The sequence below is a fragment of the Amborella trichopoda genome, chromosome 12 (assembly GCF_054954075.1).
Source record: "Amborella trichopoda isolate Santa Cruz 75 chromosome 12, AtrichopodaSantaCruz75HAP2 v2.0, whole genome shotgun sequence".
NCBI classification, from domain to species: domain Eukaryota; kingdom Viridiplantae; phylum Streptophyta; class Magnoliopsida; order Amborellales; family Amborellaceae; genus Amborella; species Amborella trichopoda.
The window spans coordinates 14,296,432-14,404,987 of NC_142347.1; the positions used below are offsets into that span (position 1 = coordinate 14,296,432).

The 108,556-nt window shown below is 37.9% G+C and overlaps 2 protein-coding genes across 5 annotated transcripts; both read left to right on the plus strand.

The window, feature by feature from the left end:
• Positions 1-8,819: 8,819 nt before the first annotated feature.
• Positions 8,820-10,103, plus strand: LOC18424630 (gallate 1-beta-glucosyltransferase). The gene is given in 2 exon segments (XM_020661486.2): positions 8,820-9,518; positions 9,564-10,103. Coding segments are annotated over 2 exon segments (1,233 nt in total). The 5' UTR covers positions 8,820-8,825.
• Positions 10,104-31,646: 21,543 nt separating this feature from the next.
• LOC18424632 (alpha-L-fucosidase 2) lies at positions 31,647-73,480 on the plus strand. Of its 4 annotated transcripts, none has more exons than XR_016046029.1 (10): positions 31,647-32,205; positions 32,931-33,076; positions 64,640-65,586; positions 68,144-68,276; positions 68,410-68,568; positions 71,057-71,281; positions 71,413-71,514; positions 71,631-71,778; positions 72,557-72,752; positions 72,944-73,480. XR_016046029.1 is itself a non-coding variant. In XM_006829216.4 (10 exons), exons 1-10 carry the CDS (start codon positions 31,953-31,955, stop codon positions 73,254-73,256), a joined length of 2,610 nt encoding a protein of 869 aa, XP_006829279.3. In that variant the 5' UTR covers positions 31,647-31,952; the 3' UTR covers positions 73,257-73,480. The 4 variants fall into 4 exon arrangements, 2 of the variants coding, with proteins under 2 accessions (XP_006829279.3, XP_020532321.1); XM_006829216.4 differs by having other exon boundaries at positions 71,643-71,778; XR_016046030.1 differs by having other exon boundaries at positions 31,745-32,205; positions 32,999-33,076.
• The last annotated feature ends 35,076 nt before the right edge of the window (positions 73,481-108,556 follow it).

The following is a 108,556-nucleotide window of genomic DNA, read 5'->3' on the forward strand; positions in this document are numbered from 1 at the left end:
ATCGTTAATCTTAGCCTCTCTCTTCATTCATACGATAGAGACTAATGCATTCATGCGAATATGGCAAAAGCTTTCTATGTTTTTCTTTTCTTTTTTTTTTGACATATGTTTTCCAATCTTATTGATAATAAGAGTTCATACGATATGTTCGTCCATGGCTTATAAAACTGTTCGCCCTATCATGTATTAACATTTGATTGGTAGCTAAATTCCTGCAAACCAGTCGGTGGACCTATCGTTTCTGGATATCAATGCTTTGAATAGCCCCGGAGCCCGACTATAATTTCATCCGAACGACTACAGTTAGCAGCTTCAAGGAACTGCTGCTTCCGAGACAACTGAATAAGTAATTGGTTCTTGAGCTACTGATGCACCCGCACCCAGGAGAGTTGCACATGAGAAAGAGGTGGTGGCCAGGGTCAGGTTGTCAGGAGTTGGATACTCATGTCATCACCGAAGCGCACATGATGGCAGGACCTCCCAATTGCTGCCCCAATGCATGCAACCGGGGATACTCGACCTGGCTCAGCTGGCAGCTCTAAACCGATAGGTAACGGGAGAGATACGAACACTCAACTTCGAAGTTGAGAGAGAGGTATTCGAACTGCAAAAATTAGTAGGGGTTGGCATTGAAGGAAGAAGGGTACTTAAAAAAAAGAAATGGCTTACAACCCGTCCATGACATCTTTTTGAAAAGGAGGCCTGCCTCACTAAGGCTCCGTATCAATCAACTCCTTATCTATAGATATTAACTACCACTTCAGTCCGTGCCAAGAGCGAATGGACAAATGAAACCAGAGAAAGGGCTTGTACTAGTAGAGTAGGGCTCGCCCGGGTCAATCGAGTGTTCTAGGAGGAATTCCATATCGATACGAGTCGAATGAACTGCCAACCTCTTCCAGTTCAACGGCCTAACTGACTACTCCGATTGGATTGAGAATGGGACGAGATACCCTAAAGGGATTACATCATCAAAAATGGAAATAGCAAACAAAGAAACACCCCCTCTAGCCAGATAATCTCCTAAATAATTAGCTTTCCCAGAAGATATGCTGAAACAGATTAGACAATCCAACTACAAGATCAAAAATCTGGAGCCAAATAGATTTCAATTCCCAGGGCACCTTTTGATTTTTGTTGCATCATTGAGTAGCATTCAAAAGTCTCCTCCAATCACAATACAGTTTTCCAAATTTTTGTTGCAAAAGTTCCTCAATCCATGAAAGAAGAGCATCTCAATAACATTTACAGTAACAGTAGATATTCCAACGAGCCTTGTATATATGAAAATAATCTGGCCGTTCCAGCCTCTCACAACTCGCACAACTATTATCTCTATATGAACTAACTAAACCGACATGACAACATCCCGTTTTTTTGTTTCACTCAAATATGCCATGCCACATGTAATTTGAAGAGATCCTATCAACTTGCTAATTTGTTATATGACGCTAATTTGTTATATGACCAAATCCTCAAGTGATATACCAAATCAATTATTTCTGAATTGGTCCTTGAGACGAAAGTAGTTCAATGATCTTCAGCAAATTTTGCTGCTTCCCCTAACCCGACCCAAGCTTATATAGAGAAAGAATCCACAATTTAAGATGAATTGAATAGAAGGTTTTGCTATCCTTCCACCAACAAGAACTTTGAGAGAGATTGAGAATTTTGTAAAAGGAAACCACATAGTGGGCTAATTTTGTATAGAAAGTCCTGTTAGATTTAGAGAAGATGCAGAGTTCAAGAACAATCTAGAGAGAGAAATTATCTTGATCGATTCTCATTAACAATGAATGAAATCCTAGAAGGGTTTATATACAAATACAAATTTAGTGTAAACCACATTATCCCTAGACAAATATATAATGACAATAAAAGACAACTAAAAATTTTACATTTTATTTTTGTATACATATTATTACCTCCCTTCAAGCTGATGCGGACATGAGTAAAGCATTAGGTTGTCCACTAGAAAATCATGGCGGCTCCGAGTAACAGATTTTGTGAAAATATCAGCCGTTTGTGCAGTAGAAGAAATATAAGAGAGATAATGTACAATCCAAATAACGATAACGAATATAATGACAATCGACATTAATATGCCTTGTTCGCTCATGAAAAATTGGATTAGATGCAATCTTAATTGCACTTTGGTTATCTGCATATAAATGTGTGGGATTTGAAATAGAGATACCAAACTCATTGAGAAGAACATGAACTCAAATAATCTCACTAGCAACAAAAGATATAACACGATACTCAACTTCAGTGCTTGACTTGTAAACAGTTTCTTATTTCTTGCTCTTCGATGATATTAATGAGGACCTAAGAAACACACAATATCTTATAGTAGAACAGTAAGTTTCTGGATCACCTGCCCAATTTGCATCGGCATATACACTGAGATTTAAAGAGGATGTGGAGTCAGAGAAAAAATATACAAATGGAAGTACCTAGAATATAGCATAAAATTCGATGAACTGCTGATAGATGTTGTCGTCGATGATCTGAAACAAATTGACTCACAACATGGACAGCATATGCAATATCTGGGCGAGTCCTAGTGAGATAGATGAGGGAGCCGACGAGTTTGCTCTACATCGTAGGCTCAAGAAGATAATCACTAATATGTGTAGAAAGTTTAACATTGAGTTCCATAAGTGTATCAACAATAATCGCATCATTCAATCAAGTATTGGAAACAATATCAAGTACATACTTCTGTCGATGGATGTAAATACCACGTTTAGAGCGAGAGATCTCAAGGTCAAGAAAATAAGATACTTCCCCAAACATTTGAAATTCTTCTTGCAATCGTAGGCTCACACCCTTAATAGAAGTGAAATCATTGCCAGAGATAAGAATATCATCAACATATAATAAAATAATACAAATTTCATGCTTGTTGGTACGAATAAACATGAAGTGATCATGTTTACTTTTAGTGAACCCAACTGCAAGAATGACAGCTCGAAAACATTCAAACTACGCATGGGGAGCTTGTTTAAAACCATAAATTACTTTACGAAGTTGACAAACCAATGACTTATCTTGATAAATAAATCAAGGTAGTTGACACATGTAAACTTCCTCTTGAAGCTTGCCATTAAGGAATGCATTTTTGACATCTATCTGCCATATGGGCCACTCACGAATAGATGTGAGTGCAATAAAAATACGAATAGTTGTCATCTTAGCGCTGGAGCAAAAGTTTTTTTATAATCGATGCCATGCTCATGGGCATAACCTTGAGCAACTAATCAGACTTTATGCCGATCAAGAGTACAATCAGCGTGTAACTTGACTTTATAAACCTATTTACTACCAATGACATGCTTTTCTGAAGGCAATGGGACTAAATCCCAAGTGTGATTTGCCTCTAAAGCTACAATTTCCTCATTCATAGCTATACGCCAGCATTGAAAGTTAGATGTCTGAGAATAAGAAGTATGCATAAAGTGACTAATTGTCTATTGTTGCAAAGAGATTTTGCAAAGCAAATATTGCAAGCATCAACTGTTAAAGAGATTTGCCAGGCAAATCTTTGTAGCAAAGATATGCAAGGGAAAAGGCGCACACATAATTAATAAGTGAGAAAAGGAATCAAAAGGTGTCAAAAATAAAAGCGATCCTCTCTCTTTCCAGACCTGTGAATAAAAACAACTCTCACTATAAAGGGAAAAAACAATAGAACCCACGAGCCACAAGAGAGAGTCCCACGAGCCTTAATTACTTAGAACCTCGACAACTCAATTAGCAAACCCAAACAAATTTGACACGCTTTGAAATGTATAAAGGAAACGAATCTCATGTGGCTGCAGACCTCTGCGCCATCCGATAAAAATTGAGAGCACAAGTTGAATGGAACAATGAAATTTGCAAGAGAGTGCAACAACAAAAGTTTGCAACGAAGTTTGCAATGAAGTTTGCAACGAAGTTTGCAATGAAGTTTGCAACGAAGTTTACATATGCAACTATTTCATATGCAACAAGTTTGCAATGAGAGGGCTGCAAATTAGCAGCGTAGAGTTTATGCAATGATATGTAACGAGGGGTTTCAAATAACCAGATGCACCTAAAGAGTTGCAAATTTGACATCAAAATTTATCTGATTACCGACCTTCACAAAAAAAGCAATATGTGAGTAGCAACAGTATAGAAATGATCGGATCTTTGATGGTCTGACACCATGTTAGATTTAAAGAAGTTGTAGAGCTCAAGAACAAGCTAGAGAGAAAAACTATCTTGATTGAATCTCATTAATAATGAATAAAAGGTTTATATACAAATACAAATTCGGTGTAGACCACATTATCCCTACACATTTACAATGACAATAAAAAACAACTGAAAATTATACATGGTATTTTTGTATACATATTATTGTGTCCCACGGTCCAAATTACAGCTACCAAATTTTCTTTCAAAGCTCAAGTTTAGATCCTACGTTATCCAAAACTATGTTTTGTATACTCAGGGTATCTTGCATAAAAACATCTTGCGCAACTTTTTGGACACATAATCATGTTTTCTCTAACAAAAAAAGAGGGTCATTTTGTACACAAAATCAAGAAAATTTTGAGTTATCCAAAACATTATTTTGTGTAAGCATAAGTTAGGGAATACAACTTGTGACAATGCTATTTTCACACATCAGAGCTGCCCACTTTATTAAAAATAAGTAATTATGCCAAAACATCTACAAAAATTAGAAAGAGAAACCTCCTTAAGTTTTAGAGAGAGAAAGTATCTTAAAAAATTTTAAAAATAAACTATATCAAATTTTAGAGAGATAAACTACTAAATTATTTTAGAGAGAAAAACTATCTCAAAATTTTTATAGAGATAAACTATCTCAAATTTCACTTTTTAGATAGAGAAAGTATCTTAAATTTTAAAGAGAGAAACTATATCACATTTTAGAGAGAGAAATTACCAAAAAAAATTAGAGAGATAACCTTCTCAAAAGCTTTAGAGAGAGAAATTATATCAAATTATAAATTTTAGATGAATAAAGTATCTTAAAATTTTGGAGAGATAAAATATGTCAAATTCTAGAGAGAGAAACTACTTGAACTTCTTTGAAAATTTATTTCAAAAATTTTAGAAAGCACAACTATATCAAATTTGAGTTTTTGGAGAGAGAAAGTATCTTAAAACTTTAGAGAGAGCAACTAATCAACTTTTAAAGAGATAAATTACCTGAAAATTTTTAGAGAGAGAAACTATCTCAAAAATTTTAGTTTTAGATAGAGAAAGTATCTCAAAATTTAATAGAGAGAAACTATATCAAATTTTAGAAAGAGAAAACACCTGAAATGTTTAGATAGATAAATTATCTTAAAATTTTAGAGAGAGAAACTATCTCAAATTCAAGTTTACGAGAGAAAACAAATCTTAAAATTTTAGAGAAAGAAACTATATCAAATTTCAGAGAGAGAAATTACCTGAAATTTTTTAGAGAGAGAAACTCTTAGATTTCAAATTTTAGAGAGAAAATATTGTAAAATATTAGCGAGTGAAACTATATCAAATTTTAGAGAAAGAAACTACCTAAAAGATTTTATAAATATCTGAAAATTTTTAGTGAGACAAACTATCTCAAAATTTCCAGTCTTAGAAAAGGAAAGTATCTTAAAATTTTAGAGATATAAATTATATCAAATTTTAGAGAGAGAGACTATCTAAAAATTTTAGGGAGATAAACTATCACAAAAATTTTAGAGAGATAAACTATCTTAAATTTCAAGTTCTACAGAGAGAAAGTATATTAAATTTTAGAGAAGGAAAATACCTCAATTTTTAGAGAGAGAAACTGCATCAAATATTAGGAGATAAATAAATTGAAACTTTTTAGAGAGAGAACTATCTTTAAAAATTTAGAGAGAGAAATTATATCAAATTTCATATTTTAGAGAGAAGTATCTTAAAACTTTAGAGAGTGAAACTCTATCAAGTTTTAGAGAGAGAAATTACCTAAAACATTTAGAGAGAGAAACTATCTCAAAATTTTTAGAGAAACTTTCTCAAATTTTAAATTTAAGGGAGAAAATGTGTCTTATAGTTTAATGAGAGAAACTATATCAAATTTTAGAAAGAGAAACTACCTGAAACTTTTTTGAGATAGAAATTATCTCAAAACCTTTAAAGAGAAATTTTTAAGTATTTTGAAATTTCAAATTTTTAGAGAGAGAAAGTATCTCAAAATATTTTGAGAGAAACTATATCAAATTTAAAGTTTTAGACAATTTTCTCTCTAAAAATGTTGAGAAAATTTCTCTCTAAAAAATTTTAGGTAGTTCCTTTCTCTAAAATTTTTGTCAAATTTTTTATAATAGAAAATCTTTTTATGTGTATTGTTGCATACCAAATATGTATAACATAAAAATGTTTTGTAAGAATGGTGTTTACCTCCATACTGAAGCTTGCCGCACAAGATAAGATACATTTGGATCATAGTTAGCAAGTTGGGGACTATCAATAAATCAGCTCACCATAAAATCGGAAACAAATGGTTTTTATTTTAAAAAAATAGGATGAACAAATAGGATAAAAAATACGGATCGGCAAAAAATACTTCATATAAAGATATCGCTAATATATCGGATTAGGTTCAAAAAATCGGAGTCAAAAAATCGAATAAATTTATAATATTAGAAATTTTGAAAATCTAAAAAATAAAAATTATGTCAAAGCCATCAATTACTAATTCTTCTATAAAAACTTTACTAGAATAATATAATTAAGTCAATTAATTTCGATATCTTGTTACTCTCATCCAATCATTCTATATTAAATATATAATTAATTAGTATAAAAAAAGTACCATATAAATCTACCCATTAAATACTTTAAGAAATGTCACACCTACTTATTACATACAAAAACAAATATACTATATAAATTTATTCATTAAAATACTTTAAATATGGTATGGTGACAATATACTATAAATTTATTTATTAAATGCTTAAACATAACTCCTACTTTGCAGGTACCAAAAAATAAATGTATGATTTTTGTTTTCTCATTACAATTATTTAACTATGGCCACTCCATAACTATGGTTAAAGTTTTATAAATTTCTTTAGTTGAAAGGAAGTTTGTAGAATCTGTGTTGATTGTGTAGAGAGAGAAGAAGGAAGAACGACGAAAGAAGAAGGAAGAAGAGAAGAGAAGAGACGAGAGAAGAATGAAGAAGGAAGAGAAGAAAATAGGGCTCGGCTCATAGCCATTAGGGTTTATAGATAGAAGAAGGAAGAAGAAAATGATTTTCACAAACCCTAATGGAAGGGGCCCCAACTGATTTTTAGAGAGAGAGAAGGAAGAACTCTAATGGAAGAGGTCCTAACTGATTTTTAGAGAGAGAAAAGGAAGATGGGATGCTGATTTAGGAAGATGGGATGCTGATTTGGGATAGTTTGAATATGGCTTTTCTCTTTGATTTGGGATAGTTTGAAGAGGGCTTTCATTTTCTTGAGGAAACAGAACGGAAGGATTAAGTTTCAGGAACTAATCATAAATGTACAATTGCTTGCTCCTGTAAGTTTACAATTTACACAATCAAAAACAAAATAGTGATTACTTGTTCCTGTAGTCACACTCTCTACTTCTAATTCATCAGTAAAAAATTATGCTTTGAGCTTTAAATTGTGCCATTAACAGTATTTTCATAAAAACAATTATCACAAATAATCACAACAATCTACCTGTGTATGATTTCTTTACAGAATGATTTACTTTACAAAATGATTTGCTATAAATAGTATTTCATTTACACAATAATTTTTCAGAAGGACAACTGAAATTTGCATCTATTTGATTAAGTTTTTTAAAAAAAATTCATACCATCAATCTGTAACTCTGGTTTTGAAAAACACAGTGGGGATAAAAGTATCTATTTCAGTTTTTTTTTTTTAAGTAATTTTTTTTTTTTTAAAGCATGAAAGTAGCATTGGTTACAATAGATAAAACAAGAAAAAAATATTTTTCAAAAAAATATATCGGTAAAAAAAGATACGATTTTTTTCCCTGATTTAAATCATATTATGAAAAAAACCCGTTTGAAACATATTTATGAAAATTAGGCGATTTTTTGCCGACCTTTTAAAAATCGTCGTTTGAAACTGTTTCCATAAAAACACCGAATTTCTTGAAACAATCGCATGTAGCATTTGTTTCAAAATGCCATTGGAAGAGCGTGTGTTTAGTCTTTCTTCAAGCAAGCAGCTCATTGCATAATTTCAAACTGAATTTGTCATTTTTTCTTGGATTAAACAATCCTGAGACGCACCTAGTCATTTTTTCTTTGATTAGCCACATAATTTTATAGAAATATAATGTGCTCCCGCGGGAGCGTATATTGTGTAATTCTTTCTCACTCAAAACCCTACTCGAGAATTTTTTTAATTTAAAATTTAAAAAAACACACAGCCTTAAAACAAAACTTTCAAATTTAAATTGTGTGACAACTAGATTTAGCCTTAAAAAAATTAGATAGTCTTAATTAAGTCCTGAGGCATATCTATTTTTAAATACATTAAAATTTTATTTTGGATTTTTTTTAATAATATTTTTTTATAGGTTGTGAAAACTACATCCCAAAATTTGAAATCCAAAAAGTATCTATGCATTTTGCCAAAGGGAGAAACAAATAGTATCCTCCACTTAGAGGAGGAAATCTTGTGGCTAATTTTATTACGCATTGCGTCACCTTTGGCGTGGAGTGCAAAACGACGAGAATGCATCCCCCTTTATATATTTCTCCCACACCCCCAACTTCTTGTATCCAATTTTTGGAAAATTGAGAGATTAGAGAACCCATGCATATAATGCTCGTTTTCTTGTCGGCCCAAGGTCACTTAAACCCTGTGCTCCAGTTTGCAGGGCACCTTGCCTCGAGGGGTATCACCATCACCCTTGCAACCACCACCACCGGCCGAGAGCGCATCCTCAAGGGAGGCATGGGAGCCGCGGTCGAGGCTGAGGGCACAATCAAGTTTGAGTTCTTCTCCGATGGTTGGGACTCACGAGTCCCGAACGTGAATCTTGACGACTACATGGATAAGCTTGAGATGTTGGGCAGAGAGAGCCTTGCTAGTCTGGTTGAGGAACTAGCAGCAAATGGCCGCCAAGTCACTTACATCGTTACGAGCCCGTTCACACCATGGGTGGTTGATGTGGCCAAGAAGCTTGAGATCCCTTGTTCAGTGTTGTGGATCCAATCTTCGTTAGTCTACAGTTACTATTATCGTGTTTTTGGTGGATCGGGATCAAATGGCGAGGTCCCAATCAATTTGCCGGGACTGCCTGAGCTGAATCTCGAGGACTTACCATCCCTGTCTTTGCCATCAAACCCATACAAAACCTTCCCGAGGATTATAACTCAGCTTTATGCAAGACTCGGGGATGTTAGAATGGTATTGGGGAACTCGTTTGATAACCTAGAACCAGAGGAGATCCGATTTGTTGAGGGGCTACACCCAATAAGACTTGTGGGGTCGCTTGTTCCACAGGTTCTTCTCGAAAGGCCGTAGCCATCTATCTCCGACCTCTGCAAGGATATGTGGGATGCATCTCCAGAATGCTTAACGTGGTTGAACTCAAAGCGGGCAGCATTGGTGGTTTATATATCAGTGGGGAGCCTTGTGGTGCTGCCTCTCAAGCAGATGGAGGAGATGGCATGGGGGTTCCAGGCCAGCACACTGCCATTCCTATGGGTGGTGAAGCCACCGGAAAATTCATCAAACACAGCAATAATGCCAGAAGGCTTCTTAGAGGAGGTAGAAGGATAGGGGATTGTAGTGCCGTGGTGCCCTCAGGAAGAAGTGCTGAGCCATCCTTCTATAGCATGTTTTGTGACCCACTGCAGGTGGAACTCAACCTTAGAGATCCTCACAGCAGGCGTGCCTGTAATCACCATCTTGCAATGTACAGACCAACCGACCAATGCTATGTTCCTGGTGGAGGTGCTCGGGGTCGGCCGTCGTCTCAGGGCAGGCCCTGATGATGTAGTGAGTAGAGAGGAAGTGGCCAAGTGCATCACATCCATGACGCAAGGGGCAGCAGCAGAAGAAATGAAGGCCAAAGCGTGGACATGAAAGAAGCCACACGGGCAGGGCTTGCCCAGGGTGCTCGTCGGATCGGAATATAGTTGCATTTGTGGAGGATGTGATGAAGAGTGGAAACAGCCGGGAATCCGATTGAGAGGCTTGGGATTACGGTGTCTTAATCCAGGACCCCATCCTCACTCAACAATCAAGAGATTTTTTTTTTTTTCTTTTGTTGGGGCGGGGGAATAAATCAATACTGCAAAAGACGGAAAGATTCCTTCTATGGGCTTTTTGAGCGTTGGATTTTCCCTCAAAAAATTGCTTAAAGGTTACACAAGGTTTTGTGGCTGATTTCGTTGATTGTTTTCTAAAAGCCTATTATTGAGACAATTTTACCTCATGCCTGTATCCTGTCTTTATCCAATAGAACAAAAGTAAGTTTCTTTTTTTATGTAAAAGAACAGACTTTACCTGAAACAAGGTCTTATCTCTTTTTTTTAATGGTAACCATGTAGATGTAAAGAGACGCACAATCATTTGTTAAGCATTAGTTTTTAGGTGATCATTTGAAAGTAATATTAAGGGGGCGTTTGATACTTGTATTCGTATTTCTACCACGTGGAAATAGATTACGAAACGTTTGGGTACATAATGAAATACATTATCCAACATTTCCTTAAAAATCGTGAACTATGTTACCCATCCAACAACCCATCCAACAAGTAAAAATGTATTATGGGGTTGACGGGTAATGTGAAATCGTGCCGCTAGAAAACATTGACTACGTCAGATAAATTTGAACTCCAACAATCTCTCGCTCAAGAGGCTAAATAATGTGCATTCCACATGACCATGGAAAGACTCACATGTTGCCATCAAGACTCCCTCTCTCTGTAACATAAATCTTAACCATTCATTTCTCAAGTGCCCATTACAATGTTTTATAGTCTTGCCATAAAAAAACACTCTCCTCTCTCTCGAACATCATGTGGCTCTCAAAAGATACTCTCTCTAGATAAGAGAATGGGTAAAGGTGGGCTAAAACATCCCTTTTTTTTTTTGGAAGAAATTGTCTGGAATATTAAGTATAAGATGGTGTACAAATTGTCCATGTCGTTAGTTGGATAAAAATGCCGATTTTTCGTGTCCAAATTTTTACATGACAATAGATGGATAAAAATGCCGATTTTCCGTGTCCAAATTTTAACATGACAATAGAGAATAACAGGTGCAATTAAATTTTTATCTTTTTTACTCTGTAATTAAGGTTGTTGATTCGTCTTGTTCAAAGGCATCAAAAGGAAAAGATAATAGAGAAAAAAGATCCTTGATATTTGAATGTTGTAGTTGTGATGATGACTATATTCTTTCATTAGAAAGTCATGATACCATTCACCTATTAATGAAATAATTATAGAGAAAAGGATAAAATTAACCTATGTGGATGACAATCAAAGAACAAATAGACTTCTAACTTTTTTTATCTTTGAAACATCAAAATATAATTTAAGCCACTTAAAATTCTAACTTGTTTTATCTTTGAAACATCAAAATATAATTTAAGCCACTTAAAAGCCAACGTGCGTGCCCTGCCTTAAAGGGATGTAAGGACGACTCATACGTATAAACCACGTTAAGGCTTTTGGCATTGGTGTTTCATAAAGTAATGGTTGATGCTTGTGCATGTCCTAATATTATACAAGGAAATGTATATAATAATACCATTTAATTTTGATGTTAGGACGTCACAATGATAACTAACTGAAAGATTTGAAATGGGATGGTTAATGATGTGCCATTGAATGAGCACAAAGTCCAAAATCAAATTTCTCAAATATTGTAACACATTTTCATCTATTACATTTCAATAGGCTAAGTATGTTTTCTCTTCTGATATGATAGCTGAAATTTGGGTAACTAAATTTTGGAGTTCTTATATGCTCTTTTTTTTTCTTATGGATGGTGTATTCTTGTGGTGCTCTGTGTCGAATTGGATTTTAAGATTATTATTGTTTGATAGGCAATTATTTTAGTGTTTGATGATTTATCTATAGGCCCATCACAAATAAAAAAAAAGAGAAGAAATAACGATTTGATTGGGTTTTCTTTTCTGTAATTGTGATTTAGAATTTGTTAAACTTTTGCAATATTTATGCTAAGCCTGCTTTTAATATTTTACAATGAATTTATTTAGTAGCATGTGCTTAATTAGCAACTCTTGTATTGTGTCCAAGGCTCTAAGCTGAAATCACCTGAATTTCTGAATGCCGCTTTTTATAAAAGTAAACTTCAAATGCTAAATCAATATATCTAACGTTAAGCCAAATTTCTTCGTGTTTTGGTCTTCAGACCAATTTTATATTGCCCATTAATTTGTCTGGCTTCTTGACAATTTCATTTTTTTCTTTAACATCAAGGTATAGAGACGAAGGATTCAACCGAATATATTCACTTTTTTCTCAAATCATGATCTGCCAGTGAGCCATTAGCTTCCTTTTCTGATTTTTCTTAATGAAAATGACATGGTCTCAATTCGATTGATATTGCATACTCGTGATTACCAATGAGACCATGATAATAAAATATTGTGAATACCATTTGAATTAATCTAGTTAACCTCTTGTGGGCAAAGGTAAAATGTTGTGAATACCATTTGAATTAATTTGGTTTTATGCGCTTTTCATCATGTGAAGAAGATTCAGTCTAATTGTGATTATTGGTGCTCTTCAATATAGATATTTGTGGACCAAGAGTTGTTTTAAGATTCTGGAATTGGGTATCACAACATCCACTCTTTTCTAGTTGTTGGTGGATGGGATCCTTGTATTCCAATCTCGTAGTTTGGCTTTTCGGTTTTTTCTCTCATATAATTCAATTTTTATTAATTTGCGATTTGAAACTGCATATGGTCTTCAGACTTCTGTGAGAGCCTACATAATGGTATATTCTTGCTTTTCTTCAAGCTATGGTATTTGTTAGAAACAACATATTTCTTGATAAAATCAGAACAAAAAGATGTTGGGTCCATTAGAATGTGACTCCCTTTTTGTGACTACTTTTTCCAATTTTTGAAACATAAAAACTTAAGAACTTAGATTTTATTGCAAACATTGAAGGATGGACACCTTCCTCGCATTTGAGTTCTCATTTGCATGAACAAGCTAGTTTCTTGGATCCTTTGCTGATGCTCTTTAATGGTTCTCTTGTAATTGAGTATCTAGCAATGTTAGCCAATTATGAAGATAGTTCTTTCATTTTTCTAATTTCTGTTATTAAAATATTAAAAGAAACACCAGAGTAATGATATATATATTTCTTATGAAAATGGACCTATATCAAAAAGGTGCGGTTTGTACAGAGCCGAGGCTTTAAACAATCAAAGTAAAGCCCACCTTCAAATGGTATCAAGAAATGTGGTTTCAATATTGGAAATCTTTGTGACAGCAATATATTTTTATTTTTAATTATAAAATTTAAAGCCCCAAAAATAGTGTAAATCGAGCAGATCTATGAAAACTTGAAAATCGTGAAAATTGACAGTTCAAAATGCATTACAAGATGCACTATTTACAAAAATTGAAGTCCATTTGTTTTCTCATGTCCATGCATCTTGATGTCGACATGATCATTTTGAAGATATTTGGGCATCAGAAAAACCTTTTTCTCATGTCCATGCATCTTGAAAGTTCTTTTTACCTGTCTCATTTTTCTTTTGACTATTATTTATCTCATATTCTCATCTTCTCTACTTATTTATAAACAATAGAATGTCTTGATTTGTTGAAAATTTTTAACCTCTTTCCTGTCCTTTTAGCACTTATTTATAAACATTAGAATGTCTTGACGCACATGCTATGTTTGTTTAAAGGAGGTCCTTCACATTTCCTTTCAACTTTGCTCTTCTTGTGGAGTAGCAGCCCATGTGTCTCACTCCAAGGATGTGGCAAAAGATTGTAAGTGTGTTGCTCAAGCTGGGTCATCATTTGTTGCCTCATTGGTCAAAGGGATGGATGGCATTCGAAGACAATTCAGAGCTATCTACAAGTTGTTGTTACTGTGATGAACCATGTGGTGTCCCATTCCTTGGTGCTTCTCCAACATGGCATTGCTTATGGTGCCACAAAGCCATACATATCCAATGTCATGCAAGTCTGTCGAAGTAATCAGGAAATATATGTGATTTGGGTCCACTTAGTAGACTCATTCTTTCTCCACTATGTGTTAAGACAGTAAATGAGGAGAGGATTGGTAGTTGCGGGATATTGAGCTCCATCACTCAAGAGATTGCATCATCGGTGCAGGGCCAGATTAGGAACAGGCACAAGAGTAAAACCCACAACAAGTGTTCCTCTTTTTGTATCATTACAATTATATTTCAATTTTCATATCACTATTACTTGTTTGGTGATGTATTGTAATGTGGATAGTAGGTTAAATAATATTAATGTATGTTAGTACAATTGGGTATAGTAATTAATTTTTGTTATTCTATACAAGAGAAAAGCTTTGTTTGGTGCGCCTTTGCTTATTGAAACTTGACATTGTCTCTCAAAAAAACTAGAAACTCTAGTAGATATATGTGTTGGTTGGGTTGCACTGCTGTAGCTATTCATATACATACTAATAATTGGGAGTGAATATCACATTTTTGTTCCATTTTGATTTCATGAATTTGACCCCAAGTTACATATAAAAAAGAAAGTGTTAAGCGAGGGCCCTTAAGTTCCCAAATTATCAATACTTCAATATAACTCATATCTAGGAGATATGGCATTCCAAGATTATCTAAAAGTGTGTTTCATTCCTCAAGTAAACTTAAAATCAATTCATTAGTAATTTGCAAAATGATGAAGCTAGGTGTTCTCAAAATCTTCAACAATAAAATTGTGATGTCCGAAAAAACACAGCGCCATGTATCCAATTTGAGGGCAATGAGTGCGATGAATTCCAATGTTTTAGAGAGGTTTAGCCACTCTCTCACTTGCGTTATGGCTTCATGTTTTAGTCTAGACAAGAGCATGGGTTCAATGCTGAGTGAGGCAAGAGTTTCGCTCTCTTCCATGGTGCTTCATGTTTTGAGAGAGAGTCCATCGTATACTACTTGTTTAGAGAGAGAATGAGAAACTGGCTTGATCATGAAACTGGCTTGGTTGACCATGTTTAATCTCTTTCTTAGAATTAATGCATTCCTACAACAAGAGCGAAGACTAAATATATATATGAGCTCAAAATGTCAATTGATCTATGTTACACTATTACAAAATGCAACAACACAATTGTACAAAGAAAACTACACGCGCCACTAGATCAATGTTCCACTATTGAAAAATGCAACACACAAGTGTACAAGTAAAATAGAAGTGCCAATGGATCTGCGTTGTACCCAATGCAATACAAAAAACCACACTGTCTTTCAACTCCTGTTCATGTTCTATAATACACATGATTAGCCCAAAACATTATCAACTCCAATATTCGCCTTCAGCCAGTTGCTTGCCACCAATTTCAAATCACTTTGTTGCACTCAACGTAATTCACAAAACCACACTGTATTTCAATAATCATATTCATGTTGTCTATAATTTTTGCAAGCAATAAGAAGCAATCACTAACAATTCAACATGCAAGCAATCACTACATTACATTCTCCACCTGCCCAAACATTCATGGGAAAATTATACAGTAACACAAAATGCTTTGCCAAATTCAATAAAAGATAGTCAAAATCAAACAAATTCTTCTTTACTTGTTTTATGCCGAGAGAGGGAAAGAGAGTAACTAATCTGTACCTTAAGTTCATAAGAAAAACTTACGAAAACATTCATGGAAAAATAAAGACAATTAAAGTTTTTACATGCATTATTATCCAAATGGTAATTACAACAAAATGAAGACAACAATATCCAACAACACAGGGTAAAAATCCAACATAGCATAGGTTATACAATTTCAAAGATAAAGGCAGCATCGAACAACATTGGGTGCTATATTAAGCTACTGATTTCAAATTGCAGATGAATTCATTTATACACAGTCACAAAACACAAACTCATTCAACCACTGAAAATAAAAAACCCTCAAAAACCAAAATTTTCAAGCAAAAAAAGAGTTACTCTCTCTCAAGCAATTTTACAAAAAATACCTCACACCCACAAAAACCCCTGAACCACCTCCTTTCCCTTCTCTGCAAAACCCTTGCACCCCATACCCTTCTTCCCAAACCAAATCCTCCTCCACTTTCTCTCTCCTCCATAATTCCCCAACTATAAGAAACAAATAACCCTCATCAACCAATAAAGTAAAAGTAAGATGGGTCAATACTATACAAAGCTTTTTGAGACGTTATTGGACTATCTAATTCACTTTCAACTACTTATAATTGCCTTTTTAGCTTAGTAATAGATCAAAAAAGATGAGCAATTGAGGCACCATTTCGATTTATGATGTTTGGGTGCATTAGAATACCGGTGCATGTATTCATATTGATGAGGGAATGCATAGTTGGAGGAAGGATTAATTGGGATAGGTTTTTCAAGGAACACAAGATCGAAATTTATGTGCCTAAGTTCAATCTTGTCTAATGTCATGTCCTGCAAATTCATTAAAGCACCTCGTATATGCTTTTTTGAATAATAAAAAAGCTAATTAAATCTAGTTAAAAGTAACCATGATAAAAAAAGGAATGTCACCTATGTATGCACTCATTATGGATGTTCTAAATTCATAAATAAAAGAATCAGGGCAATCAATGACAAGCCTCTACAAAAGTGATGTACAGTAAATGCAGGGACATAGTTAGGATAAAGAAGATTAGAACAAAAAATAGAGAAGAGGAATGCAGTTAGTATTTTGATCTGATTACAGGCCATTCTATGAGTATGATGCACTCTAAGTCATAACATTAAGTACATTTTATTTAAGCAACAAACTGGATTGCATTTTCAGTAAAACCCCATGAAGCTAGGCTAAAATCAAAAGCTTTGCATTATAGTTCCGTGCAGACAATGGAATCTAACTATTGCCCAATGGAGATAAAATTTCTACGTAAATTTAAGTACATGCTAAGAAAATGAGACCCATACCAATTATCAAAAAAAAGAAAAAATTTAAGAGCTCTGAATCAAAGAGTAGTAACACAATTTTCCTATATAGAAATTTTTTATGTAAGTACATAAATTTTATGAAATTTCAGAAATTTTCTATGTTTTAGGTTGTATTTTTAAAGAGAGAGGGGGGCAAGAGGGAGATTGAGATAGAGGGGGCCCAAAACAAAAAAAAAACTTGTTTTATCATGTTGAGAGCGAATCTCAGAGCAAAGCTTATGCACAGCGACCCCAAAGTCCAAAACAACCAAAACCCCAAAACCCAAACAACCACAACCCCAAAACCCAAAACAAGAAATTCATCACATGTAAAAATCAAAATAAAGCACTAACACAATATTCTAGAAAAAAAAAAGGATTAAAAGATTAAAAAATATCCTTAAAAAAATAAAGAAATCGACTTTAGAAATCAAAATAAAATAGTAATGGATAAAGAATAAAAAATAGTGTACCTGAACCTCAAATCCACTTAAGATTATCCCAATCACCTTTGCAGCAGCAATGGAGCATAGAAAATTTCTGAAATTTGTATTTTAAGTTGTATTTCTAGAGAGAGGGGGGGCATAGAGGGAGATTGAGAGAGATGGACAACGAGATATTACTCATTGTACCAAAAGGCACAAAAAGGGCTGCTTCTTTACCCAAAATTCTTGCCATTTCAGTTTCGAGCTTCTGAGCTGTTGGATCAAAACCCAAGACATCATCATCGACCTCTGCGTTAGCCATAGCTGCTATCATAGCTTCAATTGGTTTTGTAACTGTATCAAACCCCCAAAACCCAAAACAACCAAAATCCCAAAACGAGATGGATGGGCAACGAGAGATGTATAGAGAGGGGCTGAGAGGGGTAGGCGGGAGAGAGATTGAAAGAGAGGGGCGAGTTTTAGAGAGATTGAGAGAGAAAAGGGCAGCTAGCCAACAAGGATTTAAGAGAGAGGTTCATTGAGGGTTTGAGAGAGAGGGGCCAGCCAGAGAGAGATGAGTTACAGAGCTTAAGATAGAGAGAGGAGGGTGGGATATGGAGAGAGAGAGAGAGAGGTGGGCGGGAGTTGGGAGAGAGATTTTCCATCGCACGAGAGGGAGAGACGGGACAATGCTGTCAGTTGGTTTCTTTTCAATACTGTAGGGCTCTGGAGATTTAAAATCAACATGATCGAGAAAAACAATCACCACCGTTGGCGTACGAAGCCCCATATGCGAGCCGGTGTACCAAATCCTTTCCCATATATATATATATATATATATATATATATATATATATATAGACACACACATGAGGAGTCCACCAAACCTCAAATTTCTCCTCGAGCTTTCTATCAATTTCCTTTAAATTTGGTTCTAATGATCATTGAAGTGTCTTCTACAATATCAAAATGTTGATTTGTTTGAAAAAAGGAACACATTTACATGGATCTAGCACGGAAATTTTCGAGTTGTATTGCATCTTTGTTCTTAAAATTTCTTCAAATCTCAGTGGAGGTTTGGATCTAAAACGGTTTCGATTTCTTCTACATTAGGTATGCATATTTATCAATCTATATACTTTTTTATTTCAATCCTTTTGTGCTAGAATTTATTGTAAAACCTAGGGTTTAAAACATCCTCCAAAAAGATTGATCTCTTTTACAAATTTAAATCAACTTTAATCAAATTTGGTTCAAATGAATCATAATCAATCTCTCTACAATATATAGATCCAATGTAATGGATCTAAACTGACTGTCAAGTAGATCTAGACTAAAACTTTGCTTGGATTTCAGGTTTCCAGAAAAATCCTATTTTTTGAAAATCATTACTAAATGCTGAACCATCCAATAAAAGTTTGACATGATGTTAAAATGTGTATATATATATATATATGCAACAAATATTATATAATTCCATGTGGCTAGCCCCAAGCCGGTCATATCAATCCCAATCCCAGGTAAAGGAGGAGGGTTGTGTTCAGTAGAGAAGCCAGAGTAAACATTTGTCGAATCTTATCATGAATTCTAACCTATGAGGAGGATGGCAGAACAAGATTTATGTAGCCAACCTCAAATAGTTGCAATCAGGCTTAGATGATGATGATAATGATTTAGTAAATGTTGAATTTTATTAGGAGCTTTCTTTGATATCTTGTTGTAAAGAATTAATGCAAATGTCTATTTCAAATTATTATGGGAGATGTAGATAATGTTTAATTTTATTGTATTTCAAATTTAAATAGGAGTTGGACCTGGGTCAAAATCTAAGAGGATAAAGTTTTATTATTCCACCCAAAATCATGATGACAGATTCTTGGGATGGAAAGCTCTGGTTAAATCTTTCTCACCTCACATATTTACTAATTATCTTGAAGGCCTAGCGGGAAATTGGATAAGACATACTTAGATTGGAATTCTATTCAAAATAGGAGATAGATCTTATTTCTTTTTAAACCTATTTGAACCCCCTCTTATTGCAAGATCTTACTCTCTCCCATAACAAGATCTCTCTCTGTCTCTTTCTCTCTCTCTCTCTCTCTCTCTCTCTCTCTCTCTCTCTCATGCCTCAAGTCTTCTCTCTACACATGTCATATTTCTCTCTCTTTCTCCCTCTGTCTCTCTGTCTTAAAATTTAAAACCACGTGACCCCTCTTTTTGCCTTAGAGAGGGTAATGCTACTCTCTCTCCTTCTCTCCCTTGTTTTTTTGAGTAGCTTCCATTAAATAAAAGGGCGAAGGTGGTACTATGTAAAACTATAGAGTAAAGTTTTGCTATATTTTGAAAACAGAATAGAGAAGCCCTGCGTAAAGAAAGTTAAATTCGGAAGTCTAACCCTATTTTCTTCTTATAGGGTTTCTATAAACCCTTGTTTATTTTTAGCTCTCCCTAGAAAAAGAAATATTGCCTACAAAGCTTCTCTATCTCAGAATTTTCAGCAACACCTAAAAGAGTAAAAGTGTGCTAGCGATTAGGGAATCGGGTGTAGGGTGTACCAAGACTTAGCATGGTAACTCCAGACATCTTCCAGTAAGTCTTCCCAAGAGTTTTAATTAATTTTCAGCATTATTTCCTATTTTCTATGAATTATCAGAAGCTTATTTTGTACCAAAAATTGTTGTGGAAGTTTGTTTAAGATCTTGGATAGTTTCTATTTCTCTTAGCAGCAAAAATAAAGATACTATGTAGAACTCAAGGTATTATGTTAAAAAATTTAGCCTTTCAATTTTCCCTTTTTTTGGGGGTGGTCTTAGTTTGATAGGTTGGTAGGTTGTTTTTATTAGGAATGTCATGATCCTTTGGTAACATGGTTATCCAAAGAGACAAAGGAATAGTATTGATATAAAAGGATAGTCTTTTGTAAAATGTGGGAATTTTTGTTGAATGAAAAGAAAGTTTTTGTAGAGAGAGAGTGAGAGAGCCATTTTTATGGGTTTTTCTTTTCTATGCTTTGGTGGTGCGTGGTGGAGGACTCGGACTCCTACATCTGTGATTTTTTCTTGTAGATTTTTACTCAATTTTTTATTTCTCTCTCTAAAATACAGTTGTATTTGTCAGATATTGGTGGCTGGTGAATTTTCAACTATGTCAATAGACTTTGTAGTTTATATGAGGAGTATGTGAGCACAGTCAACTAGTTCTAACATAGAAAAAGAATCAGATAACATTGGGACTTCAAGCTCTTTGGTTGATAGAGGTAAAAAGGGTTCCATTTAGACTTTAACTAATTCTTGAACCAAACTTCGGTTTCTTGTCCTAAAAGATCCGATTTGGATCATTATTAGGACGATGATTTGGTTCCTCGACATCTCAGGTTGGTGGAAACATATTGCATCAATATATCATATTTTGTCTAACTTAGCTTGAGATATTTTTGCTATTATGTTGTCCACAGTCCCTTCAGAGTCGGCCTTTAGCACATGTGCTAAGTAATCACTCAATATCGTAGTTCTTTGCATCCAACTACTGTGGAGGCTTTGATTAGTGTGCATGACTGGCTACGAGGTTAGTACCATGAAGGTAAATAAATGCTTTAAGTCTTAAGTACTGGTCTTTTTTATGTATTTATTATGCATTTTAGTTATGGTAACTGTTAATTGATATTGGTGTAGCTGCCGAAAGCTCTTCATCTTGCATTGACTAGGAGATACATGGATGATTTCTTTTGGTGTGACTATTTTGGTACAATTCTTACTTTATTTTTATTCATGTAATTTTTTAATCTTCTCATTCTTTTGATTTGTTTAATGATTTTTTTTTTTTTTTTATATGCAAGATTTGATTATGACAACTTTGAAGAAAACTGTGGACGTGTGACATGTCGTTCCTCATAACGATGAGAACGAAGAATTATGATGATTGAATGTCCTATTCTGAAATAAGGACTATTGAGATACTACTACTTTTAGCATGGCTTTGTATTTGCTAATTACATGTTTATATAATTGTATTTCTTACGATTTTTTAATAGACCCATCTTGTTATTGATTCTCATCATGGTCGTTGTTCTTGCTGTTGTTTGCACCATCACCCAAGTTCACACATTCCATGCGCCACCACCTTCTTGTTGATTATAGTTTTTCAAAATGTACTTCTTCCTTTTCCTAGTTATAGTTGCTCAAACTGTTATTAATCCAACGTAAACCACGCATCATTTTTCAAAATGTACTTCTTCTTTTCCTAGTTATAGTTGCTCAAACTGTTATAATCCAACCTAAACCAGGCATCGTCAAGCTTCTAAACTAGGTAACCTGAAGTGCCCTTGTTTTTTAAACCACAGCAGGCCAGAAAATGAATCTTCCTTTTAACAATGGCCGTACTTGTTGGAATCTATAACTTTTTAATGTTTTGTTGGTCTCGCCTTATTTCTTTATTGTAAATATCAGCAAACAGATTGTCGCAAATAGGAATTCAATTCGCATCTGAATGCTGGTTAGATAAGCAAACAGAATAGGGCACTAGAGCACATTAAATTATCTACTTGGACTTGAAATTTCTTTTATATTGTGTTTATACCATGAGAAAGCCCCACATAGGCATTATCCTTGTGGAGTCAATGCATAGATTCTCTTTTTCTCACAATGTGAAACCAAGCTATATGTTATCTTGAAAGAGGAGAATCTGTCTTTGTGGATGCCCATACTTTGGTTAGAGAAATGGTTGTTGCAGAGTATGCCTTTGCATTGGCATCAAGAGTATGCCTTTCTTTCTTAAACTTGTTAACCTCTATTTCCTACTTGTAAATTATTCTCACCCTCCATGATAATAAATTTACAAGGATTCGTTATTATTTTATTTGCATGTAGTCTTGATGGTTTATATAAACACACATTATTTGGTGGACAGGGTAAGCTACAATTGATATAATTTATGGTCACAAAAACTTCATCCTTAATATGAGAACATTGCCACACTACCATCTAGACATCTTGCAAGTCTACCTTATAGGTAACATAACCGTAATCATGGTATTACTTGTGTGTTATGATGATTATTTTAGATTATCATGAATCTTTCATTCCTGAACCAGAATAGTGTGGGTTTTATATATCTGAAACATGATAAAATTTGTCCGGAAAATAGAATTAGGCAAATGCCCAACAGTGGGTTCAAATAAGCAGTTTTGTAACCCCCAAATTTCAGCAATTAAAGGAGGAAGATACCAAAAAGAAATCAAGGATTAGGATTTTCTATTGTTTTATTGCTGGACTTCTATTTATACAATCCAACTCAAATAAAATCATAGAAAACACAGTAATTATGAGATTCTTGCTTCTTATATTGTTCCACGAAAAATAGTTTATATGATGAATATTTTGGGAAACCTAGTGGTTGTTTGTGGTCATCTCTAGTGATTTATATGTTGTATATTGTAAATTTGCAAGTAATGCATGGTTTGCTGCTTAGATAAAAGAGATTGTTACATGATGGCTTCTCCATGATATGGGTTGCATTTTGTTAGATTCTAAAATAATATGTTATATATGTTGTCTATTTGGAGAAATTTGTGACCTTTTTCAATGCTGAAATATTAGAAATTTCTGAAGCATATGTTTTTGGGGAAATGTAACAAAACATTGAAGACTCTCTATTATAGGTTGGGTGCAGTGTTGCCTTTACTTTGCAGGAGAGAGTCTACATTTTAAGTTGAGGGCAACCAAAAAATCTGCCTCTAAAGTTGGTTTTTGAATCACAGTTGAGATCAAAGGTTTCAAAGAAGAGGACCATCCTTCCATCCGAGCACGTACCTATGAAAAAACAAAGAATTCTAAATGAAAGAAATGAAAACAGTAAATATCAAGGGAGAGTTCTTCATGGCCCAGGGAGAAGGGCACCAATTGATATTGAAGAAACTGTCAAATTTGCACTCTTAAATGTTTATCTTTGATGGATTTCATCTAATTGTGTATCAATCCTTATTTTGTGGCTACTTTCTTCTTCTTTTTTTTCTTTTTTTCTTGACTCTTGTGGGCCAAAAGAGAAACTTGTGATATTGTTAGTGTATTATTGGAATTTGTGGAAACAAAGGATTTTGAGCATCGTCGCTTTTGTTCTTTGTTATCTGTTCCTTTAAGTTTCACTAATTTTTTTTGGAATCATTTTTTATTTTGTCAGATTTTTTTTTATCTTTTCCTCTCTCTTAGTTTTGTCCTATGGTGCTTGAAATATGAAGATGGATGATGCTTCTCTTGAATATCAAAACCGCAACTTTTATCTTCCTCTTATTATGTACATAATGACTCTCACTCATAATAGTTAGAGAAAATCAGTGTCTAGTGGTGTAGCTTGATCTATCTGAACAATTATTTATGAGTCTCTCTCTCTTGTGGTAGCTTAAATGTATAGTTCTAGTCTATTGCTTGGTAGCTCATATATAAGTTTGTTATGAATTAGCTTGTGTTCAACCAAAGCTTGAAAATGTTATATCCAGACTTTTGGCCTTGAAAACATGTCAAAGGCATTGATGTGATTGGAAGTTTTTTGTGACTTAAGTGTTTTTTTTTTTTTTTTTTTGACACTCGGATCTTTTAAAGCCACCAAATTAGATAGTTTTGGGTTTAATTTGAATGACAGATAATTCAAGCTGGGTTTAAGAGAGTATTTTCAGGTCGGCCAGGTCTACCCAAGGTTAAAATAACAAATGCAATATAGGAGAAAGTGGGTGTGTAAAATATGAAAAAAAAATTTCCCTTTTGAGTGTTTTTTTTTTTATTGGTGTGTTGAGATGTATGGATGTAATCATAAGTTTCTTTGAGACATACATTTTTTTTTTGTTGATGTCGGTACATTGCTATAATTTTGGGTTCATAGGTGGTCTTATAAATTCAAGGAGTGCTCTAAAAAAAAAGAGAAAAAAGGGTTAGGCCTAAAGAGGGAATTTTATGGGTCGGGTCGGGCACGTATTATCGATTTCTGGGCTAGGCCTTGCCCTGAATCGGGCTTTTTTCAGGCTTGGGCTAGACTGGCCGAACCCTACCTGATGTCACCCCTAGGTGTAGTATTAGTACAGGATACTTGTTAAATATCAGTATCTACAATATGTGTTATAAGTAACAATATGCAAATTTCCAATCTACAGCCTCTTTCAATTGCATTCCAATCTCTTTGCTATCATTTAAGGTCAATTTGGATATGAGATGGGCCATGTAAGGTTGTACCTACAAATGTCATTAGTCTCGTTATGAGAAGCTTTGGCATTTTTTTCTTTCCATATCCTCCACAATGTGGTTGGGAAAACCTAATCTGACATGTTTTATCTTTTCCATTGGGGTATGGTTACAAGGCTAAGGTCCCAAACATTCAGAGTAAGGGATGCCTTTATGTTGTTTCAATATAAAAAATCTTTATGATGGTTTGAAAATTTATTTTTATCTATAATAATAAAATCTAAATATTGAAAAATAGTGACAATTGAGCATATCTATGAACACTTGAAAATCTTGACGGTCTAGATAATATATTACGAGATGAACTATTTTCAAGAATTAAAATCTATTCTTTTATTACATCTTGAAGTCGAGATGATCGAATTAAGGGCTTTCAGCATCGAAACGACCTCTTCTAGTGAATTTTTGAGGTGCGCCTTAATTTGATTGTTTAGTACTAATCCTTTACTTTTCGAGAAATCCTTCATTAGTTGGTTGTGAATGATTGTTTTGTTTTTTCAATCTTTTCGACCCAAGTTCCATCGGAACAAGTAAAAAAGATTGAGAAATAGAACCCTCGATGGTAAAAAGTGAAATGCTAGAAAATTCATTCACATAAAAAGAGAGATAGAACCCTCGATGGTAAGGAGTGAAATGCTAGAAAATTCATTCACAGAAAAAGAGAAAGATTGAGAAAATAAAATTTATTTATAGAAAAAGAGAGATTGAAAAAATAGAACCCTAGATGGTAATGAGTGAAATGGTAGAAAATTCATTCACAGAAAAAGAGAGTACAACTTGGAACTAGTGTTTGAAAAATTCGTCCAGCCGTACTATTTTATTATTAAAAAACATCTAAACCACCCCGCGCTCACGACACCAAATCGTGGCTCCAGTGCACCCCGCCAAATTTTTATTCAATTCTTGTAAATATGTGACCCTCTGCAAACGTAGGAACATAGATGATTTTACATACAACACATTATATTAAACATTTTTTGTCCCATTGTGTTCGATGTGGAACAATCTCTTGGTCTAATGTTGTGCATCCGTGCAACTCGGCGTTGTCTTCACTCTCCCTCACCATCATCGATCTCTCTCTTTGCGCATCCAACCACCTTCCATCTGATGGGTATAAGTTAGATAGAAGAACATAATCACCGCTATGTCTCGGTTCGAGCCAACCCAATTGGGCTCGAGCCAACTCACCAAGCTCTACATGTCCATTAATGGCACAGGCACCCAACAAAGTCCTCATTAGGCTCAATAGGCATCTCTCTCATGAATTCATGGGCTTCTCTCACTAACCCAGCCCTCCCCAAAAGATCAACCACGCAGCCAAATTATTTATGGTGGCGATAAATTGTTCCAAATTAACGCGTCCTAAACGATGGCGATAAATTGTTTCAAATTATTTATGATGTTTGTATTAGGTAGGGATGGGTGGGTACTATAAATATATCTTCTCTCATATACAAGGACATCTATAAAATAAAATAGACTATAATTCTTTTTAAGATTAATTATATTTATTTATTTTAATATTTAATCCTTATTATGAATAATTACATTTATTTATTTTTATAATATACAAACATAAAGTACATATAATTAATATTTAATTACATATAATTATAAAAATAAAATTCCATATAATAATTTGAAAAAAGTAACATAATTATATGAAATTATTGTACTAGGTCATAGGATATTAAAAAAAACAAAAAGTAATACTAATATTGGCTTTTTGAACATTTTAAAAAACACTAGTTTATGGAATATTTTAAGAGAGAAAAATAACACCAGTTCATACCACTTTAGAATTTATTTCAAGTTGCTTTATCAATTATCTCACATTGCAATATGAAATTTTTATTTTATTTTCTAATTCTATTAAAATATAATTGCAAATTTATGTTACTAAATTCTATATTTCTATCAACACTAATTATTATACATTAGATTTATTTATTTGTGAGGGTTATACCCTTGTTTTTTAATCATGTTTATTATAATTAACAATTATACTTATTACAATGATAATCAAATCTTATATTTTATTTATTAATTTCTTTACATTATAAATTATGCAATGTATTATTTTTTGTGATAGTTATAAATCAGATTTTTAAATTAGATGATATTATAAGATAAATTTCAAATTTATTCTTATTTGTATAGTAAAATGATGATAAAATAATAAACTACAAACCAATAATTCTAAATTCAATGTATAATATTGTATTTAGTTATGTTTTAATAAATATTTGATGAGAATCTTCATACAGAGAAATAACATCTCAATATTCTCATGTTGATGCCAAAAAATGAAAGTTATTAATAGAGTACCCCCATTTCTTATTAGATTCCTAAAAACCAACATTTATATTGAATTTTAATAATTTTTTTGGATTTTTTTAAAGATTTTATCCGACCGATTCTCGATCCGGATCGTCGATTCATCGATCCGGATAGATTTTTTGGGTATCCGTTCCGACACACCAATCCGTTTTTTAAACCACTGGATCAAACAAAGGGAATATAGAGGTATGTGATCGATAGTTATATATCTTGATGGTACATCCTTATGTGTTATGAAACACAACAAAACAATAAGTCTTACTATTGCTATATGATTAACTTACCCATTGATATCCCCAATGAGGTAACCCGTATCTCTTGTGTGCGTTTAATACTTCCCGATTTTACTCTAAAATTAGAAAAAATTTCCAAGTGGATATATAAACCTTTTGCTTTCCATAATTGATGAAATAATGTGTTACTGGCAAAGAAAAGCAAAAAGATTGTGGTTAGAGCTCTTCCAAAAAAATAAAAAAAAAATTTGGTTAGGGAAATTGACCATCATGGGAGTGAATTCCCCTATGTGCCACCACTCCCCAGCATATCTCTCCGCACTCCTGGATAGGGATCTCCATGGGATCTCGGACCCCAATTCTTAGGATCACTTCTAGAAATTTGAGATAGTTTCTTTCTCTAAAAAATTTGAGATAGTTTGTCTCAAGTACTTTCTCTTTCTAAAATTTGATTTAATCTCTCTCTAAAATTTTAATATGTTGTCTCTCTATAACTTCAAATTTGAGATAGTTTTTCTTTTAAAACTTTGAGATAGTTTATCTCTCTAAATATTTTTAGATACTTCTACTCTAAATTATAGCTTCTCTTTTTAAAATTTAAGATTCTCTCTCTCAAACTTTAAATTTAAATAGTTTCTCTCTCTATAAACTTTGAGATAGTCTCTCTCTAACAAAATTTAGGTACTTCTCTCTCTAAAATTTGATGTAGTTTTTAGCTAAAATTTTAATATACTTGCCCTCTCTAAAACTTTAAATTTAAGATAATTTTTCTCTAAAATTTGAGATAGTTTCTCTCTCTAAATTTTTTTAATACTTTCTCTCTCTCTTAAAATTTGATATAGTTTATTTCTAAAATTTAATATACTATCTCTAAAATCTCTCTAAAATTTTGAGATAGTTTACCTCTCTAAAAAAATTTAGGGACTTTCTCTCTCTTTGATATAGTTTATCTCTCTAAAATTTAAATATACTCTGGCTATTTTTATTTATTTTTTGAACTGTAATATACTCTTTCTAATAATTTTAAATTTGTGATAGTTTTTTTCTTTTAAAATTTTTAGATAGTTTCTCTATTTCAAAATTTTCAAGTACTTTCTTTCTCTAAAACTTTATATAATTTTTCGTATTTGTCGCATACCAAACGTATATAACGTAGTTTGCGTATGAAAATATCTACGGGCAAATAGTTTCATACTTTACCAAATGTGCAGTCAAGTTTTAAAGTGTTTTGCACGACTTTCGGAACAGTGAAATAAAGAGAGCCAACGAGCGCTAATGAAAAATGTAGAAAAAGAGAGAAAAGATTTGCCAGAACTATTCAAGAAGGTGGGTGGCTTCATAAGCATTAGATAGAAGAATAACCCCACTTTTGTAGACCAATAAAACTTCAATTAGAAGTCCTACAGTTCTTAAAACCAGTTAAAAATGTTCAGCAACCTCCTCTATTCCTGTCTACTAAGTACTTTTCCTTTCCATAGGAATGATGGGTCAATCCAATTCAGCAAAGGCAGGTTTTCTTGTTTTTAAATATATAAGAAATAATTAATATAATCAACTCTTTTATTAAATAATAATTTACCCAAGATCCATGAGCAATTTCGTATACTCAACAGGTTATCCATGATGCCTAGTGAAACTCTATGGAACTAGATTTCAGAAATAAGTAGGGGTTTAGTTTGTATAGGGCCGAAGATCTAAACAATCAAAGTGAACCGTACCTTCAAATAGTATCGAGAAATATGGATTAAATATTGAAAATCTTTGTGATAGCCTTACAATATATTTTTATCTTTAATTATAAAATTTAAAGCTTCAAAAATAGTATAGGTAGAGCATATCTATGAAAAATTAAAAATCTTGAAAATTGACATTCCAAAATGCGTTACAAGATACATTATTTCCAAAACTTGAAATCCTTTTTTTTCTTCTCATGTCCATGTATTTTGATGTCGAGATGATCAATTTGAAAAATGATCAATTAGATAATTGATTTGAAATTTTTTCAATATTTATAAATTTTGAAAATTTTTCATGCTTAAAATTTCTCAAACTTTACAAATATTGAAATTTTTTTAAAGATAACTCATCTAGTGGCCTCCCTCTTTTTGGAATATGCTATTTTCTGGCCGGAATGCCACTTTTTTGGCCGGAAATCCTCTTGGCCCCTCGAGGGCTTAGAGAGAGAGTAGAAAGGACTGATGGAAAGAGAGAGAGAGGGGCTGATGGAGAGAGAGTGAGAGAGAGAGAGGAAGAATCGAAAAGAGAGTAAGACACGTATGGACACGAAAAAAGAAGGTTAATTACAAAAGGATCCAATTTACCTAAAAATCACAAGAGAGGTCAATCAATGTGGATTTTTTTATTTCCCCCATAATGGCCCTCTGCTTGGGGGTAGTGACTGGTTTTACCTTTTTTATTTTTTTTATTTTTTAATGAGATTTCTTAAGATATGTCACTTTAAGATAGTTGACTACCGGTCAAGTTAGCAATATGAGGTCAATCCAATTAGCAGTGTCTCGGACCTCCCACACTATGGTGTTTGACCATATTCGGGGCAATCTAGGATGGGTATCTCAGACCATTTGTGATGGGGATCTCAGACCGTTTGTAATGTGGTGTAACACCACAATTTGGGTGGGCTGAGGATGGGGACCTCGGGATTGGTCCCTAATAGTTCTAAAATATAGAACACAACCCAAACAATTGAAAAAACTAAAAAGGCCGTAATCTGGTGCTAGTCCCGCTTAAGCTGGGTTTCGAGAGGGGTAGGCTGGAACAGTCCTAACCTTTGGCTCATGCATAAAGTGGCTTACAAAACTCGAAGTTGTGCTCTTGTGTTGGCTACCCAAGCTTTTTACTGTCACACCAAGTGATGACCCTTAAACATATAAAGGAATTTTTGTTTTATTTTCGTAACAATTGAAGAAAACTAAAACAAACAATTTAAAACCAGACTATGGTATCCCCCATGCTGAAAGGCATTATAGAAAAAAAAAAAAAAAGCTCTACAAGGACCGACATTCCTTGTAATTTTCAGTAAATTATTTTTTTTTTGCATTTTACCTTTTTTTTTCTTGTCTTAATGTAATTTACACAAAAGGAAAAAACCCACACGAGAGTGTAATTTACAAAAAAGAAAAAACCAACGCCAGAGTTTTAGTTTATCACACACCTGTCCAATGATAAGAATATTGGACCGGACACAACCCTTTTATCAAAGGAAACTAAAAATACGAATTAAAAACATATCTCATAATAGTATAATGAAACCGAAAGACATTATGGAAAAATAAAAAACCGTCCAAGGACCGACCCTCGCCTAATTTTTAAAGGGTGCAGTTTGTACAGAGTCGAGGCTCTAAACAATCAAAATAAAGCGGCCTTCAAATAGTATTGGGAGGTATCAATATTCGAAATCTTTGTGATAGGTTTAAAATATAAGAAAAATTACAAAAATCCCCCTAAAATATACTATCTATACAACTTACCCCCAGCTAATTTTTTCTCTCACTTTTTTCCTTACAAAAAAGTTTTATTTTTTAAACATAAATACCCTTCCCAATAAAAAAAAATCAATTGACGGTCCTAAGTAGAGTATTGCCGGAGCGACCAATTCAACCGCATGAGCAATGTGGCAGAAGGTGTACTGTCGAAGAGCGTATTTGTACTACCGGAGCGCTTGTCTTTATTGCCGGAGCGACCTATTCAACCATCGGAGCAATGTGGCACCAGAAGGTGTACTGTCGGAGTGTGTCTTTGTACTGCCGGAGCATGTGTCCTCATTGCCGGAACAACCTATTCAACCGTCGAAGCGCTTTGGCTCTAGAAGGTATACTGCCGAATTGAGTCCTTGCAATGCCGAAACACGTGTCTTCATTGTCGAAGTGTTTAAATGGACCGCTGGAGTGCATGGGGAGAGAATCATGGTAAAAACTATGAGGAGAGAGAGGGGTAGTTTAATTTTTTTTTTTTCTTTTGTTTTGAATTGGGTGGTTTTACTAAAAAAAATAGTTGTGGGGAAAAAGTCAAAGGAAAGATTAGTTTTGGGGCGGGGTGGGGGGATAAGTTACATAAATAGTATATTTGAGGGTGTTTTATAATTTTTTTTAAAATGTATTTCATCTTTAATTTTTAATTATAAAATTTAAAGTTTAAAAAATAATGTAAATATGTATGGAAACTTGAAAGTCTTAAAAATTAAAAATACTTTACAAGATACATTATTTCCAAATCTTCCATTTGTCTAGTGTCCATACATACATTTTGAAGTCGAAATGAACAATTTAAAGATATTTGAACATCAAATCAATAAATTTTTGAGGTGGGCTCTAATTTGAATGTTTAGAGCCTCCTCTCTTTATAAACGTTTTCCAAAGGTAAATCGTGGAGGTAAAATCCGGGAAACTCATTATAGTCACGGTCTGCAAGTCTCAGAAGGTGCTGAAAATGATGTGAATAACCTCGTCTCCAACTTGTCGGATTCCTCTCTCGCTCTTCTTCGTCTTATTATTACTCTCTTCGTTCCTTCCCCTCTCTTTCTCTTACCCAACAAAACTAAAAAGAGAAGGTTGGATTACTGTTTTCTGGGGTGATGGTGTCCAAGGACGCTAAGAAGAAGGAGAATGTTACAGGGCAATGTCAGGAGGAAGAATGGGAGATGGTTTCTCCACCTTTGGAGATGCCTCTGCGATGGCGTTCGGAACAGAACGATGAGCCTCCTGAGCCATTGAAGGTTCAGTTTCTTGGACCTGCGAAGTACTGGACTGATGCTCTGCCTATTGGCAATGGCCGCCTTGGAGCCATGGTATGGGGAGGTGTTGAATCAGAGACTCTGCAACTTAATGGTGGCTATCCGATTCTTCAGCTCATTCAAGCCTTGTTTGTTTTTCTTTCCTTCCGTTTTGATTAATGTTTTTGTTTTCATGGGATGCATTTTCTTGTTTTGAATTATTCTATGCATTTGGCTTGGTTGGGAAGCAGAACAATGCTTTTTGTGTTTTCAATTTTACAGTGAATCTTTTGAAATTTTTAGTGACTGGTGCCTGTTGTAGTGAATTAATATGTTATATTAGTTACAATTTGCATGAATAGAACTGGAGTTTGCATGGTAGGTGTTTCCAATTTGGTGGGTGGTTGTTGGCAAATCTTATGGTTTAATTTAGTTGGTTTTGTGATTGCAATTGGTTGAAAAGCTAATGATGTCTTTATGAAACAGGATTTAATGGAATGAGATGAAACTGATGTTAGGGATCTTCCACTTAAATTACAGTTTCTGATGTTCATATCGGTAAACTGGTTGTTTAGTTTATGGTGTTCATATCAGTAAACTGATTGTTTTTAGTTTCAGACAAGGAAATGTTCTTTTTAGTTTCTGACAATGAACGGCATCAGTAGCCTGGTTGTATCAATTGTTAATCAGTCTCGTGACTCGTACCTTTCTAGCTACTTAAATTTTCCCTTTAGTAAAAGGAAACTTTGGATAGGCTCTATGCTTGACAATCCTACCGTTTTGTACATTCTCATGTAAAACTCAACCTCATGGAGTTCATTTGTCTATTGATTGGTGCAGAAGATACTCTTTGGACTGGGGTTCCTAGTGATTATACTGATTCACAGGCGCCCAATGTTCTTTCCCAGGTTCGGAAGCTTGTTGACGAGGGTCAATATCCTGAAGCAACCAAGGCAGCCTTGGGATTGACCGATCATCCATCAGATGTATGTCCTTACAAATCTCTTTTGTATTGTCATTATAGGCAAGAAAGTGATATGCATCTCCTTCATATCGTACATTTTGTAACCGGCAAAATTGACATGCTATTTGCATTCAGATAATTGCATGATGAGATAATACATCTATATTTGTGTTTATCACTATTATTAGATTAGACTATAGTGTAAAGAAATGGTGTTGTTTACTCAATATGGATGTTGCTCTCCTAAAGACTCAATGTTTGCATGCTAGGTTCTCTCAAATTAGCTGTGTATCTTCACATCTATGAAGTCATTTGGTTTTGTTTGTTTTGCATAAGTAAGGCATTGTGCTGGTGTGAAGGAAGTCAATATATTATGTTAAATATTAGGATATTTTGGTATTCTTGCAGAGCTGATAATTTACTTAAAGTGAAGGCATCACGTTTGTATTAGTTTCAATGCACAAAGTATTTTCTTTCATGCATTGGAAATCATAAAGTAAAACTTTTGCCAACTCTATTAGAAGTCATGGTATTCTGACTCTTTGAAATAGAAGTCAAGAATATTCTAATGCTTTAAAAAGGCATATTAACTCCATGATGGTTGTGTACACTGAACATTGGCGCTTATGTTCTTACTCTTGGATATGAACTACAAAACTAGTCTTTCATTTGTAGAAATCTTGAATGCATTTCATCTCAAAAGGTGGGTTATGTTTAGAGCTTCTTTATTTTAAGGCTATTTTCCATCATTTACTAAAAATCGATATCCATTAATTGGGTAAAATCATTAAGGTTGCAGTATTGGGAAGTTCATGGGTAGAAATGTTTGTATGGGTTATATAACCCCCAAAAATATACCTAAGATGTAATGTAAGAACAAGATGGAGATTCTGGAAGACCAAATGTCCAAGCCTCTGAGGGCAGAATAAATAGATGAATCGACACTCTAAAATTACAGCACCCAATAACGATGTGCATGAACCAGAATTGTTTTGGTGGGTTTTGAATCACCCTTGAGCCTTGAGCTTAAAAAGTACTTCAGAAGGGCTCAAAGAATCTAGCCCCAGTTAAACGTGGAAGGGGCTCCAAATCATCAAGAACATATCCAATGCTTGAAATAAGCTCATACTTGTTCAATAGAGATGAAAATCATAGTTGCCATAACAAAATTTGCATATGGATTTAATCCAAACTCGATTCAGCCTCAATCTGTAATTGCAGTCAAGCGTGAACAAGGGTAAAATTAATATTTGCAACAAACAGCCAAATATGGCACATGTTTCTTAAAGGGATTCTGTGAGATTTTCATATACTTTTAATAAGTTTCAGCATGATATTAATTCAATCAATTGTGGGTTGTTGGCTGTAAGCCAACTCACCCATAATTGCTATCAACTATTCCCACTCTATATGAATTTGAGTCCTACAAACAAACATAAAGAAAGTTCTCAAATAAAAGGATATTATAAGATAGCTAGAAAAGAAGAGGCCTTGAGAACTACAGCATTTTTCAATTGAAGAAAGATAGCAAGAGAATCAGAAATTCGAAGAAGAATGAGAAAAAAGGAGGAGAAAACCAGCAAGAAGCATTGTATACCTGGCAATATGCCCAAGATGTGTATACTTCCATTTTCTTTTTCGATTTAATCTTCGACTTTTTGTTAAAATAATTAATGTAGCGGAGTTGTTCTAATTTAGCAACATATCAGATACAATGAACACAGCATCTACGAGTGCCTTGGGACTAATTTCCGTGGAAATAAAATAAAATCTCAAAAAAAGGTGTGGCCTGTTCAATGTGTATATCTTTATTTAAATTTCGTTTAAGGCTTAGATCTACATTTTTAGCGAACTTATTTTTGGGGACTCCACTCTGGAGCAGTTTACATCAATGAAAATCTCTGGTTCTTGGTCTTTCTCGCTTCATATGCTCTATATTCTTGGTCCATTTGTGGTCCAAAAATTGTGACCACAAGCACCAAGTCATTTATCTCTTCTTTCATGGTGGGAACCATCGACCTTCCCTTTGCTGAATGGGGTGATTTCAACATGTAGTTACCGGGGTCCACCTATCATGGTATCAATTACACTCTGGAGTCCTGATTCTGCACTCTTGGAAGGGGATCTCACTCCTCCATGATTCTTAAAATTTGGAATCTCGATCCTTCCTATTAGGAATTGTGGTTTTAAGTTACATGGGGGATCTAGATTCCCTAGCATTTTAGTCTATAAATAGAAGTATAGTGTAGTATAGCACTGTGTTATTGTACTGTATACTAAAGCAGTATAGCCTAGCAGTGGTATAGTTTTGTGATAATATAGCAATATAGAATTGTATAATTGTGTGATATGTTATAGTTGTATATACTATACTACTGCCATGTTGTTGAGTGCTCACGGGGCCCTCGATTTTTAACTAGAAGCAACTCGCTCCTCTACAATTTATCATTTAACCAATGAAGTTCGGATTGAGCTCCCCAACATATTAGGTTTGAGATCCCTCGATTACAAGGTATATAGATGGTGACCCCTATCTTAAGGAGCTTTTTGCATGTCATAATTCCCTAGTCTCGATCTCGAATCTGATTCGAACCTGATCGCTGTATCTATTTCAACTCCAGATGTTGTTGTACCTAAGGTTGAATGCCTTAGTATTCTCATCATCATCATCGTCATTATCATTAGAGCTTTTTCCCAACTATTTGAGGCTGGCTGCACAAATCCTATTATGCCATTCCTGACCTGTCAATGGCCATGTCCCAGTCAGACAATTAGTCACCATATATCTTGTCACCTCTTCCATCCATGTCCTATTGGTTCTTCCCCTTCCCCTTTTAGAGCCTTCCACTTGAATGTAGTGTTTTAAAATGCGACCGCATAATGCGCTATATAGCCTGGGGCACATTGCCTCGGGCCGCACATGTATGCGGTGCATCCCGATACTATGTGCCCACATACACTGCCTATGCTCATGGACAAAAATAATGCCCACGAGCATGGCCAATAAGGTAATACCCCCCTCCCCCCAACATAAACTCAAAAACCAGCCATAGCGATTGTTGGCTGATTTTTTTTTTTTTTTGTTGAAAATCATTGGATTGTTTTGGATCTTGGTTGTGTTGTCTTTTGGGATTAGCTTGGGCATTGATTTGAAGACGTTTGGGCATAGATATGTATAAGGTAATACCCCCCTCCCCCCCAACACATACTAAAAAACTTGCCATAACAGTTGTTGGCCGATTTTTTATTTATTTTTGTTGAAAATCATTGGATTGTTTTGGATCTTGGTTGCGTTGTCTTTTGGGATTATTGGGCATTGATTTGAAGACGTTTGGGCATAGATATTTCAACACATTGAGGGTTTCAAGGGCTAAGAAGATATTGAAATTTTTTTCGATTAAGTGGTAAGTGTTCATTTCTTAACACTTTTTTAGGGGGCAATGTCTTCACAATCTTCGAATGACAAGGATCCGGCTAGGACATGCACAAACCTCAAAATCCAAAAGATCGGAAGTGTTGTATTTGTACGCTGTGGAAATATTTATATAGGGGTATTTTCTGACAAAAGAACACCTAACCGGCGTTACTGGGAAAGTGCAATGGCCACAAGCAACTAAAGAGATTAAAAGTGAGGTTAGAGAATACATGAATAGCTTAAGAGACAAAGAAAAGAAGAAGAAGGTAATGAAACAAAGGGATGTAATGGATCAAATTCAATTATTTAATGATAATGAAGACTTTTCAGAAGTTGGTATGAGGCAAAGGGTGACTCTAAGGGAGAGGGTTATAAATATTGGTGGTAGTATCCATAAAAAAATCTGTGCCTAAGGGGCCAATGGATGCATTTTGCACCAACCCCGAAATTGTGGTTCGGGAGACGGGGGGGGTGGGTGACACAATTGCAATGTTGGGTTTTGTGGCCTTTAAAGGCTTGGAGATATTGTAAAAATGATACTTTATAGTGGAATATACATTCAGTGGGAGTGTGTGTGTTGACTGACCATGGGTTGGGTGGTTTATAGCCCTGGTTATGTCCAAAACCCTTACCCCGGGGCATGTAGTACTATTGGTAAGGGTTTACAGTGGATTATCCCTTGTTGAGGTTGGAGAGATGCATATCGATGATGTATATAAGCCCAGAGAATTGTGTGGTTTCCTATGTGTGGTTGTAGGCCTGTGAGAGCAAAGGCCAAAGCCTTAACAAACTTTCACAAGGCATGTACACATAACAACTGCATTATTGGGAAGTAGCCCTTTAAAGGGACACTTGTACATGAGCATCTCTAATTTTCACCCATTAGTACCAGTCCACTTTTAAATATTGTATTTTTTATATTAAAAATATTTTTGTGATTTTTACAAATTTATTTGAAATTTAAAAAATTTATTTTTGCTGTAAAATTCTTCAAAAAGGAATTTTTATAATTTCTAAAATTTGGAAGGGCACATGTGGGACCAGGATCCATCCCCACTTGTGTGCCATCCATGGTGGGATGTGGGCCATTGTGGGGACCACTTAATCTCTCTTGGGTGGCACGCCCTTTTTCTTTTATTTATGTGACATCTTTTTTTTATTAAAAGTTATTTAATGGGAATCTTTTAAATATTAAAAGATTGTTTTAATTAGGAGTTTGGTTTGAACAAAACTCTAATTATTTTCTATGGATTTTGGAAAGATATTAGGAAGTTTTGGATTGGTAATAATTCTAATTTAAATAGAAGTTGGACTTTGGTCAAATTATAAGGGGATAAGGTTCTTAACTTTCACCCAAAATCGTAATGGATAATTTGTGGGATGGGTGACTCAGATTTAATTTCTCTCACCCAACAGATTTCCTAATATCCTAATGGTCAAGCTACGTAAATTAGATAAGGCATACTTAGAAGGAATCCTAGTCCAAGTGGGAGAAAGATTTCTTTCAATATAAAAGCTATTTGAACCTCTCTCAAATTATGACACATTTCTCTCTCTCATGTCAAAACATATCTCTGTCTCTCACAGTTAAAATAAGTCTTGCTACCTTATTGTTTTAAGGCACGCCGCCCTCTCTTCTTCTTTTACTTGTGATGACTCTTAAAGAGAAAGGAAAATAGATGGTAGCACATGAAACCCTAGGACTAGGGTTTGTTGATTTTTGAAGGAAAACGAGGTATATGCAGCCTAGAGTGAAAGTAATTCTCAAGTTCAACCCTAATTTGTTCCTATAGAGTTTCTACAGATCCTAGTTGAGTATGATCTCTCTAAAGCCCTAGATTGAAAGGTATTGTTTGAAAAACTTCCCTATCTCATAAATTCCAGTAAGATCCAAAGGATTAAAAGTGCGCCATTGGGTTGGGAATTGGGTGTGGGGTGTATCAAGCCCTGTGGAGGTGACTCCAAACATCATCTAGTAAGTCTTTTTGGTTGATTTAATTATATTCTGTCATATTTTATATTTCTCTGTGAATTTTCAAAAACATATTTTGTACTTAAAATTATAGTGGAAGATTAGTTATTTCTCTTGGATGGTGTTTGTTAGTTTTGGCAATAAAAGTAAAGGTCCTATGTTGTATTTAAGGTTTTAATTTTGATTTACAACAGTGTATAGTGGCCCATGTAAGTGGAATTCAGGTATACTGAATATTAAAAAAAATGAATTTATTATCTTGAGTTTTACATAGCTACACTTTTCATTGGTATCAAAGCCTCTATATTTTACAGTCATTTTCTGGGAATTTTATTTTATTTTTGAGTTTAGGAAAATGACATCAAAAAGCTTTTTGGTTGTGTTAATTAAGTCTGAAAGATTTGATGGGAAGAACTATGCTAGTTGGAAGAGAAAGGTAAGCTATGTCCATTTCAAAGAAGGACTTAGCCAGATGCTTACTGATAATCCCCCACCTGCACCAAGAGGTAATGTTTATAAAAGGCCATCCATAAGGGATGCTTATGCTCCATGGGAGTGCAAAAACACCCTAGCAAAGCATATTCTACTTATGGCTATGGATGACAGCCATGCTTTTGGGTATGAGCCCTTGAAGACTTCAAAGGAGATTCGTGAACGACTTAAGGCTGATTATGGCACCCGTTCTCTTACAAGAAAAACAATGTCTAGGAAACAATATTTAGATTTAAAGATGAAGGAAGGAGGCAAATTAACAAAATATATACAGCAGTTCAGAGCTTTAGTTCGCGAATTCGAGGCTGCATAAGTTAAGCCGAACAAAAACATGCAAATTTGTCAGTTGCTGAATTCTATGTCAAGCTCATGGGAAAGCTTCATTGCGGCCCTCATCGTGAGAGAGAGCACGCCGAAGTTGGACGAGATCATCACCAAGCTTAAAGTCGAAGAAGAAAGGAGATTGACTCGTGATGCTTCATCCTTGAATAACTCATGGAAAACCTTAAACCCAACTCGAGTTCATTCAAGAAGAAGAAGGGCAAGGGCAAGAATAAGAACAAAACCAATGAGAATCAAAAGGGAATAATGGGCCTAAGAAAATGAAGGATTTAAGGAATACCCAATGTTATGACTAAAACAAAATTTGGGCACATTGCGACATGTTGTAAAGCATCCAAGAATACGAATCCCAAGGGCGATAGGGACCATGCTTGTGTGGTCCTTGAGACCGTGCTAGCTGACCCTAAGGTAGGGTCATGGTGTTTTGACTCAAGATCCACTGCTCATGTGTCAAACACCAAGGATGGATATAAATATTATAAGCCTGTTGCCCCTGGGGATCAGTATATCTATATGGGTGGGAATCAAAAGACTGCAATTCTAGGTATTGGAGATTTCGTCCTTCAACTTGAAAATGGCAAAAGCATGGTCCTAAAGAAAACTCTATGATTCCGAGGCATGGAAGAGTTTGATTTCAATCACTAGATTTGCTAAGGCAAGCTACTCCACCATTTTCACTAGTAATAAGGTACAAGTGAAATACTTGAATGAATTGGTCACATAGTTTCAAAAAGCGCTAGGCGGGTTCTAGGCGGTCTGGGGGTCCATGCCGCCCAGCGCCTAGGCGGGCGCCCAGAACTTGGGTCGCCCAGTTGAATCCAAAAAGGATTCTACAGTTATATATTGTATAAAATATACGAATTAGGTATTTAAGGCACATCATAATTGAAAGTATACTACACATTAGCACACATTCCATAAACATAGCCATAAGTCGATCAATAATCTATATCCAATTAAAACTTAAAATTTATCATTCATAGTTCAATCAAAGTTCAAAGTTTAATAATTATTCAACATTCATCAATCATCATCAGAAAAATTAGGGTCAGCTGCATTGACATCATACTCGTTGGAGTCGTCACCCTCCTTGACATATTGGTCGTCCTCCTCCATCTTTTCTGAATCTGCTTCTTCTTCCTCATCTTCCTCCTCCACCCTCATTCTCTGTGTAAAAGATCTAGTGGCCCTAGGAGGGTCAGCTGATGTGCCTGAAGCATCCATGACCATTTCCCATGTCAATCTTTCATGCCCCTTGACCTCATCATCATCATCAACTCCATAGCATTGTCTATATTTTTTGATCTGATGGGGTCTCTCTTATCTCTCTTAGCAAACCTGTCGTTCAAGAATCGATTATACTTGATATAGACTAGGTCATTGAGCCTCTTTGATTCAAGCTTGTTCCTTCTCTTTGTATGAATCTAACAAAATCAAATGTAACTAATTAAAATCTATGATTCATGTATTATTAATACAATTATACAAATTACCCTTATGGCCTTACCCCTTCAAAAGTACTCCAGTTGCGCTCACAATCGGATGAAGAAGTGGTTAGGTTTAAGATCCGAATGTCCAACTTTTGTAAATTTGGAGAACTACCACCAATTGGTTGCAAAGATATAGAATAAAATCATAAATAAATAATAGAATTATAAAAATGAAACTTGATTACTTGAACTTGATGAACTTAAGAATATTATTATTACCTGGATCAATTTTTGTCCTTTGCCTCATCGTTGTTGGACTCCCAGAAGACTTTAATGAGCACTTGTAATTTATCAGCTCATCAACGCATATAAAATCCTAGATATCAAGATCAGGAACTAGCGCATCTTCACACTTATTAAATCCAGTCATAATTGTGTCATTTGTGTATATACCCTTGTCAACATAAAAAAAAGCGGGGTTCAAATAATAACCAGCAGCATGCAATGGCCGCTGCTGCTGTCTATCCCACTTCTCATCAATAATCTCATAAACAATCTTGTAGTAGTTCTCATATCAAAATTTTGGGCTATCTCTCTTTTGCATTTCTCTATAGCCTCATATATATGGCTCATAGAAGGCTTGTCACTATCAACCATGCGAAGGGCTTTGACAAGAGGAAAAAATACCTTAAGAACGCCATTCACCCTTCGCCGAAAAGCCTTAGAAAGGATAATATCTCTCACCTTATTCCCAACCTGATCCTTGTACCACTTGCATGCTCTCTAGTCATCTGAGGTAAACCTCAATTGCACTCTTCTCGAATGTATGCTATCTAGGCATAAGTACCAGGTCACAAATCTCGTGACCCCAGGCTTGACAATCTCTTTCTTCTTTGTACATCTACGCATTATGCTGAGGGTGAGATGGTGGCCATAAATAAAATTTGTAACTGACTTTGCCTTCTTCACTGCACCTGATATCGTGGTTAACTGCCAAGAGCCTCAAGCATGAGGTCTATACAATGTGCTGCACATGGTGTCCAAAAGATTCTAGGATAAGTTATGCACAACAAATTAGTTGCAGCAACATTAGGAGCAGCATTGTCTGTGACAACCTATACAACATGATGCTCCCCAACCTCCTTGATTCCCTTCTCTAAAACGTGGAATATGTCATGGGCATCATGGATATGATCAGAGGCATCAATAGACCTAAAAAAAACAGTCCCTAAAGGACAATTCACAAGTAAATTCATCTGACTTCTTCTTTTCCTATCACTCCAAGTATCAGTCATAATAGAAATCATATATTAAGCCCATGCGTCCTTCTTAACTTTTATATCTTCCTTCGTGACACTCACGGCCTTTTTCAAAAGAGGCTCTGAAAGCTCATATGGGGTTGGGGTTTTTATCCCAGGCCCAAATTGGCCAATTGCCTCTACCGCGACTAGAAGATGCTTAAGCGAACAGTATTGAAAGGAATGCCCGCCTCATAAAACCATGTAGCAAGATAATAAGCAGCTTTATCTCTCTCTTCCTTCATTCTATTTTCAATGGTGGTTTGCTTTTTTAGTTTCTCTCCTGCAACCTCAAAGTCAGGCCGAGGTAAAAAACTATCCATAAGGCCTTTAACCCAATGCTTCTTACTCTCAGAACCAGAACCCAAACCAGAAGCAATTACAGCTCCCTTTCTGTTTCCCCTTCCCCTAATAATGGATTGTTCTACTTCTACCTCTTGACTCCCCAATCCCATCCTCATCACTATCCTCATCATCGTCATAATTGACCCGAACCCCAGACCTAATCTCTGCTATGGAGGTAAATCTCTCATCTTTTTTCATGTTTACCATATTCAAAAAATTGGTTATTTCCTCTTTAATAGCATCATAAGTCTTTTTATATGGGGCAACATCCCCCTTGATATTGGCAAGATGTTTCTTGAACTGGTTTATACCTCCTTCTGTATCATTCTCACAAAAATTGCATCTTATGCAAATTATTATTAGGATTTGGGTTGTAGCCATATTTCCAACCGAGATCACCACTCCTATTAGATTTCGAAGAAGACATCTCAAAATAATGCAATTTATACAAGCAATAAAAAAAAATCACTGACTTTGAGTTTGATTGCTCAATCTCCAAACTTCCACCTCAAAGATTCTTCTAAGGAGTCAAAATCTTCTAAAAACCCCCTCAATAGATTTATAAAACATAAAAAATTAAATCTAATATCAATGGGTGATGTTTTGATCAATTTCTCATCTTCGATTCTAAAGAAATCACCAAAAAACTAGTTTTTTTGTGGGCTTTCTCTCTCTAAAATGGGCTCTAATAAATTTTAAGTTTCAAATGGACCTAAACCCCCATTTTTGGCCCTTTAGTATAAAACATGGACAAAAAATGCCCCCACCGAAAGCATTTTCCGCCTTTGGGCGGGGCGCTTGACCTAGGCGGACACTCAGGGACCGCCGCTTTTCTAGGGCGCCTAGGCTTGGGATGTGCCCAGGTGGCCGCCCTGTCGCTGGGCAGTTCACTTTTTGGAACACTGATTGGTCATGTATCGTCATCTTATAGATTGTCTCTTTTTAGCTGTAATAAAGTATTCCATTTCTTATGTCTCGTGTTATAATGATGATGATACGTATATATGGCACATGAGGCTGGGGCTTATAAATCCTAAAAGGATGGAGAGATTAAAGCGAGAAGGCTTATTAAAAAATCTAAATGGAAACTTAAGCAAAGTTTGTGAATCATGCGTTCAAGGAAAGTTAGTTAAGAAATCCTTTGTGGAAGCTTAGAGAGCTACTGGCGTATTCGAAGTTTTCCATAGTGATACTTGTGGACCTATGAATGTGGCCACTAAAGGCTGCTAGAGGTAGTTTATCACTTTTGTTGATGATCACTCCCATTTTGGCCATGACTACATGTTAAGTAAAAAATTTGAACGCCTAGACCATTTCAAAGAGTATAAATCCGAGGTAGAAACGCAAACGAACCAGACAATTGAAGTCCTTAGATCTGATAGGGGTGGAGAATATTCCTCACAACTCTTTAAAGAATTATGTATGGAGCATGGTAATATACATCAGTATACTAAGCCATACACTCCTCAGTAAAATGGAGTAGCTAAGAAGTGGAAAATAGGACCTTGATGAAAATGATTAGGAGCATGATGGGCCATCGTAAACTCTCTCTAGATTTTTTAGGAGAAGTTGTTTTGAAATTAGCTATACCCTTAATTGGACTCCTACAAAAGCGGTCCCACTAACTCCTCATGAGATTTTCACTGGTCATGCTCAGGCCCTTGATCACCTCAGAGTGTGGGGATGCTCTGTCCAAGTCCTTATACCCCATCAAAATAGAAAAGTTAAATCATAAAACTGTTAAGTCCATCTTTATAAGATACCCACCACATGGTAAGGAATACCATTTTTATAATCCTAACACAAGGGAGGTCCTTGAGAGTAGGGTTGCCCATTTCCTTGAGCCGAGTTTTATGAGATAAAGAGTGACACGAATCAGACCCTAAATTCCAAAACACTTCGTCCTAGAAGAAGTAACTGAATTAGAAGAAAACCAGAATTCTTCACCTACCTAGGAGATAATATGAGAGAATTGAAGAAGAATCTTTTTATGAGATACAGAGTGACATGAATCAGGCCCTAGATCTCAAACTACTTCGTCCTAGAAGAAGTAACTGAATTAGAAGAAAACCAGAATTCTTCACCTACTTAGGAGATAATATGAGAGAATTAAAGAAGAATCCCTATGCGAACCAGTTCCCACTAAAAAGCCATAAGCTGTCATGAAAAGGCATATGGGAAGTAGCCATGATTGATGACTTTAACGTGATTAAACAAAACGGTGTTTGGGAACTAGTGAAATTACCTCATGATAGTACCATAAGCTGCAAGTGGATTTCTAAGAAGAAATTGAACTCGGAAGGGAAGTTGGAGAAATACAAAGCCAAATTGGTTACTAAAGGGTTTACCCATAAAGAAGGAATAGATTATGATGAGACACTCTCCTCTGTAGCAAACTTCTCCTGCATTAGAATCCTAAAAGCCCTAGTAGCCCATTTTGACTTTGAACTCCACTAGATGGATATTAGGACTGCATTTCTGAATGGGGAACTATAAGAAGAAATTTATATGAAACATCTACAGGGCTTCATAGAAAATGGAAAGGAAAACCTAAGTGTGCATACTCAATAAGTACCTTTATGGCCTTATGGAGAAGACTCAGATATGTAGATACAAGGATATTCAGATGCGGACGATTATGGCGATCTAGATGAAATGAAGTCAACATCTAGATATATCTTCACTCTTGCTGGTGGTGCTGTTTCTTGGTGCTCAAAGAAACATGATATTATTTCACTCTCGACTATGGAATCAGAGTATGTGACTTGTTTTTTGGGTAATTAGTATGTAGCTTATTGTCTCGTGGTTAAAGAAGCAGTTTGGTTAAAGAAGCTCCGTAATCAACTTAAATTTGATCCAGTGAAGTGCCTGTGTTAGAATCTTCTGCGATAACCAAGCAATTATTTGTGTAACAAAAGAGCCTAGGTTTCACAAGAGATTATAAGCTGTGCTACTACCACATTCGCAATGAGATTCAAGTAGGAGAGATTGAGATTGTTTATCTTCTGATAGAGGCTATGTTAGCAGATCCTTTGATGTAAGGATTCGTGGCAAATGGTTTTTTTCAAGCATTATAAAAATGATACTTTATAGTGGATTGTGCACTTCAGTGGAGTGTGTATGTTCAGTGAGCATGGGTTTGGAAGTTTATGGTCTTGTTATATCCAAAACCTTACCCTTAGGCATGTAGCACTACTGAGAAGGTTTTACAATGGGTCATCCCTTGTTGAGGTTGGAGAAATGCCCATAGATGATGTTTGTAGGCTAGAAAAACTGTGTGGTCTACTGTGTGCGGTTGTAGGCCTGTGATAGCAAGTGTCAAAGCCCCAACAAACTTTCGTACGACATGTATATATGAAAGCTGCATTACTGGGAAACATCCCTTTAAAGGGACACGTGTACATACGCATAAAGAGAGCCCTTTTGCACAGTAGTGACAAGTGCCAAACATGCTCTTAAAGTGGGTGACTGAAATCCATATTCTAGGATCATGGTTCCACAGTTTATTTACCAACTTTGATGAGCCAATCATGAGGCCCGGTATTGAGACTATGGGTCATGGTTTTTTATTGGGTTGGATAAGAAACAATAGTGGATTATGGTTATTAGATCAATTTGAATGCCCTTATTGTCTCTAATTTCGACCCATTAGTACCAGTCCACTTCTAAGTATTTTATTTATGGTATTAGAAATGTTTTTGTGATTTGAGCAAATTTATTTGGAATTTTAAAAATTTGTTTTTGCAGTAAAATCTTTCAAAACGGGAATTTTTGTAGTCTAAGATTTGGAAGGGCACATGTGGGGCCAGGATCCAGCCCCACATGTGTGCCACCAATGAGCTGGATGTGGGCCATTGTGAGGATCACTTAGTCCCTCTTGGGTGGCATGCCCCCTTTCTTTTATTTATGTGACATCTTTTTTTTTTATTCAAGGCTATTTTAAGGGAAGCTTTTAAATATTAAACAATTGTTTTAATTAGGTGTTTGGTTTGACCAATACTCTAATTATTTTGACTTCCTACATATTTGGAAAGACATTAGGAAGTTTTGGATTGATTATAATTCTAATTTACATAGAAGTTGGATTTGGTTCAAATTATAAGAGGATAAGGTTCCTAATTTCTACCCAAAATCATAATGGCTGATTTGTGGGATGGATGACTCAAGTTTAATCTCTCACTGCACAGATTTCGTAATATCTTAATGGTCAAGCTGGGTAAATTAGATAAGGCATATTTAGAAGGAATCTTATTCGAAGTGGGAGAAAGATTTATTTTTATACAAAGCTATTTGAACCTCTCTCTCAAATTCTGACTCACCTCTCTTATGCCATAGCATGTATATCTCTCTCTCACTGCCCAAATAAGTCTCTCTCCCTTATTGTTTTTTGGCACACCACCCTCTCTTCTTCTTTTTCTTGTTATGGCATCTAAAGAGAAAGCAAAATAGATGGTGGCATGTGAAACCCTAGGGCTAGGATTTGCTGATTTTTGAAGGAAGAAGAGGTATGTGCAGTCTAGAGTGAAATTAGTTCTCAAGTTCAACCGTAATTTATTCCTATAGGCTTTCTACCAACCCTAATTGAGTTTTTGACCTCTCTAAAGCCCTAGATTGAAAGGTATTGCCTGAAAAGCTTCTCTATTTCAAAAATACCAGTAAGATCAAAAGGATTAATAGCAGTGTTTCAAAAAGCGGACCGCCTAGCGCCTGGGTGGCCGCCTAGGCAGTCCAGAAGACCTGGGCGCATCGCCCAGGCCTAGGCGGCCAAATTAGGCGGGTATCCTCGGGTGCCCGCCTAGGCTCCCGGGAACCCACCTAGGCGCCCGCCTGAACCCGCCTAGGTCACCTAGGGCTTGCACCCTACCCAGCGGTGGAAATGCCGCTCGTTGAGACCATTTTTAGGTCATTTTGAGTCATTTTTTTTAAACTTCAAAAAAATTTTTTTTTTTACTAAGCCGTTCAGGTTCTGGGCACTCGTCTGGGCAGCCTGTACCCCCCTCGACTGCTTAGGTGCCGCTTAATGCTTTTTGAAACACTGATTAATAGTGCACTTTATCGGGTAGGGAATCGGTTGTGTTGTGTATCAAGCTCTATGGGGGTGACTCCAGGCATCTTCTAGAAAATTTTCCCGGTTGATTTAATTATATTTCAGTCATATTTTATATTTTTCTGTGAATTTTCAAGAACATATTTTGTACTTAAAATTATAGTGGAAGATTGGTTATTGCTTCTGGATAGTGTTTATTTATTTTGACAATAAAATTAGAGGTCCTAGGTTGTATTAGAGTTTTAGTCTTGATTTACAACAGTGTATAGTGGCCCATATAAGTGGAATTCAAGTATATGGAATGCTAAAAAAAAATGAAAAGTTTTTAATTTATTATCTTGAGTTCTACATAGCCACACCTTTCATGAAAATTGCCACAAGAAAGAAGAGATGAAAAAGCTATGTAAGTACTCTGCAAAGTGGTTTTATATAGCAAGCATTCCTTTCAGTACTGTAACCCTGGATAATTTTGCAGATCTGGTTCAGGCAATTGGTTAATTTGGTCTAGGACGTAAGCTTCCTACATTACATGAGTTCTGGGAGCCTTTTTAATGGATATTGTATTTGATTTAATAAAATTTTGATTTCAGGGAGAGAAGGGTGAGTGAAGTATGGGGTGACTTTGGCATGGATGGTCTGATGAAAGTCTATGGAATTCATTAATTTTTTGATGATGATGATGATATGATGATAATGCCTCTATATTTTTCGCACTTAGATGTTAGAGATGCACATGCACGTGGAGACTCACTAGATGACTTGTCTGTTTGAGATTTGAGATTGATACTTGAGAGTTGAGAGTTCTCAACTGATTATATTATCTTTTGAAGTCTATCGTCTTCTACATTTTGTCATAGACTTTTAGTGCTTGTTTGTATCTTTGGAGATTGCAACTTAAAGTTTGCAATTGCAATTATGGTTTTTTAGATGTTTATGATAACATGATGTCTTCTATAAAGTTACTTTCAAGTTTCTTGGATTTCAAGTCTCCGACAGCTGATCATATTGGAGTTATTGAATAAATTAAATACCTACTATCACATAAACCACCTCCATATTTTCTTCCATGCATTAGCCTATTTTTTGAGATTGGAATTTTTTATATTTATTAACCGCATTGGGGTGTTGTGCCTGCATCTGGACCCATCGAGCCACATCGCCGCATCGGGTCCACATCCATCATTTTAAGACACTGGTTGAACCCTATGGCCACTTATAACTGGTGTTGTTCTAGGTCAACGATGCATATGGCTAGCCCATCTAAGTGTACTTTCTCCCATCTTCTCCCGTATTGGGGCCACCCCCCTTGGATGTATTCATTCCCTAATTTTATCCTTCCTTGTCTTGGCCCATAGCATTAATGTCAAAAAACACTTTGGGGTGTAAAGACCCAACTCATGAGGTGAAGATGACGAGATGATGGACCTGGTCACTATTATGATCACGCTCATTCCTAGACCTTGCGGAGGACCTATGAGGGATGTTATGCTAAGAGATGATTAGGCATCCGCTAATAGCCTGACCAATCATGGAAGCCCAATATGCTGAAATCTCGGCCACAGAGGCCAAGGCTAGATCACCACATGGTTGTAATATGGGGATAAGTGCCAATACTTGGGACTCTTCATCTTCCTCACATCTCAGACACAGTCTCGAAGATTGTCAATTGCATAGCCAAGGATCATTGGCAGATCTTGGCCACATGCGGGCCCAACCAATTTCAAAATGGCTTGAAAATGAACAACATAGTCTCAATGCCTTTGAGGATAGTTTTTAGGGAAAATTGCTAATACACCCCCCAACTTGAAGTTTGTAGACAACGTCCCCCCAATCAATCTTTTTGTCACAACTTTTACCCCAAAACAAACTTTTCTAGCAAATACCCCCCAATAAAAAAGTCATTTGTTTCTTGAGAAAAATGCCCTTGTCTGTAAACGATGACGCCACATCCCCGTAAGATGCTCAACGATTAGAAAGAATGCCAGATCGAGTCCACATTGTGTCGGACTGAGTCCACTATGTACCAGACTGAGTGGGGACATTGCCGGACTGCACTTTGGGCCAATTGCCAGACCGCAAGGGTCTGTTGCCGGACTGCTCTTCGGAAGTGCTGGACCGAATGGGTCTATTGTCAGATCGTTCTTTGGCAGTGCCGGACCGCTTTGGGATATTGCTAGACTGCTTGTTTATACTGTCGAACCGTCTTTTTGTGTGTTATGGGAAAAGTTAAGCAGTTGGTGTTAGAAGTGCGAGAGGGCATTTTGGTCCTAAACACTATAACTTTTTGATTGGAGGGTATTTGCTAAAAAAGTTTGCTTTGGGGTTAAAGTTACGATAAAAAAATGGGTTTGGGGTAGGTTGTAAAGAAAGTTGGGTCTTGGGTTTTTCTTTGTAATTTTCCCAAGTTTTTATTGTGTAAAGGACCTCCTTGTTCATCTTATGGCTTGAAGAGGATATATTCTAACACAAGTGGGTGTAAATCTCAGTCCGGTAGCTCATATCAACTTTCGTCCGAGGATAGGCCTTCCCAACATAATAGTTATGTCTAATGCCCAAAATTTTATGGGCTCTACACCCCAAAACAATTGCTAAGGGATGGGCACAAGCTTGTTAGTGACCCTCTGTGCTTCCAAAAAGAAACAATGGGAATTGTTGGAAGTATTTCCATGCATGAGTTTTGGCGGCTTCTGAGGCAGCAGGGCATTATAATTGATCCAGAACTCATGATTTCGGATGTTTATGAAAGGTGTTCAAGATAGCAAATTAAAATTTTTGTCCTTTTCTGTTATGCAGTAAACCTGAATTCCACTTACATGGGCCACTATGTGCTTCTGCAATTCAAAATTAAAACCCTAAATACAACCTAGGGCCTTTACTTTTACTGCCTAAAAAAAGAAACACCACCCTAGAGTAAAAACCAAATTTTCATTGTAATTTTAAGTATAATATATGTTCCTAAAAATTCATAGAAAGATATAAAATATGACTGAAAATAATTAAATCAACCGGGAAGACTTACTAGATATTGCCTGGAACCACCCCCGTAGAGTTTGATACACCCCAAATCCGATTCCTTAACCAATGGTGCACTTTTAGCTTTTAGGTCTTGCTGGAATTTCTGAGACATGAAATCTTTTTAGGCAATACCTTGCAATCTAGGGCTTTAGAGAGGTCAAACGCTCAACTAAAGTTTGTAGAAACCCTATAGGAATAAATTAAGGCTAGGCTTGAGGGTTTATTTCTCTCTTGGCTGGCTATACCACTTCTCTTCTACAAAATACAACAAACCCCTAATCTAGGGTTTCATGCACCACCTCTTCTTTTTCTCCTATGGCTGATGTTACAAGATGAGAAGCAAGAAGAGAGGTTGAAATGGCAAAAAAAATAAGGGAAAAATTAGGCATGGAGAGAGAGAGGGAGATTTTTGTCATGATTTGAGAGGGGTTCAAATGATTTTATATAGAAAGAAATCTTTTTCCCACTTGCAATAAGATTCTTTCAAAGTATGCTTAATTTAATTTACCCAGCTTGACTATTAGGATATTAATAAATCTGTGGGGTGAGAGAGATTAAATCTGAGTTATCCATCCCACAAATCAGCCATCATGATTTTGGGTGGAAATTTGGAACCTTATCTCTTTATAATTTTACCCAAGTCCAACTTTTATTTAAATTATAATTATAACCAATTCAAAACTTTCTAATATCTTTCCAAAGTCTATAGGAAGTCAAAATAATTAGTGTTTTGGTCAAACCAAACTTCCAATTAAAACAATCTTTTAATATTTAAAAGATCCCCCTAAATGGCCTTAAAAAAAATATCTCACAAAAATAAAAGAAAGTGGGTGTACCACCCAAGAGAGATTAAGTGGTCCCCACAATGGCCCACATCCCACCCATGGGTGGCACACATGTGGGGCTGGATCCTAGGCCCCACATGTGGCCCTCTAAATTTAAGAAATTATGAAAATACCATTTTGAAGGATTTTACGGTAAAAATAAATTTTTAAAATTCTAAAAAATTTGTAGAAATCACAAAAATACATGTAACACTAGAAAAATAAAATTAGAAGTAGACTGGTACCAATGGGTCAAAATTAGCGGCAATAAGGGCACTTCACTTGACCCAATATCCATGATCCACTACTGTTTTTTCATCCAATCCAACAAAGGCATATGACCCATAGTCTCAATGCAGGGGCTTATGATTGGCTCATCAAAGTTGGTCAATAAACGGTGGAACCATGATCTTGGAATATGGATTTCTGCCCTCCCACCCCTCCCCTTAAGAGAAATTCTAGCATTTGTCATCATAGTGCAAATGAGGCTCTCTCTATGCACATGTATTTTTGTCTCTTATAGGGCTGCTTCTTACTAATGCGGCTGTCATGTGTATATGCCGTGTGAAAGTTTTTTGAGGCTTTGGCCCTTGCTCTTATAGGCCTACAGTTGCATACTGGAGACCACACCGTTCTCCTGGTCTACAAACATCATCCCTGGGCATCTCTTTGACCTCAACAAGGGGATGTCGCACTGTAAACCTTTCTCAGTGATGCCACATGTATAAAACATTATAGGGCTCTAAAGCGTCGAACCCATGGTCAGTCAATACTCGCATTCCCACTGGAGTACATATGGCACTGTAAAGTATCATTTATACAAGATCTTTAGGCCTTTAGAGGCCACAAAACCCAACAGTGCAAACCCTGAAACTGTGCAAAGGGGTGCGCTCTAGTATCCCTCATCAAATCAAGGACTCAAAGGAGAACTGCTTTGTTGAAGATTGGGTAACTTTGAAGCCCTTTTAGCATTCATGATTTATAGCCGCCATTAGCATAGTAGAGCCCGATAACACATGAAAGGTGCATAAGTTTTTGAGAATGCCCGCCCTCCCCTGATATCAGCAAAAGGTTAGAAAATTGTTCCCTTGATGAACTAAGGATTCTTTTTTATTTGAAGTAATCGAATCAACAATGGAAGATGGAATTCTGCCCATATGGTTTGATAAACAGATTTGCACCACTAAACTGTAAAACCAGCCACAAATATGGACATAATATCCATAGGTCTAGGGGCAAGAAGCCCATTTATTGGTGTTGGCCGTCTAGGTTAAACTTCCATAGTCGAAGTTGGCTGCAATTAGCCACAGATCCATTTAAAAGTTGACCGTGGGTAGATCATGCAAACACCGGATGGCCAATAAGCCATGTACATGTTAAGCAGTGCCTTCCCTCGATGTTACCAAAACAGGAACTAATCTATAAAAAATGATGCTTCTAAGGATTTGGAGGGCCGTGCAATCCAAAAATGTCATTTGGCAAAAAGTAAGAATGTGGTCATTGATAGCAATAAAGTTGGGCTTATCATGATAGTATTTCTGAGAAGCCAAATCATGCTACATCAAGACCCCGAATTGTGTGCCAAACAAATTGGCAACTAAGAGCATTGAATGACAAAGAAACAATTCCACAAGTACTAACTTGTAATATGATACACATTACTAAGGAAGAGCAAAATAGGCAAAAGCCAAAGCCTAAGAAGGCTGGAGGCAAATTAGCCAAGCAAGACAAAGAAGAGCAACAAATGCCGATTGTTTCTAACCTGAGAAATGATAGAATCTCATTGACCTTGTCCCCAATGTAAGTCTTTCAAAAGATAAGGGAGAAAAGCCATTAAGGCTTCATAATCATCATCATCCTCATCATCTGAGTGGGGTCGGCTAAATGAATCATGTTCTGCCATTCTCCTTTAACAAGGGTCATTCCCTCAGTCAAACCATAAGTCACCATATCTCTTCTCAAGCTTCCATCCATGTCTTTTTGGGACTTCCCCCCTTACCTTTTTAGAGCCTTCTACTTGGACAAATCGCCCCTTCTCACTGGTGTTGTTCTAGATCGACGCTACACATGGCTTGCCCACCTGAGTCTATTTTCTCTTGTCTTGTCGCTTACTGGAGCCACCCATAAATTCTCTCGGATGGTTTCATTTTGAATTCTATCCTTTCTTGTATTATCATTCATCCATCTCAATATCCTCATCGTAGCTACACTCATTCCATGGATAGGTTGTTTCTTGGTTAACTAACATTCCAACGCATGACGCATGGTTGGTCTTACAGCCATACTATAGAACTTCCTCTTTAGTTTGATTGGTATGCGATAGTCTCATAAAACTCCGGAAACGCATCTCTGATTAGCCTACCTAGTTATAATTCTATATACAACATCTTCCTCAACCTCTCCATTCGCATGGATTATTGATTGCAAATAAGGTGGCTAAAATCCTCTCAAAAGGTCTTGTAACTAGACATGTGATTACATCGTTATCTTTGGTCTGAGCCAACATACCCTATGACTGAGAACCTTGTACCAAGGATATGACTCAGAAATACCCTCTTCTAATGAGGACTCTCACCCCTCAGCTGGTCGGAATAAGATCTGGAGTATGTCTTTTCAGAAGAGTGAAGTTAGCTCATCTTGTGCGTCCGCACAAAGTTGGCAAAGGTCATGGTGCCAGGAGTTGAACTCTCTTTCGAGGAACAATTCACTGAGTTAAAGAGCACTTCTATCTCACAGGATGGTGAAATGAAGGCAGCTATAGCCTAGGAGGAGGTTGAGATAACTGTGCTTAGAGCGAGCATATGAATGCTTTCGAAGCAAAAGCATCTACCCCTTCTAATGCTCAAGGTCAGACAAATATCACTAATAAACCATCCTCTTTGAATGCCATTCCACCAACCAATAACCAAGTGATCATAGCAGAAATGGTGCAACATATGGTCATGCAAGCGCCAAGGAACTTAAAAGTTTCTTGTGTCAGGTTACTGGCTGCTTATGGAAGATCTATCCATACATGTAGAGCATACTCCCGTCCCCCAGGATACCTGGGTTTGCCAAATTTGATGACAGTGGATGTCTACAACTGCATGTTGCTCATTCTATAGTGGCATGTGGAGATGCCGCCAAGAACGAACATCCCTTGCTGGGCAATTTGTGGGGACTCTTATTGGTACATCCTTTTCTTGGTATGCTATCCTAAGGTCTATCACATCTTGGAAGCATATGAAAGAGAAATGCTTCACACACTTTTACAAGACCAAAGAGATGCCTAAGTTATTGAGCTCATGAAGACAATAGCATCATGCAAGGGTGTCAAGCCATTGCGTTTTGAGGCCTTAGGTCACTAAATCATCAAAACCTTAGGGTGTGCAGGCTTAGTGACAATGGCGGTGTCATTGTGTTGTTATTTGAAGTATGAACAATCTTGGCTGAAGGATCTTGTTCCATGCAAGTGGTTTACAATATAGGTCGAATCACTACTTGAAATGAGCATGATCTACCAGCTACAACTCCACACATCTTCCACCACAGACCTCATACATATGCTTCCCCGTTACCATGCTTGGTCCTCTATACAGCCCTAGTGAAGAAATGAGGGCTAGGGGCACAAAGCCCCATCTCACTCTAAATCCGACTAAGGTAGCTCCACATCATTAAAGAAGTCATCCCTTGCACCCCATCAGTGCTTCAAATTTTGCTAGAAAAGGGAGTAAAAGAGGGCATGCACCAATAAAAGCCCTTTCAATCATGGGGAGGCACTTTATGCTGACACGAAGCTCTACCTCAAAGATGATGAAAGCATCAAAGAGAAAGAAATTCCCCTTGAGTTGGTAGTCGCCCTAAGTAGAGTCTGGCATCCTTGGGAAGAAAAGCTGAATGGGGAACCTGAAAATGGGTTCCATAACGGCAATTGGTTGGTAGATACCATGAAGAGGGAAATGAGCGAAATGGAATTGGGTTTCGAGGTATAAGTGCTTGCATTGTTGTTCCCTAGAGATATCGAACCTCCACATTGTTGTAAAGGCTAGACTTTCAACCATAAAACAATTGGCTTCTTGGTGAGCGAGTCTTTAAAAGAACAAAAGGCTGGTCCCCTCAAAAACAGCCATCTAACCCTTAGTGGCAAAAGTATAGTCCCAAAGCTCATCTTGTTATGCAAAAGATGAATTATCACATTGTGAAGAAAGAGGGATTAAATGGCAAAAGAAGGTTGGTGTCTTCTTTTCAAGCTATTGAGGAGTCCATTGAGAGATGCTCTATCAAAAGGACTAGGGTTTCCTCCCTTGTTGCTAATTGAAGTCAAGATCAAAACCACCAAAGCCTATTTCTTGGTAAAAATCCTCTCTTTTAAAAGGAGAGGGAGAGACAAGGCTAGGAGTGCGGAAAGGAAGAAGAGGTTCAAGCAAGAAAACACATGCATTAGTTGCAAAGCAAGAATGAAGAACACAAGAATTTATGTGGTCCGTCCATAGATGTGATTACATTTGTTGGCAAAGATGGTCGATGGTCTTTGCCATTATGCAACAGAAAAGAAAATACACGATAACTCTTACCTGAGAGAACTATACACACAAACTCAATCTGATACAAGCCTCTCTCTACACTTTTTCTCTCATCACCAAATCTTTCTACTCTCAGAATCTTTCTACTCCTTGTGCGCACTTCCCAAGACTCTTATCTACATTACACCCCTTTTATAAAGAGAACAAAATCCACAAGAAGACACACATGGAGCCCTCTCTACCTTTCCATAAAAGAGATGAATATCATCCCCTCATATCATACCCTTGAGATGGCTAGATATGCGAAGATAATATGTGAAGATAATGATTCCTATAACCAAGGTTTTACGTCCTCACAAAATAGGTGAGAGTTTCCTAAAACCTAGGATTCACTCCTCTACAATGTGGGATACCTAATCCCTACAAGATAAGAAACCCAAATACTCCCACATTGGTTTTCTTGGAATGCAAGTCAACCCCCAAAAAAGCTAAGCGGCCTTATCAAAGAGAAGAGAATTCTTCCCCACTGCTTTCTTGTCCCGCAATGCCTTTCCTCTTCAATTCTGAAAAATATTTCCATATGAAGGGGTTTATGGTCTAAATAGCAGCACAAAGAGAATCTTCTAAAGAATTCTGCCCCTATCTTGGTCTTCTTTGCTCATTTGGCGGTGGACATTGACCCTCAATAGAGGGATTTTGTTCTTCTAATAGAAGCATGGTTTCTCCACTGACATGAACAAGTATAGTGTACCTCCCGTCGTACTGCAAAACATTGTATGATGTGCCCACAAGGTTTCTGGCAATGTCTTATATCAGTCTACTTGGCTTCTGGAGCTCAATTTCGTGAGGGCCTTACATAGGATTTTGTGTAAAGCTTTGGCGAGCCTCTTGCTTGGAGCAGGCAGATACATTATTTCCTACATGTGCCCTTGCTAGCTCTGGAAATAACAGGTTTATGCTTTCAATATGTAAGTTACAAAGAATCCTTCGATGCTCTAGAAGGACGCATCCAGAAAATATCTATAAATCCCAAAAAGTGAATAATTTGCCATTTGTTTTGTCTTTCCAAAAGTTAACAAAATGCATGCATAAGAAAAAGGCAAGCGAGAAGGTTCATTGAAAAACTTAGAAAAGCATTCATTTTCATTGTCCAACTTTCTTTTTGTTTGCAAAATCAGCTGCACTATCATGAAATTCACCGTGATAAGTGAAAAAGTCTGAAGGAGTATAAGACGAACCATGAAGGACCACAAGAGTGCATCTTCTACAATGAGTGGCCGCTCTTCTAAAATGGGTACGCCACTAAGCTCTTAATTATATGTCAGTCTTATCTTGGAACGTTAGGGGTATCAATGCCCATGGTAGATTGTCTGACATTAAAAAAATTTTGTCTGAGCATGAAATTAAAATTTTATTTCTATGAAATTGAAATTTTATTTCTTTTGGAACAAAACTAAACCATGACAAAGTGGATAAGTGGTCTCATAAGCATGGTTTCTATAACTCTTTTGTTGCGAATAATGTGAATGGGAAATCCAGAGTCTTTCAACTATGGAACCTGAATATATTCTCAATCCATATAATTGACATTTTTGACCAAGCCATCACAGTGAAGGTGTGCAGACTGAGCACAGGTTCTTCATTCAATGTTACTGGGGTGTACGACAGTAATTTTGTAGCTGGCAGGGAACTATTATGGAAGCATCTGAGATACTTACAAATAAATATCTCTGGCCCTTGGTTAATTCTGGGAGATTTCAATTTTGTGATTGACAACTCAAAAAGAATAGGAGGCAGTGCAGAAATTTCATCTGATGCAGAGAGCTTCCCAAAGGTATTGGTGGACTGTGATCTCATGGATCTTGGATCCTCTCTAGGCTAGTTTTCGTGGTCTAACAGCAGCATTGGCAGCAGATGTATTAGAGAAAGATTGGATCTAGCCATAGCAAATGCATATTGGATTTTTTCCTTTCCTGAGACAAAGGTGGAATATTACCTAAGAGCACCTCAGATCACTGACCCCTAATGGTTTCTCCTGAAAAGACAATTCCAATGGGACCCAAACCTTTCAAATATGTTGTAGCCTGACAGTCAACTGCTGATTTTCGGGATCTCATTAAAACTTCCTGGCGAGGGCGAATTGGAGGTACTATTATGTATCGTTTTATGCCTAAACTCAAACGTCTCCGGGGTGACAACAATAGGTGGAATAAATTAGTTTGCGGAGACATCGCTTTCAAAATCAGGGAGTTTCGTGAAAGATTATCAGAATTGCGTGACTTGCTTCATAAAGATCCTCTAAATCATGCTTTGGCTCAGGAAGAAAAGGATTGCACCTCCTCTCTAAACCAATTTCTTTCTCTTGAGGAAAGCTTCTGGTGTCAGAAATCGAGGAAAGTCTAGCTCAAAGAAGGTGATTCTAATACCAGGTTTTTTCATATGTCTACTTTGGTGAGGCGTCGAAGTGATAGGACTTTTTTTCTTAACGATGCATCGGGAAATGCTATTTTTGGTCATCCCGAGGTAGAATCCCATATATTGTTCTTTTTCAAGAACTCCTTCACTAGTAGATCCAGTTCCATCACAGGATGTACCATTGCCTTCTGATTTCTTACCAAAGAGGTTACTCTCCAGTCAGCAAAGAGAAGATTTATCTAGAGAGATCTCAATGGAAGAAATTTGGGAATGTATATGGAGTATGAAGAGCGAAATTGTGCTTGTTCCAGATGGTTTTGGGGTTGAGTTCTATAAATTTAGTTGGGATATTATTTGCCGGGATCTTTTGTAGCACTCCGGGATTTCTTTAACAAAGGTAAGTTATTAAGGGAGGTTAATTCTACGTTTATTTGTTTAATTCCAAAGAATAACTCACCTCGTACCATGACGGACTTTAGGCCCATTGATTTATGCAATGTTATTTACAAAAGGGAAAAGTTCATATAGAGCCGAGGCTCTAAACAATTAAATTTGAGCCTACCTCAAAAATTTCACTAAAAGAGGTTGTTTTGATGCCCAAATATCTTCAAATCGATCATCTAGACATCAATATGCATGGACATGAGAAAAAAATGGATTTCAAGTTTTGAAAATAGTGTATTTGTAATGCATTTTTGGACCGTCAATTTTCAAGATTTTCAAGTTTTGATAGATCTGTCGATCTACACTATTTTTGAAGCTTTAAACCTTATAAATAAATATGAAAATATATTTTAAGGCTATCACAAAGATTTCCAATATTGAAACCACATTTCTCGATACTATTTGAAGGCAGGCTCTAATTTGATTGTTTAGAGCCTAGGCTCTATACAAACCTCACCCTTTACAAAATCATGAGCAAGATTGTGGCTAGCAGACTACATACAGTCTTGGATGCTCTTATAATGCCCTATCAAGCGGTATTTCTGAAGGGTAGACTCATCACTGATAATGTACTGATGGCTAATGAAATTATTTCAATGTGCCACAAACCAGCTAACAGACCTAAAATGTGCCTCCAATTAGATCTAAGCAGTTCCTATAATAGGGTGTCCTGGGCCTTTGTGTTGAAGTGGTTGGCAGCTTTGGGGTTTTCTGATAAGTTTATAACCTGGGTAAAGCATTGTGTTGGTACGCCTAGCTTTTCCATATTGGTTAATGACTCACTTAAAGGTTACTTGAGAAGCAAGCAGGGGTTGCAACAGGGTAATCCTTTATCTCCTTTTTCTTAATTGTTATGGATTTTCTAAGTAGACAGCTAGAGGAGGTCTTTAAAAATGGCTCCCTACCGTCAGCTTTTCCCTCTAGCTCGAACTATGGGGTTTCCCAATTACTATACACAGATGATGTCCTAATTTCCTGTGAGGCATCCCCTACGGTTGCAATTGCGGTAAGTAACATCCTGGATTCTTTCTCTGGGGCCACGAGGTAAAAACTCAACGCTATGAAAGGCAAAATTCTATTCTTTGGTTGTGGTTATGGACTTAAATCAGGAATTATGGATATTGTTCATTTTGGGGAAGGGGGTCCGCCACAGAAATATGTTGGGTTGCCTATCTTTCATGGTGCTCTAAAGCACTCCCAATGTCAGGCTTTGGTGGGGAAGACAGTTGCTAAAATTGGATCCTGGCAAGCTTTAACATTATCTTTTGTAAGTAGACTTCAATTGATTAAGTCGGTCCTCAGTGCTTCCTCAATCTACTGGACTCTCTCATTTCTTCTGCTAGTTCGGACGTGCAATATTTTAGAGAGATGTCAACGGAACCTTCTTTGGGTAGGTACTTCAGATATTAAGGGACTACATCTTCTAAATTGGGAGACTATATGTCTTCCTTTTGAGGAGGGCGGTCTTGGTATTAGACATCTACAGGATGTGAACCTGGCTGGCATGATGAAGCATGCTTGGAGGCTAGTTGCAAACCTCTCCTCTCTTATTTCTAGATTTTTCCAGCACAGGTATTTCATAAACTCCTCTATATGGATCTTTACGACCAAGAATTCGTCTCATGCTTGGAAGGGCATCTCTACTGGTTTAAATAAACTCAGGCGCAATGTTAAGTAGGTTGTGGGTAATGATAATTCCATCCAATTTTGGGCAGATCCATGGCTTTCTGAGGCCTCTCTTCGGGATGAGTTTGGACATAATATACATAAGGACTTGGCTTCACCTATGCGAAGTCTAGTTTGGCTGATTTTCTCTCTGATAATCCCCAACAATGGTGTCTTCTTGACCTCACCACTGGACCCTACTCTCTGCGAAGAACTACTGCTCTAGCTTGGAAAGCGGTGAAGTCTTTCAAAGTCCCTCTTCAACCTTTTAATGATTTCCTTGTATGGATTCACTCCTTGGACAGATATTTTTCTATTAAGAATGCTTGGAACTGTATTGTATTAAAGACATGGCCCCCACTAGATAGATCTTCAAAAATTTATGGGCTTTTGATTCTCATCCTCGAGCCAAATGGTTCACTTGGTTGCCTTTCATCTTTGCCACCCTACATCTGAACTACTACAGTCTAGAGGGATCCATCTAGCACACTGTTGCCCCTTGTGCTTGAGTGAAGGTGATTATGTTAACTACATTGGTTTGTTATGTACTTTCTCGCATGTTCTCTGGTTGTCTATTATGTGGCGATGTGGCAAAAGTTTTCCTATAGGCCCATCGATACTTTCAATATTTTAGAGCTGGGTCAAATTCCGGTCCGATCAGCAGGACTACGTAGTGTGTGGATCTTGCTATTCTCCACAACCATCTGGCTCCTCTAGACTGAGAGGAATTTGTGTATCTTTGAAAGAAAGAGACTCTAAAGAGAACAACTGTTGGACCGGATCATTCTATTGTTGCGGGCTTAGCAAAGCTGAAAGGATGGACTTTCCACCCGTCATAGAAGCCTATAGTTCATAACCTCAAAATCCAGTGGCACCCATTGCATCCTAAAACTTTGATTTTGGTCTCATTGTCTCTATCCCCAGTAGGTCTCTATAAGCTAAACATTGATGGCTCGTCCCTTGGCAACCTTGGAGTAGCTGGTTGTGGAGGAATTATCAGAAACGATATGGGAGGGTTTTGTGCCACTTTTGCTGCTCCTTTAGGGCACACATCCGACAATGTTGCTGAATTTTCAGCCCTTGAAAGGGGCATTCAGCAAGCTATTGAGTTGCATGGCTTTCCACTGCTCATAGAGAGTGATTCGCAGATTCTAGTGCATTCCCTTCATGGCCGCCATAAGGTTGGAATCTTCGTATTGTGACAGCAAACTACCTTTACCACCTGGATGGCCGCCCCTGGAATATTAAGCATGTCTACCGAGAGGCCAACTCAGTGGTTGATCACTTGGCCAAGAATGTTACAAGACTCTCTAAGGCCACAATTTGGCATGCCCGGCCACCTGATTTTGTTTCTCCTCTAATTTTTTTTGATATGGCCAGGACTTCTCATGAAAGAACTGTACCTTAAACTCTTTATCCTTTTATACAATTCTTACTTTTTAATGAAAAATGGGTAGGGGCTCAAATCCCCAATGACTTACCCAAAAAAAAAAAAGGTTATCCTGTCTCATCCTTATGGCACGTAATTACCAATTGAGTAGCTACCTCATGCCATGAACTACACTTGCACTGTATTAATGTCTTTTAGTTACCTTTCTTCTGGAAATTTCCATTTGTCATGGTTCCATTGACTTAGCCTACCACCATGTAAGTATGTAACTCAGAGCAAATGCTAGAAGCACTCTTGGATTTCCCAAAGTACTTGGTCTCCTAGGAATTTTCTCTCTTGTGGTGGTCTTTTTCTTCTTGAGCCTCTATTGGAAAATTCAAAATCTGGTTTCTCTTGGGTTTTATCCTGGAATTTTCTATCTTTTAAATCTAAAAAGAATTTTTTATCTTGAAAATTGGAAGAAATCTTTACTTTTGAGACTTCAGTTTTCCTTATCTATTTGAAATCTGTAGAAGGCTAAAATCATCCCTAGTGGGCCATTATGAAAGCTACTCTGAGTAGGGAGCAAAACGCCATCCTAAGATTGAAAATCTTCCAAAATTTAATGAAATAAACTTTTTTATGTTTGTGCAAAACATATCCTCACCGAATTTAAAAATTGCTTCCAACTTCTCCAACTCCCAGTAAAAGAAATTTGTCATATGTTTCTAATTTGCCAACTGAATTGTTTTGTAATTACTCATCTAGGATGATACTCAGAGCTGACGTGAACATCAGTGGACATGACGTTTTGGAAAGGCTTTCAGAATTTCTATATGGTTTTTGTATTTTCATCCACTATTTTTAAACTATCATTTGTGTGTATTTAAACCTGCACCAATCATCAAGTTCTGAAGGGTCATCCCAAGAAAAATTGCCTAACAATAGCATGGATCAAAAGATTTATCAAGGGGCATCTAGGAGTGAGATTTGGTTTCCTCCAACATCAATGTCCATCAGAACTCTTCGAAACTCCATGACTAATATTTTGTGGTCATTGGTTGATGATGAGTGTAATATTATCTTTGGGTTTAGCATCCAACTGTATCATTTACTTGTTGCCCTTGTTGATGTTAAAAAGGTTGTTTAACATTGTAACCATAAATCTGTCGGGCATATCACTACTTTCCTCTGCACATTTAATTGTGAGATAAACCGTTGTTTCCCATATTAAGTTCCTATGGTTTAGATCTTTCTAATTATTTATGTCTTCTGATATTTCCTCATTTGCATTCAATACATTTATGACTACCCTCTACTAGAACATCCAATGTTGCCAACCTTTTCTACCCTTTCCCAGTGGATTTGTGAAGCTGGATTTTGATTTAAGCTCAAAGAGTAATTGGGTACTGTAGGCATTTGAAAAGTCCTCCAGATTCATGGAATTTCGAAGAGTTCTGGTGGACATTGATGTTGGAGTCATGTGCCTTTTGCCTCTTTTTTGTTTCTTTTTGCTACAGTCCTGTCAATGCACTGATGAATTTGGGGATTTTGAGGCAAGTGTTGTTTATTGGGATGTGTTTCTGAGTAGCTGGGTTAGATGACAGATCCTTCATGATTTTAATAGTTCCCAACCCTTGTTAGTCACTTTTGATTTCACTTCCTAATTGTAAAAGAGGAATACAGAATTCTGGGAGTTGAATATTTGCGATGTCCCCCGGATGGTTTGCCAGTTCTACTCGCCTGCTTGCTATTGACCTTTTGCTGCCTCACTTTCTCTAGGCCTAAGTCCGGAAAGGGAAACTCAAAATGGTTGGGAAAAAACTAAGCATGAAAGTGGCTTGTGATAGGAAATCCATCGACCTAAATTCTAGGAAACATACAAAATTTACTATGTGTTCCAAAATGGAAACTCCCCTAACCTGGCAACTATCATCCACGATGCATTTACTAAAAATAAAAAAATAAAAAACAAAAGAAAGGAAGAGGAACCGTAGATGAGAAAATGAAAAAGAGGTTGTAAAATTGTTCATCGGTTCTTCAACATTGAATAATCAGCATATCTGAATTTTTCTGAGTTTCATGTCATTCAGAACAATCCTCATTTATTAATTTGAGTTACTAAAAAAGCTTTGTAGCAGGGCCTCTGAACCTCTCACACTTCATGACTTTGAGTACTTGTTAATTGAGTCCATAATGCAGCCAACAGGGGCTTTGATGGCCATAAAGTACGGTGTAGGAATTAAAGATTATACGCAGGTCAAGGAATATCACCGTAGATGTTTGAAACTGCAAGCAACAATTTGTTATTCATCAACTAATCAAAGATCGTTAAACATTCTTATAGTTGTATACAATGCAAGTGAAACTGAAATATGTCAACATTTTTAGCAGTAAGGTACAAAGAGTGCAATGTCTAGTAATCACAAATTATTACTACATAGGAGAAAGACAGCAGATGGTGAAAATTCTTATCTGTGTTATTTTTTTCTTGTATAAGTTAGATGGTTTATTAATAGCCATCTTGGAAGTTTGACTCCTGATTGTGATTTCTCTTCTCCATTTCTCAATTAAGGATTTATTTTACGCTATAAAGTAATTTCTTCTAGATATAAACCATGCATAATTGCTTTTTATTTTTATCTTCAAGAGGTTAAAGTTGTCGCACTTGCACTATTTACCTTAGCATTTTCGATGTATTTTATGTGAAGAAACAGAGAGGGCCCTTCTATGATTCTAAGGATCCTTCCTTAGCTATTATTGGATAATGCAATGCCTTATTTGTCTTCCCAACCTCCTTGGTCTGCCTATTTACATGTTTTGTTTTGAGAGGCTATGGTGTTCTGTTAGAGTAGTTATGAAATAAGCTTAGTTGGATTCTCATGGCTGTCTGTAATCTCATGGCTGCATTCCTAATTCATATTCAATTGCTTTTTTCCTAATTTTTTTGTAGTTATCTGTAGTTTCATTGTTGCTTATCTGAACACGATTGTTTCTTCTTATTGTGAAGGTATACCAACCTTTGGGTGATATTAAGTTAGAGTTTGGCGATGCACATACTGCTTATGCTACAGAAACTTATGAAAGAGGGCTTGACTTAAATACAGCCATTGTTAAAGTTAAGTATGCCGTTGGAGAAGTAGAATATACCCGAGAACATTTTGCATCAAATCCTCACCAGGTAATTGTGACTAGAATATCGGCAAGTCAATTGGGTTCCCTCTCCTTCATTGTATCGTTAGACAGTCATATGCATCATCACTCAAGTGTAAATGGTAAGAACCAGATAATTATGGAAGGAAGTTGTCCTGGTAAAAGAATACCCCCTAAAGAACATTCAAATGATCACCCAAAAGGAATCCAGTTTTCTGCAATTCTTGATGTGAGAATAAGCGAGGAAGCTGGGGTTGTACAGTTATTAGACAACAAGAAGTTGAATATTGTACGAGCAAATTGGGCCATTTTGCTTTTGGCTGCTTCCTCCTCATTCAATGGCCCATTTACTAAGCCTTCAGATTCTACAAAGGATCCTACTTCGATATCTCTTGCCACTCTTAGTGCTATGAAAGATTTCCCATATTCTCAGCTCTATATGCATCATGTGGATGATTATCAAAAACTATTCCACCGTGTTTCTCTTCAGCTCTCAAGAAGTTCCAAAACCTCCAAGCATATACATGTTAGGAATTATGACAATATAAAGAATTTTGTGAATAATGATCAACTTTACAACAGAAAGAACTTGCCATGTAAATGGGAGCACACAAAAGGGAACAGTGATGGTGTTGTCGTTTCAACCCCAGACAGAATTAAATCTTTCAAGACAGATGAGGATCCTTCTTTGGTGGCACTCCTATTCCAATATGGCCGATACTTGCTCATCTCTTCTTCACGACCTGGCACACAAGTTGCAAACCTACAGGGCATATGGAACAAGGATATTGAACCAGCATGGGAGTATTTATTGTTCTTGGAACCTTTTATATTAAAATATAACGATTCATTATTGTTTGTAGGGACAGATCAAGCTTTGGTATTCTTGGTTGTTTCATTCATTAATTCTATGTTTAATCATTCTAAATACACATGTAAACCTTTCTACTCTGTAGAGAATGATGACACTATTGATGTTGACATCTACAATCATGATTCAAAGATACAGCTCTTTTGTGGAAGAGACATAAAATGCATTTTGTAAAAACTTCTAATGAAATGTGAACTTGTATCTAGGTTATCATCATTCCTTGTTTTCTTTTGTATTGACTTCTATGCATTGGTTTTTCCTTTATTTTGATTAAATTGACTATGTAGTATTATTATAGTAGGTGTGTTTTACATTGCTCCCTGTTGTGTGTACAAAGAGCACCGCAAGGCCAACCAAATGCCAAACGATAAGTTTGGGCGTCACAACATCTAGTGGATGGAAAGAAGGTCGTGCAAAATGGGCAAGAGAACAAGGCGATGCCCCTTGTAGGACTCTCTAGTCGGGCTAGGTCAGACAATCACAAGACTATAAGATTGTTGGTTTTGTGTGGTCTTTCTAGGCCTTGATAGCCATATAACTCATACCCATATTATGATCATTGGCTCTAGAAGGAGCATGGGACCCCAAAGGGTACCAATTGGTGGCTGGCCTGCTTGTTGTGACTCACCATGCCTAGGCAATTTGGTCCGTGAAAGAGGTATCTTTGAGTAACAGAAACCCTTGACCATGGGGTTTGGGCAGTTGACCTGGTTGTGTGGGGGTTTAAGGGTAATTCCTCAGTCAAGGTTGGTGTGTGCTTGTGGTTGGTGCGGGGACAATAGCGTGTTCCCCTATGGGAGAGGTAGCCTGTGAGGACAAGGGCCAAACCTTCGACATAGCCTCATTCATAGCATATACGACAGCCGCATTCCTTCTTGGGAGAACGCCCGGCGAAGGACATGCGCATGTGCTAAGAGAGGAACCCCCCATGCTTATAAGGGTGTGCTTGCTTTAGGGGTGCACTTGTAATCCAAGGAACTCTAGAACTCTACCACCTATTGGTCAGCTTTGACGGCCCAATCATAGGCCGCTGCTGGATATTATGCGTCATGGGTCCTGTTTGATAGATTTGAGAAAGTGGTATAGAGTTTCGGGCTAAGCCGAGTGGAGTGCCACAAATCAGTGTATCCAAACCCGAGGTGCCTAATTTCCCTGAAGTGACATGTTTGCTCTTGGTCATTCTATTCTGTTGCTCCTCCAAGTGAAGTTGTTCATGTTGGCTGTGGATGCCTCACTAGGCTGTCTTTAATAAAGATCAAGGTTTCTAGATGTTTAAGCCCTCATTTGAAGATGGAAACATGCTACTTAATCAGACCCCTTCCATATATTTTGGTTAGTGGATTCTTGAACTTCACTTTGCCCAGACTAAACATCCCCAATGCAGCTCCCTCTTAGTCAATTGATTTATTTGTATCATATGGTTTGCTTATTTAGTGGATTGTTGAATTCATCAAAAAAAACGTTAGTGGATTGTTGTGTGTCACTCCCCTGCTGCTTAGGGTTTTAGTTCATTGATTTATTCAACATATATTAAAAAATATTTGAGTCCACTCATTCTCAAGGACTTTCTTGTCTACTACATTAGATTTTTAGTTGATGGCTTCTAGAGATTCAATGACGAGTTGCAAACCTAGGGGATCTATGACTGGTTGTTGCACATTTTTGGGAGAATCTTGTTTCTTGATGAAGAATATGCCATGTCAAAGTTGGGTGCTGAGTTAGAGTCCGGATGATGTCTTTAGCATTTGATATGATTATTTGGTTTTAGGTGCTTCTAACTGATCTTCTTGTCAATTTTCTCCAATGCCACGTTGTGGTGATAATATGTGTTCTATCTAGATAGCTTCTATCTTATTTTTCTTGTAGGACAAAGCACATTAAGGTTGATAATGCATGAGGAGTATAGCGGAGGAGTTGTTTCTCTATATTATATTCTTGTCGGTATCAAGTTGGCAATCTGTTTATTGAGTACTCATTGGAGATCCGATCATAAGATGTCACAACCTTCTACACCTGCTCCAGTTTAAACTTTGAACATGGTTATTGAGATGGTGCACCTTGAATCTGGGATACTCTATGTCCTCTTTATGTGTGGTAGTTTATGCATTGGTAGTTTTCCTGCAATACTGTAAAGGATTTTTTGTATGGGATTAATCTCTCGTTTTCTTAGTGAGAATTACTCCTCTCTCCTTGTCTATTCTTTACAAAGCTAGAAGAAAGGTAAAAGCAAAGATTACTAGGTAGAACACATGCTGACATTAATTAATTTTGCAATTAAAACATTTATGAGTTCGGTTTTCAGATTTCTCAAATCACTCTAATAAGTTTGTGCTCTTTCTGTGAAATCAGTGAACATGGAATTCAATAACAAAAATGCTAATAATATTCCTCTTAAATGTGTTGTGATGATGCCATGTAACGCTGAGGTATACCTATGGGTACTTCACAAGTTCTGTGGACAAAAAATGTTGATTGCATCTTTTTTGCCAGTGCTGCGCCACATCTAAACATTAATCTACAAATGAATTATTGGCCATCACTTTCTTGCAACCTAAGTGAATGCCAAGAACCATTGTTCGAGTACATCTCCTCTCTTGCAATCAACGGAAGTAAAACATCACAAGTAAGCAACTTCTTTCAATTTGGACATGTCGTTTCTGTGTTCTGATACTATTGAACAATTTCAACACTGTCCCTATTTCATTACTGTATCATTATCTGTGCATCAAATTGATGTATAAAATTTACCGCAACAGGTTAACTATAAAGGCAGTGGCTGGGTTGTACATCATGTCTCAGACATTTGGGCAAAAACATCACCATATAGCGGTGATCCAGTGTGGGCAGTATGGCAAATGGGTGGAGCATGGCTTGCTACACATCTTTGGGAGCATTATGCTTTTTCAATGGACAAGGTAGTTGTTGTATGCTTCACATAGACATTACTAATTTGATGCTTGATGGGTGTGATGATTTTCTTATAGAAGGTAAAGCATTCAAACGTACCATATGAATATTATTTATTATTCTGTGTGATTGTATGTGTGTGTGTATACATAAAGTGTGTGGTCATGTGCTTGTGTGTTAGAGATTTTTTCTATGGTTTACATGCCTAAGAAAACCTACTTGTGCTCTTTAGAAAAGGGTTTTAAGGGCATATCTAAATGACAATGCCTTCTAACAAGAAGCCCTTTAATAATTTCGAATGGCTTTTTTGTAATTTGGTCAAATAAAATTTTTGGAGCCCAAATTTTAATTTTGTGAGGAATCCTATCTCATGCCCTCCTTCCTCTGTCCCTAGCCTACTTCTCTTCTTTCTCACACCCTAGCCATGACATTCCAAACTATATCTGTTATAGTGACCAAACAAGACTAGGTTAGAAGGAAAAACTATTAGGTGTAAATAACGGTCTCTTAGTATACAAAACGTACAAATTTTATGCGAGAGACATTTGTACACTTTTATAAAAGTACTGCCATATCTCACTGTTACAATCACTTATTCTTTGATATACAGCAATAAAAGAGCATCACATTTATACACTTTTTTACAAGATGACTTACAATTCATGTATCAGTTTTTATATCTCTTTTGAATTTTATATGATTTTTGTTTTTTCCAGCTTAATATTTTGAGACTTTCCGTAAATATTGAAAGTATAGGCAGATTATGTGAACAGGTACTGCATGTTACCCTCCTTCCAATGTAAATGGCAAGCTTTCTGTTTCAATTTTGCTATACATGATTAACGTAATTTCTTCCTTTTTTTCAGTTTTAGGTTCTATTTTTAACAGAGACAATGTTTTAGCACTGTAATACCAAAAATGTGTGGGTGCGTTTCTACAGCTGTGTATGTATTGCCATAGTATAAAATACTGTGAGATAACATAGTTGGGTTATAATTTAAAACGATGTAGTTGAACGTGCCTGTTTATATTTTGTATACACATATTGTATAACCAACTATATAATTTAAACGATGTAGTTGGACGTACCTATTTATATTTTGTATACACATATTGTATAATTACTGCATCTATTTTTGAATGTAATACATTACATTGTTACTATTTTGTATAAATCCACGTATAGTTTTCTAGGATTTTGCATACTTTCACTATGCAAATATTTCCATTGAAATTTTATCTCAATTTATATCAATTTTATGTCAAAGGTTGGTTTTGTTTTTTGATATTCGTATGCTTTTATTTGTAAAATGACTCACATTGTGAAAAAGAAAGGGTATTTATCGAATTTTCACATAGGATGATTTTCAAGATGTATGGCACGTATAGATGACAAATGCTAGATGACAAACGTCTAGGTAAATTTCAAGATCTATGAAACATGTCTAAATGACCAACACTAGCTTCCATTGTAAATGTGCCTGCTGCTTTGCAAAACTAAAGAGACACATACGTATAAAATGCAGATATCCATATCCAACATGTCCATTCTTAAGTATCTCTGTAAAACTTAGTGTTCCTTGTTTGGTACGACACAATCTCATGTGTCCTTGTGACCTACAAAAATGTATACAATAAGACTGTTTACTTTTGGAACAAGGTAATCAAAATCATTATTAACCAGTAGATGGAAAATTAGGCGGTTGGGGATGTGTCATAGATTAGGCACAAAGTCCAAAAGAGAATTTCTCAAATGATGTGACACTTTAATCAGTTGGATTTCACATCTAATGGCTAAGAATGATTGCCTCATTGTATCAAAAGTAAATGGTCTCATAGTATACAATCCCGTAGCATACAATGACATGCATTTAAAAGCTTCATTAGTGGCACGAAAAATAGGGATAAGCCCAACAAAGACAATGTCATCCTTATAGTCACAATCTCAACCTTGGAACATACGCAGAGTTATTCAGGCTAAAATGTAATATGTACTTGAAGGTTGGGTTGTTTTAGTTGCAAAACTTAAGGAGCCTTTTTGGTGCTTTTTATGTAATCACGGATAGATACACTTGTCACCAAATTCCTGTATCCATGTCTGATACCTATGTCTATATCCAGGCTACAAAAGAATTTGTCAATTGCCTGTTAGTAACTACTGGTGTAATGCTGGAAATATTCATTTTCTATAGAAGCATATCAAATGCTATAGTTTACTAATAGCTTTGATTTTCTTATTACAGAAATGGATCCAGAGTTAGTCTGTCAGAGTGGCAAATAATGAATGGGATTCACAAGTAGATTAAGTTTTTGAGCTGATATCTTTGTACAAAATCTTCACAGAGTTACTATTAAGATTAATCAAGACCTGCAAGTGATTTATGTTATTGAATGTCTGCGATTTTTCAGATGAAGAAGATATATTTTTATGTCTTGGTAAAAGGGCAAGTTATTCTAGGTAGTGAAAACTTCTTGTGTAATGTGTCTTGTTGGCAGGAGTTTTTGGAGAATAATGCATTTCCACTTTTGAAGGGATGTGCATCTTTTCTGTTGGACTGGTTACTGGATACCCCAAGTGGATATTTAGAAACGAACCCATCAACCTCTCCTGAGCATTCTTTTATTTCTCCTGATGGTAGGAGAGCAAGTGTGAGCTATTCAACAACAATGGATATGGCCATCATAAGAGAAGTTTTCAAGTCAATAATATCTACTGCTAAGGTACTTCTTCCTGTTTATTTTGTATTTCACTTTGTTTCAAATATGGAGAATATATATTATCAACTTGAGTTTGACCCATATGCTCTGCATAATCATTTGGGTGTAATAGACTTTAACTATCATGTATGTAGGTGTTGGGAATGGGTGAGGATGATTTCATTGAAAAAGTTAGGGTGGCAGAATCAAAGCTTCCCCCATATAAAATAGCCAGAGATGGTTCTATAATGGAATGGGTTAGTATTTTGTGGATTTCTATTTAAGTTCAGGACTTAGTATTACTTGAACATTTCTAAATATGTTATGGAAGGTTGAAAGATATTATTTTGCTTTTCTGACAAGTGCTTGTTAGTTGCATATGTAGGCACAAGACTTTGAGGATCCAGATGTCCACCATCGGCACTTGTCACACTTATTTGGTCTTTTTCCAGGCCATACGATGTCCTTGGAGAGAACTCCAGACCTGTGTAAAGCTGCTGCTTACAGCCTCTACAAAAGAGGTCTTCCTAGGAAACATTTACAATATTATTTGTTTTACATGCCATTGATCACCATATGCAGCAAGCTCTGCTTACATTATGCTTAAAAGATGGAAAATTTGTTTCTGCATATTTCAGAACTCTGTCAAGTAAAAGATTTTCACGTGTACAAACTGATGCCTAATTAGGGAAACATAATCTATCAGGGAAAGATAATGTGAATTTTATTATTTTTCATAATGCCCTGAAGCAAACCAATTCGTGCTTATTTAGTGAAAAAGCATCTCTTAGAATATCAGCTACTATATCATCTTTGGTGCAGCTGAGAAAGAACTAATCGACGATTTCAGGATGTTTTGTCACATTTTGCTCTATAAAGCCACTGAGGGAAACTTCGCTGATTGGTCATCCAATTTATTTCACTTAACAGGGCTTCAATTCAAATAGAAAATTACATATAATACATGGATTGCATTTTCCATATGTTTGTGATGCAATGATATGTGTATGAAACATAGTGACTGAACATTTCATAAATACACTCCCTAGTGTACTACAAATAATTTTACATTCTTTTATCATTCTTAGTTACCAAAAGCCAAATATGGCATTTTCTTTCTATCAAGTACACTTTGCTTTCTATCTCGGATGATTACTGATTAACTCCATACAATGTTTTAATCACAAGTTATTACATCAGGTTTCCTGTTTGCTGTAGCTAGTAATTTGACCACGAGCTAAAACTGCCTTTATTAGGCAGGAATTATTAGGAAAATTAATGAGCTACTTTGTTTCGCAGGTGAAGAAGGACCAGGGTGGTCGACTACCTGGAAAATGGCTCTGCGAGCGCGTCTTCACGACAGTGAACATGCATATCGACTCGTAAAGATCTTGATAAACTTGGTTGACCCTGACCATGAAAGGGCCTTTGAAGGAGGCCTTTATAGTAACTTGTTTACTGCACACCCTCCCTTCCAAATTGATGCTAATTTTGGGTAAAGCAAATTCTGTTTTTCCTTTCTACGTAACGAACTCATACAATTCTAGTCTCGAATAGAAAGTGCCTACAGATTTTGATTTGGTGCTATAATGTTTGAAATGCAAAGTCATCGTATATTGAATGAACCTAGATGAGTGAATTCCCAACTTCATGCCACTGACTTCCTCTGCAACTCTAAAATGGCAGATTTAGTGCTGCAATTGCAGAAATGTTAGTCCAAAGCTCAGAAAAAGGAGACCTAATTCTGTTGCCTGCTCTTCCTCGAGACAAATGGCCTCATGGTTGCTTTAGTGGGCTCAAGGCTCGAGGTGGCATCACTGTTGGAATATGTTGGAGAGAGGGGGAGCTACATGAAGCCGGGATATGGGCATCTGATTCTAAACAAAATGCTATTAAAAGATTGCATTACAATGGAACAATTGTTCCCATAAGCTTGGACTCTGGCTATATGTTCACATTTAACCGTGACCTTAAATGTGTGAAGATGCTTGCTCTATGATAAGAAGCTTCGGAAAAGCATTTGGTGGATGAATTGCTCTTTTAATTATTGATTGGGTTAGAAATAATTGCTGCAGTGACTGAGGTCAAGGTAGAGATAAGAAATCTTTTGTGGTCCACCTCTCATGGTGCATTTCAATTTGTTGTCTAGACATGTGCAGAATCCCTTGTTTATTGAATTGAAACCAAGCTTAATTTTAGTAGTCATAACCCCGTTCATGACAACAATCAATAGTCAGAAACTTTCTGATGGATACTTGATCCTTGCTCCATCTTTTATTTTTCTAGTACCACCTGCCAATTTATCTGGCATCATTCAATAACAATACTTGTTACGTTAAATCAATTTTGTGAGTCTGATGGGGGTGTTCAGGTTTGCTTTATGTAAATACATGAAAAGTCTTAATATATAATGGCAATACAGAATCGATCCAAATGGTTAGTCAGAAAGCCCTATGACTGTGAGGCTTTCACTGTCACATCAATTGGCCTTGGCAGTGATGGAGGTGAGTTGGTCCTACCATAGGATTCAGTTATCTAAAGGACCTAGTCTGTAACCATCAATATTGGACCCATTGAATAGACAGTGCCTCATGGTCGTCCTAGTTACCATCACCAGAAGGATCATATTATATTTTCCTGTCATACAATGCTAATATATGAAGAGGGTCAGCTCTCCATCGACAGGAATCATTGTGGCATATTCCTTTTAAAATTTTAAATAAACTCTCTTTCTCGCTCCCCACCTTCCTTCCCCCCTCCCTCCCTCCCTTCCTATCTGTCTTGCTGAGTGATGGGAATAAGTGAACAGAATAGTGAAGGATCGACCAATAAGCCATATCCTGCATGTTGATAGCATTCATATGTGCCAAAATTTCGGCATTGGATGCGTATTTGGTCTGAATTGTTCATTCGGAGCCTGCAACTGTGTTCATTCGGAGCCTGCAACTAAGACTGATACTTTGGGATATTTGGAGATCCAAAATCTTTAAAACAGTTTTTGATCCACTCTATGATCAATTTCAGTTTTTTTTTCTAAGAAAAGAAAAGATTTTTAATCCCAAAAACCTGATGGCTAACTTCTGGATTCAAACTTTGGAAGTAATTGATCCACACTATCTCATTGTAAATGCTTGCCGTTTCTCTCGCCTGTTGATTTGGTAATCCACCATTAAACGCTCTCAAAACTATTGTAAGAGAAGCCTGAAATACCTTTATATCCAAATTAGTCTATTAAGGAGCAAAACTACTAGGGCATCCAACCTCGTCATAGGAAAGTGGCTGGTTGTGGTGGTAGCAAACCCATACCTAGTTATCACGTTGTAGTTTCCAATTTTATTGGCACTTTCAAAATAGATAACTCCCTAATCTATCGAAAAAAAAAGAAAGTAGGAGCCTCTGTTGAGTTACCCCAAAAAAAAAAAATTCCAAACTCGTTATAAAATATTTTGGCAGTGATTAATTAAGATCCTAGATTATAGGAGGCCTATTTTATTGTATTTGTGGCACTTATAAATAGAATTTTTAACAATTAATAAAAAAATAATTTTGAATTTACAGTAATAAATTATACCTATCCACTTGAATTATTACACTTTCCTTTTTATCACTCTAACCAAACTAGCATGATGCATGTACTTCGAACATATTTAACAGCACAAGTCATTAGATGAAAAAAATATTATTTTCCTTGACCTAAAAATCTGTAAAATCAAAGATAAAGTATATATACTGCATTATTAAGCCAGAGTTAAGGGTGAATATATGTCGTGAAAATAAGATGGGACCCTAATTCTATTGATGTTGTAGGTGACATTTTCACCTTGAAAGAAAGAGAGAAAGAGAGTATGGAGAAAGAGAGAGATAGGGAGACACTTACCATATCAACAAAATAGATAAGGAACTCATTGCTCCCTTATTTATAGGATTACAGGGAAGAGAGAGAGAGTATGCATTATTTTTAAAAAAATTAATGAAGAGGGAGATACCTACCATATATTGCTCCCATATTTACCATATTAACAAAATAGATAAGGCTCTCATTGCTCCTAAATTTATAGGATTATTGACATGAGGATTAAATCCAACCTAGAAAGTAAATAAACCATAAGGGAAAAGAGAGGGAGAGAGAGGGAGATACTCTATTTTTTTTTGGCAAATGTTATCTAATTTTATTGATGAAATATTTATATAAAAGAAATTATATCATTAGAAATTGTAAAAGAGGTACGTGAAGTCCCAACCTTAGCCAAAGAGTTTGCCTCCCTATACACATGGATGAAAAAAATAGTTATAAATTCTACCATGTCAAGGATCTGAAGCCACACCGCTTTGAGCTCTCAGGAAACTCATAGCTCTTTATTGCACCATTTTATGACATTCATCGAGTCACTTTCAATCACCCAACAGTTACCCAGACTTCTACTAATAAAACTCTTCAGTCCATGTAAAAGAGCAAGCCTCTCAGCATGATTTGCAGTGGCAACTCCTATGGGGCCGGCAAAGGTAAAAGTGACATCACCATTCCAATTCCAGAGCACCCCACCAATTCCAGCCGCACCTGGATTACCTAAATAGCTACCATCGAAGTTAAGTTTGAAACTCCCTTTAACAGGTGGAGTCCAATTACTTTTCAGTCTACTCTTAGGAACACCCAAAGAAAACAAATTAAGGAAATTTTAGTCTATTCTTAGGGAACACCCAAAGAAAATAAATTAAGGAAATTAATCATTACATCCACCTCTAAAATGCCCCAACCATCCTTCGCAACATACAGCCAACACCATATGGAATGTTTAATAATATTAAGAACTCTATCAAAAGATAAACAATCCCTATCGTATTCTATTCCTCTCCTTCCAAACTTTCTACATGATTACACGCCTAACAATCTTCCAAATCAAACTACCCCAACACGTTTTGAGACAAAGACACACTTACCTCCGTCTTCACAAAAAACCAGCACCAAATCCTTGTGACAAAGGGACAATGTAAGAACAAATGTGCCATAAATTCACCATCTGCCTTGCACAAGAGACAAATATTTGGCATAATCTTGCCCTTTTTAATTAGATTATCAAAAGTAAGAATCTTATTCTGGCAGCCAGGCATAAAGAAACTTGTACTTTGTGAGGTATTGGCCACTTCCAAATCTGAGCCAACTATGGCAATGATTATCACCATCGATCATGAAATAGTATCCTATAGCAAGATTTAACCAAGAAAAGCCCATCACTTTCTAGCTCCCATACTATCTCATCCATCGAATTTCGTGGAATATAAAGTTCATGCAAAGTCTCCATCAACGAACTTAATTAAGAAAAAAGTGTATCATTTATCCCGTAATATTGGAGTTCATGCAACAAACCATCCAAAATAACCTGCAATTAAAGGTCTGCAATTAAAAATAGATCTCCAAAAGATAGATTTGTTATTCCTTCTGCCACCCAAGATCCACATTCCCTGCCTATTAATGCCATATTTAGCGGAAATAACTTGATACCATAACTAATCCTTAAAGTTAAAATTCCGCCACCACCATTTTCAAAGAAGGGCTTCATTGATACATTTAATTTTCCTTATCCCAGACATCCTTCACTCTTCGAAGTACATACTATGTTCTACTTAAGGAGATAATACTTCCTAGCTTCCCCATAAGAGCCCCATAAAAAATTTCACATCATACACTCAATTTTCCTAGCAAATGAAGCTAACATCTAAATAATAGACATTTGATAAATAAGGAGGTTTGCCAAACATGAACTTAGAAGGATGGCCCTCCCACTCAAAGATAAAAATTTTGGCTTCCATAAATCCAACTTGATTTGAACCCTTTCCACCACTTTATCACAAACCGATACTGAAAGCCTTGTATTAGAAATTGGCAAACCCAAATAAGTATTTCAGTGATAAGGATACTTAATGTTGATACTTACCATGTCAACAAAATAGATACGATCTCATTGCTCCATATTTACTATACCAACAAAATAGATAAGGATCTCACTGCTCCCATATTTATGGGATTATAGGGAAGAGAGAGAGAGAGAAAGCATTATTTTGTTGTTAAAAAAAAAAAGAGCATTAAATCCAACATAGAAAGTAAATAAATCATAAGGGAAGAAAGAGAGTACACATAAGGGAAGAGAGATAGTGAGAGTACGCATTATTTTCAATTTTCAACTTATTTAACTGAAGGTTTTATTGGTTTATTTAACTGGAGGCTTTACAAAGATATATAGAGGTATGTATCAGTTTTTATTCTTTAAATTCATACGTATAGTGGATTTTTTTGGGGTGATTTCATGTACTATTAAAAAAAAAAAAGCACTCAAAGATGCCCAATTGCATTCACATTCATTACCACCGCTAAAAATCTATAATAAAAAAATATGCAAGCCATTTGAACAGAGAACAGAGTAAACACAAAATACTAAAAAAATAAAGCATGATGGGGAATTACCTCAAAGAAGAAATGTAACGACCCTAAAAAAAAAAATTTATTTTTGGAGCAATATATAAATCTCGAATTTGTTTTATTCTTAATATTAGTGTCTCACACCTCAGGAATCTTAGCAAGCTTGGCGCGTGACAAAATGGTATTAGAGCCAGGTTTAGGATCCTATAAACTCTGAATAGAAATATACCCTAAGTCATACTCAGTGTATGTACAATTCCGTATGACTAAAGTAAGTATGGAAGGAATTCATAGAGCTTGGAGAGTATAAAAGATATTTGAACAAGAGTATATGTGTCATAGCCATGGCACAGTGGAGCCGTGGTGGACCCTTAAACTCATAGGAACAAAATTTAAAGGACTAAATTTTTTTAAATGGGGGAGAATGTAACAACTCTAAAAATAAAAATAAAAAAATATAAAAAATTATTTTTAGGGCAATATATAAATTTTCAAATTTATTTTGTTCTTTAGATTAGTGTGTCACACCTCATGTTAGTGAGCTTGGGGCGTGACAAGAAACTTAGTCTCTGAACAGATATAGTGAAACCTAAAAAAAACCAGTAAAAGAATAAGGAAATGAGAAATAAACCCATGAAACCGAAAGAAAAACCAAATAGTAAAATGTGAGAAGAGAGAGAGAGAGTTTCTGCATTAAATTATTATTCTCTCAATTATAACAAAGTAGTGTATGTTGGTTTCTCTCTGAGTCACTCTTTTCTCTCGAGAGAGAGTTCATGCATTAAATCATCATTCTTTCAATTATGACAAAATAGTGTACGTTGGCTTCTCTCTGAATCACTCTTCTCTCATTATCTTTTATAAGTTAGTATAACTAAAGCTTTTTTGTTATTAGTATATGATTTGTTTGTCTTTCATATTGCATGCACGTGGTATGGTTTTGACAAAAGAAAGCGCACAACATCTTAATCATATGGTATAGACTATTAGAAAGTTGTTTATTACGGTATTGCTTGTTTTCATTTAATATCTAAGAAGTATCATCCGTTTAGTTATAGTACAATATTATTATCAATTGTTAATCATTATAATTTGATCAGGTTACGGGAGTTTAATAGCAAAAACAAATAAAAATTACAGGTAAGTGAAATAGAGTCCTTGCCTTTCCTTAGATTATGCATAGCATATTGATGGATCATGAGGTGACTCAGAAGGTACATTGATATATATATATATATATATATATATATATATATATATATATATATATATATATATATATAAAAGTCTTCCTAATGCCTATAGGCAAAAATGAATAGTGATTTCGCTTACCTTCATCACCGTCTAAAGTTCATCGCACGGTTACGATTGTCTAGGAGTGTTTTATTTTTCATTTTTTTTTACGAATTGAAATGACCTGAAATTTGAAACGTTTCTACATCTTAGTGAGATACAACTAATAAAAATATAAAATAAATAATTCGTAAAAAATAAATTGATCAAAATACCCCTGAAACTTTTTGGGGGTATTTTGATCAATATTTTCATGTAAAATATTTTTTTGATATTTTTCATAGATTCGCCTATTTTTTATGAACACACACTCCAAATTTGAGGTCATTCCTATTTGTAAGAAAAATAAAAATAAAAAATAAAACACTACCAGACAATCTTGACTATTTGATGAATTTTGGACAGTGATGAGGGTAGGCAAATCACTGTTCATTTTCATCTATACATGTTTTTTAGTATCTTCTGTGTGTGTGTGTGTATATATATATATATATATATATATATATATATATATATATATATATATATATATATATATATATATATATATATGAGAAAGTCATGATTGCTTATTCTATTCTTATGTGCAACATACGTAATCCGACTGGTTGTAGATTAAGCACCATCTAATTAAGTTTCATGATGTCTCTGTCCCTCGAAAAAAGAAATGCCACGTTCGTGACTACATAAAAGCATAAACTAATACAAAATATGTCATTATCAAGTTCTGCTCCTCCAAAATGGGTCGAAAGATTGTGTCTCATGTTTTCCTGTGAAGAGAATGAAATTATGAATGGGCTGAAAGATTATGTCTTATGTTTTTGGATGAAGAGAGTAAAATTAAGTTAAGATGATAGTTAGCAAGTGATAGACATAGACAACAATATTTTTGCAAGTCAAAATACGGTAATAAATAAGTTTTCATCTAGCAATCTGAGGCAAAAAATATGGTGAGTAAAAAATTAGGCAAATTAAAAATCACGAACATTTCAATTTTGGCTAAAAAAATTGAGTTAAAATAAAAAATAGATATAAATAAATAAAGGAGTTATATTATATGTGTTGGGGGATGCATTCCTACATTGCATCCCCAAGGCATAAACCATACTTCCCAAAGATATATATAAATGGTGGTCCCTTTATAAGAATTAAAACCAACGGTCTAAATATTTACTTCCAAAAATTATCATTTTTATTTTTAAAATTTATTTATTATTAAAATATTTAATTATCTCAATGTTAGAATATATATTCCTTAAAAATTAGGGCCAAAATCCATTTCGAAAATGGATTGTTAAGAGGGGGCACATTTCTACTATTTTTTCTAGGACTCACAGAAACTGTGTCCCAAAATAAAATGATGAAATGTCATGGCTTGCTAGCATTTAGTGTCATACTGGAATATCTTTTGTCAAATTTTTCATAAATACAATAACATGGTATGCCTCCTCCAATGTCGGAAGCAAACGATAAAAAACAACTAAGAATGGTAAACAAAATAATTCAATTAAAATAACAAAAACAACAAACCAGAGGTGTACTTAGAAAAAAAACTCAGCAAAAGGTTGCACCAGCTAGGAGGGGTGATTTGGTTCAAGTTGAAGACTCTAAAAGGCAAATGAAATGCTCAAAAGGACGTGAATAAAGTAGTAAGAAGAGATGTGGTGACTTGTAGTCTGACTAGGGGTATGGGCCTTGATCGAACAAAAGGTTGGAGCAGGTTTCGTATATCTAATCCCAAATAGCTAGGATGATGATGATGATAAGATTGCAGCTCAAAAAACTCAAAAATCCAAAAATATGAGTATTCCATCCAATGAGAATTGAGCTTAGAGGATCCAACTGAACCTCCTTATAAGGCAAACTCAAGGGAAGACATGGAAGATGTAGAGGAGCCAAGTTCAATTGTTCTCATTGAATCAACTCTTTTGTCTTCCCAAGGGCCAGAAGACGATCTCCAAGAAACCCGCAAGAGTGCCCCTGAACCAGTATCAAGTGATTTCCTAAAAAACCCACCAAATTGGGATGAAGAACCAGATCTAGAAGAATTATTCAAGTTACTTTCTTCGAACATTCTCACAACCCCCCTTAAGCGGGAGGAAGGAATGAGAGAAGGCGAACTCCCAAAAGATAGCAAGGGAAGGGGCATGCCTCTGTCAATAAAGACACCTTGTAACTAAGAAACCTGATTGATGATAAGACACAAGTCCCTACAATCAAAGAACTGCTAAGGGTGACCCCAACTAATGATGGAATTATGAAATTTCAAGATCTTCAATCCAAGACCCATTGTGCAATGGGAGTGAATTAGAGAGGATGATTCTAGGTTGTTGGTTCACTGGGGCCTAGGATCATAGACCCTGAGTACATGAGGTAATGAGAAACAATGATGACATAGAAAGAAATCACTTTTAGACGAGTGAGGATCACCTCTAAGTTAAGGATATACTAATATCATATGCCTCATAGATAATGTGTTGGCTAAGGCTAAGAGAACCAACAATATAGTAGAACCCGAGTGTCTTAAGTATAATGGTTCTGCATAGGATGGTCATGACTCATGGGACATGAGTGATACGATATTGCCTTATGGCATGTGCACCCACAGTCGCATGGAAGTCACTTTTTTAATATGTGATATCACTAGAAAGAACTTGTGTATATGTGCCTTGAGAAGACCTCTGTATATGAATGTTACCATGTCCCCAAGGGTGCACCTATAATCCACAACACCCGAGAATAATTGAACATTGATTTGGGCAACTTTGATAATCCATATTATACGTCACTACCACAGACTATGGAGCATAGGCTTGTTAGGTCATTCTAAGATAATAAACCATCATTGATAACCTAGATTTCAACCTAGTGCACCTAATATCTATATTTATTTTAATTCCACAATAAGTATTTATGATAAAAAATAATTTATAAAATTTTCTAGAATTTTTTGAGATTTTTGAAAACCTTTCAGAGCAAGAAATGGGGGTTTTTTAATTTGTTTAAACATAATTGCACATGAGGACATTATGAAGGCCCTATATGCCACCCAAGTGGCAATAGGGTGGTGACATGTGGCACCTCACAGACGTCACCACCCCACAGGAACCACCAGTGGATGACTTCAGCATGATGTCAAACACTAGCTGTGTCTTAATTTGTCATTGGTTATTTGTTCAAATTGTGTTCTATAATGTTTTTAATGAGGAAAATTGTTTTATAACTAAATTGAGTATCTAGTCAGATGTTAATTTAGCAAATATGTGAGCTCATTCACATGGGTCTTTGGTTTTGGGTACGCCGTAAAATTATGGCTGGAACCCAAATCCATGGGAGGAAATGATATTTTAAATTAGGTTTTTATGTGGCATTACCTCTTTGACTTGAGTCCATGTGAATCTTTTGATACAGTTTCATCTTATTAGATGAAAGAAAGATAATGTATAAATTACATAAAGCCATGCCCCTACCCTTTCATTCTTTATTAAATTTCAAGGGCACTTTGGTTATAGTTAAATGGCATTCGTGAAAATTATTTCATACCTAGGACAATTTTGTAAAATTACCTAATTTGCAGTTTTCAAAGAATGATAAGGGTGTGAAATCTCATCTTTGATCTTGTGGCTAGATAAGGATGTGTGGCTAGGATCAAAACCTCTCATGTACTATAGATGATGAGCATCAAAAGTCTTGATCAATCTACTTAAAATGACACTTGAATTTGCCTATAAATAACCCCCATTGGCTCATTTCAAAACATAGTAAACACATTTTGTGAGAGATAAGATAGAGAGTAGAAAGGGGTCCACACCGCACTTCTTCCATATGTTCTTCTTCTTCCATCTTGTAAGTGAAAATCCCATGGTCATTAAAGCTTCCTCCCATGGTGCCTAGGCTATTAGATGTTGTACACTTGAGGTAACTTTCATAGCTTTAATCCCTTCATTTCTAGAGTATTTTGTTCTGTTTTTCTTTCTTTTAAATATGAGATTACAATATCCTCTTTATCCATATATTCTTGAGTATTCATCATTTCTAGGTCCTTTGTAGAACCATGCATGTATTCTATCATATGTGCATAGTATAATTTCCTACTTGGCTCCTAGACGTCATTTTCGTCATCATTTTCATTGTGTTTTCTCTGATAATTTTTCAGCATATCAACAAGTATTTTTATGTCATTTGAGTACTATTTTATCGGGCCTTAGTGATAGAGTGTCTCTCTTATGCAACTACTTTATAAGGTTTGAGAGAAGACTTGAAGGGTAGAAGTTTATTGCTCAATAAAATGTTCCTTTTAGAGGGGGACGTCCTCCGCACAATTCCAAAGTCAAATGCTGCTTGCTACCCAGAACTGATGACAACTAACAAAGACTTTGCTTCCTTCAATTACTCAACCACTTCCTACAGACCCTTACTAAACTAACCCCTTGATCTTCCACCTAAAAATTGCCCCCCAACAAAGCGAACAGAATAACTTTATGCAATAGCAAGTTGTAACAACCCACCCCCCTTAAAACAACCTTGCCCTTGAGGTTGAAAATTGGGAAACTTTTCCTGAAGGATATGCAACACTTCCCAAGTCGCATTCTCCACTGTCGAATTTCCCCATTGTATTAATACTTTAGTTACTGTTTTGTTGTTATGCTTCACCATCCTGTGGTCCAAAATAGCAAAAGGTTCAAATTTCACTACACCATCATCATTGGTGATAGGAAGGTCACCTTGAGGCACAACATGTTGTCCCACTCTTTTCTTCAAGCAACACACATGAAATACAATCCCAAGAACCCTCCATGCTGGTAATTTTTTAGGGTCTTGTTTATGCTCGAGTTTACGCCGATTTCTGAGCAAGATCAACTCAAATCACTTGCAGATACAAGTTAATTTTTTTAAATCAGTAGAGAGAGTACAATCACTCGAATTATAGTTCTTGAGGCATCAAAGATCTTTACAGATTCAGTTCTCCGCTAAACCTACTGGCAGCACTAGCTCTCAAATTCATATATAAGACCTTTAAAAGCTTCTAATTACTAACTAAATTGCCTAAGACTGCAAAATTATAAAAAATAATCTACAGCTAAAAAAAAAATTAAGGAGAATAAGGGAGATTGCTTACCTTAGGCACGCAAAACTTAGAGGGCTCATGTCAGGATGCTCTTCTTGTGCCACTATCTCCGTTTTAAATGCTTTTCCTTACTGAATTTTACTAGATCTAGGGTTATTTTACTAGATCTAATGATTCTAGGAGTTAGAAAAGGGTTATGGAGCTTAGGTATTACTTTCCCTAATTATTTCTAAGGATGGGAGATGATTTCCTATAGTTTTCTAAAGGATTTGAGGTCTCCTAAGGTTTATTATGAATTTTGGGATTTTTTGGGATTTTAGGGGAGTTTCCTAATTTTTCCTGAATTTCTAGGATTTATCTATGGCATTTCCTAATTTCTAGAATTTTTTGTGATTTTTTAATGATTTTCAGGGAATTTTCCAATTAATTTTTGGGTTACCTTTGATATACTTTTCCTTGGAATTTATTGTGGTACTTATAGTTTTTGACCAAGGTTAGCCATGAAAATAGTTAATTTAATCCAATGGTTCATATTTAATCAAGAGTGAGGCTTTTTTTATATTTTTCTAAAATATTCAAATAAAACAACTTCAAAATCCTTATCAAACAAGGAATTAGACGAAAATTCATTGCCTCGGGCCCATCGGGTTGCAAGTCACGCTACCCGGGTGTGACACGGGGAGGCTCGGCCTCAGTGGTACTTTTGTAATTTTCACCACGATCGCTCCCAAGGCCCTAACGTTTCAGCGGTATATCTGTTTTGGGTGATTCATGGACCATTGGAAAGCTATCAAGCCTACCATAGCTTGGGATAAGCTTTGAACAATTTTGGGATAATTAAACTGGATCTAAGTTTACTATGGTTCACTAGGATCTACGTGGTCTTTAAGTCTCCGAATCAGGATTTTTAGGAATTCCCTTGGCAAGAATTTCAAGGGAATGTCTACAGTTACCCCTATTTGCTATTTATCTGGGACGCTGGGTGAATGAAAAAGAAGTATATGTCTGAGACACGATAGAAGGAAAATTGAGGAGTCATTCTTTTGAATGACCAATACCCTATGGGAAGACCACGATGGATATTTTTTATCTGTAGGACATCAAACTAGTACTACATTATCTTTGAGGCAATGAGCCGATGCCTTCTCCTTGCTAAAGTCAACCCAATGCTACCTGGACGATAGTTTAGCCATCTTCGATTTTAGACATTTTTCTTTAGATCTATTTTCCAATTGAATAAGAATTTGAATTAAGAAAAAATGATGATGATGAATTTCTGGCTAATTAGACTTCTACTGACCTTTAATTCTAAATTCTTATGATCCATAATTTCAGGTTGAAGTTTTTTGGAACCTATGGTTTGGTCTTCATCATGGTTATAGCATTTGGGATCTGGTGTCAGCCAAATCATCACGTTCGAGCGACTTTTGAAATTACTTCATTTTTAAAAAACGTTTTAGAAGGTTTTGTAAACAAGGAAATATTTTGAAATAGAAACAAGGTTTCAGGCCTTAATTTTAACGAAAAGAATTAAATTTTTGAAAAACTCACTGACATATAGAGAAAAATTTGAAAATTGGTAGAAATTTTCAATGAACAGATTTGGTTTTAGTCAACCTTCTAAGCTCACGCAACTATGAAGCCCTCTAAGCAATTTTACGTCATGCAATGATGGATGGGTCTTTGTACCTGCCCCAGCTCTTTACATCGCACAGTTTGACGTTGAACTGAGATAATTGGATACCCAATCTTTTTTTTCTGTCATATGGGTTAGATATCTTCTTGTCTCAACTCTTTGATGTTTGATTGAGAATGATTGATTTTCCCGACTTTTTTACGTTGCATGTGTTGGATGTCGTTGACTGGTTTTTTGATTTGGAGAATTTGGTAAACAGTTTTAGCTTGTGCCACCTTGGAGCTCTGCTGTGAGGTTTTGATGAGATTTTGGTTGGCAGTTTAGGCTCTTGCCACCATGGAGCCTTCTTTGGTCTTAATTCGAATTCTTGATGACTTTCCTCGAATGGGATGTGCCAGATACTGTCGAAAAGTTGCCCTTGACCATCTCATACATCATTTGAGACTCTTTTATATTTTTGGGGATTTGATTTATTCATTTTCCCCTCGGGACAGTAGTATTTCTTTTTTCGATTGTCTTCATTTTTTTCATTTTTTACTTTTTTTCTACTATTGGGAACGTGCCCGGTGTGACGTGCCACGTGTCGTGCAGTGCAACATGCGGTGACTTGCGCATGGGCTTTGCGCCTATCCCGGCCCTTGTGCGACACACCGTGTGTCGGGCATGCTGCCAATACCATAAATTTTCGACGCGATTTTGGGGTCTTTTGAGTCTCATTCCTACCAGAATTGGGATTCTTAGATATATATATATATATATATATATATATATATATATATATATATATATATATATATATATATATATATATATATATATATATATATATAAATAGACGCCTTCCTAAATGAAATCCATTCGTTCTAAACCCCTTTCAACTCATTCTTTTCGTCTTCAGATCCTGACCAAAGGAGCCTCCAAGGCAGTCGAGGCCACCACGTTTGATGACCTCCTGCCTCGTAACCTCTTTTCCCCTCTCCAAACTCCAGAGCCTGATCGAGTCCAGGAGTATTGCTAGGTCATCACTACTCAGAAACCACGGTCCCAAGACCGTCAAGAACCAGTCCTCACAAGATCGGTATATAAGGCTCAAGTCCAATCTGAGCAGGCCTAACCCCTCCAGACTGACTTGCCACTCACCACTCGTCGACCTCGGCAGTCCACTATCCCACTAGGCTCTCACCCTCTAGAAGAGACGGTCAATGTCATGGTGATCAATGACCCGGACGACACTCAGGAGGAGAAAATGAACAAGTTCAAGGAAATGATGCAAGCCATCCTTGGAAAGATGGAACGCCTAAAGGCCTCCAAGTCCCCTTCTTCGACCGATTCCCGGATTGGTGAGGACACAGTTCCTAGGCAAACTACTCCATCAGCCTCCCAAGATAGTTCTACCTCTCGCGGGGTCTCCCAAACTGACATAGATGCTATGGTGGCCCATAGCCTCAAGAACAATGTCCCAAGCATGCAGGAGGCGTCCCTCTATCAAAAGTCGTACCCTTCGTACATAGACCAAAGTATCCTTCCCTCCGAACTATCAAAAGGGGAAGCTCCCCCTGCTCAACGGTACTACGTCTCCGCACCAGCATACTGCTCACTTCCAAGCGGCCTGTCAGGAGACAGCAACTGATGTACGACTCCTCCTCTGCCAATTCGTCAAAACTCTTGAAGGGCCAGCCTTCCAGTGGTATGCTCGGCTGCCTCTCAACTCGATACCCACATGGTAAGAGATGAAGCAGTTGCTCTACCAAGGCTTCTACGAAGTCTAAAGGAACATGGAGACCATCAAACTCCTCACCTTGATGCAAGACCCTAGTGAGCCGGTTGACAAGTTCATCACCTGCTGGAGAGAGTTGGCAACCTTCCATGCCACTCCCACGATCGAGAAGAAAGCGTTCCAGACCTGCATATAGAACATGCTTCCCGAGATCGCTCTACATGTCGAGGCATCCAATCCAACCTCCATGCCAGAGCTCATCTCCAAGGCAGTTCGTATTGAGGGATTATTCAAGCATCATGGCATCCCTTGTCAACAACCTGCCAGCTCAAAGTCTTGCTCCAACAGTCGGGGCAGCTAAAAGACAGTAATCAACGTAGCCGTCACTGTGGATGACACTAAAAGCACGGTTCCTCAAACCCTGGACCTTTCCAAGGCACAGGCGTCTCCGTTCAAGGGCAAGCAGCAGTCTTACAACATCGTCCTGCCTCCTAAAAATTCTAGGAGACACGAGCACTAGGCCCATCACCAGAATAAGGTTTACCCCTTTGCCACAGAGTGAACCCCTGCACTACTTCGGCTGCTGTTAGAACAGAGCATGATATTGTTGCCGGATGCCATTACAGCAGATTCGGCTGGGCAGGAGGCAAATGAGAAGTACTGCGTATATCATACAAAGGTATGCCACCCCACTTATGACTGCTATAAGCTCAACAACACAATCGAAGCCCTTATCAACAAGGGTCAGATAAAGCTTGAAGAGTTGAAGAAAGCATTCGAGGAAACTGAGGTTTCTCACATAGTCACGATCCAAGAGAATGACGGGGCAGCCGCTATCCTTTGTGCATTTTCTCCATAATGCTTGAAGAAGGGCTCATCACTCCCAAGCCGGCAAGGCACCCCAAGTTCCTGCCTCCAGAAATCGAGAACCTCTGGTACACGTATCACCACATACGAGTCCATGACATCAGCGAATGCACTAGCTTCCACAAGCCCTTGGTAGAGAAGATGCAGCAGTACCAGGAATTTCAAGGCAACCCAGAAGGACACCCTCGAGTCCCTCTTCCGCATGAGCAACAAGACCTTCTAACGCAAGGCCAAGGAAGCGCTGACCTAGACCCTCTGCAGGCCCTCTTCAAGGCAATGCTCCAACAAGGCCTTGTCACTCCTAAGCCCGCCAGGCAGTCGAGGCGTCTTGCCCAGGGTACAAAAAACCTTTGTTGCCCATATCACCAAGTATGGGGCCACGAACTCAACGAATGCTCTGGGTTTGAAGCTATAGTCACGGAGAAAGTCCAGCAAGGCCACATTGTTTGTGCGGTTCTCCCAGAACACATCCAAGCTGTTGCTCTCGTTCCAAAGGAAGCCACACTATCAGCTCCTCTTATACACTGGACCCTTCAGAGCCTTCGACCTCTTAGCCCTAAAAAGTCTATCATCGGTGCAGTAGGCTCAAATCCTTGAAACGTGAAGCAGTCTACTAAGCTAGGGCTACTCACCAGCCTGATAGTGTGGTCCAGACACCCCCTCAAGGTTCCCAATGGAGACGGTGGGCACCTAGGTCGGCCCGCCGAAGGAATCGTCATCCTCAGCCACCAGTCGAGGAAGAATTCCTTAGGCCCCTTCCTCCACTGCCGACCTTGCAAGATTTTATCCCAGACGCAGCTCACCTTGTCCTTTCATCCAATCAGGTAGACATCCCTGAGACACCAACAGCTCGAGATTCACCCAATATGGGTGACAACGCTAAAAGTACCCCACGATGGTCAAACCTGGGGCAGGACCTAAAATATCCCTTGGGCACGTCCAATTCCGGCGACGACGTAAAAAGCTACCCAGAATGTTCTAACTCTTCTTCTCCTCCCTTCTCTTCTATTTTCTCCACAGGTGCAGCTCGACAGTGCCCAGACATCGACACTCTAAACAAAGAGTTTGGAGACACTAGCCTCACCTAGACACAGCAAGAGCGCCTCAATGAGATGCTGACCCAGGCGGCTGGATTCTCCACAGCCGCCGATGCCCTGTCAACCCGAGCAAAACCCGAGTCATCTTCAGGCTCCTATTCCAAAGAACCTCCCACATGGTGTAGATCTTGGAGGTACCAACTAGCAAATGGGTCTAAGGTCGAGAAAGAAGCTACAACCCACACCTCCAAAGCTCAAGGCCCTCAAGTTTCCTAGTCCGCTTTCCCCTAAATCTCAACCTCAAACCTCTGCATCCCTAATACAAGATCCTATGACTTCCTAAGCCTACCCTACCACCCACACTAGTGATAGGATTAGGAACACAGAAGACTAAGGAGGATAAAGTGAAATACGACGTAATTGAGCACTTAAGAAAGCTTTCAGCCTTCTAAGTATCTATCGTGCCCACCTGCTGTCTAGAGACTACTAAATGGCTCTGGTTCAAGCTCTTTCTAAACCAGAGGTGTACGAGACTGAAGTGGAACCTATTGAAGTTGACTTGGTCATTCTGAGTGGGTACCTCACAATCTCCTTTTCCGAAGATGACCTTTGGTTGGGAGGCAAATTTCACAATCATCCCCTCTTCGTGAATGGTGAACTTCACGCCTACCCTCTCAATCGAATCATGCTAGACGGAGGGTCAGTAGTCAACCTGATCCCAAGAAGGATCCTCACCCAATTGGGATTAGGGTCTGATGACCTCATTCCTACCCACATCATTGTGCAAGGGTTTAACCAATTAGGAGAAAAGCCAGCTAGCACAGTGTGCCTTCGTCTTAAGATCGGTGATCTTAACGATTATGCCCAATTCCATGTAATCGATACCGATACCTCTAACAACGTCTTGCTTGGCATCCTTGGCTTCACGATCAGGGGGTGGTTCCTTCCACACTCCACCAATGCTTCAAGTACAGTCAAGATGGAAGGCAACACACGGTCTATGATAATGAAAGACCGTTCCCCGTAGCTGAGACTTACTTTGTCGATGTCAAGTACTATTTCACGGAACTTTCAGGGTCAAAAAAGTCAAAGGATGAAGATTGGAAGCCTGTGAGAGAGACAAGACCTTCGTCTCATGATGACGTTGAGGATCTAGGGCAAATGATCATAGAAATGTTCAAAGAAGAGGAAAGACAGTGCAAGATCCTCCCCTTGACCCCTATCCACCCAAGCATACATTGCCACCTTTCCGAGGTCATGATATCCTCTCCAAAAGACAAAGCTTCCCCCTCTACTTCTACTCCGCCAGAATGAAATGGCGAGCTAGAAGCGGCCCCCGAGCCTGAGGAAGCCCTTGAGGTAAACCTTCCAGCACCGAGGGTCACCTTTACATCAGACCAACAAAAGATCCTACATGTCCCCATCGCTCTTCTAGAAGCAGAACTAGCATACCAATCACCAAGGAAGGTACTCCAAGTTCTATCCTCCTTGAACTAGGGGGTCATCAGCAGTCAAAAGAAGGTCCTACACTTCTCAGGGGTTGTCGAAGAAGTACAACAAAACAAGTATCATCTCTCCGGCTCTCAGGAACAAGACCCCATGATAGAGCTGAGAAGAGAGGTTCGTAACCTCCATAGCCAATTGGAGGTCATGCACATTGCTTCAATGCACTTAAAGGGGTTTGTCCCTGAGACTAAGACTTATGACAAGTTCAAAACTAATGCACATTGAATTGAAGCTAAAGCTCCCCCAGACTGGAGCATTTACAGTGAGTAGGCTCATCAAATCATGAGAACCATGAATTATGAGTCCCTCTCCAATCAAACACTAAGGGGTGAGAAAGCAACTGCTCCCCCATTCGAGGTCATTGAAGCCACAGTATGCTGCCACAAGACGAAGCAATGAGTAGGCTTTTCTTTATCATCTCAAGTTATGAAAGCAAGGAAGCAATGACATAGAAAGAAAACTAAAAAGAATTGTTTCATTTACAAGTCAAAAGCGCATTACAAACCTCTTTCCTTTACAATGAAAAAAAAAAAAGAGAAAGAAGGAATCATCAAAATCAATCAATTGCTTCATTGATCTTTCCCATGTACGTTGCAGCCGATGTTTTTGCCCGTTCAATCTCGTTCTTCAGCTCTGCTACCAACCCCTCCTCTTGCTTCATCAAGGTGGTCACTTCTCCCAAAGAATGCTGGAGGCCCAAAGTGTTATCAAAAAGAACTTTATCCTTCGCTTCCCAATCCGCAGTCTCTTTCTCCAGCTTGTCAAGATTCTGCGTCAGCTCTAATATCTTCGCCCTCAGAGCCGTCACCTTGCATTGACGGGTGATGGCCTCCATAGCAAGGCCTGATCTCTGTGATTCAGTGGCATCCAGTTGCTGCAATTGAGTGTTTACGAATTCATGGTAGCGGATAAGAGAAGACTCTAAAGGGGGCAACTGCGAGCTTTCCAATCGTTGCGCAGTTTCTTCTTCTCGCTGGGCCTTCACTCTACATCCCTCCAGCTCATTGACAACGCTGTCATTCCCTAACGCAATCCCCCTCAACTATTGGATCATCACTAGAAGCTCTTTAAAGGACAGCTCCTTCAGTTTCTGGAGGCCCGTCTGAAGCATCACGAAAATAACACCTAGCAGCCTGTTGAAAGAAGGCCAGGGCAATACAACAGGAGCAACCATAACAAGAAGACCCCTAGCTACAGCCAAGTTCTTAGGTTCGTCAGATTCAGGAGCAATTTCAGGCTGCTCTGGTACCTCAGACGACTTTCTCGCTATGGCCCCCGGTCATGACCATGTCAGTCTCGATCCTTTTATGCCTAGGCATCGTCGCCTCGTCCTTCGCAAGCACTGCAATCACTGTAGGGGAAAGGCTGGCCTCCTCGCTTGGCACCACAACCTCAGTCTCGAGTTGCACCTCGATAGTCTCCTCGCTAGGGGCAGTGATCACTCCTTAGGTCCCCTCTTCTCAAACCGTCTCCACCTCGGGAGGTTCGACACCCTTTTTCTCTCCTTCATCGCCCTTGTCTCCCATGACGTCTGCCTCCTCTATAGTAACGAGTGTCATCATAGGTCCCGACAAGCTTGATCCCTTAGGATGTCCTACTTCTCCACCCGCCGCAGATCTATTGCTTGAGGTAGTTGTCTCCTGCTGCTCGGATGGTCCCTCTTCAACTCTTGGGGGTTCATCCTCTTCTATTATCATGACCTCCATCGGGGTTTCTCTTTCCTCAGCAGGCACGAGGATTGTCAAAATTTCAAAGGCCCTCAATGCTTCCGCTGCCTTATCAGGGCCAGCCTCATCGAGACCAGCCTCATCAGCCCCGATCACTTTCATCGGGATTGAACCCACCCCTTCAACCACAATCGGGGCAGTAGACTTTGAGGCACTGGCTTGAACCTTTGAAGGGCCAGAAGAAATCTCAGGTGAAAGAGAAGGCAAAGCCGCAAGAGTAGAAGGTGACAGGGAAACAGCAGGAGACGCACAGCCTTCCAACGTAGCCAAGGGTGAGGAACCGTCTCCTGGCTCACGAACCATGGGGATCTTATGCCCTTTGCGCCCCGAGGCCTTGGTTGCCTTATGGGTTGGGGCACGACGAGTTGCTTGGGCAGCCCAGTTTTTCTCCTTTCCTTTCGCCGACTCAGGTGCTGCAGCTTGCTTTATCTTCTGCTTTTTCTTCTTCTTCGGCTCAGGCGCAGTAGCCTGATTTTTCTTCTTCATTGGCTCAAGCACAGCAGCCTGCTTTTTCTTCTTCACCGGCTCGGGCACAACAACCTGCTTTTTCTTCTTTGCCGGCTCGGGCACAGCACCCTACGTTTTCTTCTTCACCGCCGACTCGGGGGCATCAACCTGATTTTTCTTCTTTCTTTTCACCGGCTCAAGTGCAGCAGCCCACTTTCTCTTCTTCCCTTTCGCCCGCTCAGACGCAGCACCCTTCGAGGTGTCAGACTTGGAAGAACTGATGGCTAACTTGCTATGAGTGCCGCTCCCTATCAGCTTATTCAAATCCTAGACAAAACGACCCTCATACCCTAGGACTTTACGACCTTCCTTCCATTTGAAGATGGCAGAGAGGCGGTAAAAAATACTCTCTATCTCCTTCTCCATGTTGAGAAACCTCGGCAAGGACTCATCCATGATAGTCTGGTGAGGCCACCCGACCACGCGCCAATCATGAGGGAAGCTTAGGGTAAACATTTTGCCTAAGGGAGGGGTCATTGCCATCTTTCACTGCCTAGTATCCTTGCTCCAACGGCTACCCTCCCCTTTCCAAGGGTGTTTCACATCCCAATACCCCTTGTTCATGATTCTCCACCAATGCTTGTGGGCCTTGGTGGCTCGTACCTTCCTATCAAAATGGGGCAGCACATACTTATTGACCTTGGTGGTTTCCAAGCATGTGGCCCAGGCGGTGCGAATGTGCTTCAAGAGCCAAGTCTCCCTGAGGGTGCCCAACTCGTCCTTCTTCCAGTGGGCTTACCTGCTATGCCACTTCTCAAAGAGTATGGAGAACGCGCACCCCTGATCCAACCCATGCTGTAGGGCGAACCGATGAGGAAAGTAGCCCTCAAGCTTCACGCCATGGACAGTGTGATTGGCCAGAACTCCGCCTCTCACACTCAACATAAACATCAATTCTTTTGGGCTAGTGAAGTCACCATCTAGATGGTGGCTCAGCTCGTTCGGATATGTGCGATCTGAGAGACCTCCAACTGGGAACGCCACCCGGGTCATGTGGAGGTGATCATTGAAGAAAAAGTTGTGCGCATGGGCGGGTATGGAAAATTGCCCCCTGCCTAGCAATCTTCAGCAAAAACGGGCACATGATGTCCTCCAACTCTCGGATTCTGAGATATGTCTTCTAAAAATAAGCCCCAAGCCAGCCATACACATAATGGACTGAGAAAGGAGTCTTGAAATATCTAGAGAAGGCCTCACCATCTTATATGTCATTCCTTCCTCCCCTTTATACGGTCTTCCCCTGGAAATAGCTCCCAGGCCATGATAAATATACTAGTGCATACTCCTTCCCCCGTGCCATGTCACAGGCCACGTAAAATGTTACCGAACGAATGACGTCTGCCCCGCCTGGTAGGGCAAATTTGCAAAGGAAGAGCACTAAGTAAGTAGTCATGAAGATGTGCTCGTTCTCCTTTCGCAGCTCAAAAATGGGTGGGGTTTCCTTCTCTTCTTTTCTCAACGACAGACCAACTTCATCTGTGCAGTTACCACAGAAGAACCTCACCCATTTTCTGAAAGTGACTCGCCCACTTTGGGGCTCATCATAGAGTCGCTGGTAGATCACGAACAATTCTTGAAGCCCAGCTGGCAGAGCTTCTTTACCTATCTTCTCCCCCCCCAAAATGACTGAGTTTGGAGGAATAAACTCGTCATACATGGCACCTAGGAGCGGCAGCCCACCAACGAAGTGCAGATCCATGAACGAAATCCCTGCCTCTCTATGACCAAGTAGCCATGAGTTGCTAACATGGCTCCAAGTCTCTAACAAACACTTTGACCGTGTTTGAGCAATGGTCATAGTACCCCGCTAGGCACTGAAGGGCGGCCAGCAAAAAGGCATGCCTCAAAGTATCCCTAAAACACCGCAACACTTTCATGGTCCATGAGGAGTACCTTTTTAGGTACTGGTGTTCCCCTTCTACCCGCAGGCCAGAAGACGACCATTTCATGCCCGGGGTTTCCACCATCCGCTTGCCTAGAGTTGGCAAGCTCGCATTAGAGGCTATGTTTCGGTGCAGGTAATGTAAAATTCCTACCCCCTCCTCTATACTCACATTTCCATCATTATCTTCCCTTATCACTAGCTGAACGGGGACGCTCACAAAGGTGACGCTCATAGGCCACCTTGGTTCACACATCGGTGAGCCAGATTGGCTCACCTCTCACCAAGCTCTCGCCAGTGAATGCATCAGTACCAACCTCCCCTTCTCACGGGAAGTTCTTCACGTCTAGAATGTCCCCCAAAGACTCGGCCATTAGAACAAAAGCAAAGGACGCTAAGCAGCCACGAACAAACTGCGCTCACCAGTGCATGACTATCGCCGTCTGCCCACTAAGATGCTATTACCATCTCGCAGCCAAAAGCAGAACTCTCATCTTCTGCCACCAAGAGGGAATCGCTGCCTCGTGATCAACCGAGGGTTATTGCCATCTCACGACTAAGGCGTATTAAATGCCTCGCTCCAACTGTCAGCACGTATCACACGTGCATCCCTTGAAATCTAGGCACGCCGCCTGACACTCGTGGCATGGCTTGTCACCGCATGTTCAGAGGGCGACTGTTTTCCATCCCATGAACCTTCGTCTCATGACCACTCATGACCCCTTCGAGTTCCCACCGACTTTTCCCCTCCTCACCAGGAATCCACCGGGAAAACCCTGCCCCGCCTTCCACTCGCTGCCAGAGTTAGTGAAAAACCACCGAAATCGCCAAAAGGCTTCCTTGAGACCCTGCAGATCTCCCTTCTCCCTGCTCTTCCCACTTCAGCGAGGTCACCACCAACGCCCAGAGTTCCACTAACTTCTCAGTGAGGCCACTACTATTCTCCCTTCTTCTCCTCTGATAACCAGAGGACCTACAGATCCCTCTAAACTCGCTGCAATCTCCCCTTCAGCAGCAGAACGACCGTAGAAGAGTTCAAACCCTAACAGGGAACCTCTGCAAATCTTGCTAAGGCCCCGAGAAGCCATGTTCCTTTCTCAAAATGCCTCGGCATTTCCAAAAAAAGTTCGCAATCACAGCACAAAGCTTCATGACCTCCTGAAGCTCGCTAGAAAAGCTCCTAACCGCCTATCTCTACAAATTTTGGCCGAGAAGACCTTCGCCAAAATCTTTGACCCTCCCTATTTAAAAACCCTTATATTGTTTTACCCTTCGGTAAAATAGTAAAGTGGGGTTTTTCCCCCTATTATACCTAGCAGTGCCATAAATTTCCCTCGACAAATATGAAATGATGCTCCAGTCCCCAGTTCTTAGCTCCAATAAGTCTAGGCTGGGGCAGGTCAAGCCCGAGACCCGAGAGGGCTATCGTCGCTCCCTTCACCAAAGGGCTATCATCGTGCGCCTTAGTTAAGGGCCATCACCGTGCGCATTCATCAAGGGCCATCATTGCTTGCCCTCGTAAAAGGGTCATCGTCGCGCCCCTTCAACAAGGGCCATCGCCATGCGCCTCTTCAAAAGAATTATCGCCACACATTTTGCCAAGGGCCACTGCCGCACGCTTCACCAAGGGGCCGAATGTCGTGTGCACCATCTGGCACTTAGTGCCACACACACGCCATGGCACTCTCAGCTGGACCATCATCCTGTACTGTCAAGAAGTTCATTCCCTACACCACAGCCTCACTCCTCGGGGAGTCCAACCTCTGGTGACAGCTCTATTCCCCATGAAGTCAAATTCCCTCATCATGCCACGGTTCAGATGCACGGCCCTAAACTACACGGTCCGAACTATATGACCTTAAGTTGTAGCGGTGGTCTAGTTGTACAACCTTAAATTGCATAGTCCTTGTCGCACTACTCAAAACTGTACGACCACGGTCCGAACTATATGACCTTAAACTGTAGCGAAGCTCTAGTTGCATGACCTTAAACTGTATAGTCCTTGTGACTCAAAACTGTACGACCATGGTCCATGCTGCATGACCTTAAGCTGCACAGCCATGGTCCAAACTATACGACCTTAAACTGTAGCGAAGGTCTAGTTGCACGACCTTAAACTGCACGGTCCTAGCCGTATGACTTTAAACTGCATAGCCATGGTCCATGCTACAAGACCTTAAAAATGTAACACATTGCACGACAAAGGGTCCATACGCACAACTCCAATTGAGAGATAGAATACCTCCTCGCTGAAAGGGTATTTCATCAACATCCCAAGTGGAGTTAGATGTGTGCAAGAGTCACACCTACCCCTTTAACCCCTAATGGATTTGTTTCACACCAACATCCCAGTAAGAGTCATGTCTTGCTACGACCCACTATCCCTAGGGAGTTTAGGGCCCTTCTTATCCTCTCAACCCTCGTGATATTCATTTGTGCTCTGGCATGTCATCCTCAGAAGAGCAACATGCATGTCATTGCTCATTATCCCCAGGATGTCACACTGGACGTCTTAAGCCCTAGTGAAGTCATGTCCATCTACCATTCCTCGAGTGCCGCCATCTCTATCTAAACCTCTCACTTGTGTATAGACTTAACTATATCTATCCCCAGGGAGTCAGATTGCAATCCACAACTAATCCCCCATGTAGCTTTACCTACATAACGACCCACACACTGGTCTGTACTGCATGACCTTAAACTGCACGGCCCTGGTCCATGCTGCATGACCTTAAATTACATAGCCATGGTCCAAACTATATGACCTTAAACTATAGTGGGGGTCTCATTGCGCAACCTTAAACTGCATAGTCCTAGTTGCATGACTTAAACTGTATAACCTCGGTCCAGTTGTATGACGCTAAACTATAGTGCACGTTCTGATTGCATGATGTTAAACTGCTTTGCCCAGGTCCATGAGGCATGACCTTAAAGATGCCCCCACATATGTGCACACACCTTTTATGTACATCTTCCGGCACGTCTTCCCTAATCGACCTGTTCGTGTGTGTGTACCACCTCCATTTCCTCCCCAGTGAGCTTATATACGTGCACATGCCCTTTGCGTGCATCTTCACACACACCTTCCTTAGCCGGCCCATTCGTGTGCGCACACCACCTTCACCATCATTACGATCTTTTCCTCCAGTGAGTCTTACCCATGCTCACCAAACGGCAAACCATTCTGCGAGTCATACGCGTCGTCAGCTAGTGGGTCACCATTGTTCACCCACCATCCATCCATCATCAACTCTTCACAAGGCAACTTCATGTCATCTTCCCAAGTGAGTCAAAATCATCACTAAGCTCACTCTATGGCCTCCACAAACTATCATTCACCACCACTACGGTCCAGCCCTAAACTATAATGCACGTCCTGGACACATGACATTAAAAGGCTTGACACAGGTCTCAAAGGCACGACTCTAAATACGCTTTCACATGAAAAAAATGGGCATGGTGTACACCTGACAAGGGAACGCCATGAGTAAAAATGACGGACGGGGCATGGTCATGAAACCATGAGTAAGAGAGTTCCATGGAAAAAAAAATCCAGGCATGGTGAAAACCTCAAAAGGGCATCGTGAGTAAAAACGGATGGAAAGGGTGGACATGACTGCAGGTCATGGGTAAAAGATCCCAAAAATAACAAAAGTTGGTGAAAATTGTCTTCACAGCGCCACTTCCCCTATTCAAGTGAAAACCCGCAAAAGGGCCCTTGGACCTACAAGACAGGCTGACGTACGACCACCACCTTAGCCAACATTCAATCTCAAAACAGTCACAATCCTTGCTAATGAGGTCTTCTTAAAATCCTCAAAAGCCAGCATCCAATCACAACACCACATGTCTCATTAGGCAGTGAGAGTCGTATAAGATCTCTTAACCATCATGGCTCATCAGGGGGTGAGAGCCGCATAAGATCCCCCACATTTCAACATGGCTCATCAGGGAGTGAGAGCCACATAAGATCTCCCAACCATCATGCTCATCAGGGGCTGAGAGCTGCATAAGATCCCCTAAACTTCAACATGGCTCATCAGGGAGTGAGAGCCTCATAAGATCTCCCCAGTTCAATAACAACAACAGTCCTTGAGGGTGAGGACAATGACCAAAATATCCCTCTGGAAATGCTAAGAACCATCATGAAGGCAAGAAACTAATGAAGCCAGGGTCTAACCTTCCACAAGCTTAAGGGTATGCCTCACCAAAATCCCCTAACCTATATGGGACCAGACTTTCGGGATGGGTCAGAAGCCCCCGACTGGACTGCCCTAGACGAGACCTACAGAGATACCCTGAGCATCAAAAGCAAACCTAGTGTAGCAGCGAACAATGCCGACCTAAGGTTCATAGCATTTTGCCTTCAGAAAAGGCTTGATTCTGTCCGAGGAGGCCCTTACAAAAGCCTCACGCTTCATAATTACAAATTGTCCCTTGAGGGTGAGGGCTTCAACAAGATCCCTCAAACTTATCGAATGATTGTACTTCTTGATTCTCTCAAAGTACAACATTCGGCGGGGCATGCTGCTGGAAGGTATTTTTCAAAAACATGGGGCCCCCGCTCAATAAAGCCACAAACAGTGGAAATTCTGACAGTCTCAAAATAGCCCTAAAATCAACCAAAGATCTTCAAAAGTCTTCTACCAAGTTTTGTCGTAGTCCGACATGTCTAAGGCAGTGTAGACTGAGAAACAGTTCCAGTAGAATCGGCATCTAAAACCTTGAAATGGCCCCTATAACTAGATCTATATTTTTTCTATCTCAAATTGTTGTGGGACTACCACCATTGGATCTAGAACGGTCGAAAACCCTCAATGGTCAAATTTCAGCCCGAACAGACACTTCAAGAAGAAGTTATAGGCAAAAGAGTGAAACAGGACGGGCTGCACGCTATTCCCATGCGGCCACCCTGCAACTCCATGTCATAGCCACGACCAGTGACTTTTGATGCTCATATCTCACCCGTCCCAAGTCAGATCGTGCTCAAATTTGGTGTGCATATTCGTCTAGTCAAGACGAGCGACCTGATATGTGTCACGCCCCGTGACGACACTCAAGCGCGAAGTAACACTAAAGATAAGTTGTTGATCCAGGAAGAAAGTGCAAGAAATTTAGCAGCATCGTGCCTCGCTCAAGCGGTTAGATCACGCCGCTCGCGAGCACAATCGTCACGAGACCAATTCCATCGTGTGCGTAAGGACTCGGACTATCACTGACCCGAACCCCATACATGATGAATGGTCGGATTCTACATACAGAGCCGACAAAGCGACTGCAAATTTTGTTGTCGAAATTCTAGATTTCAGCCAAAATTACAAAGTTGCAAAATCTTCATTCGGGCACGGAATCGAGTTGTATTTGTTGCCCCGCGATCGTAACGGTATGCTCAGTGTAATTCAGCAAAGAAATCATCAAAAAACATTAAGGAACGAGTACACTATCGATTCAAAGTTTCAAGATCCTTTCAAATTTCAAGTCACATGATCATGCACTAAAAACACAATCCATGGCTCGAAGTTGATATCAAATCGATCGCCATGCTAAGCCCTATAAGAAAACAATCATCTTACAATCAAATGGGAATCAGAACGACCTTGGATCAGCCATACAAGATCATGCAAGTTCTAAGGTAACACAAGGACTGTTCTGAAATTCCACGAATGGTTAGGAAGGGGCAAATTTGTCATTTTTTACCCTATTTTCTTATTTTTTTTAATTTAATCTTAATTTCCAGTAATTAGGGTTATTTTTGATCATCCACCCATGTTTGGGACAAATTCTATATATGCGTACCTCAACCTTTCACAACCTTTCTCTTTCTTCTCATTGTTGGGTCACGTTTGAGAGAGAGTGAGGTGAGAGAACCTTTTGACCGATACCTCTAAGTTAGAGGTAAATCTTCTCTCTCTTCTTTTCTTTTTCTTTTTCTCACTCTCTTCTTTCCTCTCTTCCCCCCTCCTTCTCCATCTGAGTTTCTCGCAGGGGTAATGCACGACAGTGGTAGTGTCGTGCATGCCTCCCATGAGGTCACATAGGTCCCGCATGGTGATGGCAGCACTGTGTGTGAGTCTCCTTCTCTTGTAGTTCATCTATCTCCCTCTCTCAGTGAGGCCTGCAGATAGCGCTTCCTATCACCGTCCATAGATGTAGCTTTGATGTCTTAGTGAAGAACCCAGACGGCGGAACTTGCTGCCGCTTGCAAGAGTCCTTCCCTATTGCACGTCTATAAGAGACGGCGATACCCTTCGTCTCCCGCTAAGAGACATCGACAATGTCTACTTCCATCCGCGAGCTTCCTTCGCGTATTCGGTGCTTATCACTGTCCTTACGACATCCCACGCCTATTGTTGTATGCCTTGTGAGGATTACCGTCGTGTGCTTTATGAAGGACTATCGCACACGTGGTTCATCGGAGACTACCGCTGCCTGCGTGGGAGTGTGTTGTCTCCTTTTGTTGCCAACGACAATGCCTAGCGTCATCCGTAATTCATTTCTCATTCTCTAGCCATGAGAAGTAGTGTCGAGTGCCTCCCAAGGGCCACAACACTATTATTCCACGGTCATGAGTGCCAACGCCTAGAACCGTCGAGACCCCATCTCTCTGTCGTCTCATATTTTCTTTTCATTCTCTTTTCTCTTCTCACTTGATTGAGGGTAAACTTAGCCTAGCACCGCCATATCAGTCTCGGTTTCGAGTAGTATTGCTGTCGTACTGGTCTTGAGAACCATGCCTGTTTTGCTACCACTCCAAGTTGATGACTTCTCAGTTGCCATGCTAGTCTCACCTCTTCATCAAGTTTTTCTTCCCTTTTCTATCTTTATTTGAACCTTATGCTTCATCGCCCTCTTATATGAACGTACATTGCCTTGAGACAAGGGTGGGTCTTTCTGACCCACTTGTCTTCCAAATTAACCAGAAAAGTGTTCTGCAGAAAGAAAGAGGATTGAAGGTCACGGGAGGTGATTCCAAACCTGCTAAAGCAGCTGGGGGGCTTTCTTCGTGATCTAAAAGGGCGCCCAAGCTAGCCAGCCCGAGTAAGTCCCAAACCCATATTCAATTCCTCTCTCATCGATTGGTATACCAGCCCTTACTCTCGAGCAAGGTTCTTAAAGAGCGATCTCAAATTTCGGGTTCGCCATAAACCCGAGATACGTGTCCTCAGATCATTTAGATCCGAAAGGCGAGATCAAGGCACCTAACCATTCACGTGTTGAGAAAGCAATTTCTCAAGGGGAATTGAGGATCACCTCCTAGTCTGGTTTTTATAAGTTAGTCTCATGTTTAGCTGCAATTGGCCAGTGCTTGGAGAATACAAATGAGAAAAATAGAACCCGAGTACCTATTGAGTATTTGCCCTGTATGGAATGGCCAAGACTTATAAGACATAAGTCTGTATCCTGACACGAGACCATTGCATGGCATGTGCATTTTCATTTTGTAAGGGAAGCCACTCTTCCAAAAGTATTATCCAAGTTTGGAAGAACTAATGCACATGTGCTTTGAGAGGATCTCTGTAATTGAGTTAGATCATGTCCTACAGGGGTACACCTATAACCCATTGAGAGCCGAATGATTGGAAGTTCTGGCTCAATGGCTTTGATATAGCCCATTATGTATGCCTACTTTAGACTGTGGAATATAGGTCTATTGGGTCGATCTGAGACTCGACGATACATCATTCGGGATTAGCCCAATGGAGTACTCTGATACATATAGTTCTTAGCCTGAGATCTCACTATACCTTTTTTTACTTTATAATGATGAGAAAAAAAAACTAATTATTCAAAAATACTTTAAATATTTATTGTGAGTTTTAAAGAATTCTTTGGAATTTATTTGTTGAACAAAATGAGGGTTTTCAAATTTTTTGACTCAAATTCCACTTTAGACCTGACCTAATAGTGTCATGTGGCGTCCGAGTGACCATAGGGATGCCACGTGGCACCCCATGCCTCACTCTAGTATCACCGCTCAGCTTGGTGCTGATCCCTAGGAAAGGGACTAGATTGTCATTTGGTTGCTTGTTTTATACGAGGTTGTGTTATTGTGTCTTGCTATATATTGTTATATTTTGTTATATATGTTATAAATTAAGGCTCCCTTTTTATCACATGTCTTAATTAACTCACACATGAGTCTTACATGGCATGTGTGAAGTTTAATTAATTAATTTATTTGATATTAAAGAGAAAATGTATTTTCAAATTTGAGTTGAAAAATATCTTCACGCACTTGTGCGAAGGGGACATTATCTTTAAATTGATTGATTTGAAATTTTAGATCTACAAAGTGATTGGCTTTGATAAAGTAGAATATCTCCACATGTGTGAGCTTTGCCAATTACTTCTTTGCCATTTAGCCTTTGTGGTTATCTACTCTAATCCATTATTAAAAAAACTAAGGGTATTTTTGTAAGGCCATATTGGATACAATTGGAACAAAAAAATAGGCCAAAGACAAAATGGTAAAGTGGCATACCGTAAGGTTAGAGTGAGTGATAATGGTGTGAAATCACATCCCTTCATCCCAGTAGTTGGATGGGGATGGGTGGCTAAGTACATTAGCCTCTCATGTATCTTTGGATTAGTGCATCAAGGGTGTTGATTGAGTCCAAGGTTACACCCGTGTTATAAAAGCACATCATGAGATCTCAAACCCTAACTATCTCAATTCTTGAACCATTTTGGAAAATTGTTGATCCCCTCCTTCTTCTAAGGTTTTGTGAGAGAAAACTGAAGAGAGAGAGTTTTTAGAGTTCCATTAATGGTGATCTTGATGGTGGTCCTCCTTTCTTATGCTTAATTCTATAGTGTGCATTTATCAAGGTAAACTCCATTGAATTTTCTTTGCTCATAAGATCATATTTTTGGCATCTATAGTTGCTAGATTTTTTAATTTAGAAAAGTTTCATTGATATTAGAATCCCCATTTGATCATCTTTTTCATCATTCTTATTCATAGTGTGGTTCTTCATAAGTTATAGCCTATATGCATGAGAATCCATGATCATGCATAGTATCCATTTATTACTTTGCTTTAAATCCATCAAATAATTTAGTCTCAGAGTATCACTCAATTTTCAGAACTTTTTCATCACATGTTTTACCTATAGGGGTTCATAATCTTTCCATACAAGACTGTTTTGGTGGTTTGAGGGACCACCATGTGTAGTTTGACTGTAACTCTCTTGTTCTTTATCTGATACGATTCAAACCTTTTGCATCATGTTTTGGATGATAATGATAGTTTTTTGAGATCTTAAAAATTTATTTTAATGAGTGTAATTTCTTTTCATTTGAACTAGACACGCTTGTGAGATTGAACCACTTTTGTACAATCCGAAGGGACAAAAATTAAGTCCTTATAGGGCCTGATTGCGTGGCCCTGGCACAAGGGATTTAAAACATGGCTTCCCTATTTTAATTTGGCATTCTAATTCCCTATTTAGCTAGTTTTATTCCTTAGAATTTTTTTAGATTAGTTGCATGATGTATTTAAGATTTGGGACATAGTTTATGTAATTTGTGCTATAAAAGTGTAATTCATAAGCTAGTCTTGCTTTATATGTAACTGCCCCATAAGGGGTTAGTATTTGAGTTTATTTACGTTGTTTATACAAGGATATAAATGGTTGTAATTTTTATTTAAAGGATTGTAACTTATTCACTTAACTTGGTTTTTGGCAAGTGGCTTGTCGAAGGTGTCCATTTTGCCTTGTTTTTCGGCTTGGAAATTTGCTTTGGTCTTTTATCCACAATCATTGGTATTAGAGTTAGGATAATTTACAGCCTCTTTTACATTATAGAGTGCCAAATTGGAACCCATGGCAGCCCGTTCGATACTCACCAAATTGCTTAAGGAGGAGAGGTTCAATGGAACCAACTTCTCCAAATGGAGAAGGAAAATTGGTTATGTATTTCATGAAGTGGTCTATTGCCATTTTTTATTTCTAGACCACCTAATCCGCCCGCAATCAATGCTCCGCAAATTGTTAAGAATGCATATGAGGCAAGGCATAACAAAAAACCAAAGTGCCATGAATATTATTTTTGTAACCATGAGTAATTCCTTTGTTAAGGAGTATGAGAATGAGAATTTCGTATGTGTTAAAGATACTATAGAGAGCATGGAAAAGAAATACGAGACACCGAATGAAGCTCAAAGGATCATTAGAATGAGGAATCTCATGTGTTGCAAAATGCATGATCACACCAAAGTGGGTGATCATCTAAGAGAGTTCAAGAGTTGTATAAGAGAGAGTGAGAGAGTCGGTCAGTCATATGATGAGGTGACACAAAAGATGATGTTTATACTTTCGATCTCACCCTCATGGGAGATCTTTGTGGCCAATTTGATGGTCAAAGATGCACCTACAACAGTGGAGGAGATTGCATTTTTCATAAAAGGGGAAGAGCAAAGAAGGATGGCAATGGATGGACCATCTTTTATGGTCCATATGGTAAAATCTCACCAACTCTCATCTTCTGCTACTCCCTTACTCATTACTCCTATTTCTTCTTCTCTTGCTAACTCTTCTAGAGTGAATACATGTAATGTGGGAGTGAGTGGGAGAGATAATGCTAAGAATAAGAAAAGAAAGGGAAAAGGCAAATGGAAAGGGAAAGGGAAGTAAAAGGGAAAATCCTCCTCCCATTATCCATTTAGCCCTTACCCTCCTAAAACCCATGCCTACCCACCAAACCATATTAGCCCCATGCTTTTTAGGCTTAAACCACCACCCACATCCATGATGGTAGGTGGGAGGTCGGTTTGGCCCTCAAGCTAAGATTATTCGAAGGTGCAATGATTTAGATGCAAGAAATACGGGCATACCCAAAAGTTTTGTAGGTATCTTCCTCCTCCACAAAACCCTCATTTTGCTCCTAAGCCCAAGATCAGTAAACCTCAAGCTAATACCAATGGAAGACCAAGGAAAGGGAGATTTTGTGTGGTTCATGAGACTTTGATTGCCAATAAGGAGGCGAATGTGTGGGTTCTTGACTCGGGGACAACTGTCCATATGCAAATTTTATGAAGGGCTTTATAATGTTTTATGATGTCAAACCCAGTACTCATAATCTTTATATGTGTGAAAATCAAATGGAAAGGGTCTTAGGAAAAGGGGACTATGTGTTGGAGCTCACTAATGGTGAGACTCTCATGCTTACGGATACCCTCTATGCACTTGGGATGAGGAAGAATCTCATCTCGGTTTCTAAGATGAGTACAGCTGAGTTTGTGCTCTTGTTCAAGGAGAAAAAGGTCTATGTGCATGATGGCTCCATTAATGGAGACCTTGTTTTGTAACCCACTTGGTTCAAGGGCCTTATGAAATTAAAATGAAAAAGGAGTTTGCTTACTTGGGTGATGATTTACAAAATTTTACTTTATGGCATTTAAGGTTAGGTCACATTAATCCATCTAGAATGCATATTACGATGAAAGAAGGATTGCTTGATAAAATGAATATCGATTCTCATAATAGATGTGAGGCTTGCCTTAAAGGAAAGATGGTAAAGAAGTCTCACCAAAAGGTCGAAAGGGTCTCTAGTCTTTTAGAACTAATCCACTCACATGTGTGTGGATCTATGAGTGTGCCTACCATAGGGCACATGAGATACTTCATAACATTCATTGATGACCATTCCCGTTTTGGTCACACCTATGTCATGAGAAACAAAAGTGAGGCGCTAATCAAATTCCAAAGATATAAAGCGTAAGTTGAAACCAATTAGGTCGAACCATCAAAAACCTTAGATCAGAAAGGGGTGAGGAATACACCTCCCAAGCCTTCCAAGATCTTTGCGTCTAATATGGGATTGTTCACCAAACCAACATACCTTACTCACCCGAACAAAATTGGGTTGCCGAGAGAAGGAACAGAACCCTAGTTGAGATGGTGCAAAGTATGATGAGTACCGCTAATCTTAGATTAGAGTTATGGGGGGAAGGCAATTCTAACCACCACATATGCCCTTCATCGGACTCCCACCAAAGAAATTCAATCACCGCCTTACCAACTGTTCATGGGCCAACCACCCTCAATAAAGCACCTCAAGATTTGGGGATGTTCAGCCCATGTTCTCATACCATCCCAAAATAGATCCAAACTTAATCCTAAAACCATAAAATATGTTTTCATAGGATACTCAAGTCATGGGAATGGATTTAGGTTTTATAACCTCTTGAATCGTAATGTGATTGAAAGCCTTGATGCCCATTTCCTTGAAGATGAATCCCTTGAGAGAGAATCAACTCAAAAGAGAGTAGACTTCCATGAGCTTCAGCCTAACAAAGAAATTGAAACCATCCCACTTAGGCGAAGTGAGAGAATAAGGAGATCACCTACCTTTTTCACTAACCTTGAGGAGGATAATGAGAGGATTAGTGAAGAACCCAACGATGAACCTTATTCTTACCTACATGTTATGTCTTGTCCGGATCATAAGTTATAGAAGGAAGCCATGCAAGATGAGATAAATTCAATCACAAAGAATCTGTATGGGAGTTAGTCTGATTACCACCTAACCTTAGATCCATTGGATATAAGTGGATATTCATAAAGAAACTTAACTCCGAAGGGCATATTGAAAAATACAAGGCAAGACTTGTGGCAAAAGGTTTTACTCAAAACGAATGGGTAGATTATTTTAACACCTACTCACCTATTGCCAAAATGCCTTCAATTAGGACGATCATATCCATAGCAGCCTACCTTGACCTAGAATTGCATCAAATGGATGTGAAAATCGCCTTCTTAAATGGTGACCTAGAAGAGGATATATACATGAACCAACCTAAGTTTGTTGTGAAAAGAAAGCAAACGTTCGTATGTAAACTTAACAAATCACTTTATGGTTGTTTGAACACATTTTTCAACACCTTGGTCCCTGATGCGAAATAAAGGGAAGCAGGTCAATAAAGCCTCACTATACAGTGAAAATTTTGACAGTCTCATAATGGCCCCAGAACTGGTCAAGATCTTCATAAGCACTTAAAAAGGCCACCAGCCAAGTTTCATTGTAATCAGACATATTTAAGGCAGTGAACACAAAAAAACAATTCTGGCACAATCGGCCTCTAGCACTCTGAAATGGACATTGTAACTAAAACTATATTTTCGGTACATTAAACAAATGTGGAACCACTGCCATTAGATCTAACACGGTCGAAAACCCCTATGGATCAAGTTTCAGCTTAATCGGTCACTCCAAGACAAAGTTATGGGTAAAATATCGAAAAGGGGTAGGCTGCACACTATTCCCATGTGGCCACCTAGCACCAAAACACCATTAAAGGTGGTTGTTTTCACAGCCATAGGCAGTCACATTCAATACCTATATTTCACTTATTCCAAGTTAGATCGCGCTCAAATTTTGTGAGCATGTTCATCTCATCGAGATGAGCATTTTGATAGGTGGTAAGCCCCGTGACGATGTCCAAGCAAAGAGAAAAACTAGAGAGAAATTGCTGATCCATGAAGAAAATAGCAGAAAAATCAGCAACGGTGCACCTCATTCGAGCCGCCAAATCACGACCCTCGTGTACCTGATCAACATGACACCAATTGCATTATGTGCGTAAGGTCTAAAGCCATATCTGGTCTGAACCCTACGTACGATGAACGGTTGGATTTCACA

What these genes read in the sequence shown, in the direction of transcription:
- LOC18424632 (XM_006829216.4), top strand. Translation starts at nt 31,953, where the DNA reads ATGGTGTCCAAGGACGCTAAGAAGAAGGAGAATGTTACAGGGCAATGT. An exon ending in TGACCGATCATCCATCAGAT is followed by an intron (nt 33,077 to 64,639) that starts GTATGTCCTTAC and finishes CTTATTGTGAAG; the next exon opens with GTATACCAACCTTTGGGTGA. An exon ending in CAATAATATCTACTGCTAAG is followed by an intron (nt 71,282 to 71,412) that starts GTACTTCTTCCT and finishes TCATGTATGTAG; the next exon opens with GTGTTGGGAATGGGTGAGGA.